At 42.8% G+C, this 128,176-nt stretch overlaps 3 protein-coding genes across 5 annotated transcripts; 2 read left to right on the top strand and 1 right to left on the bottom strand.

Moving 5' to 3' along the window:
* Positions 1–48,549: 48,549 nt before the first annotated feature.
* Positions 48,550–77,372, top strand: tgm2a (transglutaminase 2, C polypeptide A; the record flags this gene model as incomplete). The annotated part of the gene is made up of 14 exons (XM_056299354.1): positions 48,550–48,739; positions 48,894–49,134; positions 49,943–50,117; positions 50,369–50,497; positions 52,214–52,382; positions 56,313–56,445; positions 57,207–57,310; positions 68,710–68,798; positions 68,911–69,064; positions 70,239–70,327; positions 72,935–73,118; positions 73,574–73,734; positions 74,230–74,366; positions 77,225–77,372. Coding segments are annotated over 14 exons (2,103 nt in total), but the record flags the coding sequence as incomplete, so codon positions are not given.
* A 1,383-nt stretch (positions 77,373–78,755) lies between these two features.
* Positions 78,756–103,997, bottom strand: rprd1b (regulation of nuclear pre-mRNA domain containing 1B). Of its 3 annotated transcripts, none has more exons than XM_056273763.1 (9): positions 103,859–103,997; positions 103,266–103,561; positions 102,803–102,932; positions 102,279–102,415; positions 101,791–101,817; positions 90,991–91,112; positions 90,564–90,690; positions 90,220–90,395; positions 78,756–81,377 (listed from the first exon to the last, which is right to left on the bottom strand). In XM_056273763.1, exons 2-9 carry the CDS (start codon positions 103,414–103,416, stop codon positions 81,228–81,230), a joined length of 1,020 nt encoding a protein of 339 aa, XP_056129738.1. In that variant the 5' UTR covers positions 103,417–103,561; positions 103,859–103,997; the 3' UTR covers positions 78,756–81,227. The 3 variants fall into 3 exon arrangements, with proteins under 3 accessions (XP_056129738.1, XP_056129740.1, XP_056129739.1); XM_056273765.1 differs by having other exon boundaries at positions 102,279–102,412; XM_056273764.1 differs by having other exon boundaries at positions 103,266–103,914.
* A 15,908-nt stretch (positions 103,998–119,905) lies between these two features.
* On the top strand, positions 119,906–125,890 carry LOC130129734 (taste receptor type 1 member 1). The gene is made up of 6 exons (XM_056299341.1): positions 119,906–120,078; positions 120,299–120,632; positions 122,151–122,921; positions 123,583–123,801; positions 124,009–124,129; positions 124,965–125,890. The coding sequence occupies exons 1-6, from the start codon at positions 119,906–119,908 to the stop codon at positions 125,888–125,890; spliced, it is 2,544 nt and encodes an 847-aa protein (XP_056155316.1).
* Positions 125,891–128,176: the final 2,286 nt, after the last annotated feature.

Below are 128,176 nucleotides of genomic sequence, written 5' to 3'. Positions count from 1 at the left end.
TTAACTAGGGTGCATAATACATCTGACACATGACAGTTACAACAACCTCCTTGAATGAGTACTGCTGCGTAGACTGTTATTTACTGTGTCTTGACAAGCAGCCTTCTACGTATGTTGGGGCGAGCATGCAGGCTGACGGTGTACTACATACAACATAGCTACCATAGCTCGTACTGACTGCACAGCACAGGGCTGTTTTGACTCAAGGTGAGGGTCTCAGGTTACTGGGAATTTCAATTTCACAAGCCAGTCAGTGTAGCCGTGTTCCTCCTGTTACCTCCGCTTACTGGTATGTCGGTTTGCGTGGCTAGAACAACTGGAATAGTTGTGATAGAAAAGAAACTTCAGAGGTATCGCTAACACCTGAAGATGGCAGCTAATGCTATATGATAATGCTGTGATGGAAATGTTGGACATATTGTGTGGAGGGTGTGTGCGAGACTAGAGAAACACAACTGTCAGAGGCCAACTTTCTGTTAAGCTCAGGGAAAATCCCTGAATAAGTGTGTGTTTTGTGTATTATAAGTGCCATTCAGCTTGAGCGAAAGGTGTTCTTTGCCTGTGCACAGTGTTGATTTTTGTTGGGCGCCAACTAGGAAGGTGTTATGCGATATTTCAGAGACTCACTGTATTTCAAATTGCCCGCGTAATGCTCTCACAGATTTGATTTGGCAGCACTACTGTATGTTTACCACTGCTTTTCCCCCCCGCCCTGTTTCCTGCATCGTTTGTCATGTCGTTGAAAACAGAATCCATTAACCTTTAACTGTGAACTATTCCCGTTTTTGGGAGTGACCTCAATGTTTGGGTGTTTGTTCCTGTGTTCGCCAGGATAGACAGAGCACCTTTTTTCCCCTACGACAGAAAGACGTCCTGTTCTCTGCAGGTGATTCAATGGAAATACGCAACAGTCAGCTCAACGGTTCTGTTTTGCTTAGCTACAAATCATCGCCATGCCTTTACCTGAAGGCCATTCATGGAAATTACATGCACTTGGGATTCCAGACTCCCATCTGCTTCCAGGGTCTTGAGATGTTGACCATAGAGGTTTTACACATCCATCATGACCAAACTAACCCAACCCTGTTTAACCCTGTATTTAAACTACGCTATAACGTTACGTTAGATTCGCATTAATTTACATTTATTTAACTTCATTCATAAATTTGGATGGCACGTATTTAAATTTGGGTCAGATTTGGATGAATGGCTGCACTATCTTAACCGTGTACAACAGTGAGCGGAGTTTCATCCCATTCAGTTTGACTTGTTATTAAGGTGCCTAAGTAGTAATTTCTGGCAGTTTGTTACGAAATCGGCTGGTGTGTGTTGCATTAAAGCGCAGCTGTAGGCTAATTACAGATGAGATGAGTAAGCCAGTGAAAGCTAATCTGCAATCTGATATAATAACACACCTCACATGCCACAGTGCAGTCATGCAAATGCAAGTGTGAACACACATACATGTATGTATACATACACACATTCAGACACATACACACACACTTGTAAAAATGCACACAGATGCACATGAATGCTCATGATGTGTTGAAAAACACATTTAAACACTCCTCGCTCATAACACCCTGGCGTGGTTATAATGACATAAACACAGGCCTGTGTACCGCTTGGCGACCACCTTACAGCCACCTGCAATCCCCTCTGCTCACTGAGCCTGTCATGATTGGTATTTGTCTCCCACAAGCTGCAAACTTGCTGATTCGTGGGAAGATACTAAATATACCTTTCAGTCATCTTGGTGCCTGTATGACTGTGTAGAATAGTAGTTCTAGTGAAACTGTGTTTGTGTCCAAGTCTGGTGTTATTTTACATCAGCCCATGGCCGCTACAGCCTGTGATGAGAGGCCAAACTTTGTCAGCTCTCCAATGTAATATCATTACACAAGGTTTATTCGTTTTGCTGCTTCAGATTTTTTTTTGATTGCACAACCTTCAAAAAATCTAATCAGTTCTGCATTTTAATCTTAAAAATAAAATTGGATTGACAGAAAAGTTAGAGAAAACAAACCCATAGGACAATCCACTATAGCTGAACATCTTTAAGGATACCAAAAAAAAAAAAAGACTCAACTGAATTTTTTAAGAATTTCCTGTTTAATCCTGACAGAAGTTTTGGGAAAACAGTGAACAGAAGCCCAATTTGTCTCATTTCTTCTCAATGTTCCTACAGTTCATATTTTCTCTGACTATTTGAAGTTATAATATGACCACATAATAACTACATATGTGACCTGATGATATGTGGTTGTATCATCAGCTCTCCGGCCGTATGTTTTGGACGCTCGGATGAAAAGAGGAGCAGAGCTGTCAACTGATCACCACCTGGTGGTGGGATAGATCAGATCGAAATGGAAAGCTGTAGGACAGACCTGTCAAACCCAAACATCTAGTGAGGGTAAACTGGGAAAGTCTGGCAGAGGCCCCTGTCCATGAGGTCTCCAACTCCCACCTCCAGAAGAAGTTCTCGTATATCCCGAGGGAGGCTGGGGACATGGAGTCTGAGTGGGCCATGTTCTAGGCCAGGCTCTATTGCAGATGCGGTCAGGCAGTTCATCGGTTCTGTCGAGGTGGCAACCTAAGAACCCGCTGGTGGAAGCTGTCAGGCTGAAGAAGGAGGCCTTTCAGGCTTGGTTGGCCTCCTGAAGCAGCAGACAGGGTACCGGAAGGCCAGAAGGGCTGCAGCTTCAGCGGTTGCAGAAGCAAAAACTCGGGTGCGGGAGGAGTTCAGCGAGGCTATGGAGGAAGACTTTCGGTCGGCCTCAAGGAAGTTCTGGCAAACCATCCGGCGACTCAGGAAAGGGAAGCAGGGCTTGACTCAGGCTGTGGTCAGCCGGGGGGGGGCGACTGTTGACCTGGCCTGGGGATGTTGTCGAGCAGTGGAAAGAACACTTTGAGGAGCTCCTGAACCCGGCTAACATGTCCTCAGTGGAGGAGGTAGAGTCTGAAGACTCAGGGTAAGCACCACCCATATCCCTGGCAGAGGTCTCTGAGGTAGTTAAGAAGCTCCAAGGTGGCAAGACACCGGGTGTGGATGAGAGTCGCCCTGAAATGCTGATGGCTTTGGACATTGTTGGGCTGTCTTGGCTGACATGCCTTTTCAGTGTCACGTGGAGGTCGGGGACAGTAGCTGTGGAGCGGCAGACTGGGGTGGTGGTTCCCATATTTAAAAAGGAGGACCGGAGGGTGTGCTCCAATTGTTGGGGCATCACATTGCTCAGCCTCCCTGGGAAAGTCTACTCTAGGGTGCTGGAAAGGAGGCTCCAACCGATTGTCAAACCGGAGATCCAGGAGGAACAATGTAGATTCCGCCCTGGCCATGGAACAACGGACCAACTCTTAACCCTTGCGTAAGTGCTGAGGGGGGCATGGGAGTTTAACCAGCCAATCTACATGTGTTTTGTGGACTTAGAGAAAGCTTATGATCGTGTACCCCGGGGCACTCTGTAGTGGGTACTGTGGGAGTATGGGGTACCAGGACAGTTGCTGCAAGCAACTGTATAAACAAAGTGAGAGCAGTGTCCCCATTCTCGGCACAAAGTCAAACACGTTTTCGGTGGGTGTCGGATTCCGCCAAGGTTGTCCCTTGTCTCTGATTCTGTTTGTGATAGTCATGGACAGGATCTCAAGGCACAGCCAAGATGAGGAGTGTGTCCATTTTGGGAACCTCAGAATTGCATCTCTGCTCTTGGCAGATGATGTGGTTTTGTTGACCTCATCAGAACACGACCTCCAGCATGCACTGGGGCGGTTTGCATCTAAGTGTGAAGTGGCCGGGATGAGAGTCAGCACCTCTAAATCCGAGACCATGGTTCTGTACCAGAAAATGGTGGATTGCTCCCACCAGTTTGGGGATGAGTTGTTGCTTCAAGTGAAGGGGTTCAAGTATCTCAAGGTCTTGTTCACGAGTGAGGGTAGGATGGAGCAGGAGACTGACAGGCGGATTGGTGCAGCATCAGCTGTAATGCGGACATTGTACCGGACCATTGTGGTGAAGAGGGAGCTGAGCTGTAAGGCAAAGCTCTCAGTTTACCAGTCAATCTTCGTTCCAACTCTCACCTATGGTCATGAGGTTTGGGTAGTGACCAAAAGGACGAGATCGCGGATACAAGTGGCTGAAATGAGTTTCCTTCGTAGGGTGTCTGGGCTCAACCTTAGAGATAGGGTGGGGAGCTCGGACATCCAGAGGGAGCTCTGAGTAGAGCCGCTGCTCCTTCGCATTGAAAGGAGACAGTTGAGGTGGTTTGGGCATCTGATTAGGATGCCTCCTGGGGGTCTTCCTTTGGAGGTTTTCTGGGCACGGCCAACTGGGAGGAGACCCTGGGGTAGACCCAGAACTCGCTGGAGGAACTACATGTCCAATCTGGCCTGGGAACACCTTTGGATCCCCCAGGAGGAGCTGGAGGGTGTTGCTGGGGAGAAGGACATCTGGAGTGCCCTACTTAACTTGCTGCCACCGCGTCTGAAGCAGCTGAAGATGAATGAATGAATGAATATGTTACTACATAGTTATATCATGACTCTGAAGTTATAATGTGACTCCATAGTTATGATATGACTATATAGTAGTTATAATATGGCTCCATAGTTATAATATGACTGCATAGTTAATACATAGTTATAATATAGCTACATAGTTATAATATGACTCCATGGGTACTCCATAGTTATACTATGACTCCGTAATTACTACATAGTTTTGATATGACTCCATAGTTATAATATGATTATATAGTTATAATATGACTCCTAGTTATATGACTCCATAGTTACCACATAGTTATAATATGACTCCATAGTTATGATATGGCTATATAGTTATAGTATGGCTCCATAGTTATAATATGACTACATAGTTACTCCATGTTATACTAATATGACTATGTAGTTATAGTATGACTCCATAATTACTACATAGTTATAATATGACTCCTAGTTATATGACTCCATATTAACTACACAGTTATAATATAACTCCATATTTATAAAATGATTATATAGTTATAATATAACTCCATATTTATAAAATGATTATATAGTTATAATATGACTCCATAATTGTAATATGACTATATAGTTATAATATGACTCCTAGATATAATATGACTCCATAGTTAATACATAGTTATACTATAACTACATAGGTACTCCATAGTTATACTATGACTCCATAATTACTACATAGTTATAATATGACTCCATTGTTATAATATGATTATATAATTATAATATTACTCCTAGTTATAATATGACTCCATAGTTATGACATAGTTGTAATATGACTCCATAGTTATAATGTGACTCCATAGTTACTAAATAGTTATACTATGACTCAATAGGTACTCCATAGTTATACTATGACTCCATAATTACTACATAGTTTTAATATGACTCCATAGTTATAATATGATTATATAGTTATAATATGACTCCTAGTTATATGACTCCATAGTTACTACATAGTTATAATATGACTCCATAGTTACTACATAATTATACTATGACTCCATAGTTACTACATGGTTATAATATGACTATTTTAGTTATAATATAACTCAAAGTTATAATATGACTCCATAGTTACCAAACAGTTATAATATGACTCCATAGTTATATTATGACTCCATAATTACTCCATAATTATACTATTACTCCACAGTTACTGCATAGTTATAATATGACTCCATAGTTATATGATTATATGGTTATAATATGACTCCTAGTTATAATATGACTCCATAGTTACTGCAAAGTTATAAAATGACTTCTAGTTATACTATGACTCCATAGTTATAATATCACTATATTAGTTATAATATGACCATATTTATAATATGACTCCATAGCTGTGTCATAAAAACAATTTTTTTTTAAATCAGGTCATCTTAGCTTTTACACTTACTTCAAAAAGCGTACAGGTACGTTGTTCCCTGATTGTGGATACAAAGGCAAAAACACTGCTCACATTTAACCACATTTGGTCACTTTCAAATGACAGTACTCGTTTTATTTGATCAAACTGGAGATCAGGATTAGCTTCATTGATCCATAAGAAAACTGGGTCAATGAAGCAGCAAAGAAGATGGAAATACATCGAGAAGCAAATGAGTTAAAGGTACAGGTGGAAATGGATGAAAAAGGATATATCCTTATTATAACTATTATTATTATTATTATTATCATTCAGCTTTATTGTCATTGCTCAGAGTGCTTGTACTCAAACAGAGAAACATGGAATTGCAGAATAATGCAAATTTTGGTCATGTAAGCAAAAGATGCAGAGGCATTATGTTTTACTAATGTTGCTACTTATACATTGCTATTTATGTAAGGAAAAAAATCACAAAATAGCACATCCTCGTCGCTTTCTACCTGCTAAAACGAACACTCCACTTGATGACTATTGACAGGTTTACAGATTTACAAGTTTGATTCAAAGTGGAAAACATAACAATCCTAAAACTCAGAACTTAAAGTGAACACGAGGTGACCCTTTTTCCTAGTTAAAAAGAAAACCCCATCAATTTAGACTTCTGTTTACATGAGATTGAATCTGTATCTCCCAGAATCTGACTGAACATAACAGTACATGATGTGAGGAAATCCAATGTCTCTATTCATTTTTTTATGGCTTTTCCCAGTGGAACCTCCTCATCGCTAACCTACTTAGCATGCAAATGGACTAACCACCAGCTCACCAAACGGCTAAATGCTGTCAGACTTTCATTATTACCTACTAAAGCTGTCACATTTAGTGAACATGTATGTATTGTAGTGTACACTTGGCCAACACTTGTCTTTTCCATTGACCTGCAATTCAGCACAGGTCACAGCCTCCCATACAATGTGGATTAACACACATTACCCAAGTGGACTCACATTTGTCCATACTGGTGGACACACTTGAAATCATAAAAGATGGTGATAAAACAAATAAAACCAGCATAGAATAGACAAATACGTAAAATCTGTAAAAAAACAAAAAACAAAAACAGAGCTTATAATGGTTATATCAAGTGGCAGAAGCACTTGTGAAAGGTGTGCAAAGACAGATAAATATCTAAATGACAAGGTTACAAAGGTGGGAAAATTTTAACATGATATGCCGACTGAAAAGAGCACCAACAGTACCAAGCTAATACTTCAGAGATTTATACAGGTAAAGAAAATGGTAAAAACTATAATATATGAAAAAACACTTTAAGTCCAACTTATGCAACTAAACCTAAAAACGTATGCAGTCATATTACTGTGTGAGCTGCTTGCTGCAAAGTGCTCCTGGATAGATGCTGTTGGTCTTCACGGTATTCATAATTTTCCAAGTTTCATGTAGTTCGTATGCAGAGGAACTGTGCATTAACCAAGTGTTAAAACTTGTCTCTAACACCCACACAAGTACTGATTTGAGGCTTCCAAGTCAGCTGTACAGTGATGCTATGTTTGTACTCTAACTCCTAGAACATTAATACAAGCCATTCTCTGAGACTAAGTCCTGGACTGATGTACAGTGCAGTATATCTTGAAGTAGATCTGAAGTCATACTGAGACTCACATGATCTTGTGAGAGGCGGCACAGTGGTGCAGTGGTTAGCGCAGTTGCCTCACAGCAAGAAGGTCCTGGGTTCGAGCCCCGGGGTAGTCCAACCTTGGGGGTCATCTCGGGTCGTCCTCTGTGTGGGGTTTGCATGTTCTCCTCGTGTCTGCGTGGGTTTCCTCCAGGTGCTCCAGTTTCCTCCCACAGTCCAAAGACATGTAGGTCGGGTGAATCAGCCGTACTAAATTGTCCCTAGGTGTGTGTGTGTGTGTGTGTGTGTGTGTGTGTGTGTGTGTGTGTGTGTGTGTGTGTGTGTGTGTGTGTGTGTGTGTGTGTGTGTGTGTGTGTGTGTGTGTGTGTGTGTGTGTGTGTGTGTGTGTGTGTGTATTGGCCCTGTGTTGGTCTGGCGGCCTGTCCAGGGTGTCTCCCCACCTGCCAACCAATGACTGCTGGGATAGGCTCCAGCATCCCCGTGACCCTGAGAGCAGGATAAGCAGTTTGGATAATGGATGGATGGTGGATGGATGGATGGACAATCTTGTGAGCTGACGCTGAACTCCAACCATTACCCTAATCCATAGATGTGTTATGAATATATATGTTTTCAAATCCTTGGGGGTATTTTACAAAACAAAAAATGAGTATATTGGGACAGATCTGGTTGCTGCCCTTCTATGGAGGTTTGAGGGAAACAGAGCCATCCCATCAGCTCTTCTTCTTCATTCGTATTTGTGTTGGCAGCTTGAAAACCAGCCTTTCCTAACTAGGTCCCCTCCAATCCAGGGAGGAATCTGTCTATATCTGTTCAGTTTATTGAAGATGAAAAACTGCAGACATAAACAGAGGAAATGGAGCCATATTTATGCTTATTTTCAGGATCATATCAGTGTCCACAGAGGCTTTGATGCTTTGCCAAATCACATCAGTGGTGCTTTGTGCATCCTCATTTTTCTGGAGCATTCTATATAAGACAACCACAGCAAGATAATTAAGTATTTTTCATGATACGTTGAAGTCTCCTTGGTCATGCATTAGAAAGATTGTCAGACAAAGAGAGGCAAATATAGAAAGCCATAATGGATGTGCTTCAATTGGTGTAGCAGTGATTAACACTTTCTCTATAGGGAACTATAGTAACTGACATTCAAAATCTTGATTCTTGTTCATTCCAGTTCCCGTTTCACTTCCTGTTCACTTAGATGAGTGATGAAATGTTTCTGTCAATAAACGTTGTGCCCAGATGAACTGATTCAACATTCTTTGATTCCTCTTCTGAATAACAAGGAATGCCAATTGAGGTACCCTTGTTTAAAATGAGAGGACAAATAACAGCTATGAGGGTTACCTCGGGTGTCACCATTACCAGGAGGGGAAAGTAATGGATTTTGGTTGACCAGTCAAGCAGACGCCATATTGTTTCACATTCAAATCTGTGAAAGTGAGAGCAATTTTACATTTGCCCGCAATGAAAAAGTGATACACACATGCCAATGAGATGATATCATTACACGTTCCCTTGACTAAATGTCATGTTTAATTGGTGCTGTTTGAGGCAGATGAACAATCTGAGTGATGTTAAGGGCCGTGATGAGAGGGAACTGATATTCACGATATGGCCATCCTCTTACATACCTTGCATTTATAGTGTTTATCTGGTCCAAGCAGAGACTTGGTTGAGATGCAGAATGTGCCATGTCTATTTCTGTTTTCTAATGATATTAAACAGAGACATTTAAACTGTCCTCAGCTCCCACACCGGGACACCCTATCTACAGTAATGTGAATGTGGTCATATATTTCAGTGGCTGAGCGAGAGAGCTCTGTGTGTTTATACAAAGAGCCCTGTGAATCCACAGCAACAGAATGACAGCTTGGGTATTCTGGGAAGAGGGACAAATCACACATGCCCCGCATACTGTAAGCGCACATACACACATGCAAGGATGCATTAATGAACATGCATGTGCGCACATGCAATCACACACACACACACACACAAACACACACACACACACACACACACACACACACACAAATACATCTAAACAACACTAACCAAAGCATAAATGCACACATCCAGATATAGTATTTACAAGAACACCAGCAGGATTTAAGGATGCACTAGCACGAACATAAAATGTTACATGTCTGAACACATGTGCATACTTTGTGAGCTGTTGTGCCTTAAGTCGTGTAACAATGTTGACTCATATCACTGGCCTTGGATATGCCCTTATGTGAGACAGAAGATTGCACAATGAATACTTCATCTTTATGGTTTGAGCATAATGGCTTTGTGGCCTTTTTATATTTATTAATTTAGTGTTGTATCATCCCCACATCACTATTTATTCCGCTTCATAAGGTCATAGTCTTTTGAATTCTTGAAATTTATCCACCCCCCCCCTTTTTCTCCCCAATTGTATCCGGCCAATTACCCCACTCTTCTGAGCCCTCCCGGTTGCTCCTCCACCCCCTCTGCCGATCCGGGGAGGGCTGCAGACTACCACCTGTCTCCTCCGATACATGTGGAGTCGCCAGCCGCTTCTTTTCACCTGACAGTGAGGAGTTTCACCAGGGGGATGTAGCACGTGGAAGGATCACGCTATTCCCCCCAGTTCTCCCCCCCCCCCAAACAGGTGCCCCGACCGACCAGAGGATGTGCTAGTGCAGTTGTGCATATCCACATCCGGCTTCCCTCCCGCAGACACGACCAATTGTGTCTGTAGAGACAACCGCCCAAGCCGAAGTAACACGGAGATTCGAACCAGAGATCCCTGTGTTGATAGGCAACGGAATAGACCACTACGCTACCTGGATGCGAATTCTTGGAATTTCTGAGTTACTGTTGGGACAGTAACCCAACCCTAAACCTCTCCCACACACTGATGACTGGGAACACAACACACTCACTGCATTTCACTGACACTATTTAGGTCTTGATGAAGCATGTGCTTATTGTCTCCAGGGTGAGCGAAGTCAAGTCATCCCTGGATTATCATCCAGAAGTCATGGTTGTGAACTGAATGCCCATGAGTGCACCGCCATCTTCCTCCCTCTGTTGCTGTCTCTGTCTTCATTTTCTCCACTGCACCATCAATATCATTGTCATCTTTATCTTCCTCCTCCTTCTTGAATATCAGCCACATCATCGGGTCATCATGTCTCAGCGAGGTGTGGCAGATGCTTAACTGAAAGCCTCTGAGTCAGAGTGGAGGACTCCAGAGAACTCGGGGGTTGGGGGAGGGGGGTGAACTGGCCGAGAGTCAAGTGTTTTAACTTTAGATGATAAGGTAAGGAGATGCCTGGGCAACACACAGGGCCAAGACAGAAAGGATAGGGACGAGAAACTGACCTTGAAGGGGAAATTAAAGAATACAGGCAGAGACAAATAGTAGACAAATAGAATAGACAGAGATACGACTACGGATAGTAAAGAAAAGTCCATTTGTTCACAGAGCAAGATTGTTAAAATCTTGAGGTCTCCCCAAGGTAATAAAAAAAAAAAAAACGCCCCATTGTTTTCCTCTGATAGATGCAAAGAAACGGATGGGAAACAGACAGCAGAGCTGGGGAAGAAGTGAGCCAATGGATATTGTCCGAGGGAACTGAAGCCATTTATCCCATCCTTACTCACCTTTCTCTCCCTCTCATGAACGTTTCATCTCCCTACATGCTGATCTGTCCTTCTTCATTGTTATAGCTGGGGATTGTTAGGTTCTGTAGAACGATTACTTAAAAATCAAACTCAATAAGCACACTACAGATGGACAAAACGGAGGTTATTCTTGGTCAAAATTTAATGTGGAATTTAAACTGAAATAGCTGATGTTCTGTAATGATGACAGTAATTGAAAAAGTGTTTTGCTCACTGTTGCTTCCATCTAAATTACTCTAAATCAACAGTGGGCACAAGAAAGGAGGACTGGGAACACAGAATAAATGATAAAACAATAGTAAACACATTGTCCCCCATGCATGATGCACCCCTTGGTCTAATACATAACAACTAAAGCAAGAGTTTTAACCTGCCCCTTTTCCCCCAGTGTTTTTACAAGGCAAAATGCACGATTCCCCCCAAGTTATCAACCCGATCATGGGGGACAAAAAACATCAGCTCGAATAGATGCATGATCGGACTGACTTCTTTAGATTTGTTGTGAGTCCGGGTGCAAGTAAAGCGTACTTGTTCACTTTGAATCAGGTGACATTTGACTCTGATGTCCTATGGTGGGCTCTGTGACAAAATGCTATGGTTCCATTTTTTATTTTATATAGTGAAAGTGTCCAGTGAAATAACTGCTCCATATTTTGGAAACTATCACTTTGTGGATATTGAGATGATATTGAGATGTCATTGGAATGTGCCAAAAGAATATCATGTTGATTAGTGACTATGTGGCCTCCAAGAGGCAAAGATGTTCAGAATGGGGATGCATCTATGTATGCATTTATGTATCCAATTTCGAGACACTAGCTGCAATGATGACAAATTTGTGTTTGTTTAGTTTGGTTCTTTCTACAGGGGGTAGCTACACATTGGGCCAATCATTGTTATTGTGAAATGCCGGAGTGCAGTGTCAAGATGCAACATTCCCCCAAGTTCCTATAAACGGTATCAGTGGTGCCAGAGTTATCGTACATGATGGGCTAGATTGACAGATGTGCGAACAGATGGATGGAAACCAATCCGTAGCCCCCTACCCCAATCATACTACTATAGTTAATGTAGCCAGAGCTGAGAAACTTATCCAGTTTTGGCATTCCTTACGAGAGAACTGACCTCATTCTATTTTCGTAAATGGACTCCGAACACACAACTGGACTAAGGGCACAATGTCATATGACAACTCACACTCATGTCGTCGCCATTCACTGCCTCATGTCCTGATACCATACAGCTCCCCACAGAGCGCTCAGTAATACATGGCTATACATTAACCCTCAGGTCTGCAGGCGTGGCCTTTCCTGGGCTAAATAAAGCAGTGCCTAAAAGTGGGTGGCGGGCCATGGGTTCAGGTCAAAGAGAATGTGAAACTGTAAACCAGGAGATCCAGCTAGCCGTGACACCAGTCACTAAGCATTCTGTTTACTCGCATGTTTCCCGTCAGATGGACGGACTATAAAATGCTTCAAGGTGAGCGGACTGGGTTTGTCTCGCCATTCTTTCAGCAAGTGATGAGGTTAAGGAAGAGCACTGGGATTTTTACTGTGAGAGATCGGCATGTTGAAGGGTGTGATTTCAGGCCCCTTTTCTGCACCACAACCAGGCGCGGATCTACGGGGTGGCAAGGGGTGGCAGCTGCCACCTCTGGGACACAGTCTTGCCACCCCTGTTGCCACCCCATTTATAAATCAGATAATATGTTTTTAAAGTATATTTTATGTACATGCATGGTGAAGGTCAATGAGACCCGCACCAAACTAATCTCAAACAGTAGAGAACAAAATACATTCGATGAAATCCGAGTTTTGAATAATAATACATTTAGAATAATGTCCATTGCCCCCCTCCTTGAACCTCATGCCACCCCTTTGCCACCCCAGGAAAAAATCTCTAGATCCGCCACTGACCACAACGCTAGCTTTGCTCACAGAGCTAAAGATCTCGTCACCAAAGCTATAATGTTGACCAAAGTTTGTCATTTCCTTTTGCATTTGTGTGTATTTGACCACATGTGCTGGGTCTTCACACGGCACAGATCTTATTGACGTCATGAAGCCTTAGCTGCTCTTTTGATCCAAAGGATTAATATTAAAGAGCGAGAGAACGAGAAACAAGTCAAGAGTGCAAAATAAAGCAAACCATTGTAATTACAGATAGATAGATAGATAGATAGATAGATAGATAGATAGATAGATAGATAGATAGATAGATAGATAGATAGATAGATAGATAGATAGATAGATAGATAGATAGATAGATAGATAGATAGATAGATAGATAGATAGATCATGGATGAATAGTTATTATCATTGCCTCTGTCAAATTTAAGCTTTCTCCATTTTTTCTCTTTCCCCTCTGCATTTTAAGAACCCTGATTCTCTGGAGGGCTCGATCCAGAAGCTGCTGTCGGCCCTCTACCCGCCCTTTGAGGCGACCGCCCCCACAGTTCTCAGCCAGCTCTTCCAGGTCATCGAGAGTCGTTACCAAGGAGATGCACTACGGTGTCTACTGGACTTCCTGGTTCCAGCCAAGCACATCTTGGAGAGCATACAGCAGGCTGCATGTGTAAGTTGATGTCTTGCACGGTTATTCCGTGCACATCAATAATGTAAAACACACACATACTTAAACACCTACAGTATACAAATACACATACATACATACACACATGCTACATTTTCATGTGTGGGGAAAAAAGCTGCAGTTAGTGTTTTATATGTACATATAAATGTTTTATCAATGATACTATGTATTATATTCCTGAAAGGGAAAACTAAATCTTTAGTAAGATCACAGGACTCTTTGTTGCTCTTAACTCAGCCCTATATTGAATGAGACACAGCATCACACACCCCCTATGGGAAGTTCTTGAAAGACTAGTGCAACAGTCACACATCCTGTTTGCCCCAAATAGTTGTTTGACAAGATAGATCCCCTTTCATGCACATTGGAATGAGACAGAAATCAAACACAACTGCAACAGAAATGCCGTTGATCAAAGTAAAACAAAGAAGACTAATGTAGCAGCATGACATTTTTTTCTACGTGCCACTTCTTTTTATACCATCACAAAGGCATATACAGGATATCGTCATATTCGTAATGATATGCAACCCTCTTGTCTCCCCCTTTTAGGCCCAATATTCTGATGTAGTCTTCCTCTGTGAGGGCTGGCCACTGTGTTTATGTGACCAAATAGTCATCCAACTTGCTCCCATCAACCCTCTGCTGCTCCAGCCTGGTGACTTTTACCTCCAGGTGGCGCCATTTTGTGACCAGTCAGCTCGCATCGTGGTCTGCAGCCTCCTGGAAGAGGAGGGGCTCAGAGTGGAAGTAGTCGAGGAAATTCCTGTTCCTGAAACGTTCTATCCTTGCATATTCACTTCTGATTGGCTAGAGGAGCTCAACCAGGGCCGTCATGGTACTCCTCTCAGCCAATGCCTGCTTGCCACTGAGCAGGGCGTAGTGAGGTTACAATGGCAGTGGGTGGCTGTGCCTGAGTTTGTGGATGGATCACAGTGTGCCGTGTCTAGTATGGCCTCTGCCTCTCCTTCATCTCATCTTTTACCGCCTCCTCTTCCTCTTCCTGCATCTCTTCCTCCTCTTTCTTGTGCTGCTGCCCAGGATTCTCCTGCAAACCCTCCAATTCTGCATTGTCCTACAAAGGAATCGTCATCGAAACAATTTACCTCAGCTGTTCAGAGTTCAACATCATCTAATCCGTCACCGCATCCATCTGCACTCACTGTGGAGACCAGGATATGTCCAGCAAAGTACGGCATTGCTGTGTCCCTCTGTTTGGTGGATGCTAGAACTGCTGCATCATCCAGGCCAATTAAAGCACATGAGGTTGACCCTAAGCCTATAGGCTGGGTGTCCCCTAACACTTGGGACACTCACTGTACCAAAACAGGCACATGTACAGCTACAGATACAAGCAAAGTTTCCAGTGTGTGTACCTCTGTGAGTATTAGTGAAAACACAAACATAAACAGAAGTGAACATACATTTGCTAGTACAGATTCAGGGCAAGGAAAACACACAGATACAAGCAAGCCAGCAAACCAAGTTAACATTGCAGAAAGGGATTACATTGACATACTGCAGGCAACTATGCTGTTTGGTGGAGATAAAGCACCAGCACAAGAACAACAGCAAGCACATATGCAGTCAAACACATATACTCAAGCACAAAGACAACCACATACACAAGTGCATGTACAAACAGAAATGCACATGCAAACTCAAGTGCACCCACATGCACCAATCCAAGTACAAGCACAATCCCAAGTCTATATGCAGTCACCCACAAAACCAATGCACACCCATTCTAGGGTTGGTCTTTCATTCCAGCCTAACATGCCCTGGGAGGCCAGACCTCTGTCTCACCTCCACGATTACCCACCCCATCATCCTCACCTAGACCCTCAAGGACCGCTCAACCACAAGGAACCCTCTCAGTGTGTCCGGACAGTCAGGTTCTCTGAGAAGCCCTGTACTCCATGTATGAGGAGAAGGCAAGGTGGAAACATCTCCAGGGCTCAGGAACTGAGATGTCGATACCGGGAGTCCTACCAGGCTGCACTGAAAAACCCTGTCACGTTTGGCAGAGAGGAAGAGAGAGGAGGCGTGCTATCTATATTGGAGGAGGATGCTGATGGCTCACCATGTGAGGGGAGACAGGAGCTCCCAGAGGTTTGTGGGGGGGATCCGTGGTGTCGCGATCAAAGAAGGTGCTGTGATCCTGGGGTGCAAAACCAATCAAGTTCCCCTGTGCATGGAGCTCTCTCCGTGTCTGGCCAAAAAATGTATTTTCCAGGATGGAACACAGGGGAGAAAAACACTGCTCCCACCATGGATTACTTGGACACAAATGCTTTTAAACATGGTGGACAGACTGGCCCTTTTGCTCAGAATTTTGGTGAAACAAACACGTTGGTATGTAGTGACCCGAAGGATGCGCACTGTGCCACATCCCACGGCATTTCACACAGTCCAAATGGGACAAATGCAGGAACAGTATCCAGTATGAACATCACTAAGACCCATGGAATTGTGTCAAAGGAATCTAAATGGACTGCCGTGACTTACACGAACCCTTCGGCTTTACCACCGTACTCAAATGAAATTTCTGATGTAAAAGTTAACATCAATCAGCCTTATGAAGTATTTCAAAGCAGAACAGAAAATACGAGGAAGGATTTTAACACAGCAAAGTCCCATGTGGTGTCGCGGGACACAGCCAGTCTTACTGGAAGGAATCTAAACATGAATAAATCTGGTAGTGCCCCACAACACAGACGTAACTCCACTGAGCCAGATGGCAGATGCTCCTCTCTCTCCACCACAGTGGTGGACACCTCAGAGAAATGTGAGGTGATAATGATCCAGGGTCAAAATGTCAGGAGGAGAGAGAGCACTGAATCCAGTGCAGACTTGATCCCCAGGCTTCATGTGGTTAAATGTAAAAACACCACGGCATTCGGACTGGTTTCACCCAAGATCAACAGGAGGAGGATGGACAATAAAGGTATTGTGTTACTGTTGTGGTTTATTTTAGCTGAGGTTGCAAGAATTCTATTCTATTCTCACTCAACTAGTCTGCTAGGGCTGGACAACAGATTGTTTCAGAATTGACATTGCACTATACACATATGCAGCCGTAATGTTGCAAAGGATGCAATGTAAGGCAAATTAGGCCCACCAGTTAGTTATGTTTGGCTTATTGCTTGATAGAAAACAAAATCTAGCAGGGTCTGCTTTTTAAGACTACTCTTGAAGAAAACTATTCTAGCGCATCTGACAAATAATTGAGTCTGTAAACCACCTTATTTCCCCCTCTATATATATCTATGCTTTCAAAGTTAAAAGTTGCATATCATTGTGGCTGAAATTATGTAACGCCTTTTTGTTTTTTGATATTGCAATACATATTGCAAAAAACAAAAAACAAAAATACTGCTACATTGATTTTTTCAATATCGTTCAGCCCTACACTGTAATCTATTCAACTCAATTCTATTATGTTCTAAGATATAGCATGGAGAAAGTTAATTTATTTTTTATTTTTTATTACTTTATTGATCCCCATGGGGAAATGCTTCCTCTGCATTTAACCCATCCTAGCTTTGTAGCTGGGAGCAGTGGGCAGCCGCTGTGCAGCGCCCGGGGACCAACTCCAGTTCGTCTTGCCATGCCTCGGTCAGGGGCACAGACAGGAGTATTAACCCTAACATGCATGTCTTTTTGATGTGTGAGCCATCAGAAATTGTCTGTTTACTTCTGATTTCCTATCAAAAAAATGTTTCTCTTCTCTGTAGATGACACTCAGCCTAGAAAAGCTTTAGCATCCAGTGGACATCAAACAGACAACCTGACACATGCAGAGCTTCCTTCAGCAGCAGAGACCCAGCAGAACCCCAAGCCTGGCTCTGCACAACCCAGACCTGACCACCTGCCACTGGGATCACCCGACCCTGGAGCGCACCCTCTGCAGCTAGGGCTAGCATGTCTCACAGGTATAGTATTTCATTCAGTGTAGTAATGGACAGGATCATTTATGTGTGAATGTGCCAGTGAGGTGTGGTTTGTGTATCAGCTGGATTTAGAGAGCTTGTTGTGAGTCTGACCCATCAGCAGTACATTTGCATAATAATCGTAATCAACAGTGAGTAAAGACAGATTTCACACTAACTTCTGACCCTTTCAATCCCATCTCCTCCTCTCTTTTTAATATTTTATCTGTTAATCTTTCCTCTGTCTTATCTTCTCCCTTGTTTCTGACATCTCCATGGGAGACAAGCAATACCTGTGGAGGAGGAAGCTGAGTTTATGAACATCATCAGAGCTTTGGATGAACAAAATAGCTAATTTACAATTAGCTAGTATAATTACTAATTATTTGACTTTTGGTCTACCGTCTACAGGGAAGAGACATCATGGATAGAGATCCAACAAATTTATTAAGTGTTCCAGCCTAGAGTGCGAAAAGATTACATATAAACAGAAAATTGCTACATCATATACAAGCTAAATGGTACTGTTAATTGATATCCAGTTGCTAACTATTTTAATGCCAGCACTTTCTGATTGACCTGTGTGGTTACACACCTGGAGCTGCAAACACAAATGGTTTTATCATGCAATGTAAGAAATTTGACTCAATAATGAATTTGAATAAATCAAATTTGTCTTAATATGATTGTTTACTATCCACAGTGTACTCTACCCTGAGTTTATTAGCTGAAACTCCAACATTGAGTGGCATTCCGTTGCACTTTTCCTACTAAGAGGTTTGTTATTCCAACTGTCCGAGTCATCTGGAATGCAACAGGTCCATGAAGTTTTTTTGGATTAGTTATTCTGACATATAGAATTGCTCTTTATGTTTAGCAAATGCTTCAAACTTTGACTCTCTCTCTCTCTCTCTCTCTCTCTCTCTCTCTCTCTCTCTCTCTCTCTCTCTCTCTCTCTCTCTCTCTCTCTCTCTCTCTCTCTCTCTCTCTCTCTCTCTCTCTCTCTCTCTTCAGATAGAGTCAGGAAAGGCAGGGGCACGTCTCTGGGCACCAGCAGTGATATAGATTCTCACATGAAATATAACTGTTTACGTTTGAAATGACATAAACCAAACGCTCTCTGGGTGGTATGCAAAATGGCTGCCACAGAACAGGAAACTTTCACATCAAGTGAGAGAAAACGATAAACCGAGTTTTCCCCCTCCCTTTCTCTATTCCCCTCCTTCAAGATAAAGACATGAAAGAGGAGGGCTGAGGTTTATGGAGAGTCTTTCATAGAGAATATCTATATCTGGCATGTCCCTAAAGTCCCCTCTCTCCACCCCCTTCAGGAGGCAGAGACAGGACAGACAGGGCCATTGTGGAGGTCCCTGGAGATTACCAAGGCTGGAGATCTACTGTAACTAGTCAGGAACTCTACCAAGTGCTGCTCTACTTCCACTCTATCATCAGGTAAAGAGAACCTTCTACTTATCTGATGCTGATGCTATGTGTTTTCTTTCTGGGGGTTTTATTTTTAATCTGAAATCAATCAATCAATCAATCAATCAATCAATCAACCAATTAACCATGATATCAATTTAGCAGCTAAACATCCTATTATGAGGGGTCGTACAAGCCATAACTCATTCTGGCCCTCTCTTGTATGTGTGTGAGTAAAAATATGTGTATGTGAAAGGAGAATGTATGTATATGAGAGGGCCAAATAAATTATGGCTTGTATGGCCCCTCATACCATATATTAAACAATTTTGTACTTCCTAAAGTTGAAGCATTGAATGCAGGTGGGAAAAATGTGGCACCTGTGTGGTATTTTGTTTGTTATTTATCATTTCCTGTATCTATGGCAAACTAGTGTGCAGTATAATTTTCTCTTGGTATCTAGGAGAGAAATCAGAGAACTTGGGGTGACACTCATTGTTGACGCAAGAAAGACAGCTCCCCCACCGCAGCTCTATAAGGCCTTGATGACACTTAAGGTAGGGCATGCACTTTGTTGCATCAGCACCAATGCATCTGAATGTAATTGTTGGTTGGTTATTTACGCCCGGGGGACTCAAGTCCATGATGCTTTACCTTCGAAGAACAATGGATGGATGAGTGAAATACTAAGTGCTGGGCGCTGTAACTAAAAGTGTAGAGATAATGTGCACCTGTCTGCCGTTAAGCTGTTGTTTTTTGTTTTTTTTTTTACTTTTTTACATGATTCTTTAGTTCATTGTCAGTTCTCCAAATCTGATCAATTAAAATAGTTTATGACAATATTAGTTTGCTATTTCTTGTATCTGCAAATCTATCAGCATCAAAACTCTAAGTTTAGAAACTAATATCTGAAAGTGAACAGCTTTTGGATTGCAGTTGCAGTTGAAAGTAAACTGATATCAACCCTTTAATTGATATAATATTTTTTTCCACTAAAGTATCCACATTTCAAAAAAAAAAGTTTTCTCGTTGTAACCCATAACATGTAAATTTAATTGCATCATGCTTTCAGCAACAAACTTTTTTGCTTTCAGTATCACATTCAGCCTGTTATGCAGCAGGCATTTGGGAATGGCTCTGACAGCATAATATAGCCAGTAACATTTGTCGCCAATTTGTTCTGAATAATCGTGGGTCTTTTTTAGTCTTTCTGGGAACCATCTTTAGGCCACGCGCCAGACTTTTAAAACCATGCTATTAGATTACTAAGTCATAGTAAAGCTCCGTTCTCGGATGCTGCATGACCCCAACATAGCTGAAGGACCACTAAAGGTTAACACGTAACATATTTTTTAACCCCTCTCAACCTCATTTGTATAAAGCAGGATTCAAAATTTGAAAGAAATTGCTATAAAGACTGTCAGCAATTGAGTACATAATTTTTGTCAATGAATATCACATTCTAATTTGGCTACCTATTATATTTTGCATTACCTTCAAACATTGTAACATAACAAGAGTATTATCATTTGTTTGCCAAGGTCAATTAAGGCCATAAATCAACTAAATGTAAGGTATAAAAAAAATATTCTGCAAATGTAATCTATGGGGCTTTCAATTGTTTTTGTTTTTCAGGAGCATTCACCCAATGCAGTACACTGTATGGTGTTGCTGGTGGACAAGGAGAACAGCCATCGGCCAGAGAGGTGCCCTGGGATACAGGTCAGACTTCCCACTATTCTTTAAGAGAAGGTGAAACTGTTGGAAGGATAATGGCTTAAGAAACTGTATCCAGATGCAGTTATTGTAGTGTATTTCATACTGAGTATGATAGTGGAAACTTGCAGATCAGATCAGATCAGATCAGATCGTGGGGCGGCATGGTGGCGCAGTGGTTAGCACTGTCGCCTCACAGCACGAAGGTCCTGGGTTCAAACCCCGGGGTTGTTCCCCCTTGGGGGTCATCCCAGGTCATCCTCTGTGTGGAGTTTACATGTTCTCCCCATGTCTGCGGTGAGTTTTCTTTGAGTGCTCCGGTTTCCCCCACCATCAGAAAAAAAAAGACATGCATGTTAGGGTTAGTACTCCTGTCTGTGCCCCGGACCGAGGCATAGCAAGACGAACTGGAGTTGGTCCCTGGTTGCTACACGGCAGCTGCCCACTGCTGCTAGCTACACAGCTAGGATGGGTTAAATGCAGACCATAATTTCCCTACATGGATCAACAAAGTATCTTAAAATAATTTAGAAAAAAATAAAATTTTAATACTTTGCAATTTTGTGCATTGAAACAGAATGAAGTGGTGACCTCATTGAAGGCCTTGTACAAAATAGTGGAAGCATGTCAGCTGACCTCCTACCTGGATGGAACTTTATCATACAACCACCATCATTGGCTGGAGCTGCACCAGGTGAGACACACTCTCTCATTTTCTTTTTTCCTTCCCTCTTCTTGGTCTCTTTTTCTCTGTCTGTCGATCTTTATTTATTTATTTTTTTAATTTCTCTAATCATTTTCATATCTTTTGTGCTCTAGAAACTCCATCCATTTGTATCAGATCTTCTTGAGGCATCTAGCCTGCTGCTGAGAGCCATCAGGAAGTTAGAGGAGACCCAGAAGATTGACACTGTACAGGTGCCAGTCCTTATCACTGTCCTTTATCATCTTTCTTATGTCATTGTTAGCGCTGTAACAAGTGTTGCTCTTGGCATATTTGTAAGCAGCCTTAAAAAACAAAAAAGAACTGAACTTCCCATATTTTCTACCACATTCGCCTATATCTTCTATACTACATTCTATATTTACTTGCTAACATTGCTGACAGTGCATGCAAAACTAACTCCATCTTAGTCTGGAGCAGTTTCACAAAGGCAAACATGGTCCCCACACTAAGATAGGTTTTTTTTTCATAACCCAGCACAATGTGTAATACAAAACTGTTTATATAAAACGGAGCGTTAATCTCTTGTCCTTAAATGCTGCCCTTCCCTCCATCAGGGTGTCCAGCAGTGCATTGTGGAACAGCGAACTCTGATGAGGGATGTTCTGGAAGACAGCCGATTAGTTGGTTTGCAGAGGGAAGGTGGGGCCATGCTGGCCAGGCTGAGGAGGGAGAGTGACCTCAAATACCCCCATTGTGAAGACTTCAGGTAAATACCAAGCACAGCGGTTATAAATGTCCTGATGGCCTTGTGATGGCCTGCTCCCATTATTGTATAATATGCTGATCTAATAACTCTCATTAGTTATATTTCAACCCATACTATGGCCTTGGAAAATACTTGGATCTGATTTGCTCAAGGAATGTTAGTTGATTAAATGGTTATTATAACTGTAGTACATAGGGCAGCAGGATGCCCCAGTGGTTGTAAGGGTTGGAGAACCGAGATTCAAGCCCTTGTGGTTGCAACCATCTCTTATGCTCAAGTGTTTTTGAGCAAGACAGTGTACCCCTTCCAGCTCCAGGCATACTGTTCTGTAGTGGGACTCTGAGCTCTGACCTCACTTTGAGAGGAGACAAACAAGAAGATAATTTCCCTACAGAGATCAATAACATGATGGTGGTCTAAAACTGATGACACCTGTGGCAAGACAGATTATCATTCACAAGCAAAACACTGTACTCTTTGCCTGACTTTCACCTCTCAGAAATCCTTGAGACAGCTAAAAACAACGTGCAAGCAGCAACAGAGCACATTAATAATGTTAATTACACTGTGTCATAGTTATACCTGTGCTTGACACAAAGTTACATTCCACATCACGTGTTGCAGATCTAGGAGCCTGGGTCATCAAGTTCAACCAGTTCACGTAGAGCTCCGTGGGTTATTACCTTTGGTAGTGTGTCGGAACATCCCTCTGACCCTTGACCATTGACCTGTCCCTTTGCCATGCAGTGATGCAGTGGACTCCGTGAGTAGTCTCTACAACCATGTGGAGGAGCAGGCTCATGTCCTGGTGCAGAGGTCCAACATTTCACTTGAACATCTGGAGTACCTAATTCAAATCAGAGAGATGCAGGGACACTTCAGGCAGGTACGCCACGGGCCGCTCTACAAACATACAACAAGTGTAGGAGGAGCAAAAGAAATAGTCTTATTCTATGAAAAAACCTATAGGTGTAAATACAACAAGTTTTGAGCATATCACTCCTTTGCATCACAAAACACTATTGTTATTAGCCATTTACTGTGTACAATTGGTAGTTGACTGATTATCATTTTCTCAAATCCAGAATTTAGAAAGTAAAGGTGTAAGCAAAGCGTGTAAGTAAATGTAAGTAAAGCTTGGATGGAAATGGGAAAAATGTGTCATTTATCATGGAGTTACCAGTTTTATTTTCCCAATAAATGCACAAACACTGTTTTAATACTGTTTCAGTAAGAAAAGGGCTATGTCAATAAAATAACAAAATATTGCAATTGTTTAAAAGTCATACTTGCACATTTGCAACACGTCAATACAAATACAGCAATACAGCCTCCGAATACGAAACTGTGCGTGGTGTTGTGATGCATCTTCCATCAATGTAGATCCGAGAGTGGTTTGATGCAGAGGGAGTGCGCCGCCTGCTGGAGGCGGAGTCAGTGGACGATTCCAGAGACCAAGTGGAAAAGACTCTCAACAGCCTCACCGCTTTCCTTATTGAGGCCAATGTGAGTCTCGTCTACCTGTTTGTTTGTAAACTGTCTGCCTATGTCGGTCTGTCCATTTCTGTTTTTCACTTCGTCTCTCCAAGATATGTTAAAACCTAAGCATGTGCACCTTGATGTTTGGAACAATCCATCTCTATGAATTATTAGTTTGACATGGACACATCTCTTGGTATAATTTATCACGAAATGAGGAACATACATTAAATTTCTCTCTCTCTCGCTCTCTCTCTCACTCACACTTTCTCTGTCACTTTGTTTCATTCTCCTCTCTAGTATATTCAGTGAGGTAGTTAAAAGCAGAAATGCTGAAGCACATTAAGCAAGGCAAGGAAAAGTGTGACCACAAACAAATGCGACCACAATGTGATGATGAATGTCAACAGTGGTACCAAGTTGATTCAATGTAAACCTGAATTTTAATGTTAAGTTTCTCTCTCGTTTTCTCTTCTCTCTCTCTTTCTCTTTCTCTCCCCACAGGACCGCAGACACCATGCTATGTCTTTAGTGTCAGATGCAGAGAGGTTTCAGTGTGTTGGGCTGTCTTACCCAGAGACCGAATCATTCAGAGCCCAGGTTAGCGCCTTCAAGTCAGGCCTGGAGAACTTTCTGTCTAGGGCAGAGGCATGCTGTTGGGAGCTTCAGGTGCTGGTCAATGTCTGTGACTTCTGTGAGCAGGTTAGTGGACCTTATCACACACACACACACACACACACACACACACACACACACACACACACACACACACACACACACACACACACACACACACACACACACACACACACACACACACACACACAGGCACATGCAGCACACACACGGGCATACACACCACACACAAATACAAACAGATATACACATTTACATGCATACTTGCCCTGCCTCATATTCACAAGCATGCTAACTATTAACTACTAACACTGTCAGACCCTGCACTTTCCATATACAGTAAGCCTTTGGTTAAAGTCAAAAGTGTAGACCTGCTTTTGTGGCCTGTGGCTATTTTCATATGTCTAGAATGTGTGTGTACAGCCAAACAAAGAAAATATAGAAACAGTTGTGCAACGTTTCAGTCAGGAAGCCATAGTAATTTTTCTGTCTTTAACATTCAACAACTGTTTGGTCTTTTTTTTTTCTTCTCCCACTGATGGTGTGCAATTGCTGTTTTCCTTTTTTGTCAGTATTCCTCATTCAGATGTACCATTTTGGGGCAGGGAAAGATAAACACTTATCTAGCAAATTGCTGAATGATGCCAAGAATTCACTCTTGTAAATTTGAAATTTTAATGCTGTCTTTGACCTCTGTCTCACTGTTTTCCGATAGGCTACAGCACTTGCCAGAGAATGCAAGGAGTTCCTGGGCCAGAGTCAGTCCAACCCTATACAAATACAACACCAGGATTCTGGCACCGCTACTTTCCACCCATCCAGCACCAGCACAGCACAAGACCAATACCTTGAACCTGTCCAAAATATAGCCCCTCCCATTCAATGGAACAACCAGCCAATGCAACACCAAAAACAAGACTGTGGACCTTGCCCTGAACATCATAGCCAATCCAATACCGACACAGCACAACACTCTGTATCTACCACCACCAATACCCTGCAGTCTGACCATGAAGCCACCATGCTCCACACTTACCAAGAGAGGTTTCTTCAATTCAGCCCCGAACGATTTCAGGAGATCAAGGCCCAGGCTAACACCCTGCGTGGGTCCAGGGGGATGCGGATCTGGAACTTAGCCTGGCTGAAATGCCAGGAGGCCAGACAGCAGCTTCAGGAGAGGGTGCAGGACATGAAAGACGCCTGTCTTCAACGACACTTTGAAGGCCTCAACTGTGAACACCCTAACGTTGATGATGGGAATGCAAATGTTCAGACAGAGCCACCAGAAGGTCAGAACATCATACTACAGTCAACACCTGGGCCGAGACACCCACAGTGGGAAGGTGTCATCGCAGGAACAGTGGACATTGGAAAGAGAAGACCAATCCTGGGGAGCAATAGCACCAACTCCTCTGTGGTAGCCTGCTGTGACATCAACACCAAACCTGACAATGAAAATAATACTAGAACCCACGCGAGTTCAAAGGTCACTCCAGGCTCACCTCACAGGTTGTGTTACTTTGTTCATTTATTCATTTCCTTTAAACTGTTAAAATTGTGGAAGTTAAAAAGGAGACTGTTCAAACCATTGAGCAATTTATCTTGGGTATATGTGTGCATGCCAGCTGGAATGGGTTTTTACACCTAATAGTTGTGCAAATCAGAATCAATTTTATTCGTCAAGTTTCAATTTTACTTGATGTTCACTGAATCCAAGACTTTATCATTCTTATTAAAAAAAATCATTAAGTTACGAAGATTATAAACATACACCAACCGTAATATGACATACACAAATCACCATAATATGAAATACACAACACAGGGGCGTCCAGGTGATGTGGCAGTCTATTCTGTTGCCTACCAACACGGGGATCACCAGTTCGAGTCCCCGTGTTGCTTCCGGCTTGGTTGGGCATCCCTATAGACACAGTTGGCCATGTCTGCGGGTGGGAAGCCGGATGTGGGTATGTGTCTTGGTCGCTGCACTAGCGCCTCCTCTGGTCAGTCGAGGCGCCTATTCAGGGGGGTGGGGGAACTGGGGGAATAGGTGATCCTCCCACGCACTACGTCTCCCTGGTGAAACTCCTCACTGTCAGATGAAAAGAAGCGGCTGGCGACTCCACTTGTATCGGAGGAGAAGTCTGCAGAGGGGGTGGAGCAGCGACTGCAATGGCTTGGAAGAGTGGGGCAATTGGCCAAGTATAATTGGGTGAAAAGGGTAAGAAAAAAAACGAAAAAGAAATACACAACACAACTAGAATTTTAAACAGGAAAAACAATCAAAAATTATTGCCAAAAATGACAACAAATAATTTTTCTCTAAGTGTCTGAGTGACTACCTGTGTTGCCCAAAACCAAGCACACTGTCAGTTCGATTGATACCTTCTGTGTGATGTTTTTATACTGTTTACATGGAGGAGTCCTCCAACACCGGTTTCCTCCCACAGTCCAAATATAAACAGATTAGTTGAATTGTAACCCTTAAACTTCATTATCAGTGAGAATGTGTCTATGTGGCGTGCAATGACGAGAACATTGTGTCTTCCTATCTTGTGTGCAATGCCTGCGGGGATAGGCTCCAGCCCCTGTGACCCTGAATTAGATTAAATGGTTTAAGAGCACCAATTTTTTTTTTTTCATTTGATCCAGACAGCCTGGGTCTAGCCAATGCAAAATAAACATTGCCTACAACCTCCTTCCTTCACAGGTCACATAGCAGAGCGGAGAGAGAGACCAATAAGAGGAGAGAGATGAGCTCCAAAGCGAAGAGAGAGAGAGATGCCGCTGCTCTCTCTCAGTCTCACACCGTGGGCTGTCAGTGGTTCCCATGGAGGAGAGGCTTGGGGGCACGGTCAGTGAGTGTCGACTCGTGTGCCACAGTTGTGGCGGCACCCACAGCTGCAGCCATTGGTGTAGAGGTTGGGTCACCGTCACCCACTCCATCCGAGCCGCGGGTTCGATCTCCATTTTCCTGTTCCCGGCACGGTCAGCCATCTTGCAGGATCCTCCAGGAGGCTCAGAGGTTCCAGATCTCCCGCCATGGAAGCTTCTGCTCGGAGGAGTCATGTTCCGTGGTGGGAGAAGCTGTCGGGTCAGGCGGGACTTCCTGCTGCAAACACTCCAGCCTGCCCATCAAGAGATGTGAGGGGACACTGTGTCTGGCCAGTCCAGAGGAGAGTGCCAGCAATGCCCAGTAAGTTTGCTGTAACCTGAGTGAGATTTTCGTGAGCAGTTTTACTGTTCCTCTGTCTCGTTAACTGTTTGAAAGACTCTACACTCTTTTTTTGGGTTTATAAGTGGTTTGTTTGTTTTTGGTTTTTTTTTATTGAGTGAGAGCATGTGAGTCAAGTAATATGTATTTAACTTTTTTTCTCAAACTTCTTCTTTTCTTCTGTGACCCCCCCCTTCACTTTTCTTTATGTATCTAAGCTTACAATGAAGCACAACAGGTACAGTTAAATATGCTTCTATTCTATTCTTTTCTATTCTATTCTATTTACTCTGCATGTCTCATTTCTATTATATTTCAGATACGACCAAAATAATAATAATCATTAATGATTAGAATCAGGTTTTATTTGCCAAGTTAAAGGCATTTGACTGGGTTGGTTCTTCGCAGTATTATCACACTTTATTAATGCTTTCAAGCACTGCACACAAAGCATATATACCAGAGTATGCACCGATCAGTACAGTACAGTCTCTCTTATAGGGCAGTCTGTTCTTCTCCTCCTTATCTCATGTATTCCAGCTCACATCCCAGCAAGGCTGTTTTTCCAATTACTTTGTACAGATTTTGCTACACTCGGTGAGTTTCTCATACATTCTTCTATCAGCTAACCGTTAACAATAGGCCTTGATTAGTTCACATGACGAAGACAGACACTTTATAACACTACCATTGTTCTCTTACATCTGAACAACTTTAAGCATCTATCTAAGCTACCACAACTACTTTCAGCTGCTCCCGTTAGGGGGGTCACAGCAGATAATCCGTTTCCAGCTCTTCTAGTTTTCTGCATCTTCCTCTGTCATGCCAGCCACCTGCAAGTCCTCCCTCACCACATCCATAAACCTCCTCTTTGGCCCTCCTCTTTTCCTCTTGCCTGGGCTCCATCGTCAGCATCCGTCTCCCAATATACCCAGCATCTCTCCTCTGCAAATGTCCAAACCATCTCAATCTTGCTGCTCTTGCTTTGTCTCCAAACTGTCCAACCTGAACTCTATATTCATTCCTAATCCTGTCCATCTTCGTCACTCCCAACAAAAATCTTAGCATCTTCAACTCTGCCACCTCCAGCTCTGCCTCCTGTCTTTTCGTCAGTGTCACCATCTCCAAACCATGCAACATAGCTGATCTCACTACCATCTTGTAAACCTTCCCTCTAACTCTTGCTGGTACCCTTCTGTCGCAAATCACTCCTGACACTCTTCTCCACCCACTCTACCCTGCCTGCACTCTCTTCTTCACCTCTCTTCTGCAACAGCTATTACTTTGAACAGTTGACCCCAAGTATTTAAACTCATCCACCTTTGTTACCTCTACTCCTTGCATCCTCACCATTCTGCTGTCCTCCCTCTCATTCACGCTTATGTATTCCGTCTTGCTCCTACTGACGTTCATTCGTCTTCTCTCCAGTGCATACCTCCATCTCTCCAGGCTCTCCTCAACCTGCACCCTACTCTCACTACAGATCCCAATGTCATCCGCGAACATCATAGTCCACAGAGACTCCTGCCTGAACTTGTCTATCACCATTGCAGACAAGAAAGGACTCAGAACCGATCCTTGATGTAATCCCACATCCACCTTGAATCCATTCGTCATTCCTACTGCACACCTCACCACTGTCTCACTGCCCTCATACATATTCTGAACCACTCTTACATACTTCTCTGCCACTACCAACTTCCTCATACAATACCACACCTCCTCGCTCAGTACCCTGTCATGCTTTCTCTAAATCCACAAAGACACAATGTAACTCCTTCTGATTGTCTCTATACTTCTCGATCAACATTCTCAAAGCAAACATTGCATCTGTAGTGCTCTTTCATGGTATGAAACCATACTGCTGCTCGCTAATCATCACCTCTTCTCTTAACCTAGCTTCCACTACTCTTTCCGATAACTTCATGCTGTGGCTGAAGTTACTATAGCTCTGCACATCACCCTTATCCTTGAAAATCGGTACCAGTATGCTTCTTCACTCTTCAGGCATCCTCTCACTTTCCAAGACTGTGTTGAACAATCTAGTTAAAAACTCCACTTCCATTTCTTCTAAACATCTTCATGCCTCCACAGTATGTCATCTGGACCAACTGCCTTTCCGCTCTCCATCCTCTTAATGGCTGCCCTCACTTTCTCCTTGTTATTCCGTCGCACTTCCTGATTCACTATCCCCACATCATTCAACCTTCCCGCTCTCTCATTTCCTTCATTTGTCAGCCCCTGAACGTATTCCTTCCACCTTCTCAACACACTCTCCTCACTTGTCAACACATTTCTATCTCTATCCTTCATCACCGTAACCTGCTGCACATCTTTCCCAGCTTGGTCCCTCTGTCTAGCCAATCGGTACAAGTCCTTTTCTCCTTCCTTAGTGTCCAACCTCTCATACAACTCGCAGACACCTTTTCCTTTGCCTTTGCCACCTCTCTTTTCACCTTACACTGCATCACCTTGTACTCCTGTCTACTTTATCTTTCTGACTATCCCACTTCTTCTTTGCCAACCTCTTCCTCTGTATACTTTTCTGTACTTCCTCATTCCGCCACCAAGTCTCATTGTCTTCCTTCCTCTGTCCAGATGACACATCAAGTACCTTCCTAGCTGTCTCCCTCACTATTACTGCAGTGCTTGCCCATCCATCCGACAACACACAGTGCCTGTCTTAACTCTTCCCTGAACTTCACTCAACAGTCTTCCTTCTTCAACTTCCACCATTTGATCCTTGGCTCTGCCTTCACTCTGTTCCTCTTTTTGGTCTCCAAGTCATCCTACAGACCACCATCCAATGCTGCCTAGCTACGTTCTCCCCTGTCACCACCTTGCAGTCTCCAATCCCTTTTGGATTGCGCCTCTTATATAAGATATAATCCACGTGTGTGCAGCTTCTTCCGTTCTTATAAATCACCTTGTTCTCCTCTCTCTTCTTGAAATATGTATTCACCACAGCTGTTGCCATCCTTTTTACAAAATCCCCCACCATCTGTCCTTCCACATGTCTCTCATTGATGCCATACCTACCCATCACCTCCTCATTACCTCTGTTCCCTTCACCAACATGCTCATTGATGTCTGCTCCAGTCACCACTCTCTCCTCCTTGGGTACCCTCTCCACCATTTCATCCAACTCATTCCAGAATTATTCTTTCTCTTCCATCTCACACCCATCTTGCAGGGCATATGCACTGATAACATTCATCATCACACCTTCAACGTCCAGCTTCATACTCATCACTCTGTCCGACACTCTCTTCACCTCCAACACACTCTTAAGATAATCTTCCTTCAGAATTACCCCTACCCCATTTCTCCTCCCATCCACACCTTGGTAGAAGAGTTTGAACCCACCTCCAATGTGCCTGGCCTTACTCCCCTTCCACCTGGTCTCTTGCACATACTTATATCTACCTTCCTTCTCTCCATCATATCAGCCAGCTCTCTCCCTTTACCAGTCATGGTGCCAACATTCAAAGTTCCAGCTCTCACATCCACACTCCTACCTTTCCTCCTCTCCCACAGCCTCTGGACATGCCTCCCCCTCTCCTTTTCCTTCGCTTAATAGTTGCATAGCTTCCACCGGCAACCTGCTGGCCAATAGTACCGGTGGCAGTCGTTGGTAGCCGGGCCTTGACTGATTCGGTATGGAAATCGGATTTATGATCCAGATATTTGATTTGGCAAAGTTTTTATGCCGGATGCCCTTCCTGACACAACCCTCCCCATTTATCCGGGCTTGGGACCGGCACTAAGAATGCACTGGCTTGTGCATCCTAAGTGGCTGGGTTAAGTATCTATCTAAATAATATAGACTAAATGGTGTAGGGCACACAGGGTCAAAGATTAAAAGTTAGAAAACTTCATATATAATCATATAGCAGAAAAGTTGCCTTCAAAGTTGCTCACATGAAACACATGAAGACAACTTTACCAGATATAGAAAGTAAAGACATTTAGCACATATAAGGCCTCTTTTATACTGAGTGCAAAAAGAAATTTTAACAGATTTACAAAAAGATAAAATTTGAGAACACTGTGTCTTCACTGTTATACAGTACATATTTCACCAATAAGAAACATATTAGCAATATACAGGTTGTCCTGAGTGGGTGGTTTTAAATACAGTCTGGGTTACACTTCTAAACACAAAAAAATTAAGCAGAGAGTTCATTAAGCATAAAGGCACCAGTACACCAACTCAATAACTACGCTATGCTAATTAAAATATTATAAAAATATGCAAATTAACAGCATAGATGCAGGGACTGCAAACACAGCAGTAAAGCCAGCTAACATTACAAAATTTGAATAAATATATCCTTCAGGTTTTTCATTGGCACTTACCGGTCAGTTTTTCCTTTTGGTCTTTCTGGCTTGATGTATTTGTACTTTGTGGTTTCCAGGAGGCTCCAGCGTGTGATGGAGGAGCTGGTGTTTACAGAGAGGGAGTATGTTCGGTCTCTGGGCTATATCCTGACCCACTACCACCCCCTGCTGGACAAGCCAGACATCCCCCAGGACCTCAGAGGCAAGCGGGGGGTCATCTTTGGTAATCTGGAGAAACTCTACGACTTCCACAGCCACTACTTCCTCCCTGAGCTGGAGGCCTGCCAGAGGGAGCCTGTGACGGTGGCCCGCTGCTTTCTGAGACATGTGAGTGAATATATGTTATGTACACACAGGGTTTACTAATATAATTATACCACCATTTGCAACGCTACTGAATAGCTTGTGCAGTTGCTGTGTTGTTGTTTTTCTTCTTCTTCTTCATCTTCTTCTTCTTTTTTTAGGGTAGTGTTGCTCGCCCCATTTTTTGTCAGTTTCCCACTGCACAATACAATTTATTCAAGGGGATTTAAAAAAGTTAATCTTATTTGTCACAAAGGTTGCTCAATTCTAATGCCTTAAAAAGTTCATATTTTAATTAAAATTGTGGCAAACTCCCTTCTCAGTATCTAGATATGGGAAGAGTGGAATTACAGACAGGACTGGGGATAACAGATCACATCTGATGAGGCCACAGTAAAAAAAAAATATGTGTATGCAACAATTTATCAAAACTACTGTGACACATGAATGGATAGGGATAGAGTTAATGTTGAATGGTTAAATTAAACTGCACAAAATAGATCTAGCTGTAATGAATTAATTTGCTGGTGCTTCTAGTATGCTGCTTCTTCAGACATGTGAGTGAGTGGAAGGGAATTGCTATGAAGTAGGCCTATCAAAGAATGACATCTTGTAAGACACAACTTAAAAGGTCAAAAGATAGGAGGTGTCATACATTTTCAATTATCGTATTCACATTTTCTTGGAGAATGAATTGTATATTTCATGTGAATGTAAAGCCCTCTGAGATTATGTGATTTAGGGCTATACAAATAAACTTGACTTGACATATAACTGTAATTTTGTTCTGCTGCAGCTAGATACTTTGTTTATTGGTGTACAAACAGAGCAAAAAAAATTTTGGTTCCTTAATCTAGAGTGCGAGCTTTGGCCTGTATGCTCTCTACAGCAAGAACAAACCTCAGTCAGATGCCTTGATCCTGCACCGCCGCCATGACATCTTCAAGGTCTGTCTTCTGTGTTGTTCCTGTTTCTCTTTTTGATCATTTTATATTTTCAGGTTATGATTCTCGTGTTTCCTTGAAAACCTCAAGAACCTGGGAATTTATCGATTAGTTTTCTAGTCATGTAAAACACCTGGAAAGTGATCAAATTTATCAGATGTCCTGGAAATATTATTGAGTTAATAGAAAACTGTAAAGTTCTCGAGTAAAATTTCATTTTTAACCATTGAGATGATGTGATTTCTGTGTAATGCTCAGCTGAGATGGCATAGCTTTAGCCAGATCTTTAGCCACTGAGATTGCACATCGTTGTTTGAAGTTTGTTCAGTGACCAGCGAAAAGTTACACAGTCCATTTAGAAACTGTTGAGAATTCAGTTGATAGTTAACACTGAATAATATGGCTTTCTGTACAATTCTTTTAATCTCGTATATTTGCAGAACAGTTTTTGTATAGGTAAGCATCTAGAGAACAGAAGTGTTTGTGCCTACCAGTACATATTTTTTTGGGATAGGGCATTAAATTCACTTCTATTTGTAAGAACATTTCCAAGTACATGTTATTATTCCTATCAGATTGGGATACCAGATATAATAGCACCCATCACAGCACAAGACAAACAGTTGTTGGATAGGTAAATACCTTCCTGGACAGCAGCAGCTTTCTGTCTGTTTGACACTGAAGGATTGATTGCATTTCATATTGTGCCTAATTTCTGCTGTTGATGTGGATGAGGGTGTTATCATTTGTGCCAACAAGGTAATGTCATTAAACCTCATTATTCCTAAAATAAAATAACCTCTGAGTTATTTGTTTCTTACAAGATACCGTTCAGTGAAAATGTATAATAAGCCTCTTACAGTGCTAATGGGTGCTTGGTAGGAATCCAGCTCTTTACTCCAGCAGTGTTAGTGCCATGCTGCATTCATTGAGTTACACCCGACTAAAACACCAACTTTATGGGTCCACTTTTTTTTATTTCCCCTGCCAGAGGAAGCAACAGGAGCTGGGGGATCTGATGGACCTGTCATCCTACCTTCTCAGACCCATCCAGAGGATCAGTAAATACAGCCTCCTTCTGCAGGACATGTTGGCATTAGCTGGATCATTCAGACCAAAAGATGTGGTTCAGGACACACTGTGTGAGGCTGGTGTGTGCGGGTCTGGAGCACACGGCCTGAGTGTGTGTGGTTCACCCAACTGTGGTCCAAGGATGTGTGTACCGGATGTAACTAGCTGTGAAAGGGAGCGGGGGAAGGCCAAGATCCAGGCCGCTGCAGACCTAGTTCGATTCCAGATGCGCCACGGCAATGATCTTCTTACCATGGATGCCATTCAGGACTGTGATGTAAGATATTAAAATGGTAGATACGACAGATACATTAAACACTGAATATGAACAAGTAGTGATCAAGGGTCAGGTTTTCAGAGAATTGTCAGTCAATAATGACTAGCTGGGATTTTTTTAAATCAACAGTACCTTATATTTACACATATTTAAAATATGTGCTGACCAATTGTCGAACCTCAGATCCAGGAGGAACAATGCAGATCCTGTCCTGGTTGTGGAACAATGGACCGACTTTTTACTCTTGCGGAAGTGCCGAGGGAAGCATGGGAGTTTGACCAGCCAGTCTACATGTGTTTTGTGGACTTGGAGAAGGCTTACAACCATGTACCCTGGGGGCACTCTATTGGGGATACTGTGGAAGTATGGGGTACTGGGGCAGTTGCTACAAGCCATCCAGTCTTTCTATAACCAAAGTGATAGCTGTATCCATATTCTCGGCATAAAGTCAAACACGTTTTCAGTGGGTGTCGGACTCTGCCAAGGTTGTCCCTTGTGTCCGATTCTGTTTGTGATATTCATGGATGGGATCTCAAGGTGCAGCCAAGGAGAGGAGTGCGTCCATTTTGGGAACCTCAGAATTGCATCTCTGCTCTTGGCAGATGATGCGGTTTTGTTGACCTCATCAGAACGTGACTTCCAGCACGCACTGGGGCAGTTTGCAGCTGAGTGTGAAATGGCCGGGGTGAGAGTCAGCACCTCCAAGTCTGAGGCGATGATTCTCTACCAGAAAATGGTGGATTGCATCCTTCAGGTTGGGGATGAATTGTTGCCTCAAATGAAGAAGTTCAAGTATCTCGGTGTCTTGTTCATGAGTGAGGGTAGGATGAAGCAGGAGATTGACAGGTGGATTAGTGCAGCATCAGCAGTAATACGAACATTGTACCAGACCGTTGTGGTGAAAAGGGAGCTGAGCCGGACGGCAAAGCTCTCGATTTACCAGTCAGTGTTCGTTCCAATCCTCACCAATGGTCATCAGCTTTGGGTAGTGACTGAAAGGGTGAGATCGTGGATACAAGTGGCTGAAATGAGTTTCCTCCGTAGTGTCTGGGCTCAGCCTTACAGATAGGTTGAGGTGCTCGGACATCCGGAGGGAGTTCTGAGTACAGCCGTTGCTCCTTCGTGTCAAAAGGAGCCATTTGAGGTGGTTCGGGCATCTGATTAGGATGCCTACTGGATGCCTTCCTTTGAAGGTTTTCCGGGCACATCCAACTGGGAGGAGACCCCGGGGTAGACCCAGAACTCACTGGAGGGACTACATGTTCAATCTGGCCTGGGAACACCTTGGGATCCCCCAGGGGGCACTGGAGGGTGTTGCTGAGGAGAGGAACATCTTGGAGTGCCCTACTTAGCTTGCTGCCACCACAACCCGACCCCGGAGAAGCGGGTGATGATGAGAGATGAGAAAAATCCAATTTTGTGTAAACATAGAATTCTGAATCATATATAATTTTTCCATGTGTCCCTTGTTAAGCAATCCACCAAACATGCTTTGCAAGTAAAACAGTTTCTGATTCTGATTTCATTTTCATTTCAGATGTTAAGCTACTGATGATGCATATGTGCCCTCTCCTTTCCTTTTTTGCTGACTTTCTCCCACCGCCTCTCCTCCTCCCTTGACTCCTTTCATCCAGGTCAATCTGAAGGAGCAGGGTCAGCTAATTCGCCAGGATGAGTTCATTGTGCTCTTCAGGAAGAAGAAGTGTGTCCGCCGAGTCTTTCTCTTTGAGCACCTCATCCTCTTCAGCAAGACCAAGAGGACGGACATTGGCAATGATGTTTATGTCTACAAACAGTCCTTCAAGGTCCGTACACAGCCCTGAATCCCAGAAGAACTGTAGGCCCCGAGTTATAGAATAATTTTCTTTCATTTCAGCCTTTTTTTTTGTGTGGTGTGCATGAAATATCAAAGGCTTTGAAATTATTTTGTGTTTCATCATAGACATCAAAACTTGACTTAAAAACCAGCAGATCTACATACTCATAAAAGTCAAGTTATCATCCCTTTAATTCACTTTTACAGATCAACCACACACCAACATAATGTAATACACATTTGACACAGCTGGTTCTGTTGCCATGAACAGACCTGTCATTCACTTGCTCTTGTATTTGATATTAACTGATCAGATTGTGACCTGAGCAAAATGTGACTCAGTTTTTTCTCTTAGTAATTTCTGTTTCACAATTCATTGTGTATCATTTTCTCATCAGAGTTACTGACAATACTTCACAAATAAGTAAACTGCAAGTTCAAAAAGTCCAGCTAACGATGAACTTGACTTGACATCCTCAATTTGTGATGCATCTGTCTGCGTTTTCTCCCCAGACATGTGACATCGGGATGACCCAAAACTCTGGAGTGAGTGACCTGTGTTTTGAGATCTGGTTTCGCCGGAGAAAGAGAGAGGACACGTATACCCTGAAGGTGTGCAGCATGGAGGTGAAGAAAGCCTGGATCTCCGACCTGGAGAGGATTCTATGGGAACAGGCCGCACACAGTAGAGGTAAACAATAAAGTGAATGTGTGTGTGTGTGTGTGTGTGTGTGTGTGTGTGTGTGTGTGTGTGTGTGTGTGTGTGTGTGTGTGTGTGTGTGTGTGTGTGTGTGTGTGTGTGTGTGTGTGTGTGTGTGTGTGTGTGTGTGTGTGCGCATATGAATGGATTGATGCATGAATGAATCAATCCTCTGTCTATCTATGAATCATCCAACTAACTGAATTAATTGTATATTATTTTCCAGAATTGAGAATGCAGGAGAGAGTATTTATGGGGATGGGCAGAAAAACTTTCATGGACATCCAGCCCAGCAGTGCTGCCATCTGTGACACGGCCATCAACTGTGTCCTACCTAGGAGAGGTAAACGGTTCTGTACACTATATTTAACACTGCACTACTGTTTCTGAAGCTATGAGGTTGGTATCCATGTTGGATCAAGGGCCTCCCCAGAATTAAATCTATTTATGTTTTCATTGGACCGTTGGTACTGGTACTGAGATAAATTGGTAAAGAAACACAGTTGTTATTTGTGATATTGGACTATACAAATAAAATTGTCTTGACTTTCTATTGACATGTCAGACAACCTCATTGAAGATATAACACATATGTCTTGTTCCAATCAATAAATAAAACAAAATAGTCTTAATTAGGGATATAAATCTACCCATCCATTTTACTAGATGTACGAACTGCTAACAATACTAAACTGCATTGTACTGAGATCAACTAACACTGTAATTAATCAATCAATCAGTCAAGTTGCATTTTTATAGCACTTTTCTAGCTGCAACAGCCATTCAAAGCGCTTTACAATTAATCAGTTCACACACACACACACACACACACACACACACACACACACACACACACACACACACACACACACACACACACACTGATGGCATGGACGTGTGATAAAAAAACTAAACTGAGCTGACCTGTATTTCATGTTGTGTGCTCATGCTTATTGTCCCGATATATCCATTTCTCATTGATGACGTCTATGTGTGTTGTCAGTCCCTGTGTATTGTTCACACAGCAGTTTAGATTATCCACGGCCTAATTCCATTGGCTCCGGAAGCACCGTCTCCACCACCATCAGCCAATCATCTTCATCCTCTGGCCGGGGCTCTTTGCCCCCTATTGGTTACCCCAGAAACCAGCCACAAGGAGTGGAGGTCAATCATGTTGCGTGTCCTTCCCCCAATGCCCTGGCTGAAAATGAACTCAACAATCATCATCTTCATCAGCATCATCTTCACCACAACTTTGAACAGCAGAAACCAAACTGCCATCTTCTAGGTGAGTTTATTTTGTTCTGTGTGGTCTTTTCTCAGAAATTTAGATCTAAATGCTGTATAAAGCCAGCCTCATCTTACTGTGGCATTACAAATTAATTCCTAAAAAGATCCATCCATCCATTATCCAGACCACTTTATCCTGCTCTCAGGGTCACGGGGATGCTGGAGCCTATCCCAGCAGTCATCCTAAATCCTAAAAAGATTCTCAGTGATAGGGCTCAGGCACTCTAATGGCATGACACACTCTGAAGAACATTCTGGTTCACCGTGTGTAATTTGTTTTATCATTTCCCAACCAATAACATTCCCAAAACATATTTATATTTAACCTTTAACCTTAACCCTATATGTAATACTCAAGTTTTCAAATGTGTATCTAGGGTGGACTCACATAGCTCGGTGTGGCATAGTGTCCATAGACTTCTGTTCTTGATGAAGACACACACACACACACACACACACACACACACACACACACACACACACACACACACACACACACACACACACACACACACACAGATTGAGAAAGCTTAAATCTACACAGGTATTCGTTGTTTATCAGATGAAACTCCTTGTTTGCCTCAAAGCAAGTGCACAAACAATACCTCAGCTCAACAGTATTTTTCACCAAACGAGGATAGTTAGTGTTGTTTGCACGTTAACATTTTTTTAAATATATTTTTACAGCACTTGACAGCACTGAATCTTCTGGAGAATGCGTCAGCCACTTCAGCAGCTCTGGTCACAGCTGCCTGTCTGCCGTTGGTGGAGAAGTTGTTGACTCCTCCTCCTCGTTTGCGTCACAGACCTCTAAGCCCCGCCCCTCTCTCAGCAGAACACCTAGCTTGAGAACGAATGGTTCACCTGCCGAAACCAGAAAGAAACCGAGCATCGCCCCCAAACCGCTGGGTCTGACAACTCCCCAGGTACAGGTGATAGGCTGGTCTTAAAGATATGATTTGGTGATTTAAAAGAGCCATTTGCATTATAAATTATGGTTTGTTTGGGGGGGGGGTTTACATTGTAGTTCCAAACCAAAAATGGGTTTTATGTCCCATGTTATAATAGTAATACGTATTCTAAAGAACCTTGGTCCCAAGGCGATGGACCAAATTTTTCATTTTGGTCATGACAGCCTCAAAAAACCTTTTTCTAATCATACACTGAATACATATTTTGACATGGTTTTGATACACTGTGTGGGGTAAACTCAACAGCAAATCAATATTAATAAGTCAGGCACTCAATCATTTCCAGGATTGTTCGGGCAAAACGTGAAAGCCAACAAATCAAAAGTTCAAAATCCATTATAAGAACAATTCCTCTGGCACAAGTGACGCACGGTTCAGAGTTGCATTGTGTCCATAGGCTAATCTCCTTGCATAGCTAAAGAGTAACTGCACACTCAGGTTTTTGACTGATAAACTGATATGTGTTATTTAAATAAGACATCAGCCCTGAATGAAATCTGCACATTTCTGTGCAAATGTGACTATTTCCTGTAATAAGGAAGGCGACAACACTGACACTGGTGTGAGCAGTTTTGGACACAGCCTAATATTCATCATATACTTGTACCAGGTGCCTATTACAGCAGCTCAACTTTTCCACTAAAGTATCATATCAAGTATCATATATATATATATCAAATATGATATTTTTCTCATCATAGGACAATGATATTATCATCGGAAAATCAACAGAAGTTTAACATGGGGATTCTCTTCCTTATAGGTATTTGCTTACCGGGCTTATAATGATCTTTTCCCTTTTTTCCTTGATGCTATGGCCCTTTACATCACCTTATGATATCCACTTATTTTAATATATAACATTTTTCAGTCTATAGATACTGTATATGTACATCAATGACTATGTCTATCATTATAATTTTTCTGTCATAATGCAGCCAGAATTATTTACCTTTCACATTCATATCATTAATATAATTTTCAGATGGCTGGGTCATTACGCGTGCACAGTCTTGTGTGAGGTACCCTGGTTAGTCTGCAGTCTGCAGGGCGATGAAATGCTGGATCACCCTGATTCTGACCGGATCTTCCATAAAACTTATTCAAAGGAATGGAGATTACTTTGAGAAGTCATTAATGAAGAAGGTGGTTTTGTTGTGGTTTATAGGGTTTCATTTTTAATAACTTTTTTTAAATCAATGGATTTTTTTTTCAAATTTAAGATTTTAGTTTCTTTATAAAAAAATGGTTAGATATGTTGACTGTGTTCACTTACTGCCTCTGATTTATTTTAGCATGCTTCCCACCTCAGATGGCTCCAGCTGGGAGTGAGTATAGTTGCTGTGATTAATGATAGCTGGATAGCTCATGTTCCTCCCTGCTAAAACACACTGAGGGAGGTTTAGTTTGCTCTACGAGGGATGAAACGAGGGGATGATGGATCATTGGAGACATTAAGAAGTGGTTTGTTCCATAGATGTAAAGGTTAGATGAAGACTAATCGGTCATCTGAAGCCACCTGACTATTTAGCACGAGAGGCAGAGGTTCAAACGATGGGCCACCTAACACTTTTTTCTTCTTTTTTTTTATGGCCACCTAATAAATTTTTAATGATATATTATTTTATTTTTAAAGATTCTGACTCAGGACGTCCAAGTAGTATGGTGGCCTATTCCATTACCTACCAAAACGGGGATCGCTGGTTCGAATCCCTGTGTTACCTCCCGCTCGATCGGGCATCCCTACAGACACAATTGGCCATGTCTGTGGGTGGGAAGCTGGATGTGGGTATGTTTCCTGGTCACTGCACTAGCACCTGCTCTGGTCGGTCGGGGCATCTATTCGGGGGGGGTGGGGAAACTGGGAGAATAGCGTGATCCTCCCACACACTACGTCCCCCTGGTGAAAATCCTCACTGTTAGGTGAAAAGAAGCAGCTGGCAACTCCACATGTATCGCAGGAGGCATGTGGTAGTCTGCAGCCATCCCCGGATCAGCAGGGGGGGGTGGAGCAGTGACCGGGACAGCTCAGAAGAGTGGAGTAATTGTCCAAGTACAATTGGGGAGAAAAAGGGGGAAAATACCCCCCCCCCAAAAAAAAGATTCTGCCTTGTTTGGTACCATACATTCAAGTGAATGGCCTGATATGTGACTTTTTTTCTTCTTTTTTTTAAGTGGATTCAAACCAACACTGTTGGAAAAACTTGTTATGTACCTCATTCCTCTGGACCACCATATATTGCTATAATGCCCGGGAATAACATTCGGGTTCACCTGTTAAGTCATCGGTTTCCACACCAATGGTGGATCGGAAAGACACAACTGAAAATGTTCCCCCTTTACAGGATGAGTCTAACAATCATTCTGGACATTTTTAAGCTTTGTTCCACAGTATCCAAAGGAGTTGAATCAAGTGCAACTGGACTTGGTATATTGTCAGAGCTATTGATATGCGTGGCTCTTTGGGATCCGATGTTTACCAACGCCCGTCGCTAACAGAGCCAATAGTACTTTTGTTCATGCACCTCAAGCAAAGACATATAGATGTGGCTTTAATGAGTGCAGGTATAGCTAGTTGGCCGTCCCCACCTCTCCCTGTACCTCTCACCATGTTGGACTGAATTGTTTTACATCTGTAACAATGGCAGCTGAAAACATGAAAACCAATTCAAGTACAGTTCCAGCACACACAAAGTTTACTGACAGTGAACCACTTCTCAAAGACCATCCACATGATTTTGAATTCTTTTGCCCTATGATGACCTAGCGGCCTGTCCAGGATGTCTCTCTGCCTGCTGCCCAAGGACTGCTGGGATAGGCTCCAGCGTCCCCGCGACCCTGACAGCAGGATAAGCGGTTTAGATAATGGATGGATGGATGGATTTTGCGATCACATTTGCGAACGTGTTGCAAAAGCATACATAGATGACATTGTTCTTTAGAACGAGATTAATCTCCAGTTCACAGTAAACGATGAGCAACACCATGCTTGTGGTGCAATGGCAAAGATGTATAATGAAAGTGACATGACAGCTTGCAAGGACGACGTTTGCGTGTCTTATTGGTAAAAACCCATTCTCGAACTCATTCGCAGTCAGATCCGCTGTATTGCAACTCCCGTACAATTGTTCATGAGAAGGGATCAAAGAGGAGACTTTGTTCAATGTTTTTATCTATTTTTCTTTCAAGGACATTTTTATATCAATGTTCTCTTGGTTGACATTTGCATTTCACTGTTGACTTCAAGTGGGAGACCACTAGCCACTCTTAGGACCTTTTAACCTTGGCTAAGAAAAGGCTTTAAAAGCTGGCTTTGATGAGCCCTCTTCGATGGACATTGCTTTTCATCCATGAGCCAAGAAAGGCTTCTGGATCTTCAACCAGACAGGACAGGACGGAGAAGTGAAGTCAGCTGGTTTCACATTGATGTTGGGCAAGGCTTAGCACATGATTCAGAACAAGTGTTCCAGGAAATTTAAGCATGACACGCTGGTAAAATCTTACATGAGGTGAAGCTGCATCGACTCAATTCATGACTGAGCTCATAGGCTTTACCGAGCGAGCCACAAAACCACTATGCTAGCACATGGGGCAAAAACACTTAGAATATTTTGGGTCCACCGTTGGTTCGAAACTGCTGAGTTTACCAGCTTCACTGTCATGAGGGATGACCATTAGCGTCATGTGTAGTGTCCTATTTATTTAGTTTTTCAGTACTCTGTACTTTTGTGTTTCTATTACAATACCTGTATTGTGGTAGTTTGTTTTTTGTTTTGTTTTTGTAATTCCTTTGAAAAATGTACAATATTCAAATCTTTTTAAAATTTGGGAAGGTGAGGCCACGAAAGCCATTTCGTGTTTAGTTTTCTTTAAAGCCACTAACGCCAGCTCTTTGGCAATCAAACTTTTGGTTATTTTCGTTCTTTTCGGTCCATCTCTGCTTAACTTTCGTTTTGTTTCACAATTTCAGTTTCTGTCACGCTGATTGCATTGCAGGGTCAGTGCTTTATTTTTTCATGAACTGAGAACTTTCTGTTCAATCTGTTCACTTAATCTAAACTAAGATGTACTCTGCACACAGCCAAAGTCAGACAAGTTGTAATTAACAAGAGGATGTGACACGGGGATTGATGTCAACTCAGCAAGTTGTGACACTTCCTTATTCCACACACATTGTGGTTCAGCAGGACTAATTGAAGGCATAGGTTGCAAAACATGAACTCAAGGCCATGCCCTCTAGGTTTAGGTTTAAGTCGGTCAAGAATACCACATGGTGCAATTTGTTTGTTTTTCTGTGATTTCCGTGTAATTTCTCTTTCACATGTTGAAATAGCCCGAGTGTGCTTGGTATCAGATTGGCATCCTCTAATTGTGAGCCTGCTCATTTGCGAGTTTAAATTTGGTAATGACTTTGTATAACTGCTATGTTTATCACACTTCATACAGTATTGCCCCCCCCCCCCCGAGAGTCACCTGAGAAACATTGTACATGGAAGTTGTGGCATGAAATTAGGATTTATTGTGAGCAAAATGAGCACTCGTGTGAAATGATGGCAAAGTGAGTCCACGGAAACAGGGTGTTTGCAAGTCTCATAAAGTTACATTTAACATCTGTCCACAGTTTCGTAATGCCACACAGAAGGAAATTTAGGGCCCAGTGTCCCAAATGAACGGGTGTGAAAATGGAAAAACAAACAACAACTCAGAGAGGTCTGCGAGTGACTGGGCTGATTTATCAATGTGCCAAGAAACTGCAACATTTCAAAGACCTGTAACACCAGATTTATGGATGGTCTGAATACAGTGCCTATGTTCATGATATTTAAAGACATTACATTGGCATGCTTTATGCGAGTTTGAAAACACATGTGACAACATGTTCCACTTTATGTATTGTAAAATCTGAACTGCATCATCAGAGCAAACCTCTAATAATATTTTATGGAAATATAAATTATTAAAACTTTTATTCACTTTTAAGATTTTTTTGTTAAATCATACACTAATATATTACAACAAAGTCTAATAAAGGATTTGTTTCAAAACAATTTTGATGTCTACTTTCTTAATTACTGGGCTCTTTACCAGACTGCATTAACACTGTGATAACAAATTTTGTTTAACCTGTACAATGGCAAAAATAAAATAAAATGGCAGGTGGCTTTATAAGCATACACATCTCCCAGGGAGGATGCTGAGTGAGGGGAGCATTTTGACACATCCTTTTTAACTTCATTAATAATTAATTGATAATATTAATAATTGATAACAAGCTGAACTTTGCTATGCAAAAAAAGACAAAAACACAGCAGCGCCAATTTTGGCTGAGGAAGCTGGCTAAGTTCGGTGTCGATAGGTCCCTGATGATTTTGTTCTACAGGTCTTTTATTGAGTTGGTTATTACTTTTTCTTTTATCGGTTGGTATGCCTCTCTCAATCTTAAACAGAGAAATGCGCTAACAAAGGTGATCAAAGTCTGCAGTAGTATCACAGATCCCCAACAGGAAAGCCTGTCTGATTTATATAACAAGCAGGTGTTAAGGAAAACAGAATCCATCCTGTCTGACAGTTCCCACCCCCTGCACCTAGAGTTTCAGACCTTGCCTTTTGGTTCCCACTTCAAATACCCAGTAGTCAAAACCAATAGATACAAACACTCCTTCATTCCCTCAGCCATTTCATGGGTAATACCAGTTTGACCTTTATAAACACTGTTAACACTGTTTACTGTTGCATTGCTTTTCATTGGCTTTGTTCTCCTCACTACATGCTGTATTTATTTGTCTTATGTGTTCTGTGGAGTGTTTGTGTGTTTAAATGTTGCCACTGCTACACAACAATTGCCCCTCTGGAGACAAATAAAATAAAACCTACTTGACTTGAGAAGTGACTGAAGATCAAGTAATGAACCTACCCTCCAGTTCTCCAGAAATATCACTGGTGCCATGTCTTACTTTGACCCTCTTGACCTTAAAAGTCTACACAATATTGTTGGGCAGCTCAGGTCCTCCACCTGCTGCTTGGATCCCCTTCCTACCACATTTTTTGAAAAATGTTTTTAATTGCCTAGCACATGATGTCTTAGAAATTATTAACTGCTCTCTTCAGGCAGGTATATTTCCTGCAGCACTTAAGAAGACAGCTCTCATTAAACCACTCCTGAAGAAGAACAACCTTGATGTGACAGCCATTGCCAACTACAGGCCCATCTCCAATTTACCATTCCTCAGCAAAATACTTCAAAAACGGTTTTTTTCTCAAGTTAATAACTATTAAATATCAAACAACATTCTAGCCATTTATCAATCAGGTTTTCGATCTCACCATAGCACAGAAACAGCGCTTATCAAAGTTGTGAACGATCTGCATATGAACACGGATTCTAAAAAATTATCTGTTCTTGTGCTCCTGGATCTCAGTGCCGTCTTCAACACTGTTGATCATGATATTTTGTTAGAGAGATTAGAAAAATGGGTCAACCTCTCTGCCCTGGTTCTCAACTGGTTTAGAACATACCTACAGGACAGGCAGTTCTTTGTGTCTATTGGAGACTTTTCCTCAGACAAAATGGGTAGATATAATGTGTGGGGTACCCCAAGGTTCGATTCTTGGATCATTATCATTTAATCTCTATATGCTCCCACTCAGACTTGTTATACAGAAACACAAAATAAATTATCATAATTATGTAGATGATTCACAACTGTACATATCCCTATCTCCTGATGACCAAGATCCCATACATTCCCTAACCCAGTGTATTGACAATATTAATCTATGGATGTCAGAGAACTTTTAACAACTGAACAAAGACAAGACAGAAATACTTATTTTTGGTGGAAAGACTCAGAGACAGAGAATTGCAGCTCATCTCAGCTCTCTGTCTCTGGAGTGCAAAAGTGAAGCTAGAAATCTCAATGTAATCACAGACAGTGAGCTCAATTTTAAGAGCCACATCAATCATCTCACAAGATCTGCCTTCTACCATCTTAAAAACATTTCAAAACTAAGGGGCTTTCTGTCAAAATCGGACTGTGAGAAATTAATCCATGCATTTATAGCAAGCAGACTAGACCACAGTAATTGACCATTCACCGGCCTCCCAAAAATGATATAGTTGCAATTGTATTGTCATTTTATGTAAAGCACATAGTGTTGCCCTGTGTATGAAATGTGCTATATAAATAAAGTTTGACTTGTCTTGACTTGACTTGACTTGACTAAACAAACAGAATGAATGAATAAAACCCAGCTCTTTTCAGACAAAGTCCAGTTTCTATAAAGATCTCCCCTTTTAAAAGTACATAAACCAACCAAACAGCATCTCCCAATGTCCCACTTGAGTGCCTAGGTTCCTCTCTCTGCCCCCCCCCCCCCACACACACACACACACACAGTGTAGGCAAACAGCCCACTGGGACACGGTGAGGCTTCACTGGCCAGCTCGTCTATTGCTGATTCCACATGCCTTCCTAACCAACACTCAAACCACAACCAGATTATCACAATGTCAGTAAGTCTAGACTTCCTTTAGTGAAGCGTGTGAATAATCTGTCAACCGCTTTCGAGAAGCTGCTGTTCTGTGGACATTATAGCAACTCTGTGTGAAGTTTCACGATAAAACGCCATGCCCACCCTGTTATAAATGTGACCCTATCCTTTAAAAACCTTGTTGACATAAGTATTACTCATTACAGATGGCAATTAAAACTCTTTTATTCACAAAAGACCTCTGTTCATCAACAGGGACACCAAAGGTGATATCAGTTGTAATTTTAAACGTACTTTGCAACATATCGCAAATATATCACCATCTTCTTCTTTCGGCTTGTTTCCTGTTTCCAACATCTGTAATCCGTTCCACTTGTTTCCTTGGTAGTAAATACACATATGGTACACTAATATATAGTTTTGTTAAAAGAAACACACAACGGTTGGGAAAGTGCTCAACAAATAAGCAGCAAAGTAATCCAGTGAGTCAAGTAAATTATTTATGAGACAGTACAAGCCTGTTTCATGCCATAAGCAATCATCAGCTGTTTGACAGCTGATGAATATAATGTCTCATAAAGAATGTACTGTCATAAATGAATATGTACTGTCTCATAAAGAATTTACTTGACTCACTGGACTATATATATATACTATCTTTAAATGAAGCATTTCACATATTAGTCTGATTGCTACAACTCAGTTTTACAGTAAAGAGGAGGTGTGTGAGTGTGTGTGTGTGTGTGTGTGTGTGTGTGTGTGTGTGGGGCGGTGGTGGGGGGGGTCTGTTTCTCCACCCATCCTGACTATAAACAGCGTCACCGAGAAAACGGGTGAACAGAGACTGACATCCTGGTCGGGTTTCACATGCTACAAATATCCCCGCTGGCTGGAACACCGCGGGGCCATCAACCAGTGTGAACGCTTCACACAGAAGAAGTCAGAAGACAAGGACCCAACTGCAGACATGAGTCAAGGTAAAGACACAGGACAGTATTCTTTGCAACATGAACGTTGGGATATTGTTACGTTATAAGAAAATTACTATCCGGCCTATTTGATTGGGTACGTTTCGAACACTGACGTAACTGCAGTTTCAGCTTGTTCAGAGTAATTTGCACTGTAGAATGCTGACCTCAGAGGAAAGGGCATTGATCGGGTGTCATACTGATAGCCGAGTGTGAAATCTTGCACCAAGAAATGCAGGGAGATGTTACAGAAGTTAGATCTGGAACTAGTTGTAAGTGCAGAGTGATAGGGAAGTTTGTTGATTTATCATCTGTGAAACCTCGCAGAATGAGCAGGTGTTCAAGCCGTGATGAAGCATGGTGTTGCATATAGTTCTGCTGAAATGAGAAAACTATCTATCTGTCTGTCTGTCTGTCTGTCTATCGATCTATCTATCTACTCATGTTTTAATTTCAATTTATCTATATTTATACCTGCATTTATATTTATACATTTATATTTAGATATATGTAAATTTAACGGCGTTGATAACAAACTTAATTCAGGGAATAATTTTTGGAGGAATCCAAAACATCTTTTGGAAGCCAATTATACACAAATCTGTAACATTTTGTTAACTCTCATATCCCTTTACACACACACACACACACACACACACACACACACACACACACACACACACACACACACACACACACACACACACACACACACACACACACACACACACACACACACACACACAGTCTTGGACATTGAGCACTGTGATCTGGAGATCAGCAGCAACAACAGGAGCCACCATACAGAGCTGAATGGAGCGACGCGTTTGATTGTGAGAAGGGGACAGCCCTTCAGCATCACTCTGCATCTCAAGCCCGGGAGCCATCAGTTTACTCCAGGGGAAACAAGCTTCACACTCATAGTCGAAACAGGTACTATACTGTTGTCCTTGTATATGTGTGCGCGCGCATGCAATTGAGATCATCAGTAAGTGAATCACATGTATGTGCATACTTGTGTATGTCTACATTTATATATTCACCCACTGATATGTCTTTGTCTTTGTGTACCTTTCTCTTTGTCCAGGTCCATTACCCAGGAAAGAGTCAGACACCAAGGTGTCCTTTAGTTTGAGTGACTCCATAGTAAAAACAGAATGGGGTGCATCTGCCAAAAATGGTCCCTCTGAAAACACAGTGTCTGTGTCTATAAGTTCCTCCCCCAATGCCCCTATAGGGCTCTATACTCTCACTCTGGACCAGGAGAGGCAGAAGATCAGCTTGGGGGAGTTCATTCTTCTGTTTAACGCTTGGTGCCCTAGTGAGTAAAAATGTAGGGTTTTGGTTTTAGATTTCTATATTTATTTACTTTTGATGGTTTGCAACATTTTTCTTCTATCCATCCATCCATTATCCAAACTGCTTATCCTGCTGTCAGGGTCGCGGGGGTGCTGGAGCCTATCCCAGCAGTCATTGGGCGGCAGGCAGGGAGACACCCTGGACAGGCTATTCTGACGATATTTTAGTATTTATTTTTTACCCAATTTTTCATTTCCCTTATGCTTGTTGCATTGTTGTGTAATTAAACTATGAAGCCTGCCTTAACGCAATGGAACAATGAAACAACACCAAACTAAATCAAACACAAGCACCAGGTCACAATTTTGTTTTGACATTTGGAATTATAATTATAATCATAACTAGAATTAAACATATTTATTGTCTACTCTTGGAAATTCGGCTTTGGCTTCACAGATCTTCATACACTTATAAACACGTTTCTCGTTGCTGGGGGAACCCTTTATTTCTTTCCTGAAGGGAGTTTTTCAAATTCATTAAACAGAGCATGTGAGGGCTCCTGAACTATTAATGTTGCTTTCCTCCTGGTTTGTGTGGTGTACCACACTACCAACTGTCTCTAAGGGCTCTGTATAATCACCATTACATTCATTTTGGTGATATAGTGTGATGGCTATGGGAGAATGGCCCATTCAGACAAGTTTCCTAGAAGCCTCGTATTCACTATGCATTTTGTAAGCACGGAACTTTCCAGAAATTATAGGAATGCTTTACAGCACACAGATAAATATGGAAATGTTAATTTACCTGTGACCCCCCCACACACACACACACACTTTCAAAATCTTTTTATTATTATTTATTATCACCTTTTTATTATCACCGGCCCACAGGTGATGTTGTTTACATGAGGAGTGAGGCGAAGAGGCGGGAGTACGTTTCAGCTCAACATGGACTTATCTACAAGGGCACGCCAAAACGAATCAAAGAGACACCCTGGAACTTTGGCCAGGTACATGAAATCCCATTAGCACATCTAGTTTTAACAATCTACATGCAATAGAAATAAATATTCTGTTCCATTTAGGTTTGGATGTTTGCTGAATACAAAACTACTGACTGGAACTCCTGCTGTAATCAGACTTTGACTTTGCAGGTTGACGTAATAGGGGAAAAAATTATGTGAATCTGCTTTCGCACAAAATGCCAAGGCTCTCTCATCACATCTCCCTCCCTCTGCTCTGTCTGTCTGTCTGTCCTCAGTTTGAGCCAGGCATGCTGGACATCTGTCTGAAGATTTTGGATGATAATCCCAAATTTGTGTCTGACGCTAACCAGGACTGTATGAACAGGAGTGACCCTGTCTATGTGACCAGGGTGTTGAGCGCCATGGTAGGTCTGTGTCCGGTCTGTAACGGGTGAATGAAAGAGGAAAAAGGTCAGAGGGAGGAGTCCTGATTCCCAGTAACCTTTGAGTGACATCTTATAGCCCCATGAAAATCCCCTTTGGCTGTGCCAACGAAACACAACCTGGTTTCCCAGAAACTGCTGATTCTTTTCGTTCAGGTTCTGTGGCATGAAATGGCCACCCCTTTTCATTCTGAATGTTTTATGGTAACTCCTCTTCTTCTCATGCTTCAAGTTGTTTTTTTAACTTCGCCTGACAGCTTATGTGATAAAACAAGGAAAGTGGCCTCTGAAGAAAAAAGTTTTGGTTTTTCAAAACCACATATTCTGATTACAAGCGGATGGCAAAGACCATCTTAAAAGAAATGCTGTCTGGATGGGGATCCTACCGAGTATCATAGTCACCATGTCATAGTAAAAGAGATTTCTATTGTGTTTACTGATAATCTTCTTAAAGTTTCTACCCTTGATCGTTAAACTCAGAGGCAGTAATTGTTTATAACAGTACATTTGCACATACAATTTGATGTCCTTATCATGTTAGCCATGCAAGGTAGTCATTACAGCTGATATTACCGTGGCGTTACTTGGTATTATGTAAACCTTGATAGTATGTAATAAAGCCTTGTACCGACATAAAAAGGTAGATACATTTTCATCAAAGAAGGTTGAATCAGTTCATCTGGATACAACGTTTATTGACAGATCCAGATGAACTGATTCAACCTTCTTTGATTTTCTTACCTGGGTTATTGTGCATGAATCATGACATAGATAAACTTTGTTTCTCAAATACAAAACTGGGTAAACTGGGTGCAAATAGGTTTACCCCCCACACCATAGTCTCAGCCCTGATTCCGCATGTTTACCAATTCATGGCAAATTCATATTTCAGTGTTATTCCAGGCGAACCTTAGTAATAATGCTCCAGTCATCACATGGTGACTTACTGCTTCAGTAAGAGGATGACTTGACTTTGGACTGAGTGCAATACAAGCCAATACAAGCCAATAATGGCGATTCGGTGCACAGACCTGGTGGGACTAAGTTTTTTTTTTCCTGATTGCGCCACCACGCTTCGATGGTGATGGCAAGAATTGCATGCATGCCGGTCGGTATCTTTATTAAAAGTGAATTAGTGTTTCTCATGTATGAATCATGCATCAATAATAGCCTAATTTTACGCATGATCCATGATGATGACGACACAGAAAAATAGAAATGCATAGCATAGTCAATATTTTAGAGACCCCCCAAAATTTCACAAATCATGTTTTCAGAGGAGCTCATGTCTTATTAAGGGGAGCCAAGCTCCCCCTGGCTCCCCCGTAGTTCACACCCTGATTGTCAGTGAGCAATACAAAACATCCGTACCAAGCCATGCTGGTGACACAGTTAGGAGTGTCCTGCCTTCACATTACAACATACATGTACTTCTGTGCTCAGAGAAAGTGACGCAGTTACGTCCGCCGCCAAGAGTCTTAAATGTGTCCCCGCTGACCTCGGATCAGATCCCGGCAGGAACCTTCCCTCCAGTGTCTTTTCTACTCTCTCTCTCTTTCTCTGTTTCCTAATTTCACAATGAATTAAAAAAAATGTAAAAAGGTGAGTGGACTGCCCACTTTCCTATTACAAAAGAAATCGCCATCAATCGCCTTCTCTTACTTACTTCCCCCTTTTGTCTCTCGCTGTGTTTTGCAGATCAACAGTAATGATGACAGCGGCGTGCTGGTGGGAAATTGGGGGGACTTTTCTGATGGGACACACCCGGTAGAATGGATAGGCAGTGGGGACATACTGCGCAAGTGGTCACAACATGGGCCCGTCCGTTATGGCCAGTGCTGGGTCTTTGCTGCAGTTGAATGCACAGGTTGGTGTACAGTCTGTCTGTTAGCAGGCTATGTGACGACGGTCACTGTTAACTTTTTTGTTGCTAATTTGTTTATTTCTTCATTCATTCTAGTCATTCATTCATTCAATCAATCAATCGTTTATTGATTCTGTTCAACTATTCATTGTCTATCCATATATCCATCCATCCATATATCATCATCCTCATCATCATCGGCGGTCACTTGAAGCGAGTGTGACTGTCTTCTCCATTGGGTTATTTACTTGTGGGTCTTCAGATGGCTGTAGAGGCCGATATGTGATCCACATGCTTTGGTGCATTGTGGACAAGGGAAAGTGATGGTGGTTGGTGGTGGTGGTTGAGCCTTTTTCTTTCTCTCTCTTTGTGGTGTTGTCACTTTTTCTCTGCAGCACAGTGGAGTTCCATTTCCTGACGTGCAGCTCCTTCCTGCACGGATTCACCTGACAGTGAGGAGTTTCAAAGCCTTTTCTGTCCACCAGCAGTTCTTAAGCTCCCTCATCCATCTCTGGATGTCCACCTTGGCTCTGGAGTGAGCCACTCTTTCAGCCTTGCAGGTTACATCATTTTGCCAGGCATGAAAGGCTTTGCTTTACTGGCGATGAGCTGTTGTATCTCTGTGTCATTCTCATCAAACCAGTCCTGGTGTTTTCTGGACTTGTACCCAAAGGTGATTTTGCAGGTGTTGAGGATGGTGAATTTGAGCAAGCTCCAGTGCTTTTCAATGTCATTGTGGCAGGAATGAGGAAAAACACAGGAGACCAAGGCGAGTTTGATGTTTATTCCTCAACTCCAAAAACCAACTGCAGCAGGAACAACCCTGCACCGGCGAGTCCGGGAACGTAAACCACGCCCCCAGCTCACAGTCCTGCTGGGTGAGAGGCATAGCCCCTAGTGTCTGCCACATCATCAGGATATTCCTGTTGGAAGGTTTCCCCAATAGAGGCCTGAAGTTTCTGCTGGGTGGCAGTTTCATTCAGGCTTTAAAATTCAGTCTTGGCCACATCTGCATCTTTTGAACCCTCCTCTTTCTCTTGAGTCTGATGGACATGGTGGAGCGGAAGAGGCAATGATATGTCCAGCAGTCATCTGCATCAATCATGGGAGTCAATGTTGCGAATTTCTTGATTTCTTGTTCACTACAGGAAGTTCAGACAAGTGGCTGATGATCTGGTTCTTGAAGGCAAATCCAACACCATGGATCCTGGGTTCTTCAGCAGCTTTTCCTTTTCAGAAGAAAGTGTAGCCACCCTTCTCCTCCAGTTTTCCTTCATCTGTCCATCAGGTTTCAGAAAGGGCAGCTATGTCAATCTGGAATCTCTTCAGTTCTCAAGCAATGATCGCAGTTCTCTCCGGTCTATCCATCAATCACACTATCCATCAGTGTGCGCACATTCCAGGCTCCAAAGTTCATGTTTCTATGTTTCTAACCACATGTGGTGATCCCTCTGGACACAGTAATCCAGTCAGGAGGTTTGAGGCAGGCTACTTTTAGGGCACATTTTCTAGCCCCTTCCCCAGGTGGGATGAGCAAAGTGGATCCTAAAGAGGACTGCTCAGTCATGGGTGCAACTACCGAAGGGCTCTTTTTACCTCGTTCCGAAAGCACAGCAACTGAATCTAGCACCCACCACCTGATATGCCGGCTCATGACTAGAGGCTTCCAGATCTCACAATCCTGCCATTGTAGCCGCTTGTTGGTCACCATTTGACTTAATCCAGGATGTTTATGGAGGACACCTGTGCATGATTTTGTTTAACATGGGGAGGCTGGTGCACAGGCAGCCACCACATGGTCCTTGACAGAGCTGGTCAGGATCCAGTGGCATGGATTCCAAAACGACTGGGAACCAGTTCTGCAGCAGCCTTCATTCATCTTCCCAGCCATTGTGATGCTTCCCTAACATCAGCCACCATCCTCTGCCTGTTCCACCATTGAGGTCTTCGTTGGATTGCTCTTTGTCAGGGACCTCCCTCTTGACCTTACCGTCATGGGTGACCCTACCAGGAGCATAGCTCCAGACAGCATTGCTCTTGGGATCTCAGGACAATCCAAACTTCTCCACCACAAGGTGATAATCCATGGAGAAGAAAATCCAGTCAGTCAGTCAGTGATTCATTCAGTTATCCATCCATCCATCCTCTTCCCTGTTGTCGGAGAGTACTGCTGGCATTGTGTGTGGCTGCCACTTTCCCCTCTCATAATCCCCCCTTCCCATCCACTCCTGTATGTTTGTGCCATGTTTATCTGTTGTCTTGTTTCACTGCCGTTTATTGTAAAGCGACTGTGAGTGTTAGAAAAGCGCTATATAAGTTTGATTTTGATTGATCGATCGATCGATCGGTCGATCGGTCGGTCGGTCGGTCGGTCGGTCGGTCGATCGATCGATCGATCGATCGATTGGTTGGTTGGTTGGTGCACATGTCATCCAACATTAACTGATTCGGACATTAATTCATTCTGATAACCACTCTCAGGGTTGCCACACACAGTCTGTCACTGTGTAAAACAGTCAACATGTTCTACAATAATATGGTCAAAACTCTGAAATAACTTCAAAAATTTTTCCTCTTTTTTTTTACAAAAGAAGGAAAAAGAAAAGAAAGAATCCTGGACAAAAAATGAGTTAAACCATTAGAAAACGGTGGCCAAATGACTAAATAGACAAAAATAAACTGATGGTGGACATCTTCCATCTTAATTTGACGTTAACAGTCAGTTTCAACAAAGTAAAATGTAGCCCAACATTTTTTTTCTGATGTCTGTTTGTTTAAGACCGCTCTGTCTTATCCTGTTGTGATTGTGACTCAGTCATAAAGTCCAGGTCCATCCATGCAGGCCATGTATAGCCCACCTTCCCTGCACATGTATCAGAATAGACACTAATCACACAGAGTAGCAGATTAGTCTGTTTCCGTCTGACACCTTCTGTCTCATGTCCACTGTTTATCGCTCACGAGTTCAACTATCTCAAGTGTTTTTAATGGTGTCTTTTAACACCTCATGTGATGAGGTGTTAAAAGACACCTTCTCTCCCTGTTTCCTGTGTTTCCTGTAGATGTCATCTGGGAAACATACTGTATAGTTCTTAGTTTAGTTTAGTTTAGTTTAGTTTATGCAGTTTATTTTGAAAGTAAAAAAAATAAAATCAAAATGTATAATAATAAAACAAAAGAAAAAATCAAAACAAGCAAACAATATCATCAAACATTTGTTTCAAATCTCGGCAGTTCGTAAAGGAGTAGGCAGAAGTTAAAAACTTTTCTAGTCCTACCCCCTTTTACTATTTTAACATTTCAACAGTGAACTGTGTGATTTAAATGAGTATGAGGTGCTATTATTTTCAGTCAGCACAAGAATATTTCCAATATGATAGTAAATATTCAAAAACTGTAGGATAGAGAGCCCTTACATTAAGATTTCTCTTATCTATGAAATTTAGTTCTTTCTTTTTTAAGTCTCTGACGCAAACTGCTGTTATTCCTTTACTTGCGTTCCAGTTTAGATGGGATCTGTAGATCTTATAAATAGGATTGTATACTTTTGAGGGTTTTATTTTGAGTGTAAGAAAGATATGTGTACGTCCTTATGTTCTTCACATGATCTTTGCATTTTGAGCACTCCACCAATTCAAATTCCTTATATGGAAATAACCTAAATTTGATAACAATAAAAATCATGAACTTAAACTTGAAGTAATCACAACCCAAAAGGGGATAAAAAAAACTGGGTTATGGTAATCAAGCCCAAACAAAGTCTACAGACGTTTCCTTAATTTCAGATTTTTTTTTTAATCGGTACAAAGATTCCAGTAGAAATATGTGAGGCAAGGTCCTTATATATCTTTCATGAGAACAAGCCCTCTCAAGGCGTCTGATTCAATAGCCACAGTGCTGAAGTGTGGACCCCCCCCCCCCTCTCTCTACCAGTCTCCCGGGCCCTGGGTATCCCCTGTCGAGTGGTTACTAACTTTGGATCGGCACATGATACAAACGCCAACCTGGTGATAGAGAAAATATATGATGAGAACGGGGAACGAATCTCTAATGACGATTCAGTATGGTAAGTGTCGTCATTATTGCTAAACTCTCTTTCCCTCTCTCTCTCCCCCTCTCCCTCTTTCTCTCTCTCTCTCTCTCTCTCTCTCTCTCTCTCTCTCTCTCTCTCTCTCTCTCTTACACACGCATGCACCCACGCATGCACACACACACACATCTCTCAATACTTGTGGGGGACCCCTCATGGACTACATTTATTCCCTGGCCCTTAATGCTAATCTTAACCATCATAACTACATGCTTAACCTTAACCCTTACCCTACATTTATCCTAATGCTAATTCTAACCTTAACCCTAAAACCAAGTCCTAACCCTAAAATAGACCCTTTTCCTCATGGGGACCCATAAAATGTCCCCATAAAGTAGGTGGTTTCAGGTTTTTATATCCTAATGGGGACATCTAGCCCCCCATTAAGATAGAAAAACCTGGTATATACACGCGCGCATACACACACACACACATCGAACACTCTCTTTTTCTCTTTACACACCAACCAAGTATGAAGTCAGAATCAGTATCTGAATCTGAATGAGAATACTTTATTCGTCCCTCTTTATAGACAATTATAGACAGTGAGAGCCTCTCATTGTCTCTCTTTTTCACTTTGACTTTAACCAATCCACTTTATTTGTCCACTCTCATTAACCTTCACTATGAAAGAAAATAAAACACACAATTTTACAGACTTTTTTAGGAAAATGCCTACACTGAACGTGGTCGAATGTTGAAAAGGTTTAACTCACATTGGACCCCATGTACACCAGGAACTTCCATGTTTGGGTCGACAGCTGGATGAAACGACCCGATTTAGGGCCGGAGTTTGATGGATGGCAGGCCAGTGACCCTACCCCGCAGGAGGAGAGTGAAGGTGAACTTCCCCTCGACACAGAAAAAGTTTGTCCACTTTCTCCAGAATAAAGTCTGTCAACAAAATAACTGGGTTCTGTTGCCTACCAACACGGGGGTCGCCAGTTTGAATCTCCGTGTTGTCTCCGGCTTGGTCGGGCATCCCTACAGACACATTTGGCCGTATCTGCGGGTGGGAAGCCGGATGTGGGTATGTGTCCTGGTCGCTGCACTAGAAAACATACCCCCCCCCCAAAAAAAAAAAATAATCGGGGAATGAATTTGGCTCTCAGTAACTGGGTGCTAAATGGAGGTCTGTGTGATGTTTATGTTGGAAACGGTTTATTTCTAAATATGTACATATTTATTTCATCTACACTTACATTTTCTCATTCAGCAGATACTCACATCCAGAGCGACAGACAAGAGAGTCACTAGTTGGCCCATATTTTGTATGTCAGTCTACAGGCATTTTAGAGCAATAACTAGTAATCATATGATTACGATAGATGATAAATGATCATGTAAATGAGATACATGCATACATGCATACTGAAAATACATTCTTGTTACCTTCGCTTTGAAAGAAAACAAATACAGGTAAAACAACTACATCCAACAGTGACACCAGATTACAAAACAGCTGGGCAATGCCAAACAGGCCACTCACATTTATGTATTTATCTATTTATTTACCATTTATATTTTATTTTGTAGGTTTATTTTTTGGATATGGGCCAAAACTTTTATCTGCATATTTCAACAATCACACTGTTTGTCCATTTATGTATTATCCTTTTAGTTACTGCGCTTATAACAGAGCAGCTTGTAGTTTAAAAAAATGCATTTCTGTCTGCCTGGATGTCTATAAATTTAACCAATTGATTATTAGATTTTTTTCCCTTCTATTTAATGTTTGTTTGCTTTTGGCAGACCCCCCCGGGCATGTCTGTGCATGGTTTTAAAGCCAAACATTATGCAAAATGCTGTGTTGTATGCAAGGCGGGATTAGTAACCCTGAGGCCCCGGGGCACTGAAACTCATAACCCCGTCTCCCACACACCCCAAGCCCACCCCCACGCAGCCATTAAACCTCACCTTAATTATTTTGAGCTTCCAGTCCAGCCGGCATGTGAAATCTACCACACCATAATGACACACCTCTTGGTCAAAGCGCGAATAACAAGTCCAGCTAAGCAGGTATGGCTATACAGCTCAATAGACCAAGTAGTGCCATTTCACTCACAAATCATAAGACAAGGAAACAATGGATTAAATCATCCCAAGGCAGTGTATGTCTCTACACTATGGCAACATTTGTGTGCACTGAAAACCACCTGAGCAGACAGCACACCAGTTACTACTGATACATAATAATGTGACTGACCAGGAATAGGCTAACAACAATGCCATCATAAGGTAATCACACAGCACAGCTAAATGCAGGTTTCAAAATAAGGCTCACTAACTGAACTAGCACTAGAACGACCGGGATTTCACCCCTACCTAAAACGACCATGGGCAGTCAAAATGACCGCCTGTTTTTAAACTCTGTATTCTGTCAAGATAAATACCCAATCGAGATATTAATGCATTGCATCTGTTATTATGTCTGTTAAGAAACGACTGACACCAAAATTAAAATTTTATCAACTATAATACTACTTTTAAACAATTCAAACTTCAGAGAGACATGTTTAAACTTGAATAGCGAAACTGAAAAAGTGAAAATATTATCTGAAAAACAAAACGGAAAACACATATTGCTAATCGAACAAACGTAAAAAGGCCTATAAAACGTGAAATGTAAAAAAAAAGAACTGAAAATAAATATTGTAATGATCACTGATGGATAGGCTCGGTAGCCCTGGGCTAATGAGTCCAACCCTTTAGTCGAGCGGTCAGCGATGTCTCCCGCGGTGCGGGAGATATGGGTTCGCGACTCGGCTGCGGCAGTTCCTGTGGTTGCCCCCCAAATTCGTTACAATATTGAAACAGTCCCAAACTTAACGACCGTGGGCTCCTAGCAAACAAAAAGCGTCCCCAGCACGTCCCCGAAAGGTCCTCTCCGAACGTCCGATAAATGTCATTGTGTAGAGTTTTCATTACGTCACGAGGACGTTAACACGGGACATCCGTGTAACGTTCAGAGGTCATTACAGGGACATTAGGGGAAAGTTCTCCAGACGTCCCCATGACGTCAGGGGGACGTTACTGCAAGACGTTCAGAAACGTCCCGGGTACTACAGTGACATTAGGGGAAAGTCCTCTGGATGCCCCCGTGACGTCAGGGGCATGTTATTGCAGGACGTCCCAAGGACATTGTAGGGACGTTAGGGGAAATTCCTTTTGATGTCCCCGTGACGTCCAGGGGATGTTATTGCGCGACGTTCAGGAACATCGGGAAAGTCATCTGGACGTCCCGTGACGTCCCAGGGACTTATTTTGCGACGTTCAGGGAACGTCCCAGGGACATTATAAGGACGTTAGGGGAAAGTCCTCCAGACGTCCCCGGAATGTCAAGGGGACATTATTGTGGGACATCCCGAGGACATTGCATGGGACGTTGGGGGGAAAGTCTACTAGACGTTATTGTGGGATGTCTTAACTTCCCCGTGACGTTATGAAAACCCTACACAATGGCATTTACCGGACGTTCGGAGAGGACCGTTAGGGGACGTGCTGGGGACATTCTTTTGTTGACGTCCATGGTTTTTAAACTCCATGTTCTGTGAAGATAAATACCCAATTGCGATATCAATGCATTGCATATGTTAGCATATCTGTTAAGAAACTGACACCAAAATTAACATACTGTTTTTCAGACAATTTAAAATGCCCATTCTCCAACGCCTGTAAATACTGTAACGCGTTGGTGACGGCCATGGTGCGTCTGAAACGGCGTCTGTAACCAGACATGTTGTCAATAATCAAAAATCAAGTTTAGACTATTACTCTTCACTGGAGAACGTTAGTTTTTTTTCTAAGACAGAGCAATGAACTTCGCGAAGGAAATGATGCGACCAAAACACGTCATAATTTTATGACGCGATCACGTGCAAATTACGAGGTTTTTGTGCAGTTGGTCTAAAACTCCTTTTAAATGCAAATATATGCAATTTTAGGAGAATTCGGGGAGCGGCAGCTGTGTATTTTGTTTTTCACAAAGTTATTAAACTTTTAAAATCCAAAACGGTCATAATGACCGTCTTGGTCGTTCTAGTGCTAGGCAACTTCACACAGAACTGCAAAAGCCAACAAATAACGAACTTGACAAACCGACCCCAACACAATTTAGCAGCATCACACCACAGTGATGCAATACATGTTATGTGTTACCGGCCTAGACCTAGGGGAATCTGGGCGGTAGCAAGGATCCACAGACAGTGGGTACTGTGGACCGGTGAGGTGAGCTGGGTAGATAAACTGTGGATCATAGAAGAGAAACGCATGAGTCCATGTTCACTCCAGCTCGAACCAGTTTATTCTGAGCTGGTTAGGAAGCTGGGAGTAGCTTGACTCCGGGGATCCACAGAAGCGCTACAGCGCCCTCTACTGGCCTGGTGGAGAAACACCCTTACTGCATTGCAATCACGTATCTAAGTTAGATCTAAATCTAAAAAATAGGGGGGGTATAGGTTTTAAGATAAACTTTTCATAAACTTTTCATTGAGGCTATTTTCAATCCCTTACACTCTCCCCTGCTTTTAGAGATGTCTCCTGACATCTAGAACAAAACTAACGTCTTTAGTCAGTGTCCCTCACGTCTCTAGCATGTCCACACTGCTTGCGTAGGATAGTAACAGATTCCAGGGATAACTGGGTAGGTCGGAATGGAGTATGGCAAACAGGACAGTATGACATTTGCTCCAAGTCTCCACGGTTGGTAAGTGGAGACTTGGAGTTGGTCGTACACGAGGATATCTTTGGATCTGACTTCTCGGGCAGACCTTCTCAGACTTGGCTCCTCGTCCCCCGCTGACTATGAAACAGACTCCATGATCATCCCAGGCTCCTCATCTGTTCCTTGCTCGCCGGTATCATTGTCCTCCGGTTGCTCCTGAACATCCATCGATGGAGGCATGTCAACCACAGGTGTTGGTACTCGTAATGGCTCTGGAGGTTCGTCTAGCGACCTCTCATCAACTTCAGCCTCTTGACGCCATGGCCGATACGCTGGTGCTACAGCTCTGAGCTCCCTGTGAGACTCAGCCTGACGGGGTGGACCTTTCATGGTCTCCCTTCGGTACACAGGCAAGTGCCGGAGGTTATATGAGAATTCTTCCTCATCCTCAGATTCATTAGAGTCTGCTGCCTCCCTGTAGCTTGCCTGTAGCTGTCTTGGTCTTTGTTTTCTCGTTGACTTTCCATGACAGTCCTGTTCATGTTCAAGTGGCAAGTCATTCACTGGTAGGAGGAGATTACGGTGAAGCGTACGGAGGGTCCCGTTCCCTGTTTGTACTCGGTACACAGGTCCGTCTTCAAGCCTTTCAACCACACGGTGAACCTTATCCTCCCAATATGCACGAAGTTTGCCTGGGCCACCTCTCTCTGACAGGTTTCTGACAAGCACATGATCCCCAGGTTGAAGCACAACTCCTTTGACACCTCGATCGTAGTGATGTTTTCCTTTCATTGAGCTCTTTTTGCTGTTTTCCGAGGCGATCTTGTATGCTTCCGGCATCCTAGAAGCCCATGTCTCTGCGTACATTTCCTCCTGTAGAGTGCGGAGCATCTGGAGAAGTGTCCTGTTCAGGCGCTCAACAGGGTTCCCCTGCGGGTGGTAGGGAGTGGTTCGAGATTGGGCGATCCCCGCCAGCAGTTGGAGTCGATAGAAGAGCTTGTTCTCAAACTCCCTGCCTTGATCATGGTGCAGCTTTTGAGGGAAACCAAAACGTGGGATGAAGTCGTAGAAAATCTTCTCCGCCGCCGTCTTTCCCGACTTGTCCTTTGTCGGATAGGCTTGTGCGAACCGCGTGAAGTGGTCTACGAGGACTAAAATGTACTCGTAGCCTCCTCGACTTGGTTCAAGGTGGAGGTAGTCCACACAGATGAGCTCGAATGGACCGTTCGTTGTAATGGAGCCCATTGGTGCTTTCTCTGGAATGGTGGGCCGCTTCTGCTTGATACAGGAAAACCGGCGGATGACGTAATCTTCAATCTCTCGCTGCATGAATGGCCAATAAAACCGCTGCCTTGCCAGGTGGGTGACCTTGTCAGCCCCGATATGCCCCATGTCGTTGTGCAGATGTTTCAGGACTGTTGACTTGAGTGAATTGGGAAGGACCAGTTGTTTATGTTGTCCTGTCTGTCTGTACAGAATCCCTTTGTCCAGTTTGAGTTTGTTCCATTCATGTACTAGTCTTCTTGTTTCTGGTCCCATTTGTCTTTTGTCTTGCTCATTCGGATTCCATCCCCTCTTTTTCAAGGATATCACTTCCCAGATGGCAGCGTCGTTTTTCTGGGCTGCTCTGATATCCTCTGGAGTGCACATGGGCGTGCTCGTCGGCAGGGAGTCATCACTAGAACGCAGTTGCAATGCTGCCACCCATGGCACATCTTCCTCTCTTTTGGTATGTTCCCCCTGCCAGATGGCAGAGATGATATCAGGGGGCATGATCTCTGTGTACTCCCTTATGTGGTCTTGGAGTTTTAATGGATACCGGGACAGAGTATCTGCATCGATGTTCACCCTGCCTTGCCTGTACTTGAGCGTGAAATGGAAGTCAGCTAACTGACCCACCCAGCGGTGCCCGACTGTATTCAACTTAGCTGTGGTTAAGACATAAGTAAGGGGATTATTATCCGTATAGACAGTAAATGTGGGGGCGTAGTACAAGTAATCCCTAAACTTATCACAGATTGCCCACTTTAAGGCGAGGAACTCAAGCTTGCTAGAATGGAGGTGATAGTTCTTTTCAGCAGGCGAGAGTGACCTTGATCCATATGCAATAACCCGGAGCTTGTTTCCATGTTCCTGATACAGCACAGCTCCCAGGCCTTCATTGGATGCGTCGGTGTGTAAGACGAACGGTAAATTGAAATCTGGGTAAGCCAGGATGGGAAGATTGGTCAACATGTCAACCAGGCGAGACACCACGGCACTGTGCTCAGGGGTCCATTGGACGGGTGTCTTAGATGGCAACTGGCCACCCTTGGTGCCCTTCAGTGTAGCCTGGGCGGCAGTTCGCTCACTGGACTCTGTAGGGTTCTCTTGAAGTTTGAACAGAGGGCGTGCTATTCTGGAGAAATCCTGGATGAAGGGTCGATAGTATCCCAGGAATCCCAGCAGAGCACGGACTTCTCCGATGTTGTTTGGCTCTCTCTCCTTCAGCTGAAGCACTGTTTCTAGGTCTTTTGGGTCTACCTGAACACCTTCACTCGACACCAGACGCCCAACATATCTCACTTGGTGCTTGAACAATTCACATTTCTTTGCGCGTAACTTAACACCATGCTCTCGTAGCCGGCACAGTACTCTTCTTAGATCCTGCACATGCTCCTGAAATGTTTTGGAGAAACAGAGTATGTCATCCAGGTATGGAGAACAGCACTCGTCCCTCAGACCACCCAGTACTCCTTCCATACATCGCTGAAATGCTGCCGGAGCATTGGTGAGGCCAAAAGGAAGGCGGAGCCACTCATACAGCCCCCAAGGCGTGCTAAAGGCTGTCAGGTGTCTGGAACCCTCCTCAACGAAGCCCTGATGGTAAGCACTGCCTTGGTCGAGTATGGAAAACCATGAGTAGCCTCCGAGGTTATCCAGTAGGTCTTGAATCCTTGGGAGTGGGTGACGATCAGGAACGGTTTTGCTGTTGAGCCCACGGAAGTCCACGCACAGACGTAAGCGCTCATCTTTTTTTCTCACGCAGACCACAGGAGACGAGTACGGTGAAGTTGACTTCCTGATCCATCCATGATCAAGCAGGTTCTGCACATAGTCCTTAACTTCCTTGTACAGTGGCTTTGGGATGCCATTGTAGGACTTTTGAACTGGTGTTTCATCTTTCAGATGGATTTTCAGTTGCAGGTTTGGAATGCAACCTATATCTGCATCATTCTTGGCAAACACATTTGACTCATGGAAGAGCATGTCACGGACTATCTGCTGTTCATTTTCTCCAAGGTGTGACAAGTCAACTGGTGGGTGCCATTTTTCCTCTGTAGTCTGTGTGTTTGAGTGTGTGTCATCCCTTTTCCTTGTGTTGTTGACTTCATCTGAGTTCACTTGGGCAGAGCAGGTTTGGGCGGTGGGCTCAGGAGTCAAAATGGGACACCTGACAGGTTTTACGTCAATGAATTCCTCGAAGGTCCCTAATGCTGTTCTCTGTGCTAAATAAATATCATGTCTAGTGGAGTTCTGGATCGGGACTTTGGTGCATTTTGACGATCCACTAGGCACATCTACGAGAGAGGGAAACAGCTCTAAACCCTCGGGGCAGTTACTGTCTAAACTCGGCTGAAACAACATTGTCCCCCCACCTGGCCACCCCCTCACTCTGCATCTCACTTCTCTGATTTGTCCTGCAGGAATAACAACACCCTTCTTCCCAACTCTCACACTACACGGGGGTGGGGCTTTCTCATGGGTTGTTATCTGGAGAATGGAGATGATGGCCTCTACTGTACTCTCAGTAACGCTCAAAGCTTCCTTAAGAATAGCTACAACATCTACACTATTGCCCTGCTCTGTGTTCTCTCTGATCATCTCTGTGATCACATTGCTACCCAGTAGGGGATTGTTACAATTCTGACTGATCACTACTGGCACTCGGATTGTCACATACCCATGCTTCATGCTACCTAGCTGAAGGTCAATTTCTGCCCAGCCATCCAAGGGAACTTCTGTACCATTTGCGGCTGATACTTCGAGATCAAAAGGCAGGGATGTGAATGGCTGGATTCTGACATGGGGTAACTCTTTCTCAATCCATGTTCTTCCCACGATGGTCACCTGAGCTCCGGTGTCCAGTAGCATTTGGAGAGGGATGTCATTGACATAACAGGAGACCATACATCGCTCTCCTACTAGCTGAGCTACACGTTTTCGTGAGGTTTGTTGACCTGGTGGGTTTGGTGCGGTGGTTTTGACCTTTACTGGTGAGGGCCTCTCGCTGCTGAAGGTCGTCGGCTGCCCTTTTCCAACGACCCCCCCCCCCCGTTCCCCGACGTCTTCCTTTGCAGGCAGCCGATGGCCCAATGTCCTGCCTGGCCGCAGATGAAGCAATGAGGACAGTTCACGTTGCCATTTTGGACACAGTCATTGCACCTATCCTTGGATTCAGTGACTGGTGGCTGGGAACGAGTCATCATTTGGGTCGGGCCTTCAGGACTCACATTCTCAGCAGGTTTCACCATCTGAGTCATGTGCTGAGTCAAAGCGGACACTTGTGCCGTCAGCTCGGAAATAGCTGCATGGTGGGCCTGTAATTCAGAGTCAACTGCCGTAGGTTTAGTCTGTTCAGTATCGTGTTGAGCTGCACTAGCAGTCACTGGTCTGGCTTTGGCTGGTATACCTTGACGTTTGAGTCTCTCTTCCTCCTCACTGGTTGCTTTGGTAATCTGCTCTAAAAGGAAGTCATCACTAACCTGCATGTTTGAGAGGAAAGGCTTTAAATCACATCTGACATGGCTGTTCTTCTCATTGAACCCTTGGTAGAGTGTGTGGAGGAATGTTCCCTGTACTAGCTTTGCATCATAGCTAAACCCTGCAGCAGGTTGTTGCGACTCAAAGAGAACCCTCTGCTTTAAACCCATGACTCTATACAAAAACTGTTGTGGGGTCTCTTTGTCATGCTGTCTAGCATTGCTCAACTCTTGATAAAGCTCAGTAACATTTTTGTCTCTGATGTGAGAACGGAGAAACCTCTTTAACCCTTCTACTGTAAGATCATCCTTGTTGCTTAACATTTCTCTAAACACACCAGGTTTAGTGATCTTAAGTACAGTTCTGATGATCTCTGACTCACTAAACCCGTCTCGCAACCCCTCATCAATCTGTTTGTTCAGACTACCATATGGAATCTCAGAACCAGCATCAGACAATTGACCACCATGTAACTTGAACTCTCTGTGAGGTAACAGGGTTGCTACATCAGACAATCTTACCACCTGACCTGTGACAGCAGAGGGTAAACGCAGGGGAGTCCCCCCGCCAGCTTGGCGGCTGGAATCTGGAGTGGGAGGCTCTCCCGATGGCGTGGAGCTGGCCCTGCGCTCCGTGAAGGGGTCGGTGTTAATGTCTCTGTCCATAGTAGCGGTGTGAGTGTGAATGTCTCCATCTGTACTAGTTGAGTGGGTGGCAATGTCTTTGTCCGTTGAGGTGGGATGTGAAGGCGATTCACCCCCAGTCATGGGAGGTATGGCTTTGCCCACTCCAGCAGAGTCTGTGACTTGGGCAAGCAGCATCTCATCAATCAGGTCAGTGAGGGCGAGGAGTTGACTCATACCCTCATCTTCCATTTCTTTAAGCTTCTTGCCCCTGACGTAGTCAACAATCAGGTCGTAGAGCTCTGAGTCACTAAGCTCTTCAACCGCAGTCTCTGTGCCAGAATCAATTGCATTTGCCACGCCCTGCAGCTGATTGTCACTCAAACCTGAGAGTTTCTTCTGTGTCTGAACGATCAGCGTCCGCCGAGGAGGTACAGTCGACATCTTGACTTGACACTTGTGGCCGTCGCTCTCTGGATGACGCAAATTGCAGCCTTCCCTGAAGCTTCTGGGCACCGGATCTTGTCGTTGCAGTAACCACGTCCTCCTCTAGGTGGCGCTGAATCCCGGACGAGCCCCCAATTGTTACCGGCCTAGACCTAGGGGAATCTGGGCGGTAGCAAGGATCCACAGACAGTGGGTACTGTGGACCGGTGAGGTGAGCTGGGTAGATAAACTGTGGATTATAGAAGAGAAACGCATGAGTCCATGTTCACTCCAGCTCGAACCAGTTTATTCTGAGCTGGTTAGGAAGCTGGGAGTAGCTTGACTCCGGGGATCCACAGAAGCGCTACAGCGCCCTCTACCGGCTTGGTGGAGAAACACCCTTACTGCATTGCATCACGTATCTAAGTTAGATCTAAATCTAAAAAATAGGGGGGTATAGTTTTTAAGATAAACTTTTCATAAACTTTTCATTGAGGCTATTTTCAATCCCTTACATATGCAAATAGCATAGCATGAACAGCATGAACTCATCCACCAAATATACAGCAACACGCACAGACAGCATAATCAAATTATTCTTACCCCTCCCCCCCTTTTTTCTTCTTCTTCCCAATTGTACCCGGCCAATCACCTCGCATTCCGATCAGTCCCAGTTGCTGCTCTGTCGATCCGAGGAGGGCTGCATACTACCACTTGCCTCCTCCGATACATGTGGAGTCGCCAGCCTCTTCTTTTCAACTGATAGTCAGAAATTTCGCCAGGGGGATGTAGTGCGTAGGGAGGATCACGCTATTCCCCCAGCCCCCCCCCCTCCCGAACAGGCGCCCCAACCGACCAGAGGAGGCGCTAGTTCAGCGACCAGGACACACCCCCAAATCCGGCTTCCCACTCGCAGACACGGCCAGTTGTGTCTGTAGGGACGCCCGACCAAGCCGAAATGGTTCTTACCTTTTTAGAAGTTTTTCTTTCTTGACCTTTTCTTTGCAAACCCTGTGATCAAGTCCTCAAAATCCAGCTGTGAATTGCAACCGACAGTAGACGCTTCCATGCTATCATTACTGCTAGCTAGCTCGACATCTGCCATCTGAAGGCCCTCTTCTTCACTTTGTTAAGCTTTTTTAGAAAAAGCTACTTATTATTGGGACTTTTTTTTAGTTGTGCTCGCTTCTTTCACTTCCTTTTCCTTTTTTTCTTTTTTCTTTTTGCAGCACCGCTGGGCTTTAACGCCGTCCATTTTCTGCTGCTTAGCAAGTTATCCCGCACACTTTTCACTGATACAACCTAACTGATAGTGGGTCAGGTAAACTTAATTCCACTGTTTTTAACCTCGACTTGGCTTGAGAAAAACTGATCTTGAATCTGTGCAGTGTAAGCCCCTTGCTCTCTATGTCCACCTACCTTGACCATTAGCCATAAACCGCTTGCTCACCAGTCACCACTTGCCCAGCTATCTCACCAATAAAACAATCAATCATGAGACCTAATTTTCTTGGAAACAACTTTTATTTCATTCTGATTGGATAATTATCAAGAACAAGAGAATATGTCAAGTTTTGTGTCATATTTCAGTGGTGCTCAACATAAAAAATGTATACTTTTTTTTCTCCCATCGCGAAGGACCCTTTTGCGCTCAGGGGCCCCTGGGCACGTGTCCAGGTTGCCCATATGGTAGATCCGGCAGCGGTTGTATGTTGTATCGTGTGTGTGAAGTGTTCGGATGTGACGCTTTCTGCCTCTCCTTGACTAGTCTGTGGTTTCTGTCAGATGTGTTCTGTTGTGGTCCTGTTCCCCTGACGGCCATCAAGGAAGGTGAGCTGACCAAGAAGTATGATGCTCCCTTCGTTTTTGCTGAGGTGATATTCTTACCTGTGACTTCTTAAAGAAAAGGGGATCTGACAAATCCAACGCATTGTATGTATTTTCATCTCTGACATTTGATTTTCTCAATGGTGTGTGTGGAATCAGGTTAACGCTGATGTCGTGGAATTAGTACAACTGTCAAATGGAGAGTTATTCAAGTTCAGTGAGTCGACAAAATCTGTGGGACAGTGCATCAGTACCAAAGCTGTTGGTGTGGACGAGAGACATGATATCACCCACCAGTATAAGTATCCTGAAGGTATAGCCTGACACACATGGACACGTATACAAGACGCACACGGGCACATATATGTGTGTGTGTGTGTGTGTGTGTGTATATATATATGCACATAGTATATGTATATTCATGTCTATAAATGTATGCCTACACGTAGAAATGAGTCTGTTAAAGTATAGATTGATGTCAATGCCTAGATAAAGCTGCAAACAGGTTTGTGTGTCCTCATTCCTCCTTTTTAATAGGTGTGTATTTTAGTGGAAGTGTATTCTTCAGGATCAGTTATGGATTTGGGGTGTAAATGGAAGTTAATGCTGCTTCTTCCATTCTTTGTAACAGTATCATATGTGGGATGGATGATAAGAGTTGCATGACACTAAAAATTAACAGTTTGCTCATTCCTTCTTTCATTCACATATGGAGACAGACGCAAATTAACACTCGCACGCCTGCGCGCGCGTGTGCGCGCACATGTGTTTGCACGTTACCCTCACGCTCTAGCAAATTGTTTAATCACGTTTTGGAGGTAATAAAGGAATAAGAAAAAATTTCGTATACAGGAAGTCCCCGGATTACGAACGAGTTCCATTTTTGAGTCTGTTCTTTGTTCTTATGTTGCGTTTGTATGTAAGTCGGAACAGTTACGAACAGGTTACATCTAGCGTCAATTAGTCAAATGTTTGTCTTAAATATATAGTATATATTTTACCCAAATCATTACATATATATATATATATATATATATATATACATACACAGATACAGGAAAAAAGTTTTAATGCATTGCAGTGTATATATATCATACAATATATGATGTGTGTGTGTGTGTGTGTGCGTGTGTGTGTGTGTGTGTGTATACACACATCATATATCGATTTTTAAAACAGTAGGCTTTACGGAGGTCGGTTTGTAAATACGGGCGTTCGTAACCTCCTAGGTACTACCTGTAATAATAGGATACTCTAGTTTTGGACACATTAATATGTCATGCCTTGGTAACTGTCATATAAATGGAGATAAGACATGATAATTACATTCAAAAATAAATGATTACAAGCTTGAAAGAAGAGCGATAAGTCCAACCTGGCGTTTGCATAGGAGCATTGGCTTTGGCCCCGGGGCTCTAATACTATCGCTTTCCAAGATTAATTTTGTGTTTAGATTGAGATATTATCTATATCTCAATGTTTTCCAGGTTCAACTGAGGAGAGGCAGGTCTATGAGAAGGCCCAACACCACAACAAGTTACAGCAACAGGGAGAAGAGCCAGGTCTCCGTATCAAGGTAGGTTTGTCTTGAGATATTCTTTCGAAGAAAGATAGAAACTCTGTCAGTGTTAGTTTGATAATTTGGAAGGGCTAGTTTGTCTTAGGTAGAGAGTAAACAGGATGGTGTGTCGGTCAGAACACAGGAATGAGACGTGAACTTCGTTTGTCTGAACTGTATTGAAATCCAGCATAAATTATAGAGAGTCCTGCAACAACAAAAAGGGAATTGCCATTTGGCACTAGCATTGCAACATTACAGGATATGAGATAGGCTACCAATAAACATAATAAAGGTATGTCCATATGTAGCCCGTGGAATTAGATACCACACAGGACACAATTACTTCCGGGGTTCTTGTAGCTTTAATTTTATTGTTTGAACCTTCGAATGCAGATCGTTTTACTGAGTGCATAAATTCCTGTGTCTTTCGAGCAAACAGCTCATGAATGTTCACAGATGTGGCAAGTTTAACAGAAAAGATTTTAAAAGGAAAATAATAAATACAAAATACAACATACGGTGCAAAATACGGCAGTGGACTATGCATGTTAAACAGGGTTTAACAAAGACATGTGGAACTTCCTGAAGATCGCGCAACTTCTCACTCTGTCAGTTACCTTTAAACAGAATTAAAATGCTGTGGTGACCCACATCTATATAACTAGAGACATTCACCTAAGAGGACAGTGTGCCTTTAAGGGAAGAGGTGAGGGGTCAGATATGCACTTCCGCTTCCGGTACACAGTTCAGTGTCGTTGTCGAACGTATGACATGCAAAGTTGGAGTTAGTAAACTACCTCGACTACGTCTACTCTCACGTCTCCTGTCTCGTTGTTTTCTAACTCCACAATGCATATAAAACCTTTACATTTCCCTTACTACCCAAATACAATGGGATGGTGTGGCTTTATGCACGCCAACATTACCTTGTCATGCCTGCAATGGCGAACAGTGGTCGACGGCTCACGCCCAAAATCACCGAACATCAACTCCAGTAGCGTCTAAATCAAACCATCTTGTCAAATTACCGACATACAATATTGTTTGGAATAATGTTACAGGTATATTTCACAAGATATTTACCCCTACTTACTACGGAGTCAGAGCACCGTCACACCGCAATCTTCAGGTGCGTCACACAAGAAAAAAAGAAAGAATACCCAAGATGCACTTGGATAACTTGCAGAAAGAGTACCCAAGATGCACTTGGATAACTTGCACGGAGTTACAATAAAAGTCCGCAACACTGTCACTTACTGGTCAAAACATGCAATGACAACCAAAACTATAAAAATACACACAATCTGCTTCACAATTTAAATAAATCAAATGACATTTTACATGGGCTGACAGTGTAACAATTACATATATTAACAGATTTACCACCCGGCTACACATACATTCAGTGGTTCTGAGTTATTCAACATAACAATAGCTTTACAATATCAGAAACAGTGGCCTCAAGCGACATACATTTAGAGTAGGCCTATTACTGTCATATACGATACAATGGCGACATCTGCCGGAGAGATGAAGAATAACAAACTGGAGTCCACGTTGGACGATCAACACAAACGACCAAACTAACACACGACGGCATAAACTGCACGTTAGCCTATAACAGTTTATAAGGCATCACCTTTGCTAATTTAGCACTTAAATCAAGGAATTATGACAGACATTCTAACATGGAATATATCTTCTCACATTTTAGAACCTACGGGTGTGCAGTGAGCTAGCAACTACTACATAGACTAGCTAAACATAAAGCGGCAACTCAGTCTGAAACATTTACTTTTCGACAGTGACCCAAAGAACAAACTGGATCGCAACAAAGGACAAATGAGGATAACTTCACTATACACCGAGACACGAGTATTGCAGGGGGAAACTACATGTAGTGTGCACTTATAACACGAACACAGTCTCAACGTACGCTAGGCAAGGCATCTATCTTCAAACTAAAAGTGAACATAGGCTGCGTCACTCACAACCGGAGAATCTGGCCAGAGTTTTAAAGGGGCAGGCACCTATAAATGTCAGAGCCTTTTTTACAGTCATACTGCATTTTGTTCAAGTTTTATTCAAGTTTTTTATTATGCCGTCCCTTGCATTGTTGTAAGAGGGGACTCATTTGAAATGGAGGCAGCATTGACATAACATTATTATTGTAACCGGTTGTTTTTCGCCCAGTGCGGGATTCGATACGGGGTGTATTGCACCACAAAGCCACATCACTAACCGCTCGACTAAAGGGTCAAAGCCGTAGGCTAGCGCCTAACGTGTCTTATTAGTAGTTCACATTACTAATAGGATCATGGTGGTGTCACACCAGGGGGTTTTGATACAAGATCCAAATATTCACAAATTATTCAAATTTTCTTTCTCCAGAATTCTTAACTATAAGACATAAATTCTATATCTAAACATTTATTCTGTTTTAACTAAGCAAGACTTGGTTTTTTTCCCCTTTCACCTCTCAGAAGACAACTCTTCATATTCACAAAATAATCACTAATGACCTTTCCAAGATCATAATTTTGATATGTAAACCATTTTGCTTTTTGGCCGCTAAGTTTTCTATGAACAAGAGAGCAACTGAAATTCATCTTGAAATTTAAGGTCAAGTTGGCCAGTAACATGACCGTGGGCTCGGACTTTGATGTGCATGCAGTCCTCACCAACAACTGCATGGTGGCCAAAACCTGCTCCCTCATGTTCTTCGCCAGGGCCATCAGCTATGATGGGAAACGAGGAGAGAGCTGTGGAGCAGCTTCAGACAAGGTGGACCTGGCCTGTGGAGAAGGTTAGCTTTGATACCTAAAACAACTTGTTTGTCTCTGATCTGTTTTCCTGATTATTGTCCCCCACCCCCTCCATGACTGGATGTAGTGGCATGGGGGCTGATAATTTCTAGCATTATAAATATCATTGTAATATTACTCTTTGCAAAGTTAACAAGTGCTATTTCAGTGTTAAGATACGCTTAGAAAGCCAAGCCAAAATCTGTGCCCGAAAAAAATTCAAGATAAAAGATTTACATTTATTCACTAGAACCGTAACTAGAATTCATAACTATCTTTTCAGAACTGGCATACAGCAAAAAATTAAAAAATAGGAGGATTTGAATTCGATTCATGATCTTTGCCAAACATCATACTATCTAATTTAACTCTCTTATCTTTCCTCTTCATCCTTAACTTTGAAGATGAAATGAAAGTGAAAATTAATCACTGCAACATAATCTGTGTGGTCCCACAGAAATACGTCTCCCCTTAAAACTGGAGTATGCCAGATATGGATCGGTGATCACCTCTGATAGACTGATCCAACTGTCTGCCTTCGCCATAGCCAAAATGACCAATGAGTATCATAAGGCAGAGAAGACCATTGTACTGGATGAACCAAAGATAGAGATCAAGGTATAGTGGATGGCTAGATGGATTAATGGGTGAATGGATTAAGAGACAGACTGATACAGAAATGCAAAGATGAAGATGGTTTGATGGGGGCTGATTGGAGTTAGTTAGCTACACAAACTTATTGATGGATAAATGAGTAGATGGATGTCATAAAAATGTGTACTAGGTCAGTGTTTAAATGGTTTCCTCTCTTAGATTACATTTTCTGGCTGTCAAAAATTGTCCTACATGCAAACCGACGCTGATCAAATACATGCATTATTGTTGCTTGGTATAACAATAACAAAAATTTATTTGGAAATGTGACCCAAATCTGGCTGCAACCAGGGAAAATTAACATTTAAAGTAAATACAGAAGGGTGGTTCACATTTCCCCAATGTGTTGTGTTATCATATCCCAATCACAGACTATCATAACGCACCAAAATATTGACACAACAATCAACTCACATGATGAAACCACATTATCTCAGTACTAACCATGCATCTCTGCAGATTTTGGGTGAAGCCACAGTGAACCAACCTGTAAAAGCAGAACTCTCCCTGCTGAACCCGCTCCCTGAAACCCTCAGGGACTGCTGCTTCTCCTTCGAGGGAGTCGGCCTCACGCAGCAGAAGGTCATCAAACTCGAGTATGTCAGCTTTCTCCAACCTTTCAAACTGTTGGTGTGCAATATATGGGTTATTCCGGCTAAGAAACACCTAGATTTCTCTATACATTATGTTGGTGGGGCGAGGTGCAACCGAGCACTGTTGGCAATCACTCATATATTTTCGTAATGTGTGTGTGTGTGGTGTTAGTGTGTGTGTGCGTTAGTTAGTGTAGATAGCGGGACCGAAAACTAAAGCACTTATGATCCTAATTCTTTTTGGAGGTGGTAGGTATTGTCTCAGAGAGTAAGGGAGAAATCCTAGAAAATTAAAATTATGCGTAATTATGCATAAATATGCAAAATATGCATTTTTCTAAAAATGGCTAAAAACCACTTTTCTCGGCATTTCAGATGATTCTGAGCATTTGGGGGGAGGGAGTTGGAGTGGGGGGGGGGGTTAGGGGCAGGGGGAAGGCGGTTAGCTGGCAGGATGAAGAGGAGGGAGATTTAGACGGGTGGAAACCAAACCGCTACATTGTAGCGGGGTTCTTCTAGTCTACTCATATATTTTCGTAATGTGTGTGTGTGTGGTGTTAGTGTAGATAGCGGGACCAAAAAGTAAAGCATTTATGATCCTAATTCTTTTTGGAGGTGGTAGGTATTGTCTCAGAGAGTAAGGGGGAAATCCCAGAAAATTAAAATTATGCATAATTATGCATAAATATGCAAAATATGCATTTTTCTAAAACTGGCTAAAAACCACTTTTCTCCGCATTTCAGATGATTCTGAGCATCTTTGATTTTTTCACCTATATGAAAAAAAATTTCTGGGGCAGAAATGTTTTGGCATTATGCAAAATAAATGCATTTTTGCAAAAATGCACTTATGATCCTCATTTTTCTTGGAGGTGGTAAGTATTGTTCCAGAGAGGACCAGAAAAATAGCAGAAAATTAAAATAATTATAATACTTATGCACAATTATGCAAAATATGCATTTTCTAAAAATGGCTAAAAACCACTTTTCTCGGCATTTCAGATGATTCTGAGCATTTGGGGGGAGGGAGTTGGAGGGGGGGGGTTTAGGGGCAGGGGGAAGGCGGTTAGCTGGCAGGATGAAGAAGAGGGCGATTTAGACGGGTGGATAACCAAACCGCTACATTGTAGCGGGGTTCTTCTAGTAGTACCCATATTAATAAACAAGAAATATTCCTAAGGGTGAAATGGCCTTCATAAATTGGTTAACCATGCATGAGCACTGCCTGAAAAGGTATGGCTAAAGGGAGTATGCTCAGACAAGAATATAACCAGCCTCCAAAGGCTACACAAAGGAAAAATTTAATCTGGCCTTTCTCATTAGGACCCATGGGCCTTGTAACAGCTTTCCAAGGTGGTCAGGCTGTCATTGTCAATGCCATTTTTTTAATCAAGCATAAAAACTAATTTCTTGAATGGACCTTTTTGTAATGGTTTTAGTAATCTATATTATCCAATGTTCAATTTGTTTTAATTCCCTTTTCATGCTTTAATTATTTTTTTCACATGTTCACTTGTTTTATTCAACTGTTAACCTGTGAAGCACTTTGCAAACTTCGCTTTCAAACATGCTATGTAAATAAAATTAGAATTTTAGAAAGGTATCACTAATACTGTATCTCACTAAAAGAAGTTCTGATGTTTGAAATATCGTGGAGCTGAAAGAAGCATGATTTGACAGCTGATATCTGTTTATCAAATTTCAGAGCATTATCAAAGATTACACCAAGATTCTTGTCATAGGGCTTAACAAAATACACAAACTGCCAAGGTTTTGAATAATAATGTAGGTGGAATTAGGAGAGCCAAATAAGAGAACCATATTTATTGTCATTCAAATAGTAAAATTACATTTGACCTTTTGAAGGAAATCATAGAAATAATGTCAGTGAGATTATTGGCTTCATGGGGAGATATAGCTGCGAATCATCTGTATAAAAATTGAAGGATATGTTATATGGCTGTCTAATCTAGCCAAAGGAAGCATGCAGATAGGAAAAAAGATAGGTCCAATGATGGAACCTTGGGGGACTCTAAAGGGGGATAAGAGTGAGGCGGGGGGGGGGGGGGTACAGATAGAAACTGTGAAAGTTTTACAGCGGTCAGAGGAGCGCTAATTCAGAGCTGTGCCTGAGATACCAACCTGTTGCTTCAGGCAGTCCAAAATTTAAAAAAAAAATAGGATGATACAGTCACCTGCATATCTGCTGCTAGTAAGAGGTCATTACTCACCTTCAGAAGGGTGGACTCTGTGTTTCAATTGAAAAATTGTTGATATACTCTGTATTGATAAAAGAAATTAACTGGGAAAAGACAACTATCTTTAGTAGTTTTGTTGAAAATGGGAGTTTAGAGATGGGACAGAAGTTAATTAGAACAGAAGGATCCAGAGTGCATTTTTCAAAGAAGGGCTGAATGACTGCAAGCATGAAGGAATGAGGGCTGTACAGTGATCTATTGATGATGGAAAGAATGCTTGGGCAAACTGTGTCAAAATTCTCAGTCAGTAGATAGGTGAGAACAATGTCAAGAAGGACAGGAGGAGGGCCTCAGCGGAGAAGACCTCCTCTACTAAAGGCAAAGTGAATTGGTTAAAGCTGATTAGCACAGTAGAGTTAAACAAGCTAGTGAGAAAGACCCTTGTTAACGGGTGGAATATGCTGCCTGTTACCATCAAACTTCTTGAAAACAATTTCTGAAACTCTTCAACAGTGGTTGGGAGTGACAAAGGGTTGTGAACTATGAGAGTCATCAAAGCAATGTGAATTACCAGCAGAGTTGACACTCACTTTTGAGATAATAAAGTGGCTTTGGATAAAATGACCCATTCTATGACATGTAGTCCTTCTATTCTCTTTGCAGAATTGGAACTGTGGGTCTCGAAAAGGAAGCCAAGGCCACAGCTGAGTTCATACCAACCATCATTGGCCCAAGTGTGCTTCTGGTAAACTTTGACAGCGACAAACTAAGGAACATCAAGAACTTCATCACTGTTGTAGTTGAAAAGTGATGCCAATTCTTAGTAATGTGAATCAAAGGTGTACAGTGCTTTCAGTTTTGTTCAAGAAAGGTACCACCTGCAGAGTAGTAAAGTTACTCTGAAACTTTGTTAACAGGTTACTAATTATCTGCCTTCAATTGTAGCTATTGAAATCAACTGGACGTCATGATCTTGGTAGTGACCTTTTTCTCTTCTAACATTTCATAAAACATGTCTTGATGCATGCTCAATAATCCAGGTAAGAAAATTAAAGAAGGTTGAATCAGTTCATCTGGATACAACCTTTATTGACAGATACGTTTTATCATTCAACTTAGTTGAGTGATGTCTGTCAATAAATGTATCCAGATGAACTGATTCAACATTCTTTGATTTTATAAAACAGCTTGTTATGAGTTCAGAAGTAAATTATTTTTAGTTTTTGATTTATTTTGTAACTAATAGCTGAAGAAATTATTTTGTGTGTAATTGTTATTGGCCAACTAAAATGTGTATTTTGACAGAAAAACAGTGTAGAGCGTATTATTACTGTCATGACAAACACCAACAGCAAACCATCTGACCACTGGCTTCACGTGTATTCTACATGTCTTTGAAATGATCTTGCACTGATCCAGATATGTAGAATGTCATCAAGTCAAAATGTCTTTATGCATGCTCAGTATCCAGGTAAGGAAATCACAGAAAGTTGAATCAGTTCATCTGGACACAACTTTTATAGAGAGAAACGTTTCATCATTCATATAAGTGACCTCTTCAGTCTCAACTGACTGCAGATATCCCCACCCTTGTAAACAATACAATGGCATAACGACCGAAAACAACGATGGGTTTCATATGCAAATTGCCGTGACCTTTAACTAGTTTCAATGGCCATGTGTACTATTCACAGAGGATTGGGGAATAGTTGCAATCACAATATTGTAAGATGGCGACAGATTTACTCATTTATCAAACATAACATACATACATGCATAAAATCCAGCTTCCCACCCACAGCCAATTGTGTCTGTAGGGATGCCCGACCAAGCCGGAGGTAACACGGGGATTTAAACCTGCGATCCCCGTGTTGGTAGGCAATGGAATAGACCGCCACGCATGAATTTTGTGTTCATAGCATCAGGCTTAATAGCATGCTGAAGAATTATCCTATTGTCCAAGTAGATTTTTTGTTTGTTGAATTGTCAAAGTACTGTGAAGAGCATACCAGCTGTTTACTGATGCGTTTGTGTGCATGCAGAAGAGCTTAGATCATAATTTGGAAATCCAAAAATAATCCCCTCTATCACTCTCAGCTTCATCACTCGTCTCTGACCCTAAAGTAATTGAAAAGCTCCATCTTACAGTCTCCACGTTGCCTTAGAATGACATGACAGACATGTTTTTGTTCAAATGGTTACATTTTATTGGTATCCATTGAATCACTTTCATTACAGAAAAAAACTACCTCCACTGGTACAACACAGCCTTGGTAGTACAGTATGACTCTGCAGAGACACATGCCACACAGTAAATAAGAAAGATCTAGCTAACGTCTACAGTATAGCGCACCTGGGATCAAAATGTCACTGAAATCTTTCCCTATTAATTTAGACATCTGGTTTTCATTGAGGTCTACAGGTGGACAGCTGCTTGCAGCATTCTGGCAGTTAAAAACCTTGTCGGTCCTTTTTAATCACACTCAGCAAAATGACTGTGTGCAACAAATGTGAGTCAAAATCGAGGGCAAGTCTGAAAATAAAAACAAAAAGGTTTAGTTTGAGGCAGTGGGCTGTGACATTGAGCCTGTCGAATTAAACTTCCAAGTCCCAACCCGAAGTAATTTCAATTAGTCTTGTCATGGGACCACTTGCCGAATAAAACCAGTCACAGTTCAAACTGTTCTATATCAGCTGTCCTTCATACTTTCCAGACTATTCTGTAAGCATATTTAGGCTGCAAGATCAATCGTGGACAGAAAAGTATCTGGATAAGGATTTCCAACAGTATTTTCACCCGGGCCTGTTCCATAAAACTGCTACAGCAGACTTTTGTCTATCACTTACCACTTTCTGCTCTGTAACATTGGTAAACAATTGTCTCACCACCCAATGGATCCACAAGCTTTCACAGCAGTTTTTGTTTTGGGTTTTTTTTTTTTTTTGCCAGACAGCTCCATTCTTATTCTTTTAACAATTAATAAAATTGCTTTTGCCTCTGTACACACGGAAGATAAAGATCAAATGTAAACTCTATGAACCTTTTTCTCTTGTGGCCTTGGCAACTATAAAGAAAAACTACATTAAAAACTACTTTGACTGTGTATTGCTTTGAGAATCTTAACCCTCTTGGTGCAACTCCCCAACAGACACTGCAAAATGGATCGGTTGGCCATTTTAAAAAAGCATGACTTTTTCTTTTTCTTTTTTTTTTTTTTTTGTCTATGGACACCTGAGAAATGGCCTGTAGAGTTGAAGCAACTAGTTAGTAATGCTATTGGAGGTGTGAAATTAAAAAAAATTTCAACATCTTCAATTTTTCATCCTTTGCTGCCCTCTCTCTCTACCTTTCTCCCTCTCCACGCATGCACGCACGCACGCATACACACGCAGGCACACACACACACACACACACACACACACATGAGGAATGATGTCCCTTTCCATGCCTTTTTGAGGAAAAAAAAAAGCAACAAGCAAAATGGAAGATACAAAGAAAATACTTTATGGATTTAAAAATGTCTTAAGCCATGTTATGGATAGCCACAGTCAGTGGCTTGGGTATGACAGTGATACTCAGGATCTGTGCTTTTCCAGGAATGAAACTAATATCAAGATTGTTGGAACACACTAGCCTTATGACTGTAACACCTTATGCTTAAAGGAAAGGTGGTAAACAACTGCCTGAACTGCAAAGGCTTCTGAGACTGATGCCATCTTGCATGAGGAAATCAACCAAATTAAACACTTGCTAAGAGAGACAGATAACAGCTGTTGTGAAATCTTGGCGGGAACAGTGACACTGAATGAAAGACAATGATTGGTAGGTGAAAAATGCAGACTTACACAGCCACTGTATCCTGGACTGTAGTAAGAATGACACCTCAAAAGACAATATTACTGCATGAGTGTGCTGAGTAACAATTCCTAACATCAAGACACTGTGAAATATATTCAAAATCCTCCATTACTTTTCTCTAAACAAATGCATGCATGCACACACACACGCACACACACATGCACGCACACACGCACGCACACAAACACACAAATCACTTAGCTGATTATGTCTCAACAAAAAAACCACCGACAGAAGACCAATAAAAGAAATGAAATAATGGTCCATCCTTACAATGTAGTCACAACAGCAGTGTGAGAGCAAATAAATCATTCTACTTTACCAGCACCACAACAGGCTTTGTAAAGACATATTCTGATTGACAGTTATTGGAAAACCAATGTCTTGTCTTTCTAGCTTGGTGTTTTTGCCCCGCCACCTGAAAACACAATCAGATAGCTGACCTAACCAGCATAAGATAAAAAAAATAGAAATCAAGCGTAAAAAAGAAACACAAACATAGAACAGATATGTTCCAAGCTGGTGGAGTGGAATCTTTGACGATCGAGTAAGAATTTTCCGAGATGAAAGATTCTCAGAATTTCCGTTTCCACAGGGCTTTTCATTGTCTCCAAATTGTTTACTGTCTCTCCCTTGCTTGCTTTCTTTCTCTCGCCTTCTTTCACCCTGTTGAGTTGGAGTTAGTGGAGGCGTCTGGCTGGTCTGGGGCAGGGAGAGTTTTAACAGTGTTCTCTGCTGTTTGGGGTTGGAGCAGGGATTTGGGGGAGGGGCTAGGGGTGGTAGGGAACTGGGCTGAGTTAAGAACCGTCAGTCGGTGGAGAAGAGGTCGCCGGCTGAGGGAAGGGGAGCTAGTCCTCCTGTCACACTGGGGAGGAGAGAGAGGTCAGGGAGACTCTGGATGTGGGATTTCAGCTCCTTCCTCACTTGGGTCACTCTCGCCAGCTTTTGTTTGTACTCCTGGTGAACCAAATAAAAATCAATCATTAGCTATTCGATCCACGCTAAAGGTGAGTGTTGGTTCATGGCTACTTTTTATTACAAGTGATTGCACTGGTGGTCAAGGCGATAAGTACTCATGTCCAGTGTGAAACAAACATTCACACTAATAACTTTCAAAGCTTGTGAGCCTTTAGTCCCTTTGCACTGAGTTAGCCAATCACTGAACCCACAAATTAGTCTAACCAAAGAATAAAACTTAGAAGGTTTGCGAATTAAACAAATGTTAGTACATTTATTCTTTTTTTTTTCATGCATGCTCAATAATCCAGGTAGGAAAATCACAGAAAGTTGAATCAGTTCATCTGGACACAATGTTTATAGAGAGAAACATTTCAATACTCATCTAAGTGACCTCTTCAGTCGCAACTAACTGCAGGTATCCCCACCCTTATAAACTATAGTGACATAATAACCGAAAACAATGGCCGGTTTCATATGCATACTGCCGTGACAATTAACTAGAGTTACAATGGCAATGTGTACTATTCACAGAGGATTTGGGAATGGTTGTAATCACAGCATTGTAAGATGGTGACAGATGTACTCTTAGCCCCCCCCCCCCAGTTCAGGAATGGTCGTTCCCTCTTAACATACACTACCGTTCAAAAGTTTGGGATCACCCAAACAATTTTGTGTTTTCCATGAAAAGTCACACTTATTCACCACCATATGTTGTGAAATGAATAGAAAATAGAGTCAAGACATTGACAAGGTTAGAAATAATGATTTGTATTTGAAATAAGATTTTTTTTACATCAAACTTTGCTTTCGTCAAAGAATCCTCCATTTGCAGCAATTACAGCATTGCAGACCTTTGGCATTCTAGCTGTTAATTTGTTGAGGTAATCTGGAGAAATTGCACCCCACGCTTCCAGAAGCAGCTCCCACAAGTTGGATTGGTTGGATGGGCACTTCTTTGAGCAGATTGAGTTTCTGGAGCATCACATTTGTGGGGTCAATTAAACGCTCAAAATGGCCAGAAAAAGAGAACTTTCATCTGAAACTCGACAGTCTATTCTTGTTCTTAGAAATGAAGGCTATTCCATGCGAGAAATTGCTAAGAAATTGAAGATTTCCTACACCGGTGTGTACTACTCCCTTCAGAGGACAGCACAAACAGGCTCTAACCAGAGTAGAAAAAGAAGTGGGAGGCCGCGTTGCACAACTGAGCAAGAAGATAAGTACATTAGAGTCTCTAGTTTGAGAAACAGACGCCTCACAGGTCCCCAACTGGCATCTTCATTAAATAGTACCTGTTAGAGCCTGTTTGTGCTGTCCTCTGAAGGGAGTAGTACACACCGGTGTAGGAAATCTTCAATTTCTTAGCAATTTCTCGCATGGAATAGCCTTCATTTCTAAGAACAAGAATAGACTGTCGAGTTTCAGATGAAAGTTCTCTTTTTCTGGCCATTTTGAGCGTTTAATTGACCCCACAAATGTGATGCTCCAGAAACTCAATCTGCTCAAAGAAGTGCCCATCCAACCAATCCAACTTGTGGGAGCTGCTTCTGGAAGCGTGGGGTGCAATTTCTCCAGATTACCTCAACAAATTAACAGCTAGAATGCCAAAGGTCTGCAATGCTGTAATTGCTGCAAATGGAGGATTCTTTGACGAAAGCAAAGTTTGATGTAAAAAAAATCTTATTTCAAATACAAATCATTATTTCTAACCTTGTCAATGTCTTGACTCTATTTTCTATTCATTTCACAACATATGGTGGTGAATAAGTGTGACTTTTCATGGAAAACACAAAATTGTTTGGGTGATCCCAAACTTTTGAACGGTAGTGTAGGTGGCCTCTTTGAGTCCCTGTTCAAACGAGCATTCCTCCCTATCAAGGATGTGCACATCCTCATCCTTGCAAGATCTACACGCCAAGGCCTGTCGATGGATGGACTGCGGAGTCCTGGCCTGACACGTTGGCTCTTCTGTGTTGTGCCATCCTCTTCGCCAGCATGTTTGGTTTCCCCGATAAACAAGTCATGGCAATCCTCCTGGCACTTAACAGCATGCACTATATTGCTCCGTTTGTGCCGGGGGACCCGATTCTTGGGGTGGACCAATTTCTGGCGCAGCATGTTTTAGGGCTTGAAAGCAAATAAGATGCTGTATTTGGAAAATACGTCTCAACTGTTCCAACATTCCCATCACATATGGAATCACCACTGGTTTATGCTTAGTCAGCTGTTGTCCTTCTCTCTTTGATCAGCTGGTGCACTGTTTAGGCATCTTCCTGCCTTTGAAAAATGCCCAGTTAGGATAACCACATTTAACACATTTGGCACGGTGGCGCAGAGGTTAGCGCTGTCACCTCACAGCAAGAAGATCCTGGGTTCGAACCCTGGGGTTTTCCCAACCTTGGGTGTCATCCCAGGTCGTCCTCTGTGTGGAGTTCACATGTTGTATGCAGTGGGTTTTCTTCAGGTGCTCCGGTTTCCCCCACCATCAAAAAAAGACATGCATGTTTGGGTTTATTCTTCATTCTCAATCACGTGATCTTTTCACTGACAACGAACAGCTCTGCCATGGAGGACAGCTAGACCTTAGCAACCACTGTTTACACTGAAGCTCTCATTGTCAATCTGTGCTTACAAGAACGAAATTTTAAATGAAAACCGAACAAACGTACGGAAATAAAACAAGAGTTGTGATTCACTCTTCAAAAAACAGTTTGCAAAATACATTTTACACAAGTTCTGGCCTAACAGTGCCAAGGATCAGATGTGATTTGAGGATTTTCAGCTGCTTGGCCAATCTCATTAAATTCCGCGATGGCTTCAATCAAGAATTATGTACAAGCTTTAGCTGTAAAAACCAAGGAGACATACAGTGCATCCGGAAAGTATTCACACCCCTTCACTTTCCCCACATTTTGTTATGTTACAGCCTTATTCCAAAATGGATTCAATTCCTTTTTCTTCTCATCAATCTACACACAATACCCCATAATGAAAAAGTGAAAAAGGTTTTGTAGAAATTTTTGCAAATTTATTAAAAATAAAAAACTGAAATATTGCATGTACATAAGTATTCACACCCTTTGCTATGACACTCAAAATTGAGCTCAGGTTCATCCTGTTTCCACTGATCATGCTTGAGATGTTTCTACATCTTGATTGGAGTCCACCTGTAGTAAATTCAATTGATTGGACATGATTTGGAAAGGCATACACCTGTCTATATAAGGTCCCACTGTTGACAGTGCATGTCAGAGCAGAAATCAAGCCATTAAGTCAAAGGAATTTTCTGTGGACCTCCGAGACAGGATTGTGTCGAGGCACAGATCTGGGGAAGGATACAAAAAAATTCTACAGCTTTGAAGGTCCCGAAGAGCACAGTGTTCTCCATCATTCATAAATGGAAGATGTTTGGATCCACCAGAACTCTTCCTAGAGCTGGCCGCCCAGCCAAACTGAGCAATCGGGGGAGAAGGGCCTTCGTCAGGGAGGTGACCAAGAACCCGATGGTCACTCTGACAGAGCTCCAGCATTCCTCTGTGGAGATGGGAGACCCTTCCGGAAGGACAACCATCTCTGCAGCACTCCACCAATCAGGCCTTTATGGTACGAGTGGCCAGACGGAAGCCTCTGCTCAGTAAAAGACACATGACAGCCTGCTTGGAGTTTGCCAGAAAGCACCTAAAGGACTCTCAGACCATGAGAAACAAGATTCTCTGGTCTGATGAAACCAAGATTGAACTCTTTGACCTGAATGCCAAACATCACGTCTGGAGGAAACCAGGCACCTCTCATCACCTTGCTAATACCATCCCTACAGTGAAGCATGGTGGTGACAGCATCATGCTGTGGGGATGTTCTTCAGCGGCAGGAACTGGGAGACTAGTCAGGATCGAGGGAAAGATGAATGGAGCATAGTACAGAGAGATCCTTGATGAAAACCTGCTCCAGAGCGCTTAGGACCCCAGACTGGGGCGAAGGTTTACCTTTCAACATGACAACGACCCTAAGCACACAGCCAAGACAACGAAGGAGTGGCTCCGGGACAAGTCTGTGAATGTCCTAGTGTGGCCCAGCCAGAGCCCAGACTTGAACCCAATTGAACATCTCTGGAAAGACCTGAAAATAGCTGTGCAGCAACACACCCCATCTAACCTTACAGAGCTCGAGAGGATCTGCAGAGAAGAATGGGAGAAATGCCCCAAATATAGGTGTGCCAAGCTTGTAGCTTCATACCCAAGAAGACTTGAGGCTGTAATCGCTGCCAAGGGTGCCTCAACCAAGTACTGAGTAAAGGGTGTGAATACTTATGTACATGCAATATTTCAGTTTTTTATTTTTAATAAATTTGCAAAAATTTCTACAAAACCTTTATCGCTTTGTCATTATGGGGTATTGTATGTAGATTGATGAGAAAAAAAGGAATTTAATCCATTTTGGAATAAGGCTGTAGCATAACAAAATGTGGGGAAAGTGAAGGGGTGTGAATACTTTCTGGATGCACTTTATATGGAAAAACTCGCACTTATCGATATGTTAGACCCTTATACTAACCCGAAGAATGAGTGGACTTCAAATGCTGATGATACCCCAGTATATCGCACCCAGATATAGTGAACTACTTGATTTTCAACCCGAGCCCCTATACTGCTGACGATCTGAAGAATTACAAAAGCCTCCAAGCATACAACCAGTTTCTAGAAGAAACACGGTCAGACACCAGAGTGAAAAAGACACCAGAGTGAAAAATGTGAAGGAAAATATTGCAATTATTTCTTCACGAGTAAGCATGCAGCCTAATTACTTACAATTATAAATTGCTTGTAATTTAAATGTCATTAAAACAGTTATAGATACTTTTGGTATTAATTTCAAGACTTGTAACTTTCAAGAGTATTTTCAAGAGACCCATTTTTATTGCATCCTAACAAACTTTACTTTTCGATCTTTTAGATTCTCTATTCTCAAAGGATGAATAGTACACCTCTTCACCCTTGGCTTATTTGTGAAGAGTGGGAAAATTCTGGCAGTCCAATGTAACTGCATGGCAGGCCGAGGTGAAAGTTGTTCACATGTTGTATCTGTGATGTATGTAGAGGCTGCTATTAGAATTCGAGATTCAAGGACCGTAAGGAAAAGGCTTACTGGATGCTCCCACCATCCCTTGATCGTGTTCCATACTGTCCTGTCAGTGATATGGACTTTACATGACCAAAAAGAAAGAAAAATTAAAGCCGCAAGCGGCGTTGGGAGGGGTCCAAGCATTGGCACTGTTGCGCCCCCTATGGAGCAATTTGAATGGTTTGTCCTCATGATCATATACCTTCACCCAACGTAAATAATTAACGCTATGATACGTAGGGGCCTTTTATACACCTAGCCTGTAATAGACTACCGTTTCAACATGAAACTAAACCGCTGTTGGTAACGTAATAAAGATTGAAGAATCTTGCTTCAGAAACAGTAGCCTACCCGAGTTTCCAACTAGATATGACAATGTCGGATTACTTGGGTCGCCTGTGTCCTAGACGATTACCGTAATTTTTTAAAATGTCGGAACACTTCCATTGCTTCAGAAACATGTGCCAGAGTTTCCAAAACTGGACCAGACGGTGTCTGATTTCTTGCGTCCTAACCGACTACCGTAAAAAGAAAAAGTATGTCGTTATACCCAGGTGTCCTGGCGTGTGGTATGTAGAGCTGCAGCGCTTCCACACCAAATAAGTCAAAATAGCGGACAAACTATATGACTGACATAGGTGGTCCCAATAGTAAAGTTGATGAGCACATTGAGATGCATGGGTCGATTAAGTTTTGTGTTGATCTGACTTATGCTGTGGGAGTTATGGCCTTTTAAGCATGACCCATTGTTATAGCGCCACCATCTGGCTGACATGGGTGATTTGTAGTGCCAGAGTAGTGGGGGGCCGTATGAATCCACCTACCAAAATTGGTTGGTCTAGGACTTATGGTTGCTGAGCCTCAGACACTTTTAGCTGAGAAACCGCGCCCAAACTAATACAAGTCAAAATGGCTGGCAAACTATATGGCTGACATATGTGGTCCCGATAACAAAGTTGTAGAGCACATTCAGATGCATAGGTCTGTGCAGTTTTGTGTTGATCTGACTTATGGTGTGGGAATTACACATGACCCTTTGTTATAGCGCCACCATCTGGCTGACATAGGTGATTTGTGGTGCCTGAGTAGTGGGGGGCCATAGGAATCCACGTACCAAAGTTGGTTGGTCTAGGACTTACGGTTGCTGAGCCTCACACACTTTCAGCGGAAAAAAATAATAATAATCCTAACAAATACAATAGGGTTCCACCAGCTTCGCTGCTTGGACCCCTAACAAATTGGATAAGAGAACTGAATCAGCTGGAGAAGAGTTGCTGGTTGAATCACATCACGAAAAGAAAAAGACAAATGGCACTGTTCCCAAATCTACTGCAGCTGAGGTCCATAAAAAATTAACAAAAACAACTGCACACCAGCAGTTCTGCAAATTGTTTCACCTTATACTGACCAGTACCGTCCAATGCCACTAGCAAGAAATTATCCAACTGTTATGACAGAACTGACTGACCCAGATACCTTCTTCTTCTTGTACTCTTGTTTTAAACTGTTTCCTGAATGCCATGTGAGTAGTTTTCCAAAGCTCTTCTCTCTCTGGCCATTCAACAAGAAATTCTAATCTTGTTGATGCAATGTCGAAGATATTAAGAAGGATTCTAGAAATTGTTGACGTTGACACATTGAACCTGTGACCTAGCTCTTCACATGTCAAATTCAATCTCAATCGCATGAGAAACACCAGGAACCGTCTGAATTTATCAAGAGAGCTCCTGGCAGTTACTACCATGTGTGGCTCCAAAAGATCCAAAACTGCCATCATTGTTATGAAGTTGGGTAGGCCAGTATAAAATGACACCCTCTTGTCATCATTCTGAAATTACTCTTTTGATAAGGATAATACCAGAAGATTTCTTTTATGGTCAGAGATTTTTTCCAGTTGTTCTCTTCAGATCTTCGACCATGTTAGAGATGTCTTTCATTGTTAACTCTGTTTGGCAGGATGACTCATTGAATCTGTTGCTTTCTATGCCAGCCTCTTGAAATCCCTGCTGCTGCTCAATGACAGTATCTTCTTTGGCTGTTACAATGCAAGTTGATAGGGATCATTTTCTTTTTCTCTTCTCCTATTACAGTCTTGTTAACATTCAACAGAACCAAGCCTGAACTTCTGATGCCCAAGTAATTGTGATAGAGCCCAATCAATGTCTTTTTTCAGAAACAGCTGACGATTTACCTGTAACATAGTAAAGAAATTAATAAAACCATCCAATATGAACAGCTCGCAGTGATTAAGAGCAGTGTTATTTGAAAGCATGAAACAAGGAGTTTGTATGTCTTGGGGAAGAAGACTCAGCAGAATTTTGCCCCATGCTAATCAAAGGTAGCAGGGAGGATGTACAGCTAGTACTTAGGCAACTAAAAACTAAATTTCAAGTTGACTTGCAAGGTTATGCACAGTATGGGGAGGGCCCCTCCATCGCAAACCCAGCTCACTCACAAAACCAAACAAAAAGGCCTAAAGTAAGATCATCAATTATGCAAGCCTACCAGTGACAAAATGGACACAGACCCTTGCATAGTCTAACTTTTCATCTGTAAGATCGTCCTGACTTGTCCTCAATATCCATTTTCTTCTTCTTTCCTCTGACAACCTTCGAGTTTCTTCTCCTTGATGGCCGATTATCTTTGGAAAGTGAAAGTAGGACTTGTTCCGCTCTCTGTCAGCTCGATTGGAACAACCAAAAACAGCACAGAAACCATTCACCATCGTAAAATATCGAACCATGATAGCTATTCTGTATGAATCAAACCTTGAAACAAATTCTGTCCACTCTGACTGTTTAGAAAACCTTTAGCCTCTCACAGCGACAGCAACACAATGTCCTATGGATTGGAGCCGTTGTCCTCCAACTTGGCGGATGTGTTGCCATCACGTGATATGCGACGTAATATGAGAACAAAGAATATGCCTGTCTGTGCCCTTGACCGAGACATGGCAAGATGAACCAGAGTTGATTCCCAGGTGCTGCACGGCGGCTGCCCACTACTCCTAGCTACACACCTAGGATGGGTTAAATGTAGAGCATAATTTCCCCACAGGGATCAATAAAGTATCTCAAAATCAAAAATCAAAATCAAAACCAGGGCCTGTTTAATGTGGAATTTGTCCCTTTCCCCTGCTGCTGTGTCGGTGGGGATGTTTTCAGCTTGGTGGTACAGCATCCTGATGACTCCTAGTTTGTGCTCCATTGGATGATGAGAGTCAAACCTGAAGTACTGATCAGTATGTGTTGGATCACCAATTGCAAATACGCAGTCTAAGAAGGCTAACCTGTCATTTTTCACATCCTCCCTGGTGAATTTGATGTGGTTGTCCACAGAGTTAATGTAGTCGGTGAAATGTGGTACATCCTGAGATTTAACCATTTTACTATAGTAACATTTAACCATAGTTTTAACCATTATACTACTGTACTGTCTATAAGGGTGGACCTGCAGTCAGTTGAGACTGAAGATGTCACGTAGATGAGTAATGAAACGTTTCTCTCAATAAACGTTGTGTCCAGATGAACTGATTCAACTTTTTGTGGTCAACACTATTTGGTATTTTGCACACGCAAATATTCAGACAAACAGTTAAAGCCATTGTGAACGAAATTTTAGCTTGTGTGCTATCCGTATTACTTGACAATGCAAATGAGGCAACTCTTATAGTTCCCACTGTATTTTTTAGTTAGGTGGCTTATTATGTCAAGTGCCTTGCCTCCAATTTCTTCTCCCTCTCACTTAGCGCCTCCTTCTGGCTACTGATGTATTCAGTCAGCATGCGTGCCAGCTGCCTCCTGTCCTCCAGTTCCGCCGCCAGACGACCGTTGTACTCCGCCAACAGGAGGCAGGCTTCATCTACAGTCTTTGATAGTTTGTCTGCTGCTTCCTTGTCTGAACAGGAACAGAAGGCAGAGGAAATATTAGGCAATGAGACATGATTACAGCCATGTTTCTCTGATGTACACATTTGGATGAAGAGATGACTACTCACTGACACTTTTGTACCCACAGTACAGAATAACTAAACCCTTAGTAAAAATGTACTTGGGGAGATTTTACCAGTGATCTTCTCTAGCAGGGAGACATCCTGAACCTCCTGAGGAAGGGAGGCGATCTTCTGCCTCACAGCGGCATCACCAGACGCAGCATTCTCCAGGTCCTGCAGGGCCTTCACCAGCTCTTCCGTCTAGACGGTGTGTGTGTGTGTGTGTGTGTGTGTGTGTGTGTGTGTGTGTGTGTGTGTGAGAGAGAGAGAGTCAGCGTGTAAAATGTAAAGAGGGAGGGTAAAGTTTGGGAGGAGATTACAGGGGGTGGGAGTAAAATTGAGTAAGCAAAGCAGGGGTGGGAGGGTGGAGGGTGGGGCGAGATGAAAGAAAATAGCGGGAAGATGGATAAGAGCCAGTTGATCATATTTTAGTATTAATAATTGTGAGCAACAATCTCCCAATTAGTTTTCTGACAAATAAACTAATGGACAGCTTCCTACCAGCTGGGTCGCTGTGGCGTCTGTGCTGCGGGGGGAAGTGTGGCTCCTGTAGTCATCATCCTCATCGTCTTCATCCTCTTGGATCTTCTGATAGCTTCGCTTCATTGCTCTCTTTTCTTCCGCTGAGTCAAGTTCAGCAACCACAGAGCAGAAATAAAGTACATCTATTTATGAGGTAATTCAATCATTGTTCAGAGGTCAACGGCACTGGATGAGTGAAAAACACAAAAAGAATTAAAGCCGCAAGCGGCGTTGGGAGGGGTCCAAGCATTGGCACTGTTGCGCCCCCTATGGAGCAATTTGAATGGTTTGTCCTCATGATCATATACCTTCACCCAACATAAATAATTAACACTATGATACGTAGGGGCCTTTTATACACCTAGCCTGTAATAGACTACCGTTTCAACATGAAACTAAACCGCTGTTGGTAATGTAATAAAGATTGAAGAATCTTGCTTCAGAAACAGTAGCCTACCCGAGTTTCCAACTAGATATGACAATGTCGAATTACTTGGGTCGCCTGTGTCCTAGACGATTACCGTAATTTTTTTAAATGTCGGAACACTTCCATTGCTTCAGAAACATGTGCCAGAGTTTCCAAAACTGGACCAGACGGTGTCTGATTTCTTGCGTCCTAGCCGACTGCCGTAAAAAGAGAAAGTATGTCGTTAAACCCAGGTGTCCTGGCGTGTGGTATGTAGAGCTGCAGCGCTTCCACACCATTAAGTCAAAATAGCGGGCAAATTATATGACTGACATAGGTGGTCCCAATAGTAAAATTGTTGAGCACATTGAGATGCATGGGTCGATCAAGTTTTGTGTTGATCTGACTTATGCTGTTGGAGTTATGGCCTTTTAAGCATGACCCTTTGTTATAGCGCCACCATCTGGCTGACATGGGTGATCTGTAGTGCCAGAGTAGTGGGGGGCCGTATGAATGCACCTACCAAATTTGGTTGGTCTAGGTCTAGGACTTATGGTTGCTGAGCCTCAAACACTTTTAGCTGAGAAACCGCGCCCAAACTAATACAAGTCAAAATGGCGGGCAAACTATATGGCTGACATATGTGGTCCCAATAACAAAGTTGGAGAGCATATTCAGATGCATAGGTCTGTGCAGTTTTGTGTTGATCTTACTTATGGTGTGGGAATTATAGCCTTTTACGCATGACCCTTTGTTATAGCGCCACCATCTGGCTGACATAGGTGATTTGTGGTGCCTGAGTAGTGGGGGGCCATAGGAATCCACGTACCAAAGTTGGTTGGTCTAGGACTTACGGTTGCTGAGCCTCACACACTTTTAGCGGAGAAAAATAATAATAATCCTAACAAATACAATAGGGTTCCACCAGCTTCGCTGCTTGGACCCCTAATAAAAAAAGGTAACGATACCAATCATTATGGACGTGATTGTGTTACTGAGAAAAATGCCAACAAAATTAACTTTTATGTTTCTATTCTGGAAAAATATACACTACCGTTCAAAAGTTTGGGATCACCCAAACAATTTCGTGTTTTCCATGAAAAGTCACACTTATTCACCACCATATGTTGTGAAATGAATAGAAAATAGAGTCAAGACATTGACAAGGTTAGAAATAATGATTTGTATTTGAAATAAGATTTTTTTTACATCAAACTTTGCTTTCGTCAAAGAATCCTCCATTTGCAGCAATTACAGCATTGCAGACCTTTGGCATTCTAGCTGTTAATTTGTTGAGGTAATCTGGAGAAATTGCACCCCACGCTTCCAGAAGCAGCTCCCATAAGTTGGATGGGTTGGATGGGCACTTCTTTGAGCAGATTGAGTTTCTGGAGCATCACATTTGTGGGGTCAATTAAACGCTCAAAATGGCCAGAAAAAGAGAACTTTCATCTGAAACTCGACAGTCTATTCTTGTTCTTAGAAATGAAGGCTATTCCATGCGAGAAATTGCTAAGAAATTGAAGATTTCCTACACCGGTGTGTACTACTCCCTTCAGAGGACAGCACAAACAGGCTCTAACAGGTACTATTTAATGAAGATGCCAGTTGGGGACCTGTGAGGCGTCTGTTTCTCAAACTAGAGACTCTAATGTACTTATCTTCTTGCTCAGTTGTGCAACGCGGCCTCCCACTTCTTTTTCTACTCTGGTTAGAGCCTGTTTGTGCTGTCCTCTGAAGGGAGTAGTACACACCGGTGTAGGAAATCTTCAATTTCTTAGCAATTTCTCGCATGGAATAGCCTTCATTTCTAAGAACAAGAATAGACTGTCGAGTTTCAGATGAAAGTTCTCTTTTTCTGGCCATTTTGAGCGTTTAATTGACCCCACAAATGTGATGCTCCAGAAACTCAATCTGCTCAAAGAAGTGCCCATCCAACCAATCCAACTTGTGGGAGCTGCTTCTGGAAGCGTGGGGTGCAATTTCTCCAGATTACCTCAACAAATTAACAGCTAGAATGCCAAAGGTCTGCAATGCTGTAATTGCTGCAAATGGAGGATTCTTTGACGAAAGCAAAGTTTGATGTAAAAAAAATCTTATTTCAAATACAAATCATTATTTCTAACCTTGTCAATGTCTTGACTCTATTTTCTATTCATTTCACAACATATGGTGGTGAATAAGTGTGACTTTTCATGGAAAACACAAAATTGTTTGGGTGATCCCAAACTTTTGAACGGTAGTGTACATTTTGCAGAACTCTTCCAAGATCTTTTTCAGATCTGTTTCATTTGATAGAATCAGATGAGTGAAGTTATAAAATTATAACATTTAAGTCGCCACTCGCTGACCACCAGTTATTCATTACAGAGAAAACAAGACTAGGTCAAAACCTAGTATATGGCTGGACTAGGTTAATGGTAGTGTCTATATGTGAATATATGTGAATTCCCAGATATTAAATGTTCATCTTCAATTTTCTGTAGTGGTCCCAGTAATATTTGTTGTTTAATTGTACTGAAGTAGCATATCACATGACACGGTTAAGTTACGTTTTTATGTTCATCTGAATATAATCTACATGATTTTTGATAATCTATTTTACTTGACTTGGAATAAGTAGGGCCCTCTCTTTGTGCCCATATGTAGCAGTCCAAGCCTGTTGTTATTTGCTCTATTTTAAGTTTACTTGCCACTCACTTCTTTTATGTTTTCATTTGTGTGTGTGTGTGTGTGTGTGTGTGTGTGTGTGTGTGTGTGTGTGTGTGTGTGTGTGTGTGTGTGTGTGTGTGGTGTCTTGTCTATCTGTTTTTGTCCTGCCTGTTGCTCTCGCTCCCCACCCCCATCACCTTCTCTCTCCCAACTCAAGTTTTCTGACTTGTTTTTTTTTCTATAGGTACAATTTAATCAACTAAAGGTTTAAAGGTTATTCATCTCAAAATTAGCGACTTTGTTTCAAAAATTTATCTTCCCAGATCCTGGGTTACTCTTTACCAACTCAATATTACTATTTCTGTACCATATAGTAAAATCAATGATGGTGAAATTAAAATTGACAATTTTGCTCTGTTCACAGCTGATAGGCCTTCTAGAGGAGGTGGGGTATGTTGCTGAACATCTTGTTTCTGAGAGTGTCACTCCTAATGTAGACCCAGTTGATTTTGAATGTCTTTTCATTAACATGATTCTTCATAAACATATAACTACTGGCAACATTTATAGGCCACCCTCTGCTCCAACTGACTCTACAAAGTGCATTTTGTCAACTATTAATTCTCCTAAGAGAAATAATAAAATTATTATCTTGGGTGACTTCAACAGCAACTAGCTTGAGCGTTCCTCCTTCAGTGATAGAAATTTATCTGGTAATGTAAACCTCACTCAGCTAATTAATAAGCCTCCTAGAGTGGATTATCGGTCTTCATCTTTGTTGGATTGGAACCCAGCCACCGAGGATGCACAAGCCAGTGCATTCTTATTGTCGGTCCCAACCCCGGATAAATGGGGAGAGTTGCGTCAGGAAGGGCATTTGGTGTAAAATCTTTGCCAAATCAAGTATGTGGATCATAAATCAGATTTCCATACCGGGTCGGTCGAGGCCCAGGTTACCAACGACCACCACGGTACTGTTGGCCAGCAGGGTGCCGGTGGAAACTATGCTACTGTTGGGTGAAGGAGAAGGAGCGGGGGAAGGCATGTCCAGAGGCAGCAGGAGAGGAGGAGGGGTTAGAGTGTGGAGGGGAGAGTCAGAACTTTGAATGTTGGCACTATGACTGGTAAAGGGAGAGAGCTAACTGATATGATGGAAAGAAGAAAGGTAGGTATACTGTGTGTGCAAGAGACCAGGTGGAAGAGGAGTAAGGCCGGGAGCACCGGAGGTGGGTTCAACCTCTTCTACCATGGTGCGAATGGGAGGAGAAATGGGGTAGGGGTAATTCTGAAGTAAGAGTATGTCGAGTGTGCTGGGGGTGAAGAGAGTGTCAGACAGAGTGATGAGTATGAAGCTGTAAACTGAAGGTGTATTGATGAATGTTATCAGCACAAATGCCCTGCAAGTTGGGTGTGAGATGGAAGAGAAATAAGAATTCTGGAGTGAGTTGGACAAAGTGGTAGAGAGTGTACCCAAGGGGGAGAGAGTGGTGATTGGAGTAGACTTCAATGAGCATGTTGGTGAAGGGAACAGAGGTGATGGGTAGGTATGGTGTCAAGGAGAGAAATGTGGAAGGACAGATGGTGGTGGATTTTGCAAAAGCTGTGGTGAATACATATTTCAAGGAGAGGGAGGAACACAGGGTGACGTACAAGAATGGAGGAAAGAGCATACAGGTAGACTATATCTTATGCAGAAGAGGCGATCTGAAAGGGATTGGAGACTGCAAGGTGGTGACAGGGGAGAAAGTAGCTAGGCAGCATTGGATAGTGGTCTGCAGGATGACTTTGGAGACCAAAAAGAGGAACAGAGTGAAGGCAGAGCCAAGGATCAAATGGTGGAAGTTGAAGAAGGAAGACTGTTGTGTGGAGTTCTGGGAGGAGTTAAAACAGGCACTGGGTGGTACTGAAGAGTCGCTGGATGGCTGGTCAACCACTGCAGAAATAATGAGAGCGACAGCTAGGAAGATACTTGGTGTGTCATCAGGACAGATGAAGGAAGACAAGCAGACTTGGTGGTGGAATGAGGAAGTACAGGAAAGTATACAGAGGAAGAGGTTGGCAAAGAAGAAGTAGAATAGACAGAGAGATGAAGAAAGTAGACAGGAGTACAAAGAGATGCAGCATAAAGTGAAGAGAGAGGTGGCAAAAGCAAAGGCATATGGTGAGTTGTATGACAGGTTAGATACTAAGGAAGGAGAAAAGGACTTGTATTGATTGGCTGGACAGAGGGACCAAGTTGGGAAGGATGTGCAGCAGGTTAGGGTGATGAAGGATAGAGATGGAAATGTGCTGACAAGGGAGGAGAGTGTGTTGAGAAGGTGGAAAGAATACTTTGAGGGGCTGATGAATGAAGAACATGTGAGAGGGAGAAGGTTGGATGATGTGGGGATAGTGAATCAGGAAGTGCGGTGGATTAGCAAGGAGGAAGTCAGGGCTGCTATGAAGTGGATGGAGAGTGGAAAGGCAGTTGGTCAAGGATGACATCCCTATGGAGGCATGGAGATGTTTAGAAGAGATGGCAGTGGAGTTTTTAACTAGATTGTTTAACATAATCTTGGAACGTGAGAGGATGCCTGAGGAGTGGAGAAGTATACTGCTACCGATTTGTGAATAATTGTGGACCAATTTCTATTATTTGTACTATTGCTAAAATCTTTGAGAAACGTATTTTTAATCAATTATCACAGTACATCAATCTGTTCGATAGTTCATCTCCATCTCAATCAGGTTTTAGACCTAACTTTTCCAACTTCACAGCTCTTCCAAAATTAACTGATGTGTTCTCGTCTTTTGATAATGGCCAACTAACAGCTGCAATGTTTTATCAATCTTTTCAAGTTTTTGATATGGTTGATAATTACCTCCTCCTTGATTAGCTCTATTCTATTGGTTTAACTCAAAATATTCTCTTCTGGTTTAATGCCTATCTTCATAATAGACATCACTGTGTTTTCTTTCATGGTTCTCAGACTGTCATTTTTGAAAAGGGTGTTCCACAAGGTTCCATCTTGGGACCACTTCTTTTTCCAATTTTTATTAACTTACCTTAAATATACTCAAATTGTCTTGTTCATCTTTATGCTGATGACACTATTACCAACACGTCTAACTCTGGTATATTAGAAATACAAAAGTCTTTACGGTTCGATTTTAATGTGGTCTAAAACTGGTTTCATAACGACAAACTTGTATTGAATAAGAAGTCCTGCAGCATGGTGTTTTGTACGCAGCAGAGTCATTTGTATCCTAGGCCCCTTAATATTGAGTATAATTCTCTATGTAGATCTGTTTTGAGGTGTCCATATAGAATTCACCATCTTTTCAAGTGTGAATCACTTAATTGGTTGCAGCTTAAATCCAGAAGGCAATTTCACTGGGTTCGTTTCATCTTCAAATATTTGTTTACTTTAATTGTCCTTCCTATTTGAAACAGTTTTTGGTTCCATGTGATCTTCACATCCACTTAGACATATGCAATATCCCCTTTTTCCCCCAGAATTTTCAAATAAGCTGGATGCAGGTCATTCCAATAAAAAGCTGGAATAATCTCCCTCGTTTTCGGAGATCCATTACCTCTTTCTGCTGCTTCAGCACATCTTTATTTTCTCATCTTAAAACAACATTCTTATGCTTTTAATTTGTGTGTACTTACAATCTTCAGTTTATTTGTGCTACAAATCTACTACTACTATTACTTTTGGCTGCTCCTGTTAGGGGTCGCCGCAGCGGATCATCCGTTTCCATTTCTTCCTGTCTTCTGCATCTTCCTCTGTCCCACCAGCTACCTGCATGTCTTCCCTCAGCACATCCATAAACCTCCTCTTTGGCCTTCCTCTTTTCCTCTTCCCTGGCAGCTCCATATTCAGCATAGCATTTATTCAGCATTTATTTGTGCTCCAAATAAACTGCTTCAATTGCTCTTCATGCTGATGTAATTGATTTATTATCTGGGTCATTCTATTAAATTTTCCTTGTGCAACTTCTAAGAGCTGGGGGGGTGTGTGGGAGAGAGTGAGCGAGTTGTCTGTATCTGTATATTTGCAGTTTATGTTTGTTATGTAATGCTGTTTTTGTTTGGGGTTTTGTGTGTGTGTGTGTGTGTGTGTGTGTGTGTGTGTGTGTGTGTGTGTGTGTGTGTGTGTCTGTGTGTGTCTGTGTGTGTCTGTGTGTGTGTCTATAGGACCACCTTCAAAATGAGTTGCTAAATCTCAAGGGGTCATCCTTTCAATAAATTCCAAATATTTACCAGTGACTTTGTTATTCAGCCAACCAATTGTGTAATTTCAGTGATGTCGTTGGGTCACCTAATCCAACGGCCCAATTGCGTAACTTGTTCACTCAGTTATGATCACTCTAACGCCTTGATTTCACCGGGCACGGCTCCATGTCGCGTCTGCGATACGGTTTTTGTTCTGTCCTTCGCATGGCTTCATGCCCCATCGGAATTTTGTTGACTTGTTGATTTGGTAAATTTTCCTTGATTTTTCTGTTACTACCATGGGTAAACAGGCAACATAGTTAAATGGTTTCTTTTTTGTCTGTTTTAATTGTTGTTATTTCCTACTTCTGGACTTCTGGCCTGGTGCCAAAGGTTATGATATAATGTTGATGTAGTGATGTGATATATAATCGGGAGTCTACACAGGGTGTTTTATTTTGAAAATTGACTGGATGCTCTATGCCATTCCTGTGTCTGACTTCCCGCCCGGCTCGATCTGCTCCGTGCAGCTTGACATGGCTTCCGTCAAAAATAGACTTGGCACGTATTTTTAGCAGAATAGAGCAGAGAGCCGCTTCTGGGATGCTTCTGAAACGCATTGTGGTGCTTCTAGTGGAATCACAAGCATCGTCTAGAGCAGTGTTTCTCAACCGGGGGTCCGCGGACCCCTAGTGGTCCGTGGTGTAATTGCAAGGGGTCCGTGAAAATAAAATATCTTTAAAAAAAAGATCCTATGACATTTATAGAAATAGGATTATTTTACTCAAATGTGACTGAGACCTTTATCTAACTAAACTATAAAGGGTAACAGGACTTTTTTCTCTAATTACATCTGTTTCACAAGTGTAATTTATTGTATTTTAATAAGAGATCTCGCTCCCGTTTGCATTGTTAAAAGTTACTGCATAAAAATTATGTTGTTACATATATCTGAAAGTTACTGAATACATATTCTGTTTTGTTACATATATCTGAAAGTTACTGCATAAGAATTCTGTTTTGTCAACTATATCTAAGTTACAACTGAAAGCTCTTATTTTTGCCCCAAAGAGTGAATAAATGCTATAATGCAATTTAAAATGCAGTTTCTACTGTTTCTACCAAATTGCAACCCCCCTCCCCCAAGATCAGGTGGAGGGGTCCTCAGGGTAGATCAAAAATACACAGGGGGTCCAGGACCCCAAAAAGGTTAAGAACCACTGGTCTAGAGTGGCTGCGATTAGGTCAGCGACGCAGTCGTACCTGGTGGAATCAAGCCGTAACATGATCACTAGGCGGGTTTTCATTGCAATTTTGTGCAAAATAGAAACTATTTTTTTAAAACGTCGACAAAACACGATTGCAAATGGTCTGTGTTTCCACTGAATGATGTTATGTGATTAAAAATTGGTTTCTCCTCTGATGATATGGCAACGGATCTCCAAGACCTGATAAGTGTTGGCATGGTGATTTTTATTGCATGCACTGCAATAGCATGGCAGTGTTTAATCGAAGGTGACGAGGACATGTGATGCACGCAATGACAGAAAGCCAAATCCAACACACCTGGCAGTGGCCACATTATCAGGGATTTATGGTAGGTCATTGTCTGCAATGATTTTACAGAGGTCCTGTGGATCCAAAACTTCAGAATGACCTCTTTAACATTTGATGAGTTATGCACAATTGGACCCCTTGTGGCACCTGCCGTATCATGCCCAAGGGAGTAAGTTCCAACCGAGAAACGCATAGCCATCGCTCTTTGTAAGGTGCCATGCCATAGCCAATGACCCATTATTCCAAAACCCTAATAGTCTGAAAAATGTCCTATTGGGCCAAAAGCCCATTTATCCAACAGCCCATTATCCCAAAAACAAAAGCCGACTGCTTCGAAAATACACACTCTTCGTTGCGAGTCATTGAGCTGAACTGACTACTGATAAATACAGGAAAGTTGATATTTCCCCACCTGCCGCCCAATGACTGCTGGGATAGGCTCCAGTATCCCACGACCCTGAGAGCAGGATAAGTGGTTTGGATAATGGAACGGATGATATTTCTGGTGATGTAGAGATGACATTCTCACAAGTGCTTTTAATATTACACCTCCTATTCGCGCGAATTAGTAGTAAACGGTATCTTCGCATTTGCACATCAAAATACAAGAGCAAAAAACTCCAGGAAGAGTGTGTATTTTCAGCACACTGGGCTTTTGTTTTCGGGATAACGGGCTGGCGGACAAATGGGTTTTCGGTCCGTTGGGATATTTTTCGGACCATTGGGGTTTCAGAATAATGGGCCATTGGAACAATGGACAGTCCCCCTTTAGGTGTGGCTACCGTGACTTAAATGCAAAAAATGTGTTTCCATTTTAAATTAGTGAAATACTGCTTTGACGAATCATCTAAAAAAACTACCTCATGCAAGCGTATAAACTTTTTTGTGAGATTTAAGAGTTTTTTCGAAATTCACGTATTTCTATTAGTTTGCCATTTTAAGTTGCACACTAAGCAAGTTCATGGAAACCTGCCTACATACAGACATTCGCAGTTGCTGGCCAGACGACCGATCATGTAACTTCAGTGACATCACTGGTCACTTGATCCAGTGGCCCAATCGTGTAACTTGTTCTCTCAATAACTCCAACATGATGAGCAACAGACATTTGCGGTTGGCTGGGTGGTCCAGCCAGAAAGGACTGTCAAAGCAAATCACTACCAGTCCAATCAGTCTCATTTTTAGCTTTGCTGTTAAGATCAACAGCTGGAAGTAAAGCTGTCAACCAACTAAGATTTCTTTGGGGCTTTTTACCATAATATGTGATATGGCCAAAAATACTTTTATACTAAATTCATATAGTAATAATAATAATAATAATAATAATAATAATAAAAAATCAATCTCATATAGCGCTTTTCTAACACCCAAAGTCACTTTACAATAAACGGGGTGAAACAAGACAACAGATAAACATAGCACAAACATACAGGGGTGGATGGGAAGGGGGCGCTACAAGAGGAAGAAGCGGCAGCCACACATGACGCCAGCAGTACTCTCTGACTTAAACAGATACGAAAGGGCAAGCAAAACAAAAGACAACAGCACTGTGGACGTTGATTTTCTTGTAGGGGTTTACTCCCGTAGCCTAGTCCTCTCCCAAGGTATCCACTAGGCAGTGGCACTATTTAACCCATAGCTGGGGGCTGGTTCGTGGGCATCAGGGAATATCCACACACCGGTGGTCCTGCGTACCGGTGTGTGGTACCGGTGATTAATACCGGTAATCTTACGCACAGTATTTTACTATGAGTTCAACAGAAAAATAAACTTAATTTTCAAGGTCTTTAACATTTTTAGAAACAGTCAGGACTGAAGAAGTCAATGCCATATAAAAAATTATCCTGTTTTTACTCAGATAATAAAAGACTTCTTTTTCTTTGTGTCAGTTAAAAATTGCTAAATATATCCGTTATCCCTGTCAATTTTAGTGAGAAACACAAGAACAAAGGTACAGGGAACTTACCAATGACTTTGCTGTTGGTGGTTACAACTGGATTTGAAAAACAAGCACAAATATATGTGTCACTCACACCCACACCACTTTAAAACATTGCATCAGGGTCAAGTCAATTTTTTAACTTTGTCCAACAACACACTGCAATATGTTAAAAGTTTGCACAAATTCGGCTGGAGTGATTATGCTTTTAGGGATATGTGATTGGTTTTGATTGAGTGTCAGTACACAAGTGTATATGAGTTTGGGGCAGTTTATCCGTTTATGTCCAAGATGCTATTTTACACAGGTTTACCTAACACAACTACATTGCCAAAGTATAAAGAATAAATCTTTTTTTTCACTACAATGAAAGGAAGATAAAGAAACTCAGAAATAAAGAGATAAAAAGAGAGAACAAGCCAAAGTAGAAAGAACGAATGAACAAACAAATGAACGAAAGAATAAATGAAAGGGAAAAAAACTGCAGACTATCTCATTAAAGCAAATGGTCCAACCTGCAGGCTTGGGGCTATTGGAGTCTTCTATGGCCAATTTAAGCTGCTGGATGAAGTCGCTTCTATAGAGGCTCCTCTCTTTCCAGATGTTCAGCAGCCTCTCCATATGCTTCTTACAACTCTCATCAGCATCACTACTGGGTGGGCAGCATAAAAAATAATATGCTAGAGTTAGGTCAAATAAAGTTTTTAGCAAAGTAAGGAATAATAGGATAGAGGATAGAATAGAATCTTGTGCAGTCAAGTGGAACAGAGTAACGTGGAAATCTTAAATATTGTTATTCTGATGAAGTTAAGCTTTGCTTTTCTTTTAAACAAAAAATCAAATATTTGGTTTCCCTGGTTGGGTCTTTATTAGAAGATGGTTCTTTTCAACCTACTCCTAGAGAAATATGTCTCTATTTCTCACATAGCCTCCAGTAAAGGTGCTATGGACACAGATACCCCACCACTACACACACAAACACAGACCATTATTTTAACAGTTTTGAACTATATTGTGTTTGCACCACATTTCCGCTTACCTGGCGACATGAGAACAGGCATCAACTAAGACTGATTCAAAGTCTTTTGTGAACTCTGGTCCTTTCTTCTTGCTGTTCTGGATAACATCATTGGCCAGATAAAGGAACGTCAACTTCCTGCTACTTTTGGCTAAAATATACACAAGAATACAACATAAACTAGTAATATGTGTGTCAGACATGGCATTGAAATACATCAAAAAGAACACTGCAGGTACTGACAGTCAAAATGATCTCAATCATCCACTGTTATTTTTCCCTTAGTATCAGCTGGTTTTCAAAATCACCACATGACAATGCCAACCGTACACACACGATTCAAATACATATCCAGAATATCAGTTGTGTAGTTTGATTATGCGATATTGGGAATGACACTACCCAGGTTGAGGTGGTCATCTTGATCATCTTTTCCAGTTACAAATGGTTTAAATGTCTGCGGTAGAAATCACCAATAACTCACCTTTCTTAAGCTCTCTGTGCCAGACTTTGACGATGAGAGATGAGTGTTTGCGATGGTGGATGATCCATAACGACAGAGTCTGGACGCTCTGTTGTGAATTGCTGAGTTCAGAAAGCTTCTTTTCCAAAGCAGACTCGGAGAAAGACGACATCGTTGCGGTGCACCCTTGTCCAAACTTCACTTAACCGACTGTAAACTGGATCCCAGTAGAAGAAACTCGCAATGTCATCAAAACAAAAAGTTGCGTCGCCAGCTGGGACTTGCCTTGTTAGGCATGCAGCGTGCGGACCTCAAAGCTGTTTGAAAGTGCCCAATTGAACATATTTTAATCGATTTATAATTGAACAGCCGTCACCTAAGTAACAAAGCCGTGAACTTATTGGATTGCCTGTCGACAACTTTCTTCCTTAACGTTTGTTTACAGCTACGGCTCACATAACCAAGCTAGGCAGCCATCACCGGACCAATCCAGCTCTGAGCTAACAAGCAAACCGGGTGTAAATAAATCGACGCTCTATATAAAAACGTTTGATCATGCCTTAAATACGTTAAAATATCAAAAAGGATAATTACAAAAATAATGATTAACTCACAATTCGTCGTTGTTTCGCTGACTTATTAGGAAGATCTCGTCGAAGATGGCCACTATGCCTTTCACTGATACAGTGGCGTCGCATCTTCATGACGTCACCAGAGTCTGAAATCCCCCACGAGCGGTTGTCTATATTCATGCTCAATAATCCAGGTAAGGAACTCACAGAAAGTTGAATCAGCTCATCTGGACCCAACGTTTATTGACAGATACGGTTCATCACTCATCTAACTGTAGGTATTCCCACCCTTATAAACAATACAGTTGCATAACGACCAAAACCAACACTCAATTTCATATGCAAATATGGGCATGACCATTAACTAGAGTTACAATGGCCATGTATATTATTCACAGAGGATTTGGGAATGTTTGCCATCACAGCATTGTAAAATTTGCAACAGATGTACGGCACGGCAGCCTGGTTTGAACAGGGAGTCAAAGAGGCCATCTATGTGAAGCGGGAACAATTGATCCCTGAACCGGCGGGGAGGGGGCTGAGAGTACATGCATAAATACATCCTTCATAAGGCGATGAAACCGCTCGCACAACCCATTGGCCTGCGGGTGGCACGCGGTGGTGCGGTGGCGCTTCAACCCTAGGCTCGCTGCTACTGCGTTCCAGAACTCAGACGTAAACTGTGAGCCCAGTCAGAGGAGAGGTCAGATGGGGTGCTGAACCGGGTGACCCAGGTCCCGATGAATGCCCGAGCTACTTCGGTGGACGTCGTCGACGACAGTGGGACGGCTTCCGGCCATCAAGTGGTCCTGTCCATCATTGTGAGGAGGTAAGTGAAATCGTGGGAGGGGGGCAGGGGGCCCACGTTTACGTGGTTGAACCTCCTTTCGATCGGGAACTGCATTTGGGGGGCTTTGGTGTGGTGGTGCCCTTTAGACCACTGGCACTCCATGCAGGTGTCAGCCCAGTCTCTCACATCTTTTTTGAACCCGTGCCAGATGAACTTGGCTGCCACCTGTCTTTGAGATAGCTTTTTGCTCGGGTGGGGGAGGCCATGGACAGCATCAAAAACATGCTGCCTCCATCCAGTAGTAATGATGGGCCAGGGCTGACCCATGGAGACATCGCACAGGAGCGTGGTACCAGCGTCATTGAAAGCCATGTCCTCTAACTGCAGCCCTGTGACATGTGATCTGGTCAGCTGCCATGTGGGTGTAGTCAAGTCCCAAGTGGACGGCCCCTCCAATGGCCTAGAAGAGACAGTCAGCGATGAGGTTGGTTTTGCCAGCAACATGCTCGACGTCTTTGGTGAACTCTGAGATGTAAGAGAGCTGTTGCTGCTGGCGGGCAGACCACGGCTCAGTCACCTTGGCCATGACGAACGTCAGTGGTTTGTGGTCAACAAACGCCATGAACTGGTGGGCCTCCAAGAGGGAATGGAAGTGTCGAAACGGTGAGGTAGAGGGCGAGGAGCTCCCAGTCAAAGGTGCTGTACTTCGTTTGCTGGGGTGTAACTGTCGGCTGAAGAAAGTGAGCGGCTGCCAAGCGCCGTTCACCCACTGGTTGTGCACCACACCGACTGCATAGCCTGAAGCTTCCATGGTAATGGTGACTAGAGACTTGGGTGACAGGTGCACCAGCATTGTAGCATCCCAGAGCACTCTTAACATCTACAAATGCTTTGTCCCTCTCTGCGGACCAGTCCACAGTGTCTTTGGTGGCCTTGCCTTTTAGGGCCTCGTACAGGGGTCACATGAGGCGAGCAGCTCGGGGATAAAGCAGTGGTAAAGGTCACCATGCCGAGGAACTCCTGCAGGGACCTGACTGTGAGCAGTCGCGTGAAGTTCAAAATGGCGTTCACCTTTGACGTGAGGGGTACCAACCCGTCTTTGGTGATTCAGTGTCCGAGGAAGTCGATGGTAAGTATTATGTAGCTGGCTAATAACACTATGGTGTAAACAATTTCACACACGATGCAGGGACCACAACGCACACACGGCTGTTCATTTCCATGCTTTACTAGGAACTCTTCTTCTGTTGGTTACAACCCAGACAACAGCAATATAGAATACAGGTGCCACCTAGTGGTCACTGGTAGAATAGCCTCATCCATACATAACATCTCCTCCCAACTAAAATATGTTGTACATCAACAATGCAAAAATCACTTCCCGGAACAAAGATTAAGTGACAAAGGCGTAATGTTACTTCCCAAAAGTACATTCAAAACAATGTTATTTTCCGGTATACATTCAGACCCCGTATTTGTTTCCCAATATTTTTATACTCAAAAGTCTCAGTCTCTTTACCACATTATCAATGTGTTTACTCAGCAGAGTAACGTGCAGGTGGTTTAGTATGTCTCACCGGACAGCGCAAGTGTCTAACAGTCTCCGCTATCTTAGTAGGTCCAGCACCAGCTGGTTCACTGGAGTGAGGTGTCTCCGTGGGCTCGATAGCCACTGGAACTGGATTAGTGTTCTCATCAGTGTGAAATGCAGGGGTACTGAGGTGACGTGTAGTACCACCAGCACTACGTTGAGGTGACATAGGGAAGCTGGTAGGAAGGTGGACTGCAGAGCTGGCAGCGTCCGCGTGTGCCGCTCTGTTCGAGTCAACATCTGATCCACATGGCGTTTCCACACTCCCTGTGCTCCCACCTTGACCTCGTATGACACTGGTCCCGTTTGAGTCATTATAACTCCTTGTGTCCACTTTTCCTCCCCCTTCCGGTAATCACGAACAAGGACAGACTCACCGACTGCAAAGTGTCTGGCCTTGGGGTGTTGTTGACGGCGTTGCTGCTGTAAGTCTTGAGAGCAATGAACAACCCCAGCCACACGGGGTTTGAGAAAGTCCAGTCGCGTGCGTAGCATGCGCCTTGTGAACAGCATAGCCGGCGGTTCCTTTGTCGTGGCGTGCGGGGTGTTGCGATACGTCAACAGGAATGTGTCGAGCCGCTGTTGCACTGGTGCGGCGCCCCTGGAGGATTTGAGGGCGTGTTTGAAAGTCTGTGCAAAGCGCTCGGCCAGGCCGTTCGTAGCAGGGTGATACGGCGCTGAGTGAATGTGCTTGACTCCATTGGCTTTCAGGAATGTGGCGAATTCCTCAGAACAGAACTGGGGTCCATTGTCACTTACGAGAATGTGAGGAAGGCCGTGGCGACTGAAAAGGCCCCTCAGTACTGTGATGGTCTTGCTTGCTGTGGTGCTATCCATTATTTGCACCTTGGGCCATTTAGAATGAGCATCTACTACCACAAGATACATGTGTCCTTCAAATGGACCAGCAAAGTCCACGTGAATCCTTTCCCAAGGACTGGAAGGCCACATCCATGGATGTAGAGGCGCAAGACTCGGTTCTTTCTGACTACGCTGGCATGAGTGGCAGGATTTGGCCTGGAGCTCGATCTGAGAGTCAATACCTGGCCACCAGACATACGACCATGCCAAGCTTTTCATCCTCACTACCCCTGGGTGTGCTGTATGTAGCTCGTTGAGCACCCAGGGCCGTAGCTTGGGTGGCACTACCACTCGTGTGCCCCACATGAGGCATCCCTGTTGGATTGTGAGGTCATTTTGACGAGTCAGGAAAACAGACAGTTCAGTATCTGTGTTTTTCGTGTTTGCGAAATGGCGGATGTCCATTTTCGCTGATGTACTTTCAGGAGCAGGAGGCAACAGAGTCAGTTTGGTTCACATGGGTCAACCATGGAGCAGTTCGAACGGAGACGAACTGGTAGTGGTGGGGGGAGTGGCGCGGTAAACCTGAAGGAAGTCTACCACGGCTGGTTTCCACGGCTGATGCTGCTGAATGGCCAACTGGATAGTTTGTTTCAGAACGTGGTTGAATCTCTCTATAGCTCCATTAGCAGCAGGGTAGTAGAGAGAAGAGCGGTTGTGGGAGATCTGTCTCTCCTCCAGGAAAGATGTAAACGATGTAGAGGTAAACTGTACACCGTTGTCAGGGACGATGCTCAAGGGGTTTCCATGCCGACTGAACACGGATGACATGAACGTAAGCACAGTGTCAATGGTAATGTCACGAGTGAAGGCTACCTCAGGCCACTTGCTGTAGTAGTCAGTCATCGTGATGGCGTATCTGCAGTCTGAAGCAGCAGTCTCAAAGGGGCCGACTATGTCCATGGCAACTTTTTGCCATGGTCCATCAGGTAGCGGCACAGGTTGTAGTGGGCCTGGGCATAGTTTTGCTGTCTTGTCGTTTGACTGGCACAAGTAGCAGGAACGGATGGCACTGAGCACCTGAGCGTCCATTTTGGGCCACCAGTAGAGTTCACATAGTCGTTGTTTTGTCCGCACCACCCCCTGGTGGGACTCGTGAGCGATGGAGATGAGCGTAGAGCGGACAGCAGCAGGCACAATCAGTCGGGAGCCATGAAACACGAAATTGTCCTTGACAGACAGTTCCAGGCGGAGTGAGTAGTATGGCAGGAGCACAGGGTCGAGGCCTTTGGAGGAAGGAGGCCAACCCCTTGTGATGATAGCACGAAGGTTCACGACCTCAGAACATGAGGCACAGGCAGAGTCAAGGTCAGCAGCAGAGAGAGACGCACGAGCAGTGGTGAGGAGGGCAACATACTCTGCGTCATCGTTGGGCAGAGCAGCAGCAGGAGACTCATTGGCTGAGGAGGTAGCAGGCAGAGGTAGGCGAGACATGCAGTCGGCAGGTGCATTCTCAGAACCTGGGCGGTAGACGACATCGTAGGTGTAGGCCATAAGATGGGCAGGAGGACAGGCAGAGGCGGAGGTGTCAGGAGACAGTACTTTGTTGTTTGCGATACGCACACATAACGCAGTCATTAAGTCTCTCCCCAGCAGCGGGGTTCCATTCTGCACAAGAGAGAGAAACAGCAGCAGACATGTACCCCAGCACTGGAATGCTTGTTTTTGAGTATGACACCAGCCTGGCAGTAGGTTCAGTGAGTGGAATGCTTCTGAAACGCTGTGCATAGATACTCTGTGGCAGTATAGAGACAGTCGAACCCGTGTCCACAAGCAGCTCCACTGTGCAGCACTGTGATTGTTTAGCAAGAATATCCACAGTGCAGGTGATCTTATCACTAAAATGTGCAGAATGTTCAGTATATAACACTGTCAGTTCCGGTAGTTCAACCTCACGTACCTCTCTTGTGCGTGTCTGTGTGGCACCACGACACGCTTTGGCAAAGTGTCCCACTTTGTTGCATTTTCTGCATGTAACGGATGTAGCTGGCCAATTAGATGCATTGGCTAAATGTCTATCTGATCCACAGCGGTAACATGTTTTCCTCCCTTGTTGAGAAGCAGCAGCAGCAGTGTTCGCATGTTTTCCTCTCTCTCTCCCTCGTCGTTTGGACACCTGATGTACAGCCTGCACAAGTGCGGCAGTCGGCTCACAGAACACTTAAGCTTGCTCCGTGGCAGCCTCCATTTGTATAGCAGTAGCCATGGCCTTTTCCAGTGTAAGTGAACTGTCCAGCAGAAGTCTCTCACGTATCCGCGGGTTGTATGGGCATCCAACCAGCTGATCACGGATCACTTCATCTTGGTCACCGAAGTCGCACGTCGATGCCAGCTCACGTAGCGCAGCAACATTTCGGAGCTTGTACTCTCTTTCGGAATCCATGACGTTCAGCAACAATGTTCGTCTTTGGGACAAACTGTGCCTCCAACGCAGCCACAGCAGTATCGTAGTCCGTTCCTGTGTTCGGAAGCGAGTAGAAAAGTCTCTGTCCTTCTGTCCCCAGGCAGTGAAGTAAAACGGCTCTTCGTCTTGCAGTAGGCCAAGAGTTTCCAGTAGCATTGATAACTAGCAAGTAGTTCTCAAAAATTAACCGCCAGGTTTTGAACGGAACGGCAGGTTCACCAGGGCAGGGCAGGAAAAAAACTCGGGAACGGCACATTCCCAGCCATTGTAAAAAGCGGGAAAAAAACGAACTCAAAAGTAAATCCAAATGATCTCGTCGCCAATTGTTGTGTGCACTGTTGTAATAAGTAAGGAAAGTAGTATCTTAATCAACGGTTATTTATTGAACATCTCTGAGGTACGCTAGTAACGGCCACAGCTCAACGTAGACTCCGCCTCTATCCTCCTACGTCGTCACGTCTTAAAGACACAGGACACAACATAGTGATGAGGATGTCATCTAGATAGACGAGGATGTCATCTAGATAGACGAAGATGAAAGGCAGGTCCTGTAACACTGAGTCCATGAGGCGCTGGAATGTCTGCACAGAGTGGAAAGAGTGGGATAATTGGCCAAGTGCAATTGGAGAGAAAATGGGGGGGGGGGGATAAGCAAGCTAGTTCAAGAAGCATTCCCAGGGTATGGTGCTATAGCTCAGAAAGTGGTGGTGTATGCCAGTCAGTAGCTCACTCCTGCTGAGACGCTGGTCCACATTTGACTGAGGACCGTGGGCCATAGTGTGGGCCATATATCAATTCAAGCACTACATTGGAGCAGCTGTTTCACCGTTATAACGTATCATAAACTCCTATTGGGCCTTCGCAGCATGTCCATTGACAAGAATCCTTCAGGAAAACGAGCTCGATGGATACTGGAACTGGACCCTTTCAACTGGGTCATACAACATTACATTACAGTCATTTAGCCGACGCTTTTATCCAAAGCGACTTACAATAAGTGCATTTAACGTATGAAATCAGGAGAACTACTAGTCATCTGAGGTCACAAGTGCATCTAAACAAGCAGCTAAGAGCAAAACTAGTGCTAAAGTAAAAGTGCAAGAAAGATTTTTTTTTAAATGAGTGAATACAATAAGTGCTAAAAACAAGTAACGGGGTAGTAGTTCTTGAAGAGATGAGTTTTCAACCTGCGCCGAAAGATGGGCAGCGACTCCGCTGTCCTGACATCAGTGGGGAGTTCATTCCACCACTGTGGGACCAGGACAGAAAAGAGCCATGACCGGGTCAATCAGCAGGGGCCTCTGAGCGACGGGGCAACCAGGCGTCCCGAGGTAGCAGATCGAAGTGGTCGGGCGGAGGTGTAGGGCTTGACCATGGCCTGGAGATAGGAAGGAGCTGTTCCTTTCACTGCCCTGTAGGCTAGCACCAGAGTCTTAAACTGAATGTGAGCAGTTACTGGGGGCCAGTGTAGGGACGTCAGAAGGGGAGTTGTGTGGGAGAACTTAGGACGGTTGAACACCAGATGAGCTGCAGCTTTCTAAACAAGCTCCAGAGGTCTGATGGCCGACACCGGGGCGCCATCAAGGAGGGAGTTGCTGTAGTCCAGCCGGGAGATGACCAGAGCCTGGATGAGCACCTGTGCCGTCTCATCGGTGAGGACAACACAAACACAACACAAAGATGGACAAGAACATACTAATGCTGATGCACGCTCACTGTCTCACAGCGACCTCAGGACCCTCAGCCCAGTGCAGTCACGGACTCCTCACGGGAGCAACCACCCAGGTGAATGCCATAGGCTTGAACCAGAGCCCTAGAAAGAGAGAGTTGCGTCAATGAGGGGTCAGAACGCGAGAGGGTCACGTGGTTCACGTAGCCGCCGAATAGTTCCAAACGAAGCTTGGCGGGTCATTTAAATGAACTGCTTAGCCGCGATTTCTGGTAACTACTAACAAATATTTTCAGATTTTTAAATTTATATATTGATATAGATATATTCCAACGTGACACATATTCTATGCGCACTGTTTGGAACTATCCGGGGCTCCCATTATCCGCCATTGTTGTTAAATAATTGGCCCATTGACGTCTACGGAGTTGACGTAACTATCTCTTTCTAGGGCTCTGGCTTGGACAGGAAGTCAGGTGTTCCACAGACAGACATTGTATTATCTCAGCCACCCACTGCCAACCCGCAAGCCTCTGATCTCACCACAGGGGGGCAGCATGTGCAAATGGACAGTGAGTCGAATAACTTGTTTTTCATGCATGCACTTTCACAGGATGGGAGCAGTATGAGAGAAATGCAACAGGCCAATCCATATATTAGGATGGTGATGGATTTGATTGAGAGGGGGGCCACCCGACCTCTTCAGGAGCAAATGAGAGGTAGCTCCCGGTGGCTCCGGAAGTTATGGACTGAGTATCCTTGTCTCTCTATTGTAAATGGACTGCTCTGCCGCACAGGGAATTCCTTCCCCACAGGGGACACCCAGTGTCAAGTGGCTGTGCCCTCCTCACTCGTCCCTGATGTGCTACAGCACCTGCATGGAGGCCCTGCTTCAGAACATTTTGCAGCGGAACGAGTATGGGAACAAGCGAGGCAGACCTGTTACTGGCCCTTTATGTTCAATGATATTCGCCAGTGGTGTGAGCAGTGCATCCCTTGTCAAACCCGCAGCCATTCCAGAGAGTGGCAGCTGATATTCTTGAACTGCCAGTGGGAAACGGATACATGTTAGTAGTGGAAGACTACTTCACCAAGTTTGTAAACCTGTATGCTCTCCCTAACCAAACAGCCTAGTCAATAGCACAATGTTTGTTTGAAGAGTATGTGCTAGTTCACGGCACTCCAGAATTGAATCAGAGTGATCAGGGCCGGCAGTTTGAGGGCGAGATTGTTCAGAGACTGTGTTGACTCTTAGGGATTAAGAAAACGCACACCGCACTTTATAATTCCAAATCAGATGGGATGGTGGAACGCTTTAATCAAACTCTCACAGGATCGACTCTAATAGGAAAAAAGTGTATGTGTGCTTGTGTTCATGCACGTTTGTGTTGTTAGCTTGCATTTGTGCAAGAGTGTCTGCTTTCATGTTTGTGTCTGCATCATCATGATGGGTTAATATGTGTGATATGTGTGTGTGATGGGTGTGTGCCAGTTACCATAGCATTAACTTGCAGCGGTCTCTTGCTGAATGATGTAATGCCTGTTTGAATCATCCACTTTACTGCCACAGTGTGCGTCACTCCTATTAACACAGACATACAGGAATTCAGTATGCTGGTTCTGAATATATGCAACACATTTGCTGAATCCAGAATTAATCTCTAACACATCACTTTCATTAACAGCTATAATACTGTTTTTGTTTTTTTTGTGGAAGAATTTCCCCCCCAATTGCACTTGGCCAATTAGAGGTGAATGGGATGAGCATCTAAAACAGGTGGCCTTCGCCTATAACACATCTGTTCACGCCTGCACTGGCTACACTCTTTACTACTTGACACATGGACAGGAAGCTCATGTTCCGCTGGATGTTTTGGTGCCATCTCAGTTGATGCGCTCGGACTTACCTTTTTCTCATGCTGACTTTGTGACCTCTCTGGCAGGTAAGCTAGAGACTGCTTTTGGCTGCGCCAGGCAATGTGGTGCTGACGCCCGTGAGAAACAAAAGCTGTACAATGATGGAGCGGTCTTTCACCAGCCATATGCAGAGGGGGATCTTGTATGGCTGCATACTCCAACTGAGGACCGTGTGAAACTTGCCCCACACTGGTTTGGATCCTACAGGGTTGTGGCTGTGCTGGACTCTCAGGGGAAACCTGGACTCACCTATCATAGTGGCAGTGTTTTGAGCTCCAGCGTACAGGAGCAGATTGTCCATTACGACAGACTGAAACCCTATACAGTTGGACTGATGCCTGCTGGTCCTCCGAACATCCCTACTTCTCATATTTCCGCACAGCTGGATGAGGCGTCGCCAGACGTGGACTGTGGGACTGAGGAGCCTCTGGCCCCAAGTGGCACAGGGACTGTTCATGTTACAGACCCCAGTGAGACACTACAGACTGTGTCTTATTATGGCAGAGCTGTGAGACAGCCAGGTCCTTTCAAGGACTTTGTCACTTATCGTTACTGATGTGTTGGTGAGTTGGCATGGTTCATGTGACGATGCAGGTTAATCTGTTCTCACTTTTAAGTGCCTATAGGGTATTTCCGCATGCAATGGTGTGTCAGCTATATCTGGTGTGCTTGTGGGTTTGCTGGGGTATACTTTATTTGACTGTGCAGTTATGTGAGGGGACTGGCGGTCTGTCCAGGGTGTCTCCCCGCCTGCCGCCTAATGACTGCTGGGATAGGCTCCAGCATCCCCGCGATGGATGGATGGACATAAATAACATGGAGGCGCCTCCATGTTTGTTTGTGGCACTTATACTGTTTATACCGGGATTTAGAAACGAGGGCGGGTTTTTTTTTTGGAGGGGAGGTATGTAAGCTATTTTATTGAGTTGCCGCTAAGTCAGGGGCTCTTACTGTGAAGGGTATAAACGGAAGTAGTGTATCTGTTATGCCGGGGAGGGGACAATGTGAAAGGCGTAATGTGAGAAACATGCCGTCCTGGTTCAGTCTTCGGAAACTCCGTGTTATTATTTTCTCACTTTAATAAGTATAGGCGCACTCATAACGCTCGGTTACACTACTAACAAACTAGGAACGAATGGCTGCATACTAAACACGAGTCGTTTGAGAAAGAAAACTACAGAATCTAGCGATAAGTGAACTAAACCCAGAAAATAGCGAACTCGAAACAAATGAAGAGGTTAGGGCAGAATATAGAGAAGAGTTAGTAAGAAAATAAACAGCAGTTATCGATCTCAAGAAGCCGGAAACTGGAAACAGCTGGCAGTGACGTCCACGGACCCATGAACGATTAAACATCTGTCAATAAACGTTGTGTCCAGATGATTAAACTTATCATATTGGGAGAAATGTTCCGTCACTCATCTAAGTGATTTCTTCAGTCTGAATCCCCACCCTTATACAGTAGCATAACGACCGAAAACAACGATCGGTGTCATATGCAAATTGCCGTGACCACTAAATAGATTTAAAATGGCCGTATGTACAATTCATAGAACTGGGGAATAGTTACAATCACAGCATTGTAAAGTGGCGACTGATTTATTCTTAGCGCCCCCACCGCCGTTCAGGGACGATCGTTCCTTCATATAAATGGCCTCTTTGACTCCCCGTTCAAACCAGCATTCCTCCCTATCAAGGATACTACACACATCCTCATTCTTGAAAGAGTGGCCATGGGCCTGTAGATTGGTGTAAACTGCGGAATCCTGGGCTGACGCGTTAGCTCTTGTGTTGTGCCATCCTCTTGGCCAGGGTCTGTTTGGTTTTCCCAACAGCGTACACTATATTGCTCTGTGAATAGTACACATGGCCCTTGTTACTCTAGTTAATGATCGCTACATTTTGCATATGAAACCGATCGTTGTTTTCTGTGTTGTTTAAAAAGGTGGGGATACCTGGAGTCATTTAGATGAGTGATGAAACGTTGCTCCAGTGGTTTTAAGGTCCTCCCCACTGACACTGAACCCAGGGCGGTCATTTTCATTATAGCCTAGTAATTAACATATATAGCTATAGCACAAAATCTTACAAAGGCATATGGATATGTGGGCAGGCTAATGTTGAGAACAAAACCACTGTAATAGGGGCAGCATTGTTGCATAATCTCAACTATTTAATATTCTCACCAATAACTCTGCTGATTGCTCATCCTTTATTCTCTCCATTCCAACCTTTCTTTACAAATTACCCAAGAAACCATCTTATTTATTTGTGTACCTTTGTTACGTTCAGATTTTATGACAGCAAAGTAAGTTTGCAATATGCTACAGAGGACCATTCTGACACTATTGTTCTGTGAGTGACTTAAAATGATCACAAGTCAAGTCAATTTCATTTGTATAGCCCATTATCACAAATTACAAAGTTGCCTCAGTGGGCTTTATAGCAATACAATAGCCTGTCCTTAGACCCTTGCATCGGTTAAGGAACAACTCCCTAAAAAAAAAACCTTTAACAGGGAATAAAGAATAAACAGGAGAATAAACAGGAAGAAACTTCAGGGAGAGCAACAGAGGAGATATCTGTCTCCCAAGATGGACAGATGTGCAGTGGATGTTGTGTGTACACAATTTACAGAATACAACATTGAAAGGATAGCCGAAATATAATGAAATCAAAGCCGCAAGCGGCGTTGGGAGGGGTCCAAGCATTGGCACTGTTGCGCCCCCCATGGAGCAATTTGAATGGTTTGTCCTCATGATCATATACCTTCACCCAATGTAAATAATTAACGCTATGATACGTAGGGGCCTTTTATACACCTAGCCTGTAATAGACTACCGTTTCAACATGAAACTAAACCGCTGTTGGTAATGTAATAAAGATTGAAGAATCTTGCTTCAGAAACAGCAGCCTACCCGAGTTTCCAACTAGATATGACAATGTCGGATTACTTGGGTCGCCTGTGTCCTAGACGATTACCGTAACTTTTTAAAATGTCGGAACACTTCCATTGCTTCAGAAACATGTGCCAGAGTTTCCAAAACTGGACCAGACGGTGTCTGATTTCTTGTGTCCTAGCCGACTGCCGTAAAAAGAGAAAGTATGTCGTTAAACCCAGGTGTCCTGGCGTGTGGTATGTAGAGCTGCAGCGCTTCCACACCAAATAAGTCAAAATAGCGGGCAAACTATATGACTGACATAGGTGATCCCAATAGTAAAGTCGTTGAGCACATTGAGATGCATGGGTCGATTAAGTTTTGTGTTGATCTGACTTATGCTGTGGGAGTTATGGCCTTTTAAGCGTGACCCTTTGTTATAGCGCCACCATCTGGCTGACATGGGTGATTTGTAGTGCCAGAGTAGTGGGGGGCCGTATGAATCCACCTACCAAATTTGGTTGGTCTGGGACTTATGGTTGCTGAGCCTCAGACACTTTTAGCTGAGAAACCGCACCCAAACTAATACAAGTCAAAATGGCGGGCAAACTATATGGCTGACTTATGTGGTCCCAATAACAAAGTTGTAGAGCACATTCAGATGCATAGGTCTGTGCAGTTTTGTGTTGATCTGACTTATGGTGTGGGAATTACGCATAACCCTTTGTTATTGCGCCATCATCTGGCTGACATAGGTGATTTGTTGTGCCTGAGTAGTGGGGGGCCATAGGAATCCAAGTACCAAAGTTGGTTGGTCTAGGACTTACGGTTGCTGAGCCTCACACACTTTTAGCGGAGAAAAATAATAATAATCCTAACAAATACAATAGGGTTCCACCAGCTTCGCTGCTTGGACCCTTAATTATAAGATACATGACGAATATGATGAGGAGGACGCCAAGCAGTGTCCAGATGCCACCAGAACAACCCAGGACCTGAGTCATGTGACTGTCATCATTTAGACCTGAGAGGAGGACAAGACTACACATGTACATAGGGGAGACTCACACCATTCACATACACATGAGAAGATAAAAGAAAAGACATTAGTCACACACTGGAGTGAGAGAAGGATAAAACATTGAAACAGGATATGAATTTATGAGAGATATATTTTTAAAAAAATGTGATGACGGGAATGCCAAGCAGTGTCCAGGTGGTGACCACCGTCACCATGGAGACCTGGGAGGAGGACAGACTACACACATGCACACAAGGGAAACTCACTCACATTTATTTCAGCATCTCTGATATATTCTCTGCACCATTGCACTTTATCACCTTTTATTTCGCTGGTATATTGTCAATCCTTGTGTGTCTAACTGAAGATTGTGTCGTTATTCTATGTTAAGTACACAGAGAGAGCCACAAAACCGAGTCAAATTCCATGTATGTGCAAACCTACATGGCCAATAAACTGTATTCTGATTCTAATTCACATACACAGAAGAGAAAGGAAATTACTTCATTCAGAGAGAAAAGACATGTGGGAGAAGAGAACAGTTTGTAATATTGTATTAACTTTGTTGTATTAACTTTTTATTGTCTACCCTGCTTTGTTTGGATTTTATGGTGTCTGATACAGTGTTGCTTGTTTTTAACCGTGTTCTGCAAGGTGTCCTTGAGTGTTCTGAAAGGCGCCCACAAATAAAATGTATTATCATTATTATTATTATTATTATTATTGTCAATAAACTATATGCTATAATCTCTCATCAGCAGAACAGTGCTAGGTAAATTCATTGAGACAGAAACCAACTTACCATGCAGTACAGATCTTGAAGCACTCAACTTAAAGGCAACTAATTGTAGGCTAAGGCAAAAAGATGAGTTTTAAGTTTGGATTTAAAGGACTCAACAGATTCTGATTGTCTGATGGCAGCAGGCAGGTTATTCCACAAAAAGGGGGCCCGATAGGAAAAGGCCCTGCCACCAGCTGACTTCTTTTTTACTTTTGGTACACACAGGGGCCCTGTATTTTGAGAGCGAAGAGCTCGAGATGGAACGTATGGTTTAAGGCAATCAGACAGGTAAGATGAGGCAAGCCCATTTAGGATTTTATGAGTCAGTAGAAGCACCTTGTATTCTGATCTAACATGGATAAGAAGCCAATGAAGGGAGGCAATTGGTGTAATATGGTCAAATTTCCTAGATTTAGTTAGGATTCTAGCTGTAGCATTCTGAACCATCTGAAGACTTTTAGTACTAGGATGTGGCAGACCTGAAAACAACATTACAGTAATCAAGTCTGGATGAAATAAATGCATGTATTAAGAGTCTCTGCATCAGCCATGGACAGGAAAGACTGCATTTTAGCTATGTTACGAAAGTGGAAAAAGGGCAGTCTTGGTGATTTCTTTAATGTCTTTATGTGCAAAGGAAAATCAAATGATTCACTACCTTTGTTATGGTGAGAAACCCTAAATAATTAAGATATTTGTCTCTTAAATCTTTATGTACAGTCATGTAAATCACTCCACCAAGCAGCACTTTACATGGCCATTTGCCTCTATAATTTTGCGGTTGACAAAATATACAATATTGCTGTCAAAACAATAGCTTTGAGCCTCTTGGTCTTGTGCACAGGTGAGCATCAGGCAAATTGCGTGCTGCTGTGACAGACATGTGTTTACACTCCTGGTACAAAAAGAGACTCAAATATCAACCAAAAGGCAAATTCAGGCACAGCTAAACAGGACTGGAAAAACAGTGAGTCACATTTGATTTTGCCACCACATCCTCTGTTTACTTTGTATTCTTACCTTTTGGAAAACTTGGAAAATGGGAATTGTCCATTACAGTTGAAAATTACTAAATATTGGCAATGGAGACAAAATAATAAAATAAGCAGAACTATAACATATCAAAAACGTGCGTGGTTTTTACAAAGCGGTTATGTTTTGTCGCACAATTTAATCAGAAATAGTGGGATACCTGATGTAAAATTTGGTGTAGTAAATGGTTAAAGTTCCCTGTAATACATAAAATGTGCAGTTATTTTCCAAACAACAGCTGATACCATCTGGTCTTCCATATTGTGAATGTATGGCAAAAGACCACCACATCAGATTCACCTAAACAACCCGCATTTGAATCACACAGAACATATTTATAAAGGAGACAACATATGAAATAAGATATCACAGTCAGATGAAAAGATCATGTCTAAAATCCCCTTTCTGTGCTAAATACAGCATTTAAAGGAAATACATTAGAAGGAAAGACAAAAGAAAAAGCTCTTTTAGAGTTATAGCATGGTAAGTGTTTTGTAAACTACACCTTCGACATCTCAATCTTAAATCTTAGGGAATGACTCCAATATGCACAGCTTCATGTCTTTAACACTATCACCAGAGGTTTTTTTTTTTTTCATTTCATTTTAACTGGATTTCAAGTACTGCAGATGTTTAGAATAACATTTTACTGCAACAACCCCCCCCCACCATCACCACCCAAAATAAATAAATAAATAAATAAATAAAACCTTCATGTCACCAACCTGAAGGAATTGATCCAGGGGAGCCATGGAAAAGAAGGGAATCTGTACAACTGACCCTAAGACAACTTAGAGGTTTCCCTGCTTTGCAGTTGTACATCACTTTTGAAAGATTGATGCAAAAAACACTATTCTTCCTTTTTATGGCTTCATACATTGATGCATCTCATTTTCCTGACAGGGAAACTCTACGGTTTAAAAAACAAACTTCCACATGCAAATATAGTCCGTCCGAGTGAGAAACCCCAAGAAGAGGCAGCATCATTCACCTCTCTATCTAGTGCTCTCTCTTCCTTCCATCTTTCTCCCCGTACACTCCTTGGTTCACATCAGAAAGAAAGAAAGAAAAGAAAAGGTCTGCTAAAATGTTCATTTTATGCAGACCAGTGGTGTTTGACATGGTGGTTAGGAGGTATGTGACCATGCTTCTCTTCTTGTGGTGGCTGAGGCTCGTGTGGGCTGAAAGGAGGCCAGACAGCCCATCTCGGGGAACTGGACTACAGCTCCTGGCTGACTTCTCTATCTCTGGGCTCTTTCCTCTTCATGACACGGACATGTCTGGCTCCAGCTTGCCCGCCATGGGAGCCTGTGATGCGTGAGTACACGAAATGCTATACATCTACTGTATGTCAACATATAACTCAAATGAAAGTTTTTGTTTTGGTTCATTATTTTATTATTGTTATTGTTGTTGTGGTGATTGATTAATTGATTTCCCAGTCTGGTCAACTATTTCTATAGTCGATATTTCTAAAATCACTTCCCTTTACTGATTATTTTGGGATTTTCTTTTATTCAATTGCTGTCTTATCCAGAGGTGAATACAACAAGCATGGCAATCACCTGATGCAAGCCATGAGATTTGCTGTAGAAGAAATCAACAATGGTACTGGATCCCAGCCTCTCTTACCAGGAGTGAAGTTGGGTTACCAGATCTATGACATCTGCTCAGTGCCAGCTAGCAGTCTGGCTACACTGCAAGTGTTGAGCCAGGAGCACCAAAGAGTTTTTACGGCTGGGATGGAGGAAGACACGAACCTGAACTCAGACCCTGACCCGGGTCAAAAGGTGGTGGCTGTGATTGGGCCGGATAGCAGCAGCAAGTCATTCACCCCTGCTGCTCTACTAGGGGCCTATCTGGTGCCACAGGTAACAGACCAGAAACAGCACAGATGTTTTGTTGTCTGTTTTGAAAAAATAAATATATCTTATGTTAAAATTACACCTTGGGGGGACAATCACTTAGTGGCTGGCACTGCTACCTCACAGCAAGATGGTCCAGGGTTCAGTCCCAACTCCACTGTGTGGAGTTTACATGTCTCTCTTCTTGTGTTAACATGAGTTTTGTCCCACTTAAACCCTGAAAAGGAGTAGGTTGGTAAAGACTATAAATGAGTAAATTGTAGCCTTTGCAATCAAATGCATTATATTGCACTGTGAATATGATGGTAATAACACATCTCTGTTCGATTTAACTGTTCCATGCACCAATTTGGCTAATAAATGCCATTGATATTTTTTACTTTTTGTCATATCTACTACATTAAACTGACTTGTGTTGAGTTTTGGTTTCTCTTGTTGGGCTTCTCATCTCAGTTTTCCCCTGGTGTTCCCTCATATCATTTGTGGAATCGATTCATTACAGAATAGAAATACTCAGCCATGATGATTGTAACACTGCAGCATTTCCCCAGAATCATAATATTGAAACGCCATGAAAAGATGCTGTAAAGAGATTTGATGTAATAATTGCGTAAATTTGAATTACTTGGATGTTTACTCAGAAAAGTAAACTCACGTCTTAAGCTTTTTAATGCATTTAAAATAAATGCAATTTATGGCACTTTTTTTATTATTGCATTTTTCCCATTTTACTGTAGATAAGAGGGGATGGAGCCTTAGAAAATTTAATATTGAATCACAATTCAATATTACATTTACGGCCTGACTGCTTTTAGTCAGGCCGTCTTCTCCTTTAGAGCATCACATCAATGGAACTCAGTACCACAATCAATCAGAGAGTCCCCATCCTATTATTCATAAGTGTAATGCCAAGAAATGGCTTATTAAGAACCAACAATGTCAACATTGATGCTATTTGCAAACACCTTTAACAAGTTTAACTGTATTGTACATTAGCTGTGTTGTATGTCTGCTTTTTTTATATATATTATTTTCTATATTATATTTATTGTCTTTTTCTACATTATTTGTACATTCTGTATATATTTTCTTGTTTATTTGCTCTTGTTGTTCTTGTATTGTATATTAACTATGTTGTATGTTTATTTATCTATTTATTTGTACTATTATTATCCTAGGATGCCTAATAATATCAGGCAAAGAGACTACCGGTGGAAACTAGCCGATTAGCTAACTCGGGTACATTTACATTTGTTTTGAATGTTGATTAATGTACATTGTCCCTTCCTAAATAAACATTTAAACTAAATTTAAACAATATTTATAATATCGTGACATTTTTAAAAATCACGATATGTATCAAATTGGAACTAAAATATGGTAATAGCGAATCAACACCAATTCCCAATCCAACATTTTTTCACTTTTTAAATTCTCGCCCTCTGCTGATAGTCTGAAAAATATTTTAGAGCTTTGAAACACATCACAGATCTGTTAATCTTCTCACTTTCCTGTAAATCCTAGATCTCTTATCAAGCATCCAACGAGATGCTGAGCAACAAGTTTCTTTACCCGTCATTCTTACGCACGATCCCCAGTGACAAGAACCAGGTAGCAGCCATGATTCAGCTCCTGGTCCATTTCAAGTGGACCTGGATCACCCTCTTGGGAAGTGACAACGACTATGGACGGCAGGGAATGCACAGTCTGTCCCAGCAAGTGGCTCAACACGACATCTGTATCGCATACCAAGCGGTCATCCCTAAGCTAACGGCTGACACAGCTCAGACGATGCGGACCATGGTTACAAACATACTGAGGACCAAGGTCAACACCATTGTTCTGTTCTCCAGCAAGTCCAAACTCAGAGGCTTCCTCCCATTTGTCATTGAGCAGAATGTGACAGGTAAAGTGTGGATAGGAACGGAGGACTGGTCTGTGGCCACTCTGGTGTCAGGGATACCCAGAGTGCACACCATCGGCACTGTCCTGGGCATATCTATCAAACATGCAGCCATTTCTGGTTTTGAGGAGTTTGAGAGGAAGTCAGTTGATATTTCCAGGCCACATAGCAGCACCCAAAAGATCCTATTTGGTACCACGCAACAAAGCGTCGACTGTCTACAGAGCACAGGCCTTTACAGTTTTGGAAGACAGAACTTTTCTTTAGATAAATATGATATCACCTCTTCTTTCAATGTGTATAAAGCAGTGTATGCCGTGGCTCACGCCCTGCACAAAGCGCTAAGCTGTGATACTGGAGAGTGCCATAAAAGGAGTGTGCATCCTTGGCAGGTGAGCAAGTGTGATATAGTTCTTTGTTTAAAAACAAAAAAACAAAAAAAAACAAACAACTGGGATACCCATTTGAAATAAGGCATATGTTATGAATGGTTTATATGTGGTTACTAATTACTGGTTTTGTGCCAATAAGTCATGTAGTAATGCATTATAATTCAGTAATAAGATGTTATAACATATCAATAAAGAATTTTTGGGTTGGGAGCCCATGTTTTATCAATACAAGGGCTTCCATGGGCATTCTCTCTGAAACCATGTGACCGGCAATGACTTACGATTCACAAGCGACATGCAAACATGACTTGAAAATGTTGTGCAATTTATACGCGAAAGTTGGTTTTTGCATGATAGCAATGGCGATTACAGTTACAAAGGTTAAGTTTAGAATTAAGGTTAGATAGTGGTTAAGTGCAAGTCATATATTAATGTTTTATAACATCTTATAACTATAATACACTGATAAATAAGTTACTAACCATTGACAAAGTAATTAGTAACCACTTATAAATGCTTTATAAAGTATGCCATATTGTAAAGCGGCACCAAAAGTGGAATTCTGACCAGCAACACGATTTTTGAGGGTTTAAGTGTAAGAAAGAAAGGCTTAAAAAAATCGTTTTGTTTTGGTTTTTTTTCTGTGTGTGTATGCCTTCAGCTGGTGCCATGGCTTAAACAGGTGAGATTTAATCTCAGAAACACATCCGTGTACTTTGACAAGAATGGTGACCCACCCACAGGATATGACATAGTGACCTGGATTTGGAGAGAGACTGACTGGTCTCTCAGAGTCGTGGGCTCTTTCACTACAGATCCCACTGTGCTCGAAATCAATGCTGCTCGGATCGAGTGGTCATCAGGATCAGTAAGTTTAAATGTGTCACACCAGTGCAGCGTTGTCTTCTTATGTTTGAATACTAGAAGACGATCTGCATTGTTAGAAAGAACATTTTCTTGGTTCAAAGAAGAAGACATGTTATAACATTCTTAACATTAAGTTAGTGACAGCAATCCACTGCAGGTAATCAGTAATGTGTACCTTTGTCATAGATTATCTTCTCCAAAACCTGTTGTTTCCACCCAGGTGCCTTTATCCATCTGCTCCCCAGAATGCCCTGCAGGTCACAGGAAGCTGCAGACAGGACAACACAGATGTTGCTTTGACTGCCTGGCCTGTCCTGCAGCCACATTCCTTAACAAGAGTGGTAACATTAATAAGGGGGGGGGGTATAGGATAGGGGGTAATGACTTTTGGGTACTTGTGTTTTAGGTGAGCGAAGACATAATTTCAGCTGAAAATGCATCCCAGATTTGTAGCACAGAAGTATTTGCATCTACTTGCAACCGAGAGAGGAGCTGGTAATGAACGGTGGCTGCTTTTGGTTAATGGCGACCCCACTTCAAGTTGGAAAAAGTTTTACGGCAGATTTGAATTTGATTTGGTAACACGGTCAAATTTAGTATCTAGTAAGGGGTTCCCAATGTGAAAAAAATGTAGGGTTTTTTATTATCGGGTGCTTTTTCCAACCCTTGTGGATCTGATGCATCCTCATGATAGTTGGATACAGTATTTGGACTACATTCTTGGCTAGAAGAATGCAAAGGTCTGTTATCAAATCAGCTGCCAATTCTTCATTCTTTTTCATCCCCTTCGTCTTCCTCTTCTTGCAATTTTCTAATACATTTTGTCAAATGCTCTAGATTTGCAAACAGTCGCTTCTTTAATTCAAAGAGCTGAAAAAGTTGGACAAGACTGTTGCAGCAGCATTTTCAGATGTGTTGTGTAAAGATGAGCAGCAGGGGGAGTAGGGTGCTTGCTGAATAATAGAGTTTGAGCACAGTATTGTGAGATGCCAAGCGATTCTTTGTACCCCAAAAGATGGCCAAAAATGCCACACTATGTGGTTTTTAGCAGTGTAAAAAAATCAATAAAAATGTTTATGAAATGAAGAAAAAAAAAACAGACAAAGACCAATCTCATTTAATTTTCTTCATAACATGATGGACCCCATCTCCCATGCTTTTGTTCCTCCTCCACAGGATCAACCACATGTCAGCCATGTCACCCAGAGAAATGGGCTCCTCCACTCAGCGAACAGTGCTTGAACAGGACGGTCTTGTTGCTGGCCTGGGATGCCCCTCTTTCCATAGCTCTCCTCTTCCTGCTGTCCCTGTCCCTTCTCATGGCCTCTGGCTCAGCACTAATCTTCCTGTTCAACCTGAACACCCCAGTGGCCAAGTCTGCTGGGGGGCGCACCTGCCTCCTGATACTGGCAGCCCTGACCGCTGCCGCCGGGAGCTCTTTGTGCCACTTTGGCACCCCGTCAAAGGTGGCCTGCATCCTAAAGCAGCCCCTGTTTGTATTCAGCTTCAGTGTGTGCTTGGCGTGCATGACCGTACGAGCCTTCCAGGTCGTCTGCATTTTCAAGCTAGCGTCCAAGCTGCCTCTGGCCTATGACACCTGGACAAAGAACCACGGCCCCGAGTTCACTATCCTCTCAGTGTCTGCCGCCATCTTATTCATCTCGGTGCTCCGCATGGCCCTCAACCCGTCCTACCCGTCCCAGGACCTGGACTTTTACGCCGACAGCATTGTGCTGGAGTGCAGCAACACCCTCTCCCCTGGCAATGGCCTGGAGCTCACTTACGTCTCCCTGCTCAGCATCCTCTGTTTCTCTTTCAGCTACATGGGCAAAGACCTGCCGGCCAACTACAACGAGGCCAAGTGCGTCACCTTCAGCCTCATGGTTTACATGATCTCCTGGATCAGCTTCTTTACCATCTACCTCATCAGCCGGGGCCCTGTCACCATGGCTGCCCATGTGTTTGCCATACAAGCCAGCATTTTGGGCATCCTCTGGGGATACTTCTTTCCTAAGGTTTACGTCATTCTTCTCAGGCCACACATGAATACAACTGCTCATTTTCAAAACTGTATACAAATGTACACCATGAACAAAGAGTGAAGCACTCTTTTGCAGAGATATTTGGTTTGGTGAAAAATGAATTGTAGATAACTCTACAGTGAAGAGCATTGTAGCGGGCTAAACATCAGCTTGGACATGAGTTTTCTTTTTGGCTCACCTAGGGTTTTACAGAAAAATAGAAACGTACTGTGTTTGATCTTTTTTCAAGATGATTAGCTTAGTTCATGCATTTTTTTATTCATTTTGAGGTTAAATTGTGTTTTTTACACAAGTTAATCAGATTTTGGAGACAAATGCACTGATTATTTTTCCCTGCTATCAATATATAACAAACATCTGATTTTTATTAATACAATATCCAATATGATACATGATTCACACTATTGTAATTTGTTTCCTTGCTTTCTCCTCGGAGTGCCTTGATGCACTGGCATAAATATAGGTGGTGCAGCCGGTGCAGTGGCACCAGGGCCCGTCGCTAGGGGGGGGCCCGTCAATATTTCTGCATGCATTGTCCTAGTCCAATGTTACGTGTCTGTTTTGAACATGTGATGATAGTTTGTTTAGCGCGCGCAATATCATTTACCTATCTAGCCTACCTAAGTAACGTTAGAAAAATAAAATCAAGCAAGCAAGCATGAGTTACACACATAAAAGTGGATGTAAAAAGAGGAAGGAGAGCAAGGAAAAAAAGGAAAGCTGCAATGTGTGCTGCGTGCGTGCCAAACCATGCAATCTACCAGGTTTTGAGTCTGATGTCTGCTCCCCTGTTACTGTCGAATGACAAGGCTATTAGCTATATTACAGCCTAGTTGCTTTGTGGACTTGTTTTATTGCCTTGTCGACTGATTTGATTTAGAGACCGTCTGTTTAGGTTTCTGAACTCTGTCCGTGGTGCGTCCGCTCTCCGTGGTTCTGAAGTGTAGCCAATCTTTGACGTGCTGACCTTTACAATAACTAATCTGTGTAAACTTTGTTTGTTACTTTGATATTTCTTATTTTATTTGTTATATTTTATGCTGTGAAGCACTTTGTGATTGTATATCTGTGAAAGGTGCTATACAAATAAATTACTAAAATTACTTACTAAACCCACCTATGGTGGTGGTTGTGGTGTGTGTGTGTGAGCGAGTGAGAGAGAGACGGGGGGGGGTCTACGAGGGGTGCTTGCACCAGGGCCCATAATAAATATGTTGCGCCAGTGCCTTGATGCATGCTCAATAATCCAGGTAAGAAAATCAAACTCATCTAAGTGACCAGTTCAGTCTCAACTGACTGCAGGTATCCCTATCCTTATAAACAATACAGTTGCATAACGACCAAAGCCTATTTGCAGGTTCACATGCAAATAGGCATGACCATTAACTAGAGTTTCAATGGCCATGTGTACTATTCACAGAGGATTTGGGAATGTCTGCAATCACAGCATTGTAAAATGGCAACAGATGTGCGCCACAGTAGCCCAGTGGTTAGCACTGTTGCCTCACAGCAAGAAGGTCCTGTCAATGTCTGTGCCACTGACCAAGGCAATGGAAAGAATCAGAATCATGTTTATTGGTCATGTAGGTTTGCACAGACATGGAATTTGACTCCAGTTTCGTGGCTCTCTCAGCGCACTTAACATAGAATAACAACACTTGAACACAACAATCTTCAGATATATACACAAGGATTGACTATATGCAGGTGAAATAAGAGGTGATAAGGTGCAATGCTGAGCAGAGAATATAAGAAGAACTGGAGTTGGTTCCTGGGTGCTGAAGCTGCCCACTGCTGCTACATAATAGGATGGGTTGAATGAAGAGAACAAATTCAGTGTAAGAATACAATTCTTTCTAATACAATGTTGAACAAGTGGCTTTCATGTACTCTTAAATCCCCCCCCCCCCGGTTCAGGGATGGTTGTTCCCTCCTCACACCTAGACCCATCTACACCCATCTGCAGGCCAGTGACCACTCTTTTTAAGGATGAGGATGTGCACATCCTTGATAGGAGGAACGCTGGTTTGAACGGAGTGTCAAAGAGGCCATCCATGTGAAGAGGGAACAACCATCCCTGAACCGAAGGGGGGGGGGGGTTAAGAGTACACCTGTCGCCATCTGACAATGCTGCAATTGCAAACACTCCCAAATCCTCTGTGAATAGTACACATGGCCATTGAAACTCTAGTTAATGGTCACACTTATTTGCATATGAAACCGATTGTTGTTGTTGTTTTCGGTCATTATGCCACTGTATTGTTTATAAGGGTGGGGATACCTGCAGTCAGTTTAGACTGAACAGGTTACTTAGATGGAGTGATGAAACGTTTCTCTCAATAAACG

Source organism: Lampris incognitus, chromosome 2, assembly GCF_029633865.1.
Source record: "Lampris incognitus isolate fLamInc1 chromosome 2, fLamInc1.hap2, whole genome shotgun sequence".
NCBI classification, from domain to species: Eukaryota; Metazoa; Chordata; class Actinopteri; order Lampriformes; family Lampridae; genus Lampris; species Lampris incognitus.
This window is presented reverse-complemented; position numbering and strand designations above follow the sequence as displayed.

Bases quoted from the DNA above. Each gene is read 5' to 3' on its own strand.
- rprd1b (XM_056273763.1), bottom strand. From the start codon at position 103,416: ATGTCGTCTTTCTCCGAGTCTGCTTTGGAAAAGAAGCTTTCTGAACTC. The intron at 101,818-102,278 runs GTTGGACCATTT...TTTCAAATCCAG, and splicing joins CAATAGCCCCAAGCCTGCAG to TTGTAACCACCAACAGCAAA. The intron at 90,396-90,563 runs GTAAAATCTCCC...GTTCCTGTTCAG, and splicing joins CCTGCTAGAGAAGATCACTG to ACAAGGAAGCAGCAGACAAA.
- LOC130129734 (XM_056299341.1), top strand. From the start codon at position 119,906: ATGCTTCTCTTCTTGTGGTGGCTGAGGCTCGTGTGGGCTGAAAGGAGG. The intron at 120,079-120,298 runs GTGAGTACACGA...TGTCTTATCCAG, and splicing joins GCCATGGGAGCCTGTGATGC to AGGTGAATACAACAAGCATG. The intron at 124,130-124,964 runs GTAACATTAATA...CCTCCTCCACAG, and splicing joins CACATTCCTTAACAAGAGTG to GATCAACCACATGTCAGCCA.